Consider the following 144,179-nt stretch of genomic DNA (forward strand, 5'->3'; position numbering starts at 1 on the left):
CAGGATGCCTAGTTGCTATGGTAATGTCCTCCATAAGGACACTCCATGCTAGAGTCTTATCAGTCTAGACCTTGATCTCAGGCACACAGCTCCTGGAAACAAAGGAACTCTTTTGCTATACAACCACAATGTTTCACCAGCTCTGCTGCTCCTGAACCTGCCCGCATAACTTTAAACAATGAACTTTTTTGAGAGCTACACAAATCTCCTAACATTGCACATTGCGTCTGTAGTATGTAACTGAGGAATAAGCTACATAATGTTGCTAATTCTGTAACTTTCATGAATACAAAGAATAATGCTTGCATAATCTTTAATCTGATTAATGAGACATAAAATAAAGATTGCTGGCGTAATTCTTTAGACCTGCTTCTCCATCAGAGAGCGGCGCTCCACCAGATCCCAGCTGTTCATCTTCAAGATCTGCGTATGTGAGTCTTTATTCTTCCAATCTCCCATCACTCCTCTCCATAATCTGCTAGTTTGGCTGTGCAGGTTGCGGCATACACACAAACACATATACATATACACACACATAATTAATTATCTTGTTCTCTGTTTATTTTGCTTCATCTTTTTATGTTGTTCTCTGCCTACTTTATAGACATCACTGGCTACATCTCATATTTTCTCTCTGTTAACATTTTGAACATTCTAAACTTCCTTTTATATATATATATATATATATATATATATATATATATATATATATATTTTTTATTTTTTAGTTGTAGTTGGACATAACACCTTTATTTCACTTATTTATTTTTATGTAGTGCTGAGGATCAAACCCAGGGTCTCGCACGTGGGAGGTGAGCACTTTACCACTGAGCCACAACTCCAGCCCCTATAAACTTCCTTTTACCTTTCTACAACATTCTCTTTTCTCCTAATGAACTGTACTTTTACCATCTTTTAGAAATATTTGGTACATATAATTATTGCCCAACCATTCATGTTGCAGTTATCAATACTGTAGATGGTGTAGTTGACAGCTGCTATTTACCTTAATGCCAGGTATTACCTTAATACTCAGTACCAAAAAAAATGACCATGTATTATTGTTGCTATTATCAATTGCTGCTCCTGCCATTCCTGTTTCCAGGGTAATGTTGTAGTTGTCGTTGTAGGCACTGGATATTTACTTTAATGTTTTATATTGTTCACTGTTGTTGCTGCTGCTGTGGTTTGCTTCTTTTTCTGAGAGATTCTGGGATCTACTGAGGCACTATGAGTTCACAGGGTAGAGACTACTGCTGAGCTGTACCCAATACCCAGCCAAGAGAGAGTGTGCCTTGTTCCACATACAAACTACCCATGATCAAACTTCAGTAACATTTTAATACAAAGAATAGGGGAGGAAAAAACCTCAAACCAATGACCAGGACCCAAGTATGAATGGTTAGGTTGGCCCTCAGGTCACACTCATAGACATCCACTCCTATAGCATAACAAAGAAGTAAAAAACACTATGGACTTACAATGGTGTTGGGGGTCTCAATCCAGAATGCTCCCTAACCCTTTAGAATATGCAGAGTTCTTAAATGTAGAAGAGCAATCAAAGAGGTTGTACTCTACATACTCTATTGGATACAACTACCTAATCTACAAAAGATCCACACTAGTGAAACCTACAGAGTAAAAATGATTCTCAAGCTCTGACACAAAACACACTGTATCAAAATACAGTAATGAGGCTGGGAGCAGTTGTGCCTGCCTGTAATCCAAGTGGCTCAGGAGGCTGAGACAGAAGGATCCTGAGTTCAAAGCCAGCCTCAGCAATGGCAAGACACTGAGAAATTCAGTGAGACCCTGTCTCTAAATAAAATACAAAATAGGGCTGGGATGTGGCTCAGTGGTTGAGGGCCCCTGAGTTCAATCCTCAGTACCAAAAAAAAAAAAAAAATACACTAATCATAACCAATAAACTAGGATGGAAATTGTTGTAGTCAGTCTTTTTGCTGCTCTGACCAAAAGATATGACAAGAACAATTTTAAAAGAAGGAAGTTTATTTTGTGCTCATGGTTTCAGAGACCTAAGTCTATAGATGACCAACTCCATTCCTCAGGGCCTGAGGTAAGGCAAAACATTATGGCAGAAGAGTGAGGCAGAGGAAAGCAGCTCAGGACATGGCCACCAAGAAACATTGAGAAAGAGAGATAGATATGCTCATCAAGAACAAAATATATACCCCAAAGTCATGCCTCCAATACCCACCTCCTCCAACCACACCCTACCTGCTTATAGTTAGCACCCAGTTAATCCCTCTTAGGGGATTAATGCACTGATTATGTTAAAACTCTCATAACTAAATTATTTGACCTCTCAATTTTCTTGCATGTGTCACAAATGAGCTTTTGGGGGACACCTCAAACCTAAACCATAACAGAAATTATGCTATAAACCACTTGGAAATATATTGAAAATATCACAACAACATGATATCCCAGAACACTTTGGCTAGAGAAGACTGTGACCTAAAATGGCCCACATGAAAGAGTTGAAGAAAAATACAGATGCACAAAATTCAACACAGGAATACAAGATATATATATATATATATATATATATATATATATATATATATATATATTAACATTACACTTCCTAAAGCTCATAATTCACCAGCAACTGACTCCAAAGATATTGAAATGAGTGAAATGTCAGTTAAACTATTCAAAGAATGATTACTAAAATGATCAACAAATTCTAAGAGAACACAGAAAAATGAAGCAATTAAAGAATTCAGTACAGGACATGAATGAGAAATTCAAGGAGATAAAGATATTGAAAAAAAATCAAACAGAAATCTAGGAAATGAAAGGCACAATAAGTCAAATAATATGTTCAGTTGAAAGTCTAATAATAGACCAGGCAGAAGACAGAATCCCAGAGCTTGAAGACAAAATGGCTAGCTTTGAACATTAAACAATCATTGGAATTGAAGAGGATTGTGAGATGCAGGATAAAGGTAGAGATAACCTCTTCAAGGAAGTAATAAGACAATTTCCAAACCTTGGAAATTATAAGAGCACCTAGATACATGATGCCTTTAGAACCTCAAATACACAATATTTAAAAAGAATCTTTCCACAATTACAATTAATATACTGACCATATGGAACAAGGACAGAATTTTTAAAAGTCTCAAGAGAAAAATGTCAGGTCATATTTAGAGGTAGACTAATCAGAATTACTTCTGATTTCTCAATACAAACTCTAAAATCCAGGAATGATGTTTTCTGAGTCTTGAAAGAAAATAACTGTCAACCCAGATTTCAATACCCAACAAAGCTATCATTCATAATCAAAGAAGAAATAAGAACCTTCTAAGATAAATAAAAATAAAAGAATTAATAACTGCTAAGCTGCCACTTTAGAATATACTTAGATATTACACAGAAAAAGAATAAAAGAAAAACAAATGCAAGAGCTCATAAATGGACAAATTTCATTTGAAGAGTAGCTAAGCAAATGAGAAATGGGACCAAATTAAACATTAGAAATAAATCAAAATTGCAGTAATTAATAAACATCTTAGACCTAACTATATGTTTTTTTTTTTAAAGAGAGAGTGAGAGAGGAGAGAGAGAGAGAGAGAATTTTTAATATTTATTTTTTAGTTTTCGGCGGACACAACATCTTTGTCGGTATGTGGTGCTGAGGATCGAACCCGGGCCGCACGCATGCCAGGCGAGCGCGCTACCGCTTGAGCCACATCCCCAGCCCGTAACTATATGTTTTTGCAAGAGACTCACATTACAGGCAAAGACAGTCATAGACTGAAAGAAAAAGCATAGACATTGATATGCCATGCAAATGGAGCCCTAAAACAAGCAGGCGTAGCTATTATCATGTCTGAAAAAGCAGACTTCTGCCAAAATTAATTAGAAGAGACAAAGAAAATTTATCCATAGGAATAAAGGGAACAATCCATCCAGAAGTCATGATAGTAAATATTTATATTCCAAATGTTGGTACACCTAATTACAAGAAACAGACACTAGTTGACTTAAAGAATCAGATAGATACCAGGTATGGTGGCCCATGCCTGTAATCCCAGCAATTTAGAAGGCTGAGACAGGAGGATCACAAGTTCAAGACTAGCATCAGTATCTTATCCAGGCCCTAAGCAACTTAGCAAGACCCTATCTAAAAATAAAAAATGAAAAGGGCTAGGGATGTGGCTCAGTGGTGAAGTACCTTGATTCAATCCCCAGTAATAACAACAACAACAAATCAGATAGACCCCATGACAAAAACATTGGGATATTTCAACACACTTCTATTACCAACAGACAGTTCATCCAGGCATAAACTCAACCAAGATCCAACAGACCTAAAAAAAAAAAAAAATTGAAATCATTCTGGGTACAGTGATGCATGCCTGTAATCCTAGAAAACTGAAAGGCTAAAGCAAGAGGATTACAAGTTTAAGATCAGCTTTGGCAACATAGCAAGACCCTGTCTCAAAATAAAAATTTAAAAACAACAGGGGGAAATGTAGCTCAGTGGTAGAGTGCCCTTAGTCTAATCCTGAGTCAACCCCCACACACACACATTCGCATGCACACACACACACACATCAAATGGATTTAGTGAACATCTATATAATATTGCTCCAAAACAGCCAAATTCACTTTCTTCTCAGCTGCTCATGGTACCTTCTCTGAAACAGATCATATTTTAGGACACAAAACAACTCTTATCAAATATAGAAAAATCAAAATATTTCCTTGTCTGCTTCTGACAATAATGGAATGAGATTAGAAATATGAAAAAATTAAAAACTATAGAAACTATAAAAACATATGAAAACTAAACAATATATTTTAGAATGATGAATAAATGATAGAATAAATCAGGAAAGAAATTTTAAAATTCTTAAATAAGAATAATGATACAACATAACAGAACCTCTTGGACATTACAAAGGCAGTTCTAACAGGCAACTTTATAGCTATGAATGCCTACACAAGAATATCAGAAAGATCCCAAATAAACAACTTAATGATGCATATCAAATCCCTCATAAAATGACAACAATGGAGCTGGACGTGGGGCTCAGTGGTAGAGCGCTCGCCTTACATGTGTGAAGCACTGGGTTTGATCCTTAGGACCACATAAAAATAAATTAATTAAATAAAGCTATCATGTCCATCTACAATTAAATAATATTAAAACAACAAAAACAAATCCCTAAATCTGTAGAAAGAATGAACTAATTAAGATCAAAGTTGAAGTCAATAAAATAGAGATTTTTTAAAAAAATATGTAAGGATCAATGAAACAATGAATTGGTTCTTCAAAAAGATAAAGATTGATAAGACCTTAGCCAAACTAACCAAAAGAAAAAGAAGGGGTGGGATGTAGCTCAGTGGTAATGTGCTTGCATTGTATATTCTCATTCAGTCCCCAGCATGCATGCACACACACATACACAAAGGAAAAGAAATACAAGAAAAAGACAGAAGACCCATATTAATAAAATTAGAAATGCAAAAGGAGATATCACCATAGACATCACAGAAATCCAAATGATCATTAAAAACAATTTTGTAAATTTTTATTTCAACAAATTGGAAAGTATAAAAGAAATGGATATGACCTGCCAAAATTGAATGGAAAGGATATATAAAACCTAAACAGATCAATAACAAGCAATGAGGTAAAAGCATTTAAAAAAAAACAACAAAGAAAAGTCCAGGGGCTGGGGTTATGGCTCAGTAGTAGAGTGCTCGCCTAGCATGTGCATGGTACTGGGTTTGATCCTCAGTACCACATAAAAATAAAATAAAGTATTGTGTCTAACAACTAAAACAAATTTTTTTTTTAAAAAAAGAAAGAAAAAGAAAAAGTCCAGGACTAGATGGATTCTCAGCTGAATTCTACTTGATCTTTAAAGAAGAACTAATACCAATGGTCCTCAAATTATTCCATAAAATAGCAATGGGTGGAAGCCAGTATCACCCTCATACTAAATCCAGCTAATGACATACCAAGGAAACAAAACTACAGATCAATATCCTTGATGATATTAGATGTAAAAATCCTTAACAAAATAGTAGCAAATCATATTCAACAACATATTAAGAATGTTACTCATTATGACCAAGATGGTTTCATTTCAGGATTCAAGGATGGTTTAACCTACTCAAATCAATAAATGTAATTCATCACCTAAATAAAACTAAGGACAAAAATCATACAGTCATCTCAATAGATGCTGAGAAACCATTCAACAAAGCTCAGCCACCAATTCATGATTAAAAAAAACTGAAGAAACTAGGAATAGAAGGAACTTACCTCAACATCTTAAGGACTATATATGACAAATACAAAGCCAACATCACAATGAATGGGAATAAACTGAAAGCATTTCCCTTAAAATCTAGAACAAGACAGGGATGTCCACTTTTACCATTCCTATTTAATATAGTATTAGAAATTGTAGCCAAAGCAATTATGCAAGAAAGGGATATAAAGGAAATTTTTTTAAAGTAAAGAAAGTAAAGAAAGAAGTCAAATTATCACTGTTCACAGATAATATGATCCTATACTTAGAAGATCCAAAACACTCCACCAGAAGACTACTAGGGGTAATAAACAAATGCAACAAAGTAGGTGGATACAAAATCAGCAAGCAAAAATCAATACCTTAACTATGCACCAATAATGAATCTGCTGAAAAAGAAATCAGGAAGAAAATTCCATTTTCAATAGCCTAAAATAACACCTAGGAATAAATCCAACCAAGGAGGTTAAAAAAACTCTATAATGGCTGGCTGTGGTGCATGCCTGCCCAGTACCCAAAAGACAGAACAAAACAAACAAACAAACAAAAAAACTACAACAACAACAAAAACAAAACAAAACAAAACAAAACAAACCCCTCTACACTGAAAACTATAGAACACTGAGGAAAGGAATTGAAGAAGTCATTACAAGATGGAAAGACTTTCCATGTTCCGGGAAAGGGAGATTTAATGCTGTTAAATTAGGCACATTACCAAAAACAATCTACAGGTTTCATGCAATCATCATTAAAATGCTAATGACACGCACAGGACTAAAAAAAAAAGAGTCCTAATGTGCACTTGGAAGAATAAAAGACCTAGAATACCAAAGCAATTCTAAGCCAAAAAACAATACTGGAAACCTCACAATACCCAACTTCAAATTATATTACAGCATTATAGTAATTAAAAATGGCATGATACTGGCATACAGCAAACACAGAGACTAATGGAAAAGAACAGAAGACACAAACTCACACAGGTACAATCATCTGATCCTTGACAGTTGTGCCAAACACATACACTGAAGAAAAGATAGCATGTTTGTCAACTGGTGCTGGAATGACTGGTTATCCCTGTGGAAAAGAATAATCAGCTCAGAAAGCTAAGGCAAGAGGATCCCAAGTTCAAAGCCAGCCTCAGCAAAAGCCAGGAACTAAGCAACTCAGTGAGACCCTGTCTCTAAATAAAATACAAAATAGGGTTAGGGCTGTGGCTCAGTGGTTGAGTGCCCCTGAGTTCAATCCCCCATACAAAAAAAAAAAAAGAAAAAAAGAAAAGAAAAGAAAAAGAAAGAAAGAATATGAAATGAGAACCTACAGAATGGAATAAAATATTGGTAGCTACTCTTCTGGCAGAGGATTAAAATTCAGAATATACACAATAGTTCTAAGAAACCAGCCTAGATGCCCTTCAATAGATGAATGGATAAAGAAAATGTGGTACATATACACAATGGAATATTACTCAACCATAAAGAAGAATGAAATTATGGTTTGCCAGTAAACGGATGGAACTGGAGGCTATCATGCTAAGTGAAATAAGCCAATCCCCCCAAAACTTAAGGCTAGATATTCTCTCTGATATGCAGATTCTGATTCACAATAGGTGGGGAGGAGAGAAGGTGCTTTACCAAATTGGACAGGGTGGACTGGGAGGAAGGAGGGGGAATTAGAATGGGAAAGACAAAAGAATGCATTGGACATTACTTTCCTATGTTCATATATGAGTACATGACCAGTGTAACTCCACATCATGTACAACCACAAGAATGGGAAGTTATACTCCATGTATTTATGATATGTCAAAATACAATCTACTGTTGTGTATAACTAAAAAGAACAAATAAAAATAGTAAAAAAAAAAGTCAGAATATATGAAGATCTCAAAAAGCTCAAACTCCCCCCAAGAAGTACAACCAAGTCAATAAGTGGACAAATGAACTAAAAAAACACTTCTAGTCTGGGGCTGCAGTTCAGTCACAGAGTGCTTGCCTAGCATATGTGAGGCACTGGGCTCAATCCTTATCACCACATAAAAATAAACAAATAAAATAAAGCCATGCTGTGCATATACAACTATCAAAAAAAGTTTTTAAAAAGACACTTCTCAAAAGAAGAAATACAAATGGCAAAACATTTTTTTAAAAGTTCCACATAACTAGCAATAAGGGAAATGTAAATCAAAACTACACTGATATTTCATCTCACTTCAGTCAGAATTGCAGCCATTAGGAATACAAACAATAATAAATTCTGGAGAGGATATGGGGGAAAAGAATACTTTTATACTATTGATGGGATTGTAAATTAGTACAACCACCATGAAAATCAGTATGAGATTTCTTCAAAAGACTAGGCATGGAACCACCTTATGACCCAGCTGTACCAGGCAGTTAGGCATCAAGTTACATACATGTTGCATTTATCCTAACGAATTAATGTCATCATATGATAGTGATGCATGCATAGCCATGATTATAGCAGCACAATTCACAATAGCAAAATTCTGGAACTAGCCTAGGTTTTTGCCAACAGACAAATGGATATAGAAAATGTGGTGTATACATACAAAATGGCACTTTATTCAAATACAAAAATAATGAAATTATGTCATTTGCAGCAAAATGGGTGATCTTGAGATCATTGTGTTAAGCAAAATAAGCCAAACTCTCAAAGTCAAGGGTCATGTGTTTTCTCTCATACGTTGAAGATAGGGAAGAAAAAGAAAGGAAAGAAAGGGGTGGATCTCATGAAAATGCAAGAAAGAACAGTTGAGTAGAATAAAGGGACAAGGGAGAGGGAGCAGAAGAGGGAAAGTGGAAATACTGGAACAATATTGGCCAAATTATATTGCTATATTGAGTGCATGTATGGCTGTGTAACAAAGAATCCAACTATTATGCATAATTATAAACACCAATAAAATATGAAAACAAAATATTGTTTAAAATGGTTATCATTGGTGTATTTTGAAGTATCTTATTAATACATATTTTTTTCTTTTCCTATTTATTTATTTATTTTTGTTTCATAGGGTTCTTGAGAGCCTCTAGGAAGCCTTTAGCAACCCCTTAGATCTATTCTACACTCGTGTAATACTTGGACATAACTTGATTTTAAAACTTTCATCAGAAACTATTTGCTATTTGTCCTTCAATACCTCTTCATTCTGTCTTACAGTAATGGAGCATTTATTTAGGCACAGAGTTGCTCAGTTAAAGAGTATAACTCCTAGCTTTCCTTGCACGTAGTTTTGGCTATATAACTGAGTTAGACCAATGGGGTATAAGCAGAACCGATAAAGGAAACTTCTGGGTTAAAATCTAAAGCATCCTTTCTAGTGCAATTTGAAGCTAAGAGTTGGAGCAACCTTCTTGAAATCACTAAGTAGTCTGTACTTTGAGAACAATAGTTAAAAGATAGATAGAAGCCTAGGCCCCTTTCCTCTTCAAGTAGAATTGCCAGCTTAGACATGAGGAATAAATTTGTATTATTTAAACCACTTTGAGATTACTACTATGGCAGCTGAACTGATGTGCTAATATATAATTTGTATCTAAAAGTCAGGTACTACTATTATATAACCAATAGCTGGAGGCATTAGCAGGCATCAAGTCATGAACATACTGTAGACTTTAAGACTGGTAACTCTTAAGTTATGAAACAACATTTGGTAAAATTGTCCACATATGGTAGCACATGTCTATAGAGCCTATACCTCTAAGAGGATGAGTGTTTCTCAAAAGCTGTCCTATTGAAATTTTGGGTAGAACATTTTTTGTGTGTGGTTCAAGAATGCCCTAAGCATTGTATGATGTCTAGTGTCTCTGCTCCTCATCCATGAAATGCTAGTAATAAGCCTCAGCTAAGGGCTGGGGATATAGCTTAGTTGGTAAAGTGCTTGCCCCACATGCACAAGGCCCTGGGTTCAATCCCCAGCACCACACACACACACACACACACACCATATATATAATATATATATATATATTCCATATTCTCCCCGGTATCCCTTATAGAAAATGAACTGTGCCCTAGATAAAAATCACTGCACTTGAAAAAGTAGCTAGAAAAAATGTCAGAACATTGGTTTTTTGGCTGTTTCTTGCCACTTTTGATGAAGTCCTTAAGAGAGAGAAAAGCTCAAGCTAAGTTACATGTACAGATGGAGGGAACAAAGTTTTGGAAGACAAGGTTCTGTCCAAATGGATTCAAAAACTTTCCATGCTCTTTGGAAAGAGAGCACATCCTGCAGAAGGAAAGAAGGATGCTTATAGTTTGTGGACAAAGAGTGTGACAAAGGTTGCTAGTTTTCTGTAGAATCTATATTTCCCCTCTAGCATAAGAATAAAACTTCAAACTGAGTGCAGAGCTTCAAAGCTGTAGGATTTTCAGTCTCTTTGTATTTATGTTGTGACTCATGAATAAGTTATGGTCAATGAAATGAGAATTTGGTGTGAGACATACAGAGTGTGAGTTTAAATGGACTAGTATGTCCTCTTCTTTTCCTTTGTCCCTTGTGATTGCTGGTGTGATGATAGAAACTGGAACCCTCATATTTCCTACAAGATGGAAGCCACATGTTGAGAATGACAGGTCAACTGCATAAAAGAGTTGAAACCCTCAATAATTTACAAAGGAGAACCACTACACCAGCTCAAATTTTTAAGTGAAAGAGAAATAAACATCTACTGTGTAAGTCATATCAACATCTATCATTTATCTATACAAAGAATTCATCAAGGAATGCATAAACATTATTGAACTGTATAAGCCATATCAGGTCTCTATTATGAATTAAATCCATATTCTAAATAAAGCAGTACCTACCACCCTTAGATATAATCTTTTACTAGATTTTACATGTTTTGAGGCCTAGGAGACAACCCTTTTTTTTTCTCCTTCTAATCTTCAATATATAGGACCAGTATTGAGTATTTAATGAAACATTCTTCAGTGGTAAAAATAAATTAATTATCAATTCATGAAAATACATGGAAAAAAACTTAAATATGTATTACTAACTGAAAAAGCCAATCTCAAAAGTTCATACTGTGTGATTCTAACTATATGACATCTTAGGAAAGGAAAACTATTGAGTCAATAAAAAGACAGTGGTTGCCAGAGACTTGTGGAGAGGGAGGGATGAACAGGCAGAGCACAGAGGACTTTTGAGGCAGCAAAACTATTCTGCATAATACTATGCATTATTATGCATTTGTCCAAAACTCATAGCATTTACACTACCCAGAATGTATTTTAACATTAATTATGGACATTGGGTGATGATGATGTGTCGATGTAAGTTCATCAATTATAACAAATGTACCACTTTAGTGAGAGATATTGATAATGGAAAAGAATATGTATGTGGTATTGGGGTAGTGGAAATATATGGGAACTTCGTATACTTCCCACTTAATTTTGTGGCAAACCTAAAACTGCTCTAAAAAATAAAGTCTATTACAATTTTTTTTTGTCAATGATCGGCTCAATATTCTGATTTGGACACAAATTATTGATTAAGTGATGCTATGACATTCAATGATGAATAGTTCATATAGACAGATCATAGATATGGATAGATATAGATGGATGGATAGATATTGATATCTTCAAAATATCAGCATATTTTTAAAGATATTAACTAGCAAACACACTAGCATGAGTTGAGATTGGCCAAGACTAGACCTACTGCTAGGACTACAATGTTGCATCCTTGAATAGGCCTGATGATGCAAGGAGAAATAAAAGTATGGGTGTGTATTCAAGTAAGAATATCTTTGCATGATCAAAATAGGGTGAGCATATATCCTTGTTTGCTCAGGGATTTCCCAATTTACTTCTGTATTGTGACATAACTGTTAATTATGTTTCTTTTATTCTGAAAATTGTTCTTGTAAGAGTGGGTCCTTGAGTACTAACATGTCATATTCCTGGCGACAAAAACGCTCAGGGTCACTCCAGGGTTACTGGGCTGCGTGAAATAACCACACAAGAGACAGAAATGCCTTTTTCTTTGGGGTTCCTGTGACAGTTCCTCTGACCTTAAGGGTCTGCAGAAAGAGAGAGAGCCCGTGCTGACCCCTTTTATTGAGGAGAAGCCATTCAAATGAGGCAAGGGGTCAGGTTTCAAGGGGCTGAGTCTAGCTTCATGATGTCTCACTGACATCTAGGAAGGCCACACCCAAGGGCAGAGTAAGAGAAGGGGACACACAAAGGGGTTTCCATGGAACATTCTATCCCAAACAGGGCAATGGGTTAATATCACAAAGGAACAGGTGAGCGTAGCTCTACCCATGGGGTACAGGAAGGCACGCCTATGCATGAAGACACATTTGGTTGCATTTTTACTACTCTCAAGATTGGGGCTACCATCTTCAGCAACTTAAAGAGTAGCCAGACCAATGGGGGTGGGGGGTATGACTGACAGTGCCTCAACCGATTAGGAGAGGAAAAATGCTGGTCACTCGGAGCGACGGCCTCCCACCCTAACATACTCTTCCTCACCTTCCTTCTCATCCATTCCATTCACCCCAAACAGTATAAAAGATAGGAAGTCCCAAATCCTGGGTTCCTCTGACTTGAATTATCTCTCCTAATGAGCTACTAAAGCCACCAACCTGGTCCACCTCCCCTTTCTTGCATTCTTGATCTCATACATATTATTTTGACCTGTTTTCTAGGTGGTTAAATTGTAAGCTGAAGTGATAATATTTACAAAGTCTGGGGCATCATCCCCACTGATCCTAAAACAAAGGATAGGCGTTGTGGCCTGACATATCTTAAGAGCAGAACTTTTTCCTTTTGACTTCTACATTTTGAATGTTCTCAAAATCTAAAATACAGAGCAGATGTAGTAGCCAGATCTTGTTTTCTAATACCATTATCCAATAAAAAGAGTCAGAGTTCCTGGAAGAAATGGATAATTCTAGGACTGGGGAAAAAAATGCACAAGATTAGCCTAGAGTATGTTGTAGGGTTAGAAAGTAAGGAAATTCTAAAAGAGAGGGGAGTGTAGGAACAGAGGAACCAACTGATAGAATTAATGAACAAAGCTGGAATAATTTGAGCAACAAAAAATGTTCAATTATAAAAATAAATATCCATGAGGCCATATTGATACAAGAAAATTATTAGATAAATTAATTGGAGAAGAGACAAACTTCCCTTAGAAAATTCCAAATGAAATACGTGGATGCTTTATCATAAAGTAGGGGAGAGGTCCTAACTCTCCACTCCTTAAATATGAGTTGCAGACAGTGACTTCCTTCCAAAGAGTAAAGTACAGAAAAGAAGGGTTAAAAAAATAAACTTGATATGGAGAGACATGACAAACACAACTACTTCAGGCAGGTTATTAAGGTCAGCATAAATTTATAAATCATCTTGCTAGTGTGTACCCTGAGAGAATGTAAAGAAAAGGGCACTTTATGTCTGTGATCTTCCTTCCCAAGGCCCAACTGAGGGGCATCCAACAAATATACCTGCCCAGCAATCATTAGAACTGTCAAGGTCATCAAAACAAGGAAACTCTGAGGAACTACCACAGACATGAAGAACTTAAAGAGGAGACAAGATAATTAATTAAAAGTAATGTGGGTGTCTTGGATAGATAACCTAGGATCGAAGAAGAGTATTAGGGGGCTAGAGATGTGGCTCAAGCGGTAGCGTGCTCGCCTGGCATGCGTGCGGCCTGGGTTCGATCCGCAGCACCACATACAAATAAAGATGTTTTGTCCACCGAAAACTAAAGAATAAATAATAAAATTCTCTCGAGCGCTCTCTTTAAAAAAAAAAAAAAGAGTGTTAGGTAAAAGCTAACAAGCCAAACTTATCAATATTGGTTCATTAATTATAACAGCATACCATACATGTAAGATGTTAACAATTGGAGAAACTGGGTATATGGCATATGGTAATTATTGTCCTATCTCCACAACTTTTTATTCATCTAAAACTTCTAAAAGATAGTTTACTTTTTAAAATATAAAGTACAAAATATTTTTAAAAATTTGTTTGAGGGTTTGGGGCTGTGGCTCAGTGGTAGCACACTCGCTTGGCATGTGTGAGGCACTGGGTTCAATTCTCAGCACTGCATATAAATAAATAAAATAAAGGTTTATCAACAACTTAAAAAATTAGTCTGAAAAGACAATTTTGCAGAAGCACTTTTAAAAAGTAAGGTACCAACTTGCATGTTAGTTTCAATCACTTTAAACATGTGACCATTTTGCCTTCTTTCCAAATATGCCTGATGTTTATGTTAACCTATGATTGTAGAATATATATAAAAATTTGATTTTTCTCAATAAGCTCAAGGTAACTTACCCTCACTTGAAAACTAAAAGTTCATTAATACATTTCCCAACTTCAGAACAAGTTGATTTCCCGAAATTTAATCAAGTGTTTGAAAACTGAAACACATTTTTCCCACAGAAATGTTGTTATTATTGACAATGGTCAACTCCCAGTCCAGCCCAGTGAAGCTGATTAAGTTCATAAGAAGCAAAAACAGACATCTACAATCAAAGTAGTGTAAAACTATATTTTGAAAAAGGAAAAAAAAAACTTATTTTTTTAAAACTCAAAAGATTAAGCATGCAATTTAAATTTATTTCAAGTCTATCACCCACAATGTTTGAGCCAGGGGCTAATTTTGGGCCTTTGCATAAAACCTTAAACTTGGAAATGCTACACTACAGATGCAAAGGGGACTGAGAAAGGTGTTAAACCGGGGTGGGTGGGAGATAGGAGGATCTTAAGTGCAGTTAAGGAGAACCATACCATTTTAACTTCTAGGAGTACGAGGAAGCTGGTATCCCATAGGATGGAAGAAGAGAGATGGGGACTTTGATTTCTCCTAATTCTAGAAACCTAAATGTGCTACTACTACCCAGAAGGTGGGATCAAGAGTATGTGTGGCAGCTACTCAACACAGATAACTACCTCATCAAATTGTGGGATCCTGAGTATATGCAATTGGGCAGCAGCAGGGGCTGGTCAGTGCTCCTCATAGTAGTCTCTATCTAGCTGACAACAACAACAAAATAAAGTGGATTCACCCAGCAGACCAGCAGAAATGCTGACAGGGATGATGAAGACATAAATTTCCAACATGGAGAATCAGAAGAAGAAATAGAGATAAGATGTTAGTCCCAGATGGAGTCGTCATTCTTACAGCACAGCTAGGGTTAATGTTTGATGTAGAACAAATTTGTATACACAGGTTGAAGAAGTATTTCACAAGAAATTTATTAAGCACTTTCCATTTGTTATATTATACGAAAATTTTATACTGGAAAAAGAACTACAAGAACTTTTCAAAACTTAAAAACAAGTATTTTCTAAAGGGGAATCAGCAGAGAGGAAAGGGACCAAAGGGTGGAAGAAGAGAAGGGAGGGGGAATGTACTGGGGAGTGATATTAGCCAAATTATATTGTTATGTTGTATGCATATATGAATATATAACAACAATCTCATCAATATGTACAACTATGATGCACCAATGAAAATGTGGGGGAAAAAACAAAGTGTTTTAAAAAATTGTGTATTTTCAAACAATTTTTTTTGTGTGTGTGTGTGGCATTTGGAGATCAAACCCAGGGCTTCATGTATGTTAGTCAAGCACTCTACGTCTGAGCTACATATCCAGCCCTTTATAAATTTTAAAACAGGATCTTACATTGCCCAGGCTGGCCTTGAACTTGGGATTCTCCTGCCTCAGTCTCAAAAATAACTGAAACTAGGAGCCAGGTGCAGTGGGGCAGGCCTGTAATCCCAGCGGCTCTGGAGGCTGAGGCAGCAGGATCACGAGTTCAAAGCCATCCTCAGCAACTCAGTAAGGCACTAAGCAACTCAGTGAGACCCTGTCTCTAAATAAAATACAATAGGGTTGGGGAAGTGGCTAAGTGGTTGAGTACCCCCGAGTTTAATACCGTGACAAACAAAACAAAAAGCTGACTAAAATGGGGAGTCACTACTTTTTCTGCAACTGGAAATACCACAGTAAAAATCTCCATATTGTAGGCTACTGTTTATGCTTACTTGCTGTTGTAAACTTCCAAAATCTCTCCAGCTCACCCCAACAGAAGTTTGTTTCTAGTTTACACTGCTGGATGATGCAAATCAGGCTAATCTTGTGGGGAATCCACCTCCAACAGTGATTTAGGGAACCATCTTTTAGTTTGCTTTAGAGGGTTTTTGTTGTTTTGATACTATAAGTTGAACCCAGGGGTGCTCTACCACTGAATTACATCCTTGGTCTTTTTGTTTTGAAGGTTTTGAAGTTCTTAATTGCAACACTTAAGCATAGGAGAAAACTTGGAAGATGTGAAGGAACAATTTATGACTAAGATTGGAAATGGCTTAGGATATTTCTATCCAGATCTTACTGGCTTCAACCTCACTATGTGGTTCCAGTCTAATTGCAAGGGAAGCTGGGAAATAGTCTTCCTGTATGCTCAAAGAAACTGGATGAACATTAGGCATTTTTTTTAAATATTACATTTCAAAGGATATACTCCTATGTACAAGTGTTTTGCAGAAGAACTTTAATATTCCCTATTTCTACCAACAGAACAAAACTACTCAGCAAAAAATTCTTGCTTTTCTGAAGCCCAACTGACCAGATTCCTGTGTCAAATGGTTCTCATTTTCTCCCAATGCTTGCGTGAAATTAGGAAAGACCAGGAAAGCAAGCAGCCTTTATATTGCTGCATACACTTGACAGAAAGATGACTGAAGGTAGACATGGCATGTACAGAGGCTTCCAGGTGACATCCTGCTTTGTGCTACAAAAACCAGAATATCTGCAGTGGACTTTCTAAAAATACAGAATCAACCGAATCTAGGCTAATATAAAAGAAAAATGGTCAATCTTAAACCAATTACAAATATTAGAGAAAATAAACCGTGCTCTTCTGATTGCCTACGTGAATGCTATAAAATCATATTTGTAACTTTTTACCTTAATGAAATCCTACTTTTCTGCTTTATACCTATTGATAGGACTCCATATAAGATTTTATTTAGAAAGCGAATTCCATTGCCAATAAGTTTCAAAACAGTGTTCTAATACATAAATTTGTGCCGCCTTCAATTATGGTTTTGACTTTTTAAATATTTAACTCATATACTAGAGCACCCGTTAGAGTGTGCAGTTCAAGCCAGGTGTGGTGGTGTACTCTTATAATCCCAGTGGCTCGGGAGGCTGAGGCAGGAGGATTGCCAAATTCAAAGCCAGCCTCAGCAACTTAGCAAGGCCCTAAGCAACTTGGACCCTGTCTCAAAATAGAAAATAAGGGGACTACAGCTCAGTGGTAGAGCTCCTGCCTTGCACATGTAAAACACTGGGTTTGATCCTCAGCACCACAGAATAATAAATATATTGTGTTCATCTATAACTAAAAATTATTTTAAAAATAACAATCATTTATTATTTTTAAAAAATAAAATGGGCTGGGGATGTTGCTTAGTGGTTAAGTGCCATTAGGTTCAATCCCTGGTACCATAAAATAAATCATGAAGTGTGCAATTCAATAGCTTCTAGTATACTGACAAACTTATACATTAATTACCACTAATTCCTATTTATCTCACTTTTTATTTAGAAAAATGAAAGTATAATTTTCATTCAATAAATATTTGATCCTTATGTAGTTTTTTTGCAGAGGATGAAATCCATTATTTTAGATGATGATAGCAATTTATTAGCCAAATAACCAGTTTTCACACAGTTTCAATAATGGCAGCAATGTCCTTGAACTGTCTGTAGAAATTCTGGAAAGAAAGGGGAAAATATTAATTTTGTTTTTAGAGAATATTTAAGTAGTTCCTTTAATTACATCTGAGTACTAGGGGCTGTCTAACATTGTTTACATTTTAATGTTACATACTCAACTAATAAAGACTGCTGTGAAACAAACAAGTGCAACTAGTTACTACACACAAAAATATTATTGTAGAATCAGATTAGTTTACTACTAAACTTTTTTAGAAAGCAGGAGAAAGTTTATGAAGATCACACCAGATTTATTAAATACCCAATACTATCCTAGACACTTAAGATAAAAACAAAATTGACAGATTCATTATGGGTCCCTACCTAACCATTTTCAACCATTTCAGGGTCACAGGGGCTATTTTAAGATTGAGTTCAATTTCAATAAAACAGACCCAACATTGACAATATCTTAAATGGTAGAAGTTTATTTCTCTATCATTTAAAAAAATGCTTGTGGTTTGGTTGATCTTCTGTAGAATTCTCTTTTAAAATATCGCAGTTAGGATCAAATTCTGTTTTCCTTTTTCTTCAGTACCTGCTAGAAACCTGGGAGGCAAATGTGAAACATAACTGCAGCAACTGGATACCCTCTGATTTACACATTTGCATTTTCATTATTATCTTGGCCTTAATTTTCTATTTTATTACTTGAGTATTTATTTGAACTTATATGAAAATGTCATAAAACATAATAAAACATAATAAATTGTGACTATTCTTTAAAAATACATATTGATGGTCAAAATCGCTAACAAAAGCCCAAAGATGGGGCTGGGGATGTAGCTTAATGGTAGAGCTATCATATACCAAGGCTCTGGGTTCAATTCCCAGCACCAATAGGGAATGGGGGATGGAGGGGAGAAGCTGAAAGACTGTTCCTTAGCTCTGTTATGTATTTGCCTGGTTACCTTTAGACCACATAAAGAATGTCTTAAAAAACAGCTGTCCCCTCCTGGCAGCATGGGAGGCTGAGGCAGGAGGATCACAAATTCAAAGATAGCCTCCGCAACTTAGTGAGGACCTAAGCAACTTTGTGAGACTCTGTCTCAAAAAAATAAATAACAAGAAGGGATGGGGATGTGGCTCAATGGTTAACATTCCTGGGTATAATACTCAGTACCAAAAAAAATAAATTTGTCCCCTAAATAAAATGTTATATATACTCACACCCCAGTGGTCCCACAGTATTCATGGGGGATTGGTTCCAGGAAGGATTGCCTATAGACTCCAAACTCTGGATGCTTAATTCCCTTATATAAAATTTACCATTTGAAATATAATGTTTATACCACCAATATATGTATGTATTATACACACACACTCAATGAAATATTATTTTGCCATAAAAAATCCTGCCATTCGTAAAAATTTGCATAAATTGGGAGGACATTATGCTAAGTAATATAAGATAGACACAGAAAGACAAATACTACATGATTTCACTTATATAAAATCTAAAAGAGTTGAAGTCAAATCAGAGTAGAATGGCAGTTGTGAGAGGTTATGGGGAACAAAGAGATGTTGATCAAAGAGTATATACTTTCAGTTATAAAAGTTCTAGGAATCTAATGTAGTTATGGTGGGTATAGTTAATAACAGTATTTTATCTAGTTGAGGTTGGTAAGAGTAGATTTTAAGTGTCTTCACACACACACGTTAACTATTTGTGTTAATGGATATGTTTATTAGCTTCACTATAATAATCCTTATACCATGTATATTTTTATTAAATCACGACATTGTTCTTGAAATTTCCTAATTATACTAACAAAGGATACCTGTCAAAAGTAATTAACTGGCACAACACATAAATTTAGCAATTTTATTGAAAATAATTTATTAAATTTTCAAAGAACAAAATCTACATCTTTTGTATCTGCTAATACATGTAAAACACATCAATTTCCAAATATTGAAAATTTCCCTTAAGAAAGATTTTATACACTTCATAAGCAATAATTATACTAAAATTCAATGAGTTAAACTACAAACCTGAAACTGTGGAATTGTCATTTCAAAGGACTTGTTCTTTACTTGGCCAGAATGATCTGCCACTTTTAGCATCACTGCAACATAAGGATACTTAAGAGATCTGCAACTGTCGGAGCTCACAGCCATACCCAGTTTCCACTGAAAATCGACAAGCTTTAACAAAACAGTATAAAACAATAAATTAGTAACATCATTGCCTTGAATGCAAATATTATTCAATTTTACTCCTCTCAACTCAACTTTTAGTTTCAATGCAGGTCATAAAATACAGTATCTTCATTTAAGATCATTTCAGAAACAATTAACAAGGGACACAAATAGAGTTATAAAACAACTTTGTCATATTTACAAAAGAAAAAAGCAAAAAGTGAAAAAAAAAAAAAAAACCTCTACAGAATGGATAATATAAGTAGATGACATTGAAGTATTGGTTTTCCTTAAAAGGTTTAAATTTTGTTCTGGCAATTCAAAACACTTTGAAGCATCTTTTACCTCACTTTCCTGTTCCAGATGCTTCCTCATTCCACAAACAAAAAATCCTCAAATGCAAGATGGGTTACGTGATCTTCATAATTAGTCGAGGCACACGTGAGAATCATTCCAGTTTCTTTCCTCACCATAGTCCTCAAGCTCAAACCTTATATTAGCATAAATAATGATGTAGTTTTAAGATTTCATCAGTGTTCATGATGGTCAGGTGATGTGCTCTGTAATTTACATGTATTAAATGCCTCAGTGAGTCAGCATAACATTATGGATTATTTCCATTTTGTAAATGACAAATCCCAATTTCAGAGAGCTAAGGTAATGTGTGCCAGGTCACACAGTTCTGGAATCAGAAGAGAAACCAATGTCTGCATGACTCCAAAGACTACATGCTTATAAACTACTAGCTGCTTCAATACTTTATCTAGTTCCTGTCAGTGATTGTTCAGTGTTGTTATGGCATAAATCAGGACTGGACAAATGCAGCTCTTAATATTGACTTTAAAACATAAGGCTGTGGGTGGAAGAATTTTGTCTGTCTTATTTTGAAAGATTAGACAGGCACGTGACATGTAGCAGGCATTCTAAAAACTCATGTCTGCTACCAAACTAACCTTTGCCCTGTGTTCTTACTTCTCTGACAGATCAGAGAATTGTTGATTTTTCAGTAAGCTCAGCTTTTAGTTTCTACTAAAAGTTAATACTGCGTCCTAAAAGGGTAAATTTCTTATATACTGGTCCAGAAACTAGAAGCTCTGATTTCTTTTAATAAATTTATTGCAAGGTACTTTATAATTTATTTGTTTAAAATTATATTTCCAACTTTGTTTCTGAACTTTAAAAAAAAACAATGGTGGGCTGAGGATATGGCTCAAGCAGCAGCACGCTCGCCTGGCATGCATGGTGTGCTGGGTTCGATCCTCAGCACCACATAAAAAAATAAATAAATAAAGATGTTGTGTCCACCAAAAACTAAAAAATAAATATTAAAAAATTCTCTCTCTCTCTTAAAAAAAAAAGGAATCTCTTGATAAACTCATTATAAATCAAATGATGTTTGTAAATTATCTTGGCTTTTCCTGCATAGAAGAAAAATCAGATAACCTATGAATGAATGTATGGATGGGATGTATAGCAGACTTAATGGTCACGCAAACATGTTCATGTCCTAATCCCTGAACACTGAGTTACCCTATGTGATAAAACAAATATTAAAGACTTAACAAAATCAAGGATCTTGAGATGGGAAGGCTTTTCTGGATTATCCAGGGAAGCTCAATGTGATCACAGCGTCTTTGTAAAAGGGAATAAAGAAGGTCAGAGTCAGAGAAGAATGCAGGGGTTGAAATGATGTGTTTTGAAGATGAAAGTAGAGTCCATAAGCCAAGAAAAGGAGGCAATTTCTGAGAGCAGGAAAAGACAAGAGATTCCCGTACAACCTTGAAAAAAGAGCCATGTCAACATCTTAATTTCAGTTCTAGAAGACTATGTAACTGAGCAAAGCCAGGTAGAGGACTGATTACTATCTCCTTGAGTTCCCCTATCTCTCAAGTATCCTCAAAAGCAACCATAAGATCAGAGGGAGACAAAAGACAGAGCAGTCAATGGACACCTCTCTTGGCTCCTGTATTTGCATTATTTCTTATCTCAGCCCTTTTTTATATTTTATATGGATCTGGATAACTCTTGACCGCAAACCTTATAGTTTTAGGACTCTTCTTCAAGGAGCATTATAAGTAATTTGTCCAAAAATAGTTTATTAGCTGCAAACACTTGAAACAGAAACGGAACTAAGATGTTCTTGAAAAAACTATTGTTTTTCAACATACATCACACACACACTCTGAAAGGTTAAAAAGTTATACTCCATCTTCAAAATAACCTTTCTCAAGTGCAAGAAACGTCATCGGTGCTACCTTTGTAAATTTTAGTAATTTCTTATGTGCCCATCACATTCTAAAATAGTGTATTCCTACCTTCGAATACAGGTCGCCTAATTAAGGAAGAACAAGACTTTGTACACTTTGCACTAGCGCTGACTGGAGAAGCTTAAATTACAATGGCGGCGGCGTCACCTCGCGCGCACCGGGGAAAGAGCAATGCAGGGTTGCAGGCTGGAGAACACCGGCTTGAGGACACAGGTTATGAAATGCAAGGACAGGGCACCGCACGCTGAGACGTCGTTCTCCAGCTGCAGGCCGGCCGCGAGCGGCCGCCAGCCCTTGACCAACAAAGGCCGGCTGAGGGCAAGGCAGGAGGGCCATTCACTCACCTGGTTGGTGACCTGAAACGGAAGCAGAAAACACAATTTATGAGACGATCTTGCTTGCTCAGGGGTCCTCTGCCCCTTCCCCTTCCGGGCCGAGTCTCACCTGCGATTTAGCATCCAGGATCGGCTCCTGAGACCGAGACGCCTCCATGGCAAAGGCGAAGAGTTGGTCCTGCAGCCTCAGGCGGAGGCTCTCTCGGGCCAACACTTCCGCTTCCTGCCCTTCGCGGACCAGCGCACGCAGCGGACGGTGGGTAGGGAGTGGAAAGAAACATCTTTGCGGAACTCAACTTTTGTCTCAAGTAAGCATCAGTTTTAAGTAAAGATTCAGTACTATGGAGGTTGATATGGATAAAAAGGCCGAAGACTTAGGAGACATCTAGCGAGGGGAAGGATTAATTACATTCAGGACGCTCTTCCCCCGATCCTAGGCTGCAGTTATGGGCTCTTCCAGTCGGGGGCGGGGCACAGAGTAGTCTCTGCTAACTCGAACTCGAGACCGCCCGTTCTAGCCTAACCTAACTTGGAATCTGCACGACCACACCCACTACCTTCGATTTTTGTCCCGCGAAGGAGATGATTGTGGGAACCATGTGCTTTCAACCCTGGGATTTACTTCACTGGAGGGAGAGACTGGAGGATGCGATTCTTCATCCTTCCTGTCATTAAACTCCAGGGCACAACATAACTACAGCAATACCTTCTCATCCGGTCTTGCCTCTTTCTCTTACTGAATTTGAATGAATTCTACACAAAATATACAGAGGGGTTTCTTTCCCCTGCCAACTTATTTTTAAAAACTTGAAACATATATTTTCAAATGTTTCGAAAATAGTTCTATGAACATCCCTATATCCTTCATCCACATTCACTGTCAAGAATTTACACTCTTGTTTTATCACTGCTTATGTACACAGTAATGAGGCTGCTTCATTCCCCAATGCTTGAGTGCATATCTCCTAAAACAAAGGCATTCTCCTAAATAATAACAATTCACGAAGTTTAGCATTGATAAAATAGGATTATCTAATAAATGGGCTAAGTTAAAATTCCCGATCATCTCAACACTATTCTTGAAAGTTATTCCTTCCCCCAACCAGAATCTAATCAAGTGCTGTGGTTGAAGTTAGTAATCAGGACTCTCTGGTTTCTAATCTAGAAATGTACTGGTGAGATGATGGAGGGAAATTCCTCTCTGGAGGCTAGAGGGGCGAATATGCTTTCAGATTCAAATTGTTATTTAAAAAGAAAGAAAGAAAAGAACCAGGTCTGTTGACACACTCCTGTTAATCTCAATGACTCGGGAAGCTGAGGCAGGAGAATCTCAAGTTTCAGGCCACTTAAGGCAATTTAGCAAGACCCTGTCTTAAAAAAAAAAAAAAAAAAAAAAAAAAAAAAAAAAAAAAGCTAGGGATGTAGCTTAGTAGTAGAGTTCCCCTGGGCTCAATCTCCAGTAACCAAAAAATAAAAAAATTAAATTGTTAGAAAAATTCAGTTTTGTACATTTGTTTTCTTGCTGGTTTTAGATGAGGATTCTCAGCTTTCTTGACATGTACTCCCTGCCTCTATCTTCAAAGCCAAAAAAAACCTCTCCGTGTTTTCTGATCTCTCCCTCTGCAGCATTTCTCCTCTGCATTTTTTTTTACCACATCTGATTCCAGCCAGAGAAAGTTCTCTATGTTTAAGGGTTGAAATATTTAGTTCAGACATACACAAATAATCTAGAATAACCTTCCTAATGAAGCCAGATTTAAAGTTAGGTAGTCAGTTAAGTTAGGTAAATCGGGTCTAATATTGAGTAAGATCCAAAATGGAGACCATGTTTAGAATTAATTCTGGGAAAAGTTGAACAACTCTTGGAATGTTAACGAAGTCCAGGAAAAGTCCAAAGCCCATCCCAAAGAAGTGTTAATGAACAGCCCCCAGCAAACTTGAAGATGCTGACTCAGAAGTCCTTCCTGACCAGATTACTTCTTTGGCCCACCTGTGTCCCATCCCTCGGGCCTTCCCACCTACATTCCATCACTGAAAGAACTATAAAAAGGGGAAACAACCTCACTTCTACGGATTCCATCTCTTGGGTCCCCTTCTTCCTCCGGAAGAAGTCTTTTCTGCTGTCCTTTAATAAACTTCTAATTTCCACTCTGACCTTGCCTCGGCGTGCTTCTCTGGTGTTATTCTTCAACACTGGGGAAGCAAGGACTCGTCACGGTCAACAGTGGTAACACTAAGATACATGACTTTAATTACATCTGAAAAGTTCCTTCAGAGAAGTACCTAGATTAGTGTTCATTGAAATAATCAGGGGAGGGCTCATGGCTCAGTGGTCGGGCGCTTGCCTAGCATGTGTGAGGCACTGGGTTCGATTCTCAGTACCACATATAAATAAAATAAAATAAAGGTCCATCAACAACTAAAAAAAAAAAAAAGAAAGAAAGAATCAGAGGATGAGAATTATTGAGACTTGAGCATTTCTGGAATCCTGCCTACTACAAACACCACTCATAGTGTTGTTGGAGAATTATGTTGGTTAATTCATGTAAAACAACTAAAACTATATCTGGAATGAAGCTCTCATTAAACGTACTAATTAGCTTGAGAACATAGTCCCTGAAATAATCAAAAGATTTCCTTCCTATGGAATTCAGATGAAAAGATAGAACGCTATTGCACATCCAGTTGGTCAGTGAATTTGTTCTATTTGTCAAGAAATCTTTCCCCTTAGCTCTTGGCTGCCATCATATTTATGCTCCACAGGGCGTGTGCATATAACACACAATACAAATTTTGACTGTAAAAATGTTCTAAAAAAGATAAAAAGATATATTTTAAAAATTAATATTTATTATTTCTCTATTTTTCATTCATTCACTTAAAACTGTTGATTATTTTATTATTCAGTGTGAGTGTCCCATTCCTAAAACCATGGATCTAATTTAGGGAGAATAAAATATCAGTAGTATTTAAGGAAATCTCTGCCAATTCTTACTCTCCATCTTGTGCTCTGGACATTCCAGCAACATATCTGATAAACTATTTACTTTTAAGACCTTGGTCTTACCAGAGATCAGAACTTATACAAGTTTCACACTTGGAAAATATGAATTTTATGAATAGTGTTAAGGAAAATGCTAAAATTTAAGGTGCATGAGTATAACTTTTGTCTTATATTTAATACATATTTTGCCTTATATTTAATGTCATCTCATGACATGTAAGTAGGACATATAAATCAGAAAATATGGTGGTCTTGCAGTAAACCTAGTACTATTATATGCATAGGAGGAAGTCTACAGAACTATGTCATGAACTTTTTTCAGAGGTTACAGTGTAATAGGGAAAACAAAATTGACACATGTGAAGCAAGAAATACTTCAATTTAAGCTTTTATCTTAGGGGTTTTAAAAAAAATTTTTTTTAGTTGTAAATGGAGACAATACCTTTATTTTATTTATTATTTTATGTGGTGCTGAGGATTGAACCCAGTGCCTCACACATATGAGGCAAGTGCTCTACTACTGAGCCACAACCCCAGCCCTCTTAGGGCTTTTTTATGCCAAGTGATAGAAATCCAATTCAAGCTAGTATAAGCAAAATAGCAGGAATTATTGTCTCATAGCTTCCATCTCTGAAATATAAGGATGGAACGTGCTGCAGAGACAACAGAATTGTGAGATTTGAAAGCAAAGGGCCCAGTCTCTGTTTCTCAGCTACCATCTGCTTATCTTGTGGCTGCATTTTCTTAGATTTTTCCATGAGCTGCTGGGGAAGGGGAACAGTGCATATAAACATATGACCACCAGCATCTCTGGGATCAAATTACAGTTCATGATCCAAGGGAAAAGAAGCAGCCACCTACCCTTCAATCTCAATTTTCAGAGAAAGACTGATTAACCAGCTTGGGTCATATGCACAAGCCTAGGACAACTATTTGTTCTAGGGTGATGTATTACTATTTTTGCTCCATGGCTCCTATTGTCTGTAAGGGGTTGAACTGTGTCATTGGTAAAGTCACTAGCACCAGTAGGGGTGAAAAATATACCTATAGGAAATATAGGTAAGGATGATGTAACACAACTTAGATTAAAAATGCTAAGGAAACAAAAACAAATATTCGCTAAACATATTTACATATTACTATACTATCAATGAACACAATAAGCAGAATAATAGCCTTCCAAAGATGTCTGCTTCTCAATCCCCAGAATCTATAAATATATTATGTTGCATAGTATTGGGAAATTAAGGTTGCTAATCAGTTGGTCTTAAAAGGAGATGTTCCAGGATTAGTCAGGTGAGTAGATGTAATGACCAGAATCCTTAAATGTGGTAGATGGAGGCAGACTGGTTAGAGAGAGCATCAGAGTAATACCGTGTGAGAAAGATTTAACTGGCTTTTGATGGATTTGAATATAAAAGGATACCAAGAGCCAAAGAATGCAGACACCTGAGGAAGTTGGAATAGGAAAGAAAACAGAGTCTTCCACATAGATGCCAAAAGAAGCACAGTCCTGCCAACACTTTAAGTATAGCCCAGTGATAGCCATTTAAGAAGTCTGAACTTCAGATTGTAGAATGATACTTTTTTTTTTTTTTTTTTTTTTGGTATTAGGGATTGAACTCAGAGGCACTTAACCACTGAGCCACATTCCCACTCCTTTTTTTTTTTTAATATTTATTTTTTAGTTGTAGTTGGATACAATACCTTTATTTTATTTTATTTTTTTAATGTAGTGCTGAGGTTTGAACCCAGGGCCTCACATGTGCTAGGCGAGTGCTCTACCACTGAGCCACAATTCCAGCCCACCCCTTCTTTATATTTTATTTAGAGACAGGGTCTCCCTGAGTTGTTTAGCGCCTCGATTATTTGCTGAGGCTGGCTTTGAACTCACAATCCTTCTAACTCAGCCTCCCGAGCCGCTGGAATTATAGGTGTGTGCCACTGTGCACATTTATCTTGTTTTAAGTAAGTAGAGTTGTGGTAATTTTTCACAGTAGCACCATAAAACTAAGAGAGTGGAGAGAGTATCAGTGAAGTGCTAGGAGCTTTACAGGCCCAAATCTAAGTCCCTCTTTCATCACTTCTCTGTGTGACTACAGTAGTTAGTCTTTTGGAGCGTCAGCTTCTCATCTGTAAAAATAGAGCTATTATTATTTGTCTCAAGGTTTTTATATAGCATAAATATGATTATGTATGTAAAGCAAATAGCCAAGTTCCTGAACAAATACTGGCTGCTTTATTATCATCGTGATATTCAATCCTCCAAAGAAGCCCATAAGTTATCTAGATCATATATTCTAGCTATTTTAAAAATAAGAAAATTGGAGTTCAGGAGTGCTACATGACATCGGTTAGCTAAAAGCTAACTAGCACTTCAATGGTCTGGTTTAATTTTGTTTGCAATCTTATTTCAGAGAGATCCCAGATTCCCAGTGTACCTACTGAAACCCTTTTCAGCTGCTTTCTTTTTTTAAAAAAATATCTTTATTTTACTTATTTATTTTTATGTGGTGCTAAGGATTGAACCCAGGGCCTCACACATGCTAGGTGAGCGCTCTACCGCTGAGCTACAACCCCAGCCCTTTCAGTTGCTTTCTGCTGACTGAATGTGTTGTACACCAGGCTATTCAAGAACATGAGTGCTTGATAGGAGCAGTGATACATGCCTGTAATCTCAACTACTCAGAGGCTGAGGCAGGAGGATCACAAGTGCAAAGCCAGCCTGGGCAAATTTAGCAAGACCCTGTCTCAAAAAACAAAAAGACTGAGGTGCAGCTCAGTAATAAAACACTCCTAGGTTTGATCCCCAGTATCACACACACAAAAAATTTTGAGTGCTTGTGTGTGTTTTGTGATGCCGATAATAGTGATGGTGGTGGGATGGTAACGGCAATTAATGGACAGTATAAGCAAAGATGTACAACTGGGAATAAACATGATCACTTATATTGCATCCTAAGGGTTTAAAGAGCTTAAAGCAAGGCTTAAAATTCTTAGCTTTTGGGCAAAGTCTGGCCCACTCACATATTAATAACAATAAAGAAAGCAAAATAGTTATATCGGAACCTCTAATGAAAATGCATTTAGAAAACTTTCAAATGAAATTCATACTGCATTTCACCAATTCTTAAACGTTCTCGTTTTCACATTAACACGTCAAGAAATTTTACTGCATGTTGCATCAGATGGCTTCTTCACCCAAGCAGCACTTGTGACTCAGTTGTTTTTGCAGGTGTGCCTGAATGTGGTCATAGCTCTTCAACACTTCTACTAAGTCATGATTATTACTGCCTCTATACTTATTATGTATAATTGCCATTCAGATTATCTTTAAAAAGATTATGCTGTGATTTGGTATAACAAAAATATCCATTGTAGAAATAGGCATGAAAACAGAACAGTGTGCTTTAAATTGTATTGATGAAACAGATATGGATTATTGGAGGAATGATCACAATTCTGTTTTCTTGCAAAGCAACCAAATAATTTACAATTTTCAAAAGAAGTGGGTAATGGCTGGGGTTTTGCTGGTAGAGTGCTTGTCTAGCATGTGTGAGGCACTGGGTTTGATTCTCAGCATCACATATAAATAAATACAATAAAGGTCCATTGACAACTAAAAAAATATTTTTTAAAAAGAAGTGGATAGCTTTGAGTAGTGTTAAACTCAGTTTAAGTTGGGCCTCAATTTGTCTACATGCTTGGGTGATAAAGTTTGACCTAAAGTGGCCTCTGTAAATAGTGAACTATACCCTAGCTTGACCTGTAGACAAATTGTAACCTAAGAGTGTCTACCCTTGTAACCAATAATACTTGATTAAGTATTAGCCAACCACAGGTGGCAAAATTATAAAACTATGTCCAAATAAAGCAAACATATCATCATCCTATAAGTCAAATGCCAATTGCAGCTAATCAGGTTGTTTTGGTATGTCACTTTGATTTTTCTTACAAAAAAATGTAATGTGCACATATGGTGATATGGGGCATTCTGAACCAACTGGTTCAGAATGCCTCCTGGTTGTAGAATCTTTTCTTGTTTAAATTAACTTTGTTAAATTTAACTAATCTCAGATTTTTGCTTTAATAATAGATAAAGCAAAATAGTTGCTCATTTCAGTTTAAGAGTGAAGAAATTACCAAATCCTTCAGAAAATAAAAAGTGAATTTATAAGGATGAGATAGCAGTTTCTAAGTTTCAAGTACTCTTGTTAAGGCATCAAACATTAATATGTCAAAACTTCTTTCTGTCTTTGAATGGAAAGTACTGGATTCTGAGGTTGTATGTTTTATCAGTTACTGAAAAACTATGTGATAAAATGATGATAAATCTTGATGTTCTTTTTTTTAAGAGAGAGAGAGAGAGAGAGAGAGAGAGAGAGAGAGAGAATTTTAATATTTATTTTTTAGTTCTCGGCGGACACAACATCTTTGTTTGTATGTGGTGCTGAGGATGGAACCCGGGCCACACGCATGCCAGGCGAGCACGCTACCGCTTGAGCCACATCCCCAGCCCCAAGGCATCAAACATTAATACGTCAAAACTTCCTTCTGTCTTTGAATGGAAACTACTGAATTTTGAGGTTATATGTTTTATCAGTTACTGAAAAAAAATGAAACTGTGTGATAAAATGATGATAAATCCTGATGTTCTTTGGCAACCATTAGAATTATATTGCTATTGTCAGGTGTGGTAGCATACACCTATAATTCCAGCAACTCAGGAGGCTGAAACAGGAGGAGTGCAAGTTTGATCTTGCAATCAAACTTGCCATCCTCAGCAACTTAACAAGGCCCTCAACAACTTACTGAGATCCTGTCTCAAAATAAGGAAGAAAAAGTTTGGGGATGTTACTTAGTGGTAAAGCACCCCTGGCTTAAATTCCCAGTTTCCCCCCTTAAAATTATACTCCTAAGGCAACTGAAAGTGAAAGTGCATGGATTTATATAAATAAATGGCAAGTCTCAATGACAGTATGTATAGGCATGCCACAATATTTATTATAAAATTATAAAATATTTAATTAAAAAATTCCATTATGATGATATTATGCATACCAACAGAACCATTGTTCCTAAGGAAATAGTTTAGATTCTGGGAGCCTCTGTCCACATTTCATTAGCTTATCAATACATAACCTTATTTTATGGGCATTTCCCTTTAAAGTTACAATATATATTGTTGATTCATTAACACCAAACTATGACTGGCAGCACCATAACTCAAAGCCTATAATAAGCTTATCTAAACAAACTTATTTTCTCTGCAAGGAACATCATAGTTTTCTTATACTTTGAAACAGTAGGCAATATTTTATGCTTGGGAACTACAAGAAGGGACTTTATAAACATGAAATCACTTACAAAAAGCAGAAAAATGAGGAAAATGTAACACTAAATAGATCAAAAAATGGGCACTAGTTTCGGTATGAAAAGTGCAACAAGAAGGCAGAGTATGGCCTTGCTTAACCTCAATTTTCATTTGCCACTCTGTGCATGTGTGGTTGACTGCAGAAGTTCTGGGAATGTTGATTCCTGAGTTTTAGATATATTTTAATAAGGCAAATTCAAAAAGCAGACCCCACTAATAATGAATTTGTCCCCTAGTAGAAAAAATTCCAAAGTTATATGGCAAGGACTATGAACAAAGGGAGGGTTAAAAAATTGGCACCAATAATGGCAAATCTTGGGCCCCATCTCAGACTTATTGAATCAGAAACTTGCATTTCAGGCTCACCAGGTGTTTGCATGTACATTCAAGTTGAAGAAACACTGCCCTTCATGTTATGGTAGGTACTTCAATGCCAGAAGGTGGAAGTTAAAGCATATTAAGATTAGAGGCCTGCTACATTTGTAAAGTTTTAGGTGTCCAAAGTTCTGGGGCATGCTAGGACAACCTCTCTAACCTATCTCTTTATTAATAGGAAAATGGCAGAGTACTTGGTGGGTCTCTTTGGCTTTTAGAGACCGTGTATACCACTTTTGGGAAAATAGCTCCAACACATTCATTGTGTGACTTAGAAGATTGCCAGTTTCAGAAAGTTCCTGAGCAGGACAATCCATACTGAGATGAAAGTTGCCTCGCTATTTGACCCTTTGTCTCACTCCTTTGACTCAATAGTGTGAGAGATGTCTATAGTAGATAAGGATATTATGTGGAATCTTAGGCAAATCCTGATAAAAGAGTCATATAGTAGAACCTCAGCATTCTGGAGCAAAGCTTTTCTTATGATACCAAGTCATTTGAAAATTTAGCCCCTGATATGTTACTGGGCCCTAGTAGAGACCGAGAGCCTGACCATGCAACTCAAATGATCATGAGCTGGACATTGCCAGGTTTACCAAGTCACAGTGTTAAATGGATACAGCAGCAATCTATCAGATAGAAAAGGAGAAAGAGGAGCCGAGGCCTGGAAATGCCAGTGAATGGAAGAACAGTAGTTATAGGAACATGAATGGGAGAGTTGGAAGTTCCTCAAGGAAGGCAAGCTCAGTATAATAAAATTATCTTTATCCTCTTCCCTTGCTCCTTTCTCCCTGAATTTCCTCTTCTGGGTACAGAGTGGTAATATTCACTCAATCCCAGGCCAAATTTCTGGAATCATCACTGAGGGAGGACTCCTTCTCAACCAAGGAGTAGAACAAGAGCTTTGTAATATGCATCTGCTACTTTATAGCTCCATGACTACTGCCTTTATTCTCTCAGCATTAATCTTTTGCAAAATTTCACATTATTGACAAAAAAAGTCAATATATCTAATTATGCTATTCATCCCTACATATATATGAATATATTACATAAATTCATATATATGTAATATATGTGTGTATATATACGTATATATGTGTATATATATAAGCACTGGGTTAAGTCCTGAGGAAATAACATGAAGAACAAAAAAGACATTACAGTTCGCCTTCGGAATTTACACTTCCATGGAGAAGAGACATTAAAAATGCTTCTTAAAATCCTTTGGTGTTTCCTGGCTGGGGCTGTAGCTCAGAGGCAGAGCGTTCTCCTGGCATACATGGGGCACTGGGTTTGATTCTCAGCATTACATAAAATAAAGTTATTGTGTCCACCTATAATAAAAAAAATAAATTAAAAAAAATCCTTTGGCGTTTCCCTGCTGTTATAAGGATGAAGTCCAGATGTCTTGTTTCAGTTGCCCTTGCTTATTTCTCTAGCATCACCAATATCATTTATTTTAGCAGGCTCTGCAGCCACAATGCCAATTCCCTTCTTCAGAGTACCCTCTTCTCTGCTGGGCTACTGTCTATCATTTTTTTAAAGGATTCAGTCCAGGAATTCACTGTGTCCAGGATAGTTTTCTGGACACTCCTTTTCCCCTTTAACTGCACTTCTACCTGTAGGGCTAGCGAACCTTGTGCTATCATTGCCTTGTATTATCACGCTGTATTGCGACAATTTTCTTGTCCACCTACTCTACACTGTAGCATACTCAGTTCTGTGTCCCAACACTTAGTATAATGTCTGATTGAGTATGGTATTCCAACATTTTTTGTCAAGCCTAAGAGGATAGATACACACACACACACACACACACACACCACTCTGCGTAGCAGAAAAGGCCAATGCATTACTTCTGCACCCTCACAAACAACAGCAACAGCAACCAGGCCACGACTCCAGGGCTCAAGGGCGTCGTCCTCTAGCCTAGCTACCTTCAGATTCCTTGTGACCTGGTCCGGCCCTGGCAGAATAAGACTCATCGGCGCGCCCCCTAGCGCCTCTGGTTGACCCAGCAAGAATGGGAGGGCACCCGCGAACACGCGGTCCCAGGCCAGCACGTGGCGCATGCGTATAACACGAGCGCTCGGTTGGGATAGGGAGAATCCAAGTTTGAGGGGAGTACTCCGTGGACTCAGATTATGTTTTTCTCAAATAGGGATATAACACCTTTTAAAGAAATTAATTTTATACTGTATACCATTTTAAAATATAATGCTTGGGCTTTTGCTCTTCCGGGAGTGATAAAGTTGCGAGAAGGTTGTCGAGCTTTTCTTCGTCCTTCGGCACTCCCCGGCGGGGCGGCGGATTGGACAGTCCCAGGTCAAGGCGCGCGGGGGCGGAAGCGGCGGCGGCGGCGGTGGCTGTCAGAACTGGAGAGGGGCCGGGCAGAGCGGCCATGGAGGGCCAACGCTGGCTGCCGCTGGAGGCCAATCCTGAGGTGAGCACGGCTGGGGTCCAAGCCGGGGGGCCTCGGGAAGAGAAGAGGGAGGCGGGCTGCTGCAGCTAGTCCGCGCCAGTTTGTCTCTAAGTCGTGTTGTCTGTTTCGTTTCAGGTCACCAACCAGGTGAGTGAGGTGTCTGTCGCCCTGGACCTCGGAGTCCTTTCTGTTTTCTCGGCCAGCTTAGCTGCTAGACTTCACCTCCACGTTCCCCAGGATGCTGGGATTGAATTCCGCGAAGCCCCTCGTACTCGGCTGCGGGCGGGTCCTCCCCTTCAGGCTGTCTCCCTGCCACCTGGCTCCTGGAGATGCTCCTGGCGTCTCAGCCCCTCCGCTAGTCCTTTTCCCGGGCATCTGGTTTCCTGGGGCCTCGGGCTCAGGTTTGAGGGACTCACCTTGTTTTCCAATTGCTCTTCCTCCTCGTTTCGCCTCCTGCTAGTGCCGATTCCATAATTGTCCTACTCCGGTACTTTCTGGGTGACTAATTTGCCAACACTTCCTGACTCCAAGCTCTGTAAACTCGCCCACCCAGTCCTTGTAATTTCATCCACCTCCTGCACTATGAAATCATCTTCCAATCATCTTCTCTTGCCCCATCAGGTCACTTCTCTTTCCTGCCACGCCCCCTTTCCCTTCCAAGCTTTTGAAACTGGACATTTAGTTACTTTTCATGCCTTTGGAAGCACAGTTCAATAGTTCCCACACCATCATTTGCCATCTGCCACTCTTGTTGAAGACTGTTTTGGGTATTGATGAGTGGGGGTTGGGGAGGAAGAGGAAACATCTTCCAGCCACTCAATTAAAAGAATAAGTGCTATAAGGTAAAAAATTTTGATTTACTCAGATGTGTCTTCTCTTTTCCTATTTATTTCATTCTCAACAGCTTGTTTACTTTATGTTACCCTCTTAGTTTATCATGTGCTATACTCTTCTTTACCCTTAATTTTTCTTATCACCAAGGAATAAAGATTCATCATGTACTTTAATAATTATTTCTTGTTTTTCAAAGCTTGCAGAAAATTCTTTATATAAGGAAAGTAGATAGGCTTTAACATAATATAAGCATAATTATCTTCTTATTTAGGTTATTATACTCCTTTGAAGTGATTATTACCACAACTTTTATCTTGTTAGTAACCTAGAAATATTGAAAACTTAAAATCTAGCAAATATTCTTTTAATATCTTTTCCTATGGATGTTAATTTTCATTTGTCCCCCCAGCCCTCATTGAAGTTTGTTGATCATTTTTTCACTAATACACTTTGTCCCCTTTGCCAAGAGAAAAATCTTAAGGCTGAAGAAATCTGTATTTGCAATTTCTGGTTTAGTGCCATAGGAAAGAAGCATATTTCTTTCAGATCAAATCCAAAACTTTTTTTACATCTTTGTGAAAAATTAGTTTACCGTATATCTGGACATTTTTCTGCGCCATTTATATATGTATCTGTTCTTTTATCATTACCACACTGTTTTGATTTATAGCAAGTGTTCAAATCAAATATTATGAATCCAGCTTTGTTCTTTTTCTAAATTGTTCAGGCTTCTAGTTACTTCTCCTTTCCATATAAATCTTAGAATCAGATTGTCAATTTCTATAAGAAGTCCTATAAAAAAATTTTGATGGTGATTGTGTCAAATCTATAGATGTGTTTTGGGAGAAGTTAATGTCTTAATAATATTGAGTCTTGTAATCCATAAAGGAGGTGTATCTCATCTTTTATTTAGGTCATCTTTGATTTCTATCAGTGTTTTTTAGTTTCAACATGTTAGATTTATACTTATGTAATTAGTGTTTTTTGTTGCTGCCGTTAATGGTACTGTTTAGAATTTCTATTTTGAATTGTCCATTGTTATATGTAGACATTAATTTTTAAAAATATCTTAGTATCCTGCTCCCTTGATAAATACACTTATTAGTTCAACCCTCCCGCCGCCCTTCCACTTTTATAACTGCCTTGGTATTTTTATGTAGATAATCATGTTGTTTATGAAAAGATTTTTTGTTTGGGGTGGTATTCGTGCTTTACCACTGAGCTACACCCCAGCCCATTTTATTTTTTGAGGCAGGGTCTCACTTAGTCAGGCTAGCCTGTAACTTGTGATCCTCCTGCCTCATTCTCCCAAGTTGCTGGGATTATAGTCATGTGCTATCATGCCCAGGTAATAGATGATTTTATTTCTTCCTTTTCTGTATGTCTTTCTTTTTCTTGCCCTGTTCCATTGGTTAGGACTGCATGTACAAAGCTGAATACGATGGAGAAAAACACGTCCCTGATCTTACTTAGAAAACATTTAAACATTCATTAAATATGCCAGCTGTAAGTATTTAGTAGGTGCTTTTTATTAGATAGTGATGTTCCCAATTTTTCCTATATTGTTGAGATTTTTATTATGAATCAATGAATGTTCATTTTTTCCAAATAATTTTTATGCTTTTCTTGGGATGATCATTTAAAGGAACAAATAATACTAATTCTACATGAACGTGAAAGTGGGGAGACACTTTTCAACCCATTTTATGGCCAGCACTATCCTGACACTAAAATTAGATATTCCATAAGAAAAAAGTATACACCAATATCACTCATGAATATGGGTATAAAAGTTTTCAACAAAATGTTCCCAGACTCTCAAAATAATTACCAAGAGCATATCATCAGCAATAAAAAAGGATAATATATTACAACTAAGAGTAGCTTATCCTTATATTTCCAAGCCATTCAAAAGTCAATTAATCGATTAAAAAACTGTTAATAGATTAAATGACTGTTTCTAAATAGTGTTGTCAATTGTTTTAATGACATATAAGCTTATATAACTGGAAACTCATTCTGTGATTTTAGTGCTAATGGGCCTTATTCCTAGATGACCTTCATATAACTATAAAATACATCTAAGAAATGGCTAGTTTTAACCCAAATCTTTGTGATTCTTTATTCTCAATGTGTCCTGTGCAGAACAGAGAATAGAAAGTGAATAGAAATTGAATTAACTGACTTAAGATTTGAAGAATTAATAAACTCCAATAACAATATTCTCTAGCAGTCAGAGAAATGCAAATCAAAACCACCCTAAGATATCATCTCACTCCAGTAAGATTGGCAGCCATTATGAAGTCAAACAACAACAAGTGCTGGCGAGGATGTGGGGAAAAGGGTACATTTGTACATTGTTGGTGGGACTGCAAATTGGTGCAGCCAATTTGGAAAGCAGTATGGAGATTTCTTGGAAAGCTGGGAATGGAACCACCATTTGACCCAGCTATTTCCCTTCTGGGTCTGTTCCCTAAAGACCTAAAAAGAGCATGCTACAGGGACACTGCTACATCGATGTTCATAGCAGCACAATTCACAATAGCAAGACTGTGGAACCAACCTAGATGCCCTTCAATAGACGAATGGATAAAAAAAATGTGGCATTTATACACAATGGAGTATTACTCTGCATTAAAAAATGACTAAATTATAGAATTTGGAGGGAAATGGATGGCATTAGAGCAGATTATGCTAAGTAAAGCTAGCCAATCCCTAAAAAACAAATGCCAAATGTCTTCTTTGATATAAGGAGAGTAACTAAGAACAGAGTAGGGAAGAAGAGCATGAGAAGATGACTAACATTAAACAGGGATGAGAGGTGGGAGGGAAAGGGAGAGAGAAGGGAAATTGCTTGGAAATGGAAGGAGACCCTCAGGGTTATACAAAATTACATACAAGAGGAAGTGAGGGGAAAGGGAAAAATAATACAAGGGGGTGAAATGAATTACAGTAGAGGGGGTAGAGAGAGAAGAGGGGAGGGGAGGGGAGGGGGGATAGTAGAGGATAGGAAAGGCAGCAGAATACAACAGACATGAGTATGTCAATATGTAAATCAGTGGAAGTGTAACTGATGTGATTCTGCAATCTGTATACGGGGTAAAAATGGGAGTTCATAACCCACTTGAATCAAAGTGTGAAATATGATATATAAAGAACTATGTAATGTTTTGAACAACCAATAAAAAAAAGAAATTGAATTAACTGACTTAAGATTTGAAGAATTAATAAACTCCAATAACAATATTCATCCCCATTCTTATTTTCTCAGCCTAATGGGATCAGGAAACTTACTTGATCTTACCCTATTACCTCTGGTAGTTGCATGTATTACTAACTCTTAGTTTGAGCAAATACTGTTTTATACTGTATTAATGCCTGGTGTTATATAGGAATGGCCATCACTTGTCAACATGTTAATTGTTAGACATGAGCTAGTAATCATGTATCTCAGTAGATGTGGTAAGCAGTGACTTCTCTTATTGGTTAGTATGCTCACAACCCCTTTTAAGGTATTTTGTCATGCCACATATGGGAACTTACTTAGAAGAAAATCAGTAAAGTGATAAAAAATTATAAACATTTTAAGTTCTACTTTATTTACATATGTATTTAAAAGGGTAAAAGCAGCTTGATGCTAACAAAAAATTACAAATGATTAAGCATCAAGAATTGTAACTCTTGGGGCTGGGGTTATGGTTCAGTGGCAGAGTGCTTGTTTTGCACATGTGAGGCACTGGGTTCGATCCTTAACACCACATAAAAAATAAATAAAAATAAACAAGATAAAGATATTGGGTTCATCTATAACTAATTTTTTTTAAATATAAAAAAAGAATTGTAACTCTTTTTAGAAGTAGAGTCTATTGTATGGACTATCATATGTCAGATACGGCCGTACTAGATTTTCCATGTGATTTTTTTGTGTGTGATTTATGTATAGAGCAGCAAATTATATATAGTATATATCACATTTGTGTGTGTGTGCATATATATATATAAAAAATACTATTGTTTTAGAAATAATTATTTTTAGTATTGAATAATTTCTAGAATAATGTCTAATTGTGATTTTATTGAGAGGGTAACATTTCCTAGCATAATATCCAAAGGAACATAAATGTATTTTATAGCACAATAATTTTATTTAGGGTAGAATAGAGGTCATTTGTTGGATTGTTACCATAAACATATAGAATTCTCTAGTTTGTGGGTTCAATCTTTGGAAAAAAATTCTTGGTTGTCTTCTAGTTCCTGCTTGATCTCTGTTTCCCTGCTTTGTAACTTTCAACAAAGAATTGTTCAGGCTGTTGTTATTCCTCATCTCTCTCTCTTTTTTTCCTCTGTATTCACTCTTATCTAGCTTCCTTCTATTCCCATCATTTCATAGTCACTACTGTTATCAGATTTACTAGTGATCACCACTTTGTCAGATCCAGTGGTCACTGTTCTGTCATCTTATTTCTTGGTTTATCAGCAGCATTTGGTAGAGTATAGCTCACTCCATTCATCTTGAATTAGCATCCTTTTTTTTGGCTTTTCTAATAATTCTGTTTTGCCTAATTCTCTTACTGCTTCCTATCTTCTTTTTTAAAATTATTTTTTTTAGTTGTTGATGGACCTTTATTTCATTCATTTATTTATATGCGGTGCTGAGAATAGAACCCAGGGCCTCACACATGCAGCTCTACCAACTGAGCCACGATCCCAGCCCTGCTTCCTATCTTCTTTACTAGATCATTTCCCTTCTACCTTTTGAGGAGCTCCTCAGGGCTTCAACCTTGACTACTAATCTTTTATATGTGCACTTTTTCCTTAGTGATGTTTTGTGTTATATAGCTTTAATACCATCAGTTATCACATATTGACTCCATGTTCCTCTAAACCCTGACCTCCCCATTGAATTGGAAACTGTGTATTTAACTACCTCTTTGATATCTCCATCAGGATGCTTTATAGACATCTCAAATTTAATATGGAAAAAAATCAGGATTTTAATCTTCCTACCTCCCTCTAAATCCATTTCTTCCTCAATCTTTTAAGTGTACTATCATCTCTTCAGTGTTCCAGTTGATGTCACTGATTCTTCTGTGACTGTGCTATTTTGAAGAGATCATAGTATATTGATTTGATTTCTTGGATTAAAACTCTCTGCCATATACTAATTCTGAGACGATAGATAGTTATTTAACCTCTTTGTACCTCAATTTTTAAATTTCTAACAATATCTCCTAATCTTGTAAGATTGTTATAAGGATTAAACATACTACTAAATATAAAATGTGCAAAACATTGTCTGGGTACAAAACATGCACTCCATGAATGTTAGCTGTTTTTAATTGTTTCCTCTAATTCTTCAGATCCAATTGATCTGTAGGTCTTATAGACTCTTCTTTCAAAATCTATCCCAAATCTGTCCATTCTCTTCATTTCAGCTACCATAATGCAAGCCACCATTATCCTTAGCTTAGACAATTATGGTAGCCTTTTTACTAGTTCTGCCTTTCCTTTTGCCTCCCTGTTCTCTGTACACATTTAAAACACACACATGGATTTAAAACACCCAAAATGGCTATTTAAAAATGCAAATTACATCTTGTGATTCCCTGCTTAAAATACTTTAATGGTCTTCCCCACTGCTTATCCTTAGAATACAATGCAAGCTTATCGTGTGATGGGATGAAGTGGTACTCTCCATCTCTGCCAATGCTTGACTGAGGAGCTTGTTCCTGTTTCAGAGTCTGCACATCCTCATTCTTTTCTTGAATCATTGTAGTCTAGATTGATTCATGCTTGGTTCTTTTCTGACATCTGTGGCTCAACTTTATCTCCTCAGTGATCTTTTCCTGATAAAACATTTAAAGTATCCTCCTCAAATTTGTACTATCATCCAGTCTTTTTTATTTTCTTCAAAATGCTTTCTACTTTGTGAAATTATCTTGTTTGTTTATATGTTTACTTGTTTATCTTGTTTACCACCAGAATACAGGGTCTTTGAGAGCAGGGACATTTCTGAAGTACCAAGAATAGTGCCTGGTTCATAGGGGGTTCTCAACAGGTAGATCTCATAAAGCTGTTTTCCTGCTCTAGAAAATCTTTCCCAGAATTATCTTTAATTTTTTTTTTTGTAATTGTAGATGGACAGAATGCCTTTATTTTATTTGTTTATTTTTATATGGTGCTGAGGACCAAATCCAGTGCCTCATGCATGCTAGGTAAGCACTCTACCACTGAGCTACAGCCCCGGCCTCCCAGAATTATTTTTAATGTATGAATTTTTGGTTGAATATTTTAATGAGCAGCATTCTGTCTCCTAAGGTCGTTTAATTTTTTCATTATAGTAATGAAAATAATATATAATTAGAAGAATTATATATTTTTTTCTTATACCTAAACAAAATCTGCTTTACCATAACTTCCTCTAGTTGATAATCAGTTCTCCTGTTGAAACCATACAGAGTTAATCTAATTGCTCTTCTTTGATATTGCTAAAAATATCTGGGGTTATGGATCACAATAATTTAAGTGATGCCTGAACATGCCTATAATTTTCAACTCTGATGTCTTCCAAAACCTTTTTCCTGGTCACCTTTCTTAGGGCTGCCTTCTCTTGGTCACTGACCTTTATAAAGTATGCCTCCCAGAACTGATATCATAGTTCATGCTGCATCATCTTTGTTCAGTATAGTAGGCTATTACATTTCCTTGAATGAAGCTTCTTTTAAAGCAGACTAGCAATGCATCATTCTTGTTGACAATTTGTAGTTAGTCCATTGTAGCAGTAAAGTAAACCTTTTTTCTTAATTCCCTCATAAAATATTTATAGTATTTCCTCATTCTGGGCTTAAATAATTTCCGTGTGTGTGTGTGTGTGTGTGTGTGTGTGTGTGTGTGTGTGTTTTACTCAGTCCATTAAAATTATTTTTGGGGGGGAAAGTGCTGGCAAGTGATATCAGCCAAATTATATTGTTATATTATATGCATGTACAAATATGCAGAAAACCCTGTTATATGTACAATGATTACATGCCAATAACAAAACGTGTGTGTGTGTGGGGGGTGCTAGTTTCCAAGCTGCAATTCCTTATTTAACTATTAGTTATTCTTCTTGTTCTACACTCAGCAGTTACTACTAGTATATTCTTACTGGTAGAAATATGAAACAGTTATTATATAAGTATAATTTTTGTCATAATTTAAATCATTAATGAATTAGTAGCAAGGAAGAATCTATGAGTAGACTAATAAAGACCAAAGAAGAGCAGAGGGTGAGTTCTGTGGTAGAAATGTGCTTAGTATGTGGGAGGCCCTGGGTTCAATCTCTAGCACAAAAAAAAAAAAAAAAAACCCTCCCTCCCCAAAAAAGCACACAAATAAAGTGGCTTTTGGATAAATTGGAAAGGAAAGTGAATTTTATTCTTCTACTTTTTAAAATTTTAAAAATCAGTTTTTGTTATTTAAATTTCACCCCAAAAATGAGGGGGGGGAACTAACAATTTTTTGATAGGTTGCATGTAAAAACCTGGAGGAAATTGATAATTCTTATAGAACTCTTAAGAGTTCATTGTGACTAAAGTTAGAAAATAGGGTACTGCTGTGCGTGGTGGCACACATCTGTAATCCCAGCGGTTCTGGAGGCTGAGGCAGGAGGATCACAAATTCAAAGCCAGCCTCAGCAAAAGCAAGAAGGTACTGAGCAACCTAGTGAGACCCTGTCTATAAATAAAATACAAAATAGGGCTGGGGATGTGGCTCAGTGGTCAAGTGTCCCTGAGTTCAATCCCTGGTACCCTTCTCCACAAAATATATAGATGTCCTTCTATTTATTTTTTTGCAAACTGGTATTACTTTGTAAATTAAAATAGTTGTTAAAAAAAATACGGCTGGGGAATGTAGCTCAGTGGTAGAGCACTTGCTTACAATGCACAAGACCCTGCATTTAATCTCTATACCACAAGGGGAAGAAAAGTGGACTAAAAAAATTCCTCAGTGACACATGTTGTATTTTATTAATTATGTTTCTCAATTGGCTATAATTGTGGAAACATGAAAATTCAGTAAGCTAATCAGTCAAATTTTCTTGTTATTTTATTACCCAGTATTTCAGACAGAAAATCCAGAAGACTAGTGTCATATATAGATATATAATTTACAAATTACATATAATTATTATGAAATAAAAATAGCACATTTTTAAAATATTAGAAAATAAAAAGTTGGGTTCACACCATTTTAGAAAATTTCCTTAACTTTCTTAAATTTTCACATGATAATTTTAAACACATGTTTCCTTTTAAATAACACAGGTTTTCAAGGCTGGGGCTGTAGCTCAGTGGCAGAGCACTTGGCTAGCATGTGTGAGGCACTGGGTTTGATCTTTCGAACCACATAAAAATAAACAAATAAAGGCAGGCTGATAAAAGTATAACATTTTCATGATTTTTTTTTTAAATGAGAGGTAAAAGTTGAATACTCTTCTCTACCTTTTCTTTCCAATTCCAGGGACAGTTAGTCTTGATAGTGCTTTTATTTTTTATTCTCATGATGACTTCCAATATGTCTAACTTAAGGCATTCTGGAGCCTGAGGATGTAACTAATGTACTTAATAGATATTTATTGAATTGAATTTCTTTGATTGGTGATAGAAATAAAAAGTTTTAAAAAAGGTTAAAATTTATGATAAATATGCTAAGTAATTATTCATTGTGTCCTCAGTTTGATACTAATCAGTCTCACTACAGTTGCTTTCTTTAGATCCTGAATCTTGCATACTTGTTATCTTTGGCTGATATTGAGTAGATTTATAGTGAAGACCCTTTATTGTTCAATAATTGAACCAATTTTTTCCAGGCTACTTTTTCACTAAAATGTTTGTTGTTTTTAATTTGCACCACAGATGTTAAATTATGCTGTCATGTGAACAATATTGCTTTATAACTTTATAATAGTATGACTTTGTGCATACAAAAAAATTAGCAAATAAATTTAAATTCTCTAATCAGGGTTTGTGATATTTTTCTTTAATGGTACCTTTTAGAGCCACTGCTCCTTTGTAGGTAGTATTCAGAGTTGATTAAATGAATGCTAAGTTTTAGATTAAGAGCCAAGTGTGTCTTGTTTACCTCTTTAATTAACATAAAATAAACAAATATATTAAAAATTAGTTATTAACATAAGCCTAACTGACACATGTTCAGAGATGACTAGCTAGGTTATCTATATTAAAATAGACATATATACTTTTTAGTTTAGTTCAAGAAATATAGTTTCAGTATCTCTGGTTTGTCCAGGTACATTACTAAGCAATGGGATTAAAAAGAGTTCTTTCCCTTGAGTTTGAAATCAGCTTTTATTCTTTTTGGTTACTGGATAAAATTGACTATTGAAAAGGACTTTAAGTAGGAAATTTGGAGAAGGGAAAGGAAAATAGTTTGGAGTGTGTTAGTGAACTTTATTAAATCTGAAGACATGAATAGGAATCAGGTGAAGAATGAATATAATATAGGTTATCCATTGATTTCCAGGGCCCAGACTATTGTATGTGACTTGATGCAATTATGAATGTAATAGATGTTGAGCATATTCTGCCAAGAGAGGGTCTTAAATTTTTTTATTAGAGCATTACAGTTATACATAGTAGTTGGGTTCATTTTGACAAAATCTTATATACATGGAATTTGATTTCAGTCCCTGCTTCCCACCCCTTTCTTTCCTGGCTCCCTCTGCCTAGTCTCCTTTCTCTACTCTACTGATCTTCCATTTGCTCCTTTATTTATTTTTAATTGGTATTTTATACATATACATGAAGGTGAAATTTCCTATGGTATATTTACAGAAGCATATAATGGGATTTTGTTATTCATTCCATATTTCTTCCCCTTTCCCATTCCTCCTCCTACTTTCTTGATCTCCTTCTCCATTGAGTGCTCTACTGCTGAGCCACAATCCTAGCCCCAAATTCTCTTGCTTTTTTATTGGTTGGATTATTTGTTTTTTTGGTGGTAAATTTTTTTAGTTATTCATGTATATTGATGATATCCAATCCCCTACCCCTTTCCTCCTGCCATCTTCTTTCCCTTATTTTGTTCTAGCTGTCACATATGAGAGGGAACATTTGACCCTTGATTTTCTGAGTCTGGCTTATTTCACTTAGCATGATGTTCTCCATCTCTTATTTACTGACAGATGCCATAATTTCATTATTCTTTTGAGACTGAGTAGAACTCCATTGTGTTTTTATATCACATTTTCTTGATCCATTAATCTATTGACGTGCATCTGGAGTGATCACATAATCTGACTGTTGTGAATTATGCTGCTATAAACATTGAAGTGGTTGTATCACTATAGTATACTGATTTTGGTTCTTTTGAGTTGGACATTTGGGTCATATGATGTTTCCATACCTAGTTTTTGAGGAATCTCCATACTCTTTTCTAGAGTGGTTATACTCATTTGTAGTCCCACCAGTGATGTATGAGTGCACCTTTCCCCCTACATTCTCATCAGCATTTATTATTATTTGTGTTCTTGATAATTGATATTCTGACTGGAGATGAAATCTTAGTGTAGTTTTGATTTGCATTTCTCTAATTGCTAGAGATGTTGAACATTTTTTTCATATATTTGTTGGCTGTGTTTCTTCTTTGGGAAAATATCTGTTAAATTCTCTTGTTTTTTTTTTTTTTAAATATTGTTTTTAGTTGCAGTTGGACACATCTTTATTTTTATTTATTTATTTTTTAAATATTCATTTTTTAGTTGTAATTGAACACAATATCTTTATTGTATTTATTTTATTTTTATATGGTGCTGAGGATCGAACCCAGGGCCTCGCACATGCTAGACGAGTGATCTGCTGAGCCACAATCCTAGCCTCCTTTATTTTTTAATTTTTTTTTTTAAAGAGAGAGACAGACAGAGAGAGAGAGAATTTTAATATTTATTTTTTAGTTATCGGCAGACACAACATCTTTGTTTGTATGTGGTGCTGAGGATCAAACCCAGGCCGCACGCATGCCAGGCGAGTGCACACTACCGCTTGAGCCAATTCCCCAGCCCTAGCCTCCTTTATTTTGTTTTTATGTGGTGCTGAGGATTGAATTCGGGGCCTTGCACATGCTAGGTGAGCACTCTACTAGCTGAGCCACAATCCTAGCTCCAAATTCTCTTGCTTTTTTATTGGTTGGGTTGTTTGTTTTTTTGGTGGTAAAGTTTTTGAGTTACTCATATATTCTGGATATCAATCTCTTGTCAGAGGAGCAGCTGGCAAAGATTTTCTCTCATTCTGTAAGTTCTTTCATGCCCAGAGAGCTTCTTTAATTGACTACATTGCTTGTTAAGTTATCTAGAGCTTGGTGTGGTGGTACTAGCTTGTAATCCCAGTGATTTGGGAGGCTGAAGTAGGAGGATCACAAATTTAAGGTCAGCCTCAGCAAATTAGCGAGACCCTGTCTCAAAATAGAAAATAACAAGGGCTTGAGATGTATTCAGTGGTAGAGTGCCCTTGAGTTCAATTCCCGATATTGGGGGGAAAATAATCAGGGATTGAAAATGAGTTTAACATATCAGTCAAGCCAACTTGTACGTATTTGGTTAAGATTTGGCTTATTATATTCAATTTCAAAGTAATAGATTTTGAAAAGAAGTTTGTTTCATATTCTATGAATTTTAAATGTTTGTTATGTGATAAATAAATTGCTGTCTCATCCCACTCTACTCATGGAAAGAATGATTTACTGCTTTTTCCCCCCCTCACATTTGATGTGGTATAATTGATAAGTAGAGACTACATGTATTTATGATGTATACTTGGTATTTTGATATATGCTGCTTTACCACATCCTTATTGGGCATCATTAATATTTGTATTACGTTCCCTTTTATATATTTGATATGTAGTATGTACATGTTGATCATTGCACTTCCCCGTTAATGCTATGCTGGTTTTTCTTTTACCAGTTAACATTTTAATGCTTGTTTGTTTTTTTACCCCTTTCTTTTATTAGTTTCTCAAACAATTAGGTCTACATCCTGACTGGCAGTTTGTCGATGTTTACGGAATGGATCCTGAACTCCTTAGCATGGTACCAAGACCAGTCTGTGCAGTGTTACTTCTCTTCCCTATTACAGAAAAGGTAATTGTTAAGTAACATACTAAGTTTCTGATAAATATAAAGATATAAAGGGTTTTTATTAATTGATGAAAGTCTTTAAGTGTTGTCCTTCTTGCATACAGTCAATGTAGGCAGTGAAGGAATCTTTTTTTTTTTTTTTTTTTTTTTCCAGTGCTGGAAATCAATTCCAGGGCCTTATAAATGTTAGGAAAACACTGTACTACTGAGCTAAATCCCCAGCCCTTTTTTATTTTTTATTTTTGAGACTGGGTCTTGTTAAGTGCCCAGGTTGGCCTCAAATTTATGATCCGTCTCAACCTCTCAAGTAGCTGGGATTACAGGTGTATGCCACTGTGCCCAGCTCAATTGTGTTTTGATGTATTATCTAATCACATTTTGATGTATGTACTTTAGAAATTTTAAGTGTTAGAAAAATCTTAAATCTGTGTAAAACAGTATGACAGCAGAATGCATTTTGATTCATTGTACACTTTTTTTTAGTTGTCTTCAAGTTTTTGATATATAAAATACATGATTTTTTCAGTATATTTTAAAGAAGAAACCTCCTTTATTTCTTTTTTCTTTGCTTTTTTTGGTGGGGTGCGAGGAACCAGGGATTGAACTCAGGGGCAACTGACCACTGAGTCACCTCCACAGCCCTATTTTGTATTTTATTTAGAGACAGGATCTTACTGAGTTGCTTAGTGCCCCGCTTTTTGCTAAGGCTGGCTTTGAACTCACAATCCTCCTGCCTCAGCCTCCTGAGCCGCTGGGATTACAGGATATGCCTGGCTTCCTTTGTTTTTTTGTTTTTTTGTTTTTTTTTTTTTAAGGTGATAGGGGAAATTGATGACATATTCTTCTTTATTTTCAAAATAAACTTTATTTGGGAGGGCATTGCTAAGGTTAAATAGCTTAATCAGCAGACTTAGGATGTGTTGGGAATTATCAACAGATATTCTTAGATCTTTGTATTGAAATTCAAATCTCCATATTGCAGTCTTCCTAGAATGATGTCATGTGTCTGTGTAGGTGTGTCTATAGTGGAGTTAAAACTTTAGAGTGCAGTTTAAAACAATTTTTGCGTTTGTATTCTTCTGATATTTATTTTTAAACTTAGAAACAATCAGATGAACTTTGTAGTTATAAAAATATGAAGACATAAATATTTGGGAAAATGTGGAAGAAATGAAATGTTAATGATTTGGCATGTGCATGCTTAATGAATCTTTTTCTCAGAAACAAATAGATCCAAATCTCACAGAAATTAAGAATTAAACTTTGCTTAATCCTAGAAATTCCTGAATCATTTTCTTTGTGCCATAAACTAATTAGCCTCAGTTTAAGATAAACATTGAATAAATTTTTTTCTGCATAAACATTTTACAAAACAAATTATTTAATAAAAGAAAGGCTATTTGTTCATATTATTATTTGTAATATCTGTAGGAATTTAGAGTAAAGAGTTTCTTAGTAATTATCTAGTGTTAGACCAAACTCTTGACTTTTTAGTTTTAGTCCAATGTGATTTCTTCCTTTTCTGATGACTAAAATAAATCAACAGATAAGTATCCCAGGGGCCCAATTTTAAAGAGCAGTAAAAAATTACAAAAAATGTCAGATGCTTGAATCTTAGGCTTCCTTAGTTGGTGTGATATGAGCTCAAAATGAGTTTTGTCTAATTAGAAATTTCTCAGACCAGTGATTTTTTTTTTATTTGTCAATGGACATTTATATACTTATTTATATATGGTGCTGAGAATTGAACCCAGTGTATCATACATGATAGGTAAGCGCTGTACTACTGAGCCACAACCCCAGCCCCCAGACCGGTGATTTTTATTAGCTACTATTTTGGTAAAAAGTAAACAAAAATTAGAGCTGGGGCTGTAGATCAGTGACAGGCGCTTGCCTAGCATGTGTGAGGCACTGGGTTTGATTCTTAACAACACATAAAAATAAATAAATAAACTAATTATATTTTTCTTAAAAGCAAGATTTGATTTCCTTCATTTGGTTGAGTCATAAGTATTAAAAAACTGTATTATTATCAACCCATTTTAGTGGGTTATCAAAACTGCAAAAATTAGTGCCTTATTCTAAAATATGTAAGGAAGTGATTTATATGTGAGTGTACTTTGGTGACATATACTGATATAGAGAATATATGTTGTATTTGCCACTTTTTAAAAAATCAATTTATTTATTTTAACTAGGCATATATGACAGCAGAAAGCATTTTGATTCATTGTACACAATTGCAGCACATTGTATACAATTGTAGCACCCCACCTTACATGCAGTCGTACATATATCTAGGGTAATAATGTCCTTTGCATTTCCTTTTCTTTCCTGCCCCCATACTTTCTCCCTTTTGCCCTCCCCCATTATGGATCAGCATCAGCTTATCAGAGAGAACATTGGGCATTTGCCACTTTTGCCACTCTTTTTTTTTTTTGCTTTGTTATTGGGAATTAGAACCAAGAGTGCTTTACCACTGAACTACATCCCCAGTCCTTTTTTGTTTTTTATTTTGAGACAGTGTTTTGCCAAATGCTGGCCTCAAACTTGTAATCCTCCTGCCTCAGCCTCTGGAGTTGCTAGAATTACAGGCCTGAGCCACTGTGCCTAGCTTTGATGCTTCTTAAAATTTTGTAGGGAATAACTAAAACATACTCATAGCAGGGGAATTGTCATGGATATTTCTTGCCCTTTAAATAAAGTCAGTTATGGTGTTTAAATATGTGTGTATGTATATATATATATATCTTTATTTTATTTATTTATTTTTAAGTGGTGCTGAGGATCGAACCCAGTGCCTCACACATGCAAGACGAGTGTGCTACCACTGAGCTACAACTCAGCCCTTGAATATGTTCTTTATAATAATGCTTGCCAGGCAGTGAATCATAAAGAAGTCATAAATTCATTTCTCCGTGGTATTTATGTCTCTTGCCTCTTTCCCCTATGTGTTCTTTTTCCTTTGGTCTATGATAACTTCTTTCTTTCTTTTTTTTTTTTTTTTGTACTTTTTTATTATTTTAGGATTTTTTCCCTAAACATTAAATATTTAGAAATTATCAGATCTTATTTTGTTTTGTCAGTAAAGAACATTATTAATCAACAAACTAAACTGTAGGACCGTATAAACATTTTGGTATTAAGACCTTAATATATGGAACCTTTCCACAGTTCTTGTCAATTCATTTCCTTTCAGTGAATTAAGGTTTACTTATTCTGAAAATGTAGCTTAAATCTTTTATTTAAAAACACATTCATCGGGGCTGGGGTAGTGGCTCGGTGGTAGCGCACTTGCCTAGCATGTGTGAGGCACTGGGTTTGATTCTCAGCACTGCATATAAATAAATAAAATAAAGGTCTATCAACAATTAAAAAAATATTTTAAAAAAATAAAAGCACATTCATGAAATTATATATATATGTGTGTGTATATATATAATATATATATAGTGTGTGTGTGTGTGTGTGTGTTGCTAGGGATTAAACCCAGGGCCTTGTGTATGCAAGGCAAGCACTTTACTAACTAAGCCATATCCCCAGCCCATGAAATTCATATTTTTAAAGCATACATACATTTGTCTTTAGAACCAGTTTTTATTTATTTATTTATTTATTTTTAATTTATTTATTTAGGTGTAGATGGACACAACACAATGCCTTTATTTTTATTTGGTGCTGAGGATTGAACCTGGGTCCCGCCCATGCTAGGTGAGCGCTCTACCGCTGAGCCACAATCCCAGCCTCACAGAACCAGTTTTTAATATTTTTTAGTTATAGTTGGACACAATACCTTTATTTATTTATTTTTATGTGATGCTGAGGATCGAAACCAGGGCCTTGCATGTGGTAAGCGAGTACTCCACTGCTGAGCCCCAACCCCAGCCCAGAACCAGTTTTTAAATTCTTTTTTTTTTTTTTTTTGAATTTTTAATATTTATTTCTTAGTTCTCGGCGGACACAACATCTTTGTTGGTATGTGGTGCTGAGGATCGAACCCGGGCCATACGCATGCCAGGCGAGCACGCTACCGCTTGAGCCACATCCCCAGCCCTAAATTCTTGGTTTTCTATAGATACCATTTGTGTCCTTTATTACAGGGATCATCAAAATTTTTCTATAAAGGACCAAATAATAATTATTTTGGCTTTGGAAGCTTTAGAATCTCTGTTCCAGCTATTAAACTTTGCCTTGAAAATAGCTACAGAACAGGCAGTGGGCAGATTTAGCATTTGTTTTATAATTTGCTGACTCCTACCTTATTGAAATCTGAAAATTATAGAGACACAATAAATACAACAATAAAATCATCTTTATATTCTCTGCCTTTTTCTTCTCCTCTCCCATTTTTTCATTCTCTTTTATTATTTTTAAATCCTTTTTTGCAATCAGGAAATTGAGGTTCAGAGACATTAAGTAATTTGCTGAAATTGCATAGCTAAGAATGGCTGAGCCAGGTTTTGGGCCCAGGTACCATAAGCTGTAGAGCCCACAGTTTTGATATTTATCATTATGTGAGATTGCTTTTATAACCAGTTATTGTAGATCTCTGAGAATGTTAATTATGGATAGTGTATGATTGTTCATATAGTATGGTTATCAAAAAGGGAATATGGTTTTGCTGGTGGTGAACAATAAAAAAATGTAAAAATTAGAAAGTGAAAAGTCTTTAAGTAATTTTTTTGGCCTAAAGATAACCTCTTAAGTTTTTTATACCTTTCAGACTTTTTTTTTTGTAGTTGTTACCAGGGATTGAACTCAGGAACACTCGACCACTGAGCATATCCCCTGTACTATTTTGTATTTTTATTTAGAGACAGGGTCTCACTTTGCTAAGTTGTTGCGGCAGGCATTGAATTCATGATCCTCTTGCCTCATTCTCCTGAGCTACTGGGATTATAGGCGGGTGCTACCACTCCTGGCCCCTTTCAGACTTTTTAATGCACATATAAAGTAAATATTTTAAAAATATAAATGGAAATCACATTAATATATTGACTGATAACATTATAATTATATATAGATTTTTGATCAGAATATGTAGATCTATAATTTATTCATCTTAAAATGCTTTATAGTATTCTATTATTATATACTATAATATATTAACCAAAGCTAGAATTAGAATTTTTCTACTTTATGTTCTTAAAACTGCGTAACACACACACAATTATATATGTACATACATATAATTGTACAAAAACATCTTAAAGTGATACAACATATATATGTTTCTTATGTAGAACTGGGGATCCAACCTAGGTCCTTGCACATGCTAGGCAAGCATCAAGTATTGAGCTACATTGCCACCCTTAATTGTACATTTGAAAGATTATGTCTTAAACCAAACTTCTATAAAGGAAATTGCTTGTTGGAGAATGTGTATACTTAATCCTCAAGCATGGCTGTACAAATGTCTTCTAATAATGGCATATGAGAATGCCTTTTCCCCCATGTCCTATCATTACTGGATATTATCTGCATATTGTTATTCAATCTTTTGTTAGTCTGGTAGATGATAAATTAATTCTTTTACTTTAAACCTTTTATTTTATTTTACTGTATTTTTTTTTTGTTCCAGAGATTGAACCCAGAAATGCTTTACCATGGGGTCACATCCCAGCCCGTTTTTTCCCCCCCAGCCCCTTTTTTATTTGTTATTTGGAGACAGGATCTCCATAAGTTGCTTAGGGCCTTGTTAAATTGCTGAGACTAGCTTTGAATTTGCAATCCTGCCTCAGCCTCCTAAGTAGCTAAGATTACAGGTGTGTACCACTGTGCTGGCCCTTTTCTTCCTTTAAAATAAGTTTCATCATTTCTATTTTTCCTTTATAGAGTCCTTTTTAATGTGTTCTTTCTTACATGTACACTATTGACCTTTTTTAAAATAGTATGAAGTTTTCAGAACAGAAGAGGAGGAAAAAATAAAATCTCAGGGACAGGATGTTACATCATCAGTATATTTCATGAAGCAAACAATCAGCAATGCCTGTGGAACAATTGGACTGATCCATGCTATTGCGAACAATAAAGACAAGATGCACTTTGGTAAATACTTTTCATTACTGCTGTTTTTCTCCCTTAAGATAGGTTAATTTCATTGAGCAGTAGAGGGTGCTCTAATTCTGTTTTTTCAAACTATAGAATAAAACATTTCCCTTCTCTCTTTTGTAATGGGAATTTATTATAGTGTTAGAAGAAATATTAGTCCTTGCTATTCTTTTATTTTATTAATCGAGGCTTTTAGCAAATGAACATATGACTTAGGCCCTATCATTTATCCCAAGATTCTTATATTCCTAACTTACCAATGAAAGGATTTTCCCTGAATGATAGCAAATTTCTATTATCTTTATTTACCAGTGTCTGTGATATCAAACATTTTCAATTTTATCTTTTTTGATATTCTCAGAATCTGGATCAACCTTGAAAAAATTCTTGGAGGAGTCAGTGTCAATGAGCCCTGAAGAACGAGCCAGATACCTTGAGAACTATGACGTCGGTACCTTCTTTCTGTCTTGATCTTATATATGGGCAAAGTTTTGTGGGATTATAGATTCTGTTGGGGGATTTGTCTTGAAACCACAGTGTTGACAAAGTATGAATTTATCATATCAGTTAAAAAAGTTTTGGTATATTTCAGGTAACTGAAATTTCCATAAATATTGATAAATTGCCACTTATGTGTCTAAAATTCAATAAACAAATAGAGTTTGCAAATTAATAAAGCATTTTAAGATTGAATATTCCTTACCTTTCCATGATTATCATAAATACATGCTTGGCAATATCCTATGTGTCTTTCACTGAGAATTTGGAAGAAGGCTAAACATGAAAAGAAAAAACAGGTTCCATATTTTGTTTCATAGATAGCATTATAATAGTGTTAGAAGAAATATCAGTTCTTGTCATTCTTTTATTTTATCAATGAAGGCTGTAGCAAATGAACAAGTTGGTTCTGGGAGTCAGTCCCCAGGACCAAAAATAAAAAATAAAAATAAATGAACAACATGAAAGTTATCAGTAATCCCTCCAAAGATAGGTACCATTAGTAATTTTTATAGGGAGCATATATGTATATATACAATATTTTTTAAAAAAATTTGAGGGCTGGTTGTGGCTCCGTGGTAGAGTGCTCACCTAGCACGCGTGAGGCCCTGGGTTTGATCCTCAGCACCACATAAAAATAAATGAATGAAATAGAGGTATTGTGTCCAACTACAACTAAAAAATAAATATGTAAAAAAAAATTTGATCACACTGTGATATTGTTTTATAACTTGCTTTTTTAACTTATTAAAAATATATTACATACCAGTAAATATGTATTTGGCACTATCATTTAATTGTGCATATCTTTCCATTATATAGCTTTTTTTTAAAACCAGTTAAATATTCTTAGAAATTTAATAGTTTTCCCCCTCTTTTTCACTATCTAAAAAAATATTGTAAGGTACATCATTATAACTAAATCTTTGCAAACATCCTTAATTATATATTATAATGTATAATGTAAATATATAAATTCCTGCAAGAAAAATTGCTGGAGCATACAGTTTGCATATTTTTAAGGCTTTGATACTTGTTGCCAAATTGCCATTCATAAAGATTGTACTTTCACTTACAGTTTACTATTGTACCCATTTTCTCTGCATCTTTGCTGATCATAGGTATTACAAGAGCATTTTTTGTTTTTTAAAGGTCAGGGAACCAAATTCTCTAGCTTCTGATAAATGCATGCTTTTTACTCCACATTTCTAAATTGTCAACTGAAAAATGCATGTTTAAGCATATACAGCCAGAGCTGCATGGAACTTGGAGAAATAGATAAGCTTCTTCAGTTTCTCTCTGAGATGCTCACTTTATTCTCTCTCAAGTGAATAAAGTGTTAGGTGTTCCAACAAATAAGTTCAATAAACCCTGCTTACACCAAGGAAATTATACATAATCATACATTCTGTTTTCTAAGTCTTCAGAGATCTGTGGGTAAAAAGTTCAGCAGTTCATTTCTTTGCTCAGTTATCATTCTGAAATATCTAGTAATAAGCTATTCTTAAATTTCCTCCAATTTTTTGTTTCTTTAAAAGACTTTCAGTGTTAACCTTTAGCTTTGTTATTGTTTTCATTTTAAAAAGTGGATACAGTCATTTGTTTCTATAAATACCTTGTATTTTTATTACAGGCTATTCGAGTTACTCATGAGACCAGTGCCCATGAAGGTCAGACTGAGGTATTTCACATTTTTAAAAATTTTTTTTTGCTCTGTTTAAATTTAATTGTAGTGTTATTGTGCAGTATGTAATTTTAAAATGTTACTTGATTTTTTTTCCTTTGAGAGAATCTGCTAATGCAAAATCAGTCATATAGTAGTAACACAAGAAATGTTTTGACAAGCTGTTAACATGATACTTCAATATCTGTCTTCTCAGTTCATACAAGCATTTATACAGAATACAAATTGTGTGCTGTTTACTTTGGCTAACGGGTAGTCTGCTTCTTCCTTATCAGATTCATTTAGCATTCATATATTTTGAAAAAAATATATGCACAGTTAGATAGGCCATATGATATTCAACAGTCTCTGTAATGGTAGCTTCCATTACAAACCCATTTCCTTCCTTGTCTTTGCTTAGTGAATCTGTTTTGGGGCACCAGGATGGTATTCACCACCTATACACTGTTAGCTAGCTCTACTGAGTTGCTTCTCCTTCCCTTTTCTTCCTTCCATTTCTTCTTTTCTACCTTTTTTCTTTCCTTTCCTTCAACCCTCACTCTATCACTCTTGAGGACAGTTTGTCAAAAAATATTTTAGTCAAAATGAATAGAATTTAACTGAAGCCCCTTGGTGTGTTTGCAGTGCAATTAAGTTTTAACACCATAGACTTACAGATTTTTCTTCTTATTCTGTGTGTGACTTGAGACCTTACTTTTGTGTGTACAGGATGGCATTGCCTTTATGCTTTAAAAATACTTGAAAAATTGCCTAATTTAAAAATGCTGATTTTCAAATATGCTGTTTTCAAAACAAAATTTTTTAGATAGTTTGATAATATAACTACAATTATTCTTAGATCAACCTGAATAACTGAATGTTCATGCTAAAATTGCTTAGGAAATGAAATATTAATTCTCTATAATTACATCAATACCTTTATTATTTTCAGCTGCTTTCATACATGTGGATTATTATTTTTACTAAGCTTATAAATGCGCACACATAAGTGGGAGGTTGAAAATTAATGAAATGCCTTGTTTTTTGTATTGCTTTTTATAATTCTGTGCATGTTTGCGTTGCAGATTTATAGTGTTCAAATTAGCAATAAAGAGTCAATGTAAGATTATTGTAAAATATGAAAACAACTACTTGTAATAAGGCAATTAAGTGCTTTAAATGCATGCTCACCTCAAAAATATTTACTTGTAGTACCTCCTTTTGCCTCCTTTTTGGAGTTTCATCTAAATTATGAATTTACCTCTTTTTGGATGATGGTCTCTTTCTAGACTTCAACTTCTTCATTCTTTACCATCTTGGATCCCTGTTGGACATCACCTGAGTGACTCACCAATATAACAAGAATGCACTTGTTCTTGTTTGAGCGTAAACTTTTTCATTCCTTTATTTTTTCTGTTTGTTAAAATAGTTCCACCATATCTTTTTCCCAGTGTAACTAATCAAATCTAGATATGTTTAACTTCTTATTTGGAGGGTCAGTTTCTTATGCAGATTCTTGGTCTTTATTCTAATTCTCATTTATTTTTGTACAATTCTACTGAATTATCTTTCCTAAAATATAACCTGAATCAATTGTTTTATGTATATTATTGCCCTAAAATGTATTAGGTTGAAAAAAAGAGTTTGACAGTGATTCCTCCAACCTATGTGCCAATTTCAGCCTCTTTAGCCTACCTACATTCAAGGTTCCCCTAATCCTGGTCATTCTGGCTTTTAACAGTGTATCTCTATAAATATTTCTCTGTAGCAATCTCTCATTTTATTCCTTCTAATCCTTACTGCTGGCATTTCCCTCATTCTGAAAATATTCCTTCCTTCAATCTCTATCTTTCCATCTTTTTCAAAAGTGGACTTAAATATGCCCTACTTCATGAAGTGCTCCCTGGTTATTAGACCTGGATATATTTTATCCTTTCTGTGAGCTCCTGTGTGACTTCTCCAACTCTTTCCATTTTAGCTATTTATTTTCATATTCTTTTTCATTTATTTAAGATGTATATTTTAAGCCACTCATAGTGGCATATGCCTGTAATCCCAACAACACGGGAGGCTGAGGCAGGAGGATCACAACTTTGAGGACAGCCTCAGCAACTTGGTGAGACCCTGTTTTAAAATAAGAAATATAAAGCGCTAGGGATGTAGGTCAGTTTCAGAGCACTCCTGGCTTCAATCCCCAGTATCAATACACACACATGTATATTTTCCCCCTCCATATTTTAAGGTTTAATTATATCTTAAAATTGATGTCATAGTCTACTTGGTGTTATTCCATCTTAGTGGTATATAAAATGATGCCTTTAAAATGGTTAGTACTTTAATTTGATGAAATATGGTATCATGCTGGGCACAGTGGCACACCCCTATAATTCCAACATCTCAGGGGGATGAGGTAGGTACATTGCGAGTTCAAAGCCAGCCTTAGCAATGGTGAGGTGCTGAGCAACTTAGTGAGAACCTGTTTCTCAATAAAATACAAAATAGAGCTGGGATGTGGCTTAGTGGTCAAGTGCCCTGAGTTCAATCCCTGGTACTCCCCCATCCCCCCCCAAAAAAAAAATAGAAAGAAATGTGGTATCATATCTCTTCACTGTGACTCTTAGGCCTAGGATTAGTGTCTGATTCAATTGCATATGCTCCATATCCAACATCATTTCTTGCACATAGGCATTAATACATATTTAATTACCAGGATTAGGTCAGAACCATCTTTGGTTGTATAAGAACCACTAAAAAGGACTGAGGCTGTGGCTCAGTGGTAGAGCACTCAGCTAGCATGTGTTAGATCCTGGGTTCAATCCTCAGCCCCACATAAAAATAAATAAAAGTATTGCACCAACTACAGCTAAAAAATAAAAATGAAGTTAAAAAAAAGACCACTAAAAAGGGCCAAATCTTACTTTTCTGTAGTTTTCTGAATAAATAGCATATGTATTAGCCATTATTTTTCATTCAGTAGGGCACAGTTAACATTTTATTAACAGTTATTTGTTGTGTGGTACTGTTCGTACATTCCATGGTGGACTATAGTGGCCTCTGTAACTGTGTTAATGACTTTCAGTCACTGGGAAAAAAAAACCTCACACCAAATATTTTCAAGTCCATTTATCCATGAGCTCAAACCTTCCTACCAGGAACTATTTTTTTATTATTTTATTTCAGGTTTATCTATCATTTGTGGGCTTGAGAGTCTTTGATGTATTATTATCTCCATTGCTCTTTACATTTCATCATACTGGTTTTTATCAGTTCCTACAAAACACCTAGGTTGGGCTGTGATGGTGGCTCAGGGGAAGAGTGCTTGCCTAGTATGAATGAGGCACTGGGTTTGAGCCTTAGCACCACATAAAAATAAATAAATAAAGGTATTGTGTCTATTACAACTTAAACAAACAAAAAACTTGGGGTTTTCCAATTTATTCGGTGGCCTAAACAATAGAAATTTGTTTTCCCTCACAGTTGTGGTGGCTAGCAGGTGCTAGCAAGATTGTCTTCTACTGAGGCATGTTTTCCTGGCTTGTGAACAGATTCCTTCTCACTGCATCCTCATATGGCCTTTTCTCTTTGTGTGTTGGGGGCAGAGAGTCAGATAGACATATGGACAGGGGCTCTGGTGTCTCTTTGTAAAAACTCCAGTCCTATTGGATTAGGGTCCCATCCATATGATATAATCCAAATACAGTCACATTGGTGATTAGGGCATCAATACATGAATTTTGGGGAAACACAAATTCAGCCAATTATACTGTCTTTATGCTTTTTTATAACCCAATAGCCTTCTGGGTATATTTTTCCTCTTTATAGAATTGGTGCCTTCTGATCTTTTAGGTCTTACCTTATAAATCATTTCTCAAGGAAGTCACCTTTCAACATCATTGTTAGTAGGTCTACCTGTCTTATTTTCTATAATAAAATCTTGTTTATTTTCTTCCTGGCCCTTTTTAATAGTCTATATAAGAAGCTTTTTCTTTGCTTTGTTTATTCTGCTCACTTACTAGACTCCAAGTTCCATGTGAATGTGGACTTGTTTGTCATGTTCACTTTCTGTCTCCATGATAATAATGAATGTATGTAGCTTTCAGTAGGAAATTTCATGGCAAGATCACGATATGTTATGTTTTAAACTGACTCTACCATTTATTAGCTTACACAAGATATTTTCTTCAGTGTGAAATAGAGATAATACTCGCCTTCCACGTGAAATTACTGTGAAGATTAGTGAGTTAATTGTAAAAACTGTGCCTGGCATTTAATAGGCGTTCAATAAATATCAGGTGCTAATTTTATTTTATTAGGCATTGAGAAAAATTAATCTGAATAACAGGCAAGAATGAAGGCAGACAAGAAAAGCTTGGTCTTTATAGGGAATGTAAAGCCACCAAAGATGATAGGTTTATTTTTCAGCATATTGAGTTTCAGGTTAGTTTATTGCATCATCTGTGTCGGAGTCTAAAACTCAGGGGACATATCTGTAGTCTTCTGTGCTGGGGTAGTAGTTAGATCCTTGAGAACACTATAGAAGAATAGTGGTAAAGTAATTTAATGCTTGGGTCTTACAGGACTAAAGAATGAGTAAAAGAAGAGGAGCCATTGATAATATAGTGTAATAGTAACAATATAACTTGTTGACATCATTGATGACATCATTGGTACATTGTCATAACGTTTTCATGGAAGGGAGGCAGGTGCCTTATTTCTTGCTGCGACTTGTAGTCTAAATGAGAAATCAGTAAGTTGAGCCACAAAAATATAATAATCTTTTCCGAAAATTGATTATGGTATGCTGCCATAGAGTAACTACTTACTATATGTTTTTCCTGGTTACACTATCCCACCATGATTGTCTGGCAGACATTAGTAATCTAGAAATTTGGACAGAAGTCCTACTTCACTTATCTTTCATTATTTTATACTTAAGGAGATATTGCTTTTGGGCTGGGGCTATAGCTCAGCGGCAGAGCACTTGTCCAGCATGTGTGAGGCACTGGGTTCGATCCTCAGCATCATAGATAGATAGATAGATAGATATGTTGTGTCCATTTACTACTAAAAAATTTAAAAAGAAATAGGTATTGGTTTTATCTTTCAATAACCTTGGGAAGATTAAAAAAACAATAGAGTCAGGCATGGTGGTGCACTCCTGTAATCGCCTGTAATCCCAGTGCTCGGGAGGCTAAGGTAGGAGAATCCTGTGTTCAAAGCCAGCCTCAGCCAAAGTGAGGTGCTAAGCCACTGAGTGAGACCCTGTCTCTAAGTAAAATGCAAAATAGGGCTGGGGATATGGCTCAGTGGCCGAGTGACCCCAAGTTCAATCCTCGGTACCAAAAACAAAACAAAAAAACAATTGGCTATGAAGAAATTAGTTTATTGATGGAGGAGAGACTTTTTTCCCTTGCTACAATCACCTTTTGTACTCTTCTAAATAATGAGAATAAAGATTGTTATTGGATTTGCTTTTCTTTAATAATGCTGTGGAGATGGTTGAGATTATATGCCATTTATTCCTATAACAGCTTTATGAGGAATAGGTATTTCTATTATCCTTCTTTTACAGATTAAGCAGTTTAGGCATAGAAAAGTTTAGTGACTTGCCCAAGGCTACATAAGTGTGGAGTATTAGAACCAGAATTTGAGTTCCGGTCCTCTCCCTGTAGATACCAGTTCTAGTCCCTCTTAGCTCATACCGCCTATGTTCACACAAACTTTTGATAAAAGTTTGACAAGCTGATTTTGTAGTGGTTTGTAGCAGTTTGTTGTTGATTTTGTTTGTTTTTTTTTTTTTTTTTTTTTTTTTTGGTATTGGGGATTGAACTCTGGAGCACTTGACCACTGAGCCATATCCCCAGCTCTATTTTCTATTTAATTTAGAGACAGAGTCTCACTGAGTCACTTAGTGCCTCGCTTTTGCTGAGGCTGGTTTGAACTTGGGATCCTCCTGCTTCAGCCTCCTGAGCCAATGGGATTACAGGCATGGCCTGTGCCCAGCTTAGTAGTTTTAAGTGATCTTTATATCCCTTTTTGGGACAGGAAACAGATTGGTGAGAAACAGTAAATTGATAGCTTTTTGTTTACTCTCAAATTTCATCTCTCTTTAGTGGTTTCATTATTTGATTTACAACTGCTTTGTTAGAAAATTGATAATATATAAGCTTTCCATCAATTATGATGTTGATCTACATGTATGTTATGGTACTGTGTGGCCCTGCACTCTATACAGTTGAATGTCTTAATGGAAAGATAATTGCTGATTTTAAAATTACTATAATTGTATATATGCATACTCAGTTAAGCAATCTAAAAGTGAATATCTGTATCCATTCAAACTAAGTCCTTTCAGAATGACATAGAGTAATAGGTTGACAGGAAGTTCCAAGCTGATATGATTTGGCCTCCTAAATTATCTAATAGATCAAAAGATCTTATATTAAGGCTTTTCTATTTAGAGAAGAAGATTCTGATGATAGGAGTGTTTTTAATCTGGCTGTGGGTAGTGTATTTCCATAATCCTAGGGGCTCTGGAGCCTGAGGCAGGAGGATCAAGGGTTCAAAGCCAGGTTGAGCAATTTAGCAATGCTGTAAGCAACTTAGTGAGACCCTGTCTCAAAGTAAAAAATATGGGAGGAACAGACGAACTCTAGTTAGGGCAGAGGGGTTAGAGGGGAACGGAGGGGACATGGGGTTAGAAATGATGGTGGAACGTGATAATCATTATTATCCAAAGTACATGTATGAAGACACGAATTGGTGTGAATATACTTTGTATATAACCAGAGATATGAAAAATGGTGCTCTATATGTGTAATAAGAATTATAATGCATTCCACTATCATATAGGAATAAAAAATAAAAATAAATTAATAAAAAAGATTCATATAATGACAAAAAAAAAAAGTCTGGGGATGTGGCTCTGTGGTTAAGTGCCCTTGGTTCAGTCCCTGGTACCAAAAAAAAAAAAAAAAAAAAAAAGTGTTTTTTAAGTTGTGAATAAATGTCCATGATACAATAATGGAAAAAAATCAGCAAGTCAAATGTGAAGACAGGGGGAAAAAATCCAAAAATATATTTTATTTGCCTTCAGTTTCACTTTCACTTCATTGTTGCTTATCTAAAAAGTAATTATTCTAAGTTCTGGGTGTGGTGGCACATGCCCATAATCCCACTGTTTTGGGAGGATGAGGCAAGATAGTCATGAGTTCAAAGCCAGCAGCAACAACTTAGTGAGACCCTGTCTCAAAATAAAAAATAAAAAGGGCTGGGGATGTAGCTCAGTGGTTAAGCACCCCTGGGTTCAATCCATGGTTCCAGAAAGTAATAATAAAAATTTTAAAAGTAATTATTATAAAGTTTGTGATTTGTCCTTCTTATCTGGGAGTCAACCCAGAGATAAGTAGAAATCTCCTGATCATTTATTGTCTAACTTTTTATAAAAAAAAATAAGATTTTTATCTGTGTAGAACTCTCCATGTAAATTTATAGTAATAATAATTATTTTAAAAAACCAACAGAAAGGACTATTTGTTTTTAAATGAACATACCAGTATTAGCAAGTATAGCAAAAAAAAAAAATAAGCATTTAATTGTAGTATTCAATTCCAATCTTTTTAAAGAATATTATAAACATTTGAGAGCAAGCGATTTTTCTTAACATTTTATCATGATCTTATTCCTGTTTCATTAAAATCTTTTCATGAATTTTTTTGTGACCATGAATCACTCTCATGTTAAATAGAACCATAACTTACTTATATTTCCTTAACTTTTGATGTTTAGATTATTTTCAGTTTTTCACCTTAAAAATATAACTTCATATTATCTTTGTTTATTCAAGTATGCATTCCAGGATCCTTCTTTAAAAAAAGGTGAAATTACTGAGTTAAAGTGAGAAGGCTTTTTAATTTTTTGTTATTATATTGTGAAATTGTCTTTCTTTAATTTGATCAATTAAACAACCTACTTGAGCACCTTTTGTGTCAGGCACTGTGCTAGGCGCTGTACATTACACAGTTTGTGTCTTCAAAGATCTATTCTAGAGGAGATGACAGCTTCATAAATTGCCATTGCCAGTGTTGAAGTTTTATTTTTAAATATTTGTTTGTTTGGTATATAGTAATGTTTGTGTGCTTAATTACATTTCAAATATCTTTAGTAAAAATTTATGAATTGAAAGCATGAATAAAATTGTATCTAATTTACAGTGGAATATGCAATTTATTTTAGTGTTGTTAACCTATAAAAGAAGGCTTAGTGGTCACTGGGTAAGCAATGGTTAACTTCTGACTTTAAGAATATAATTATAAAAGTTGGTTCTTTGAAAAACTAAATAAAATTGACAGACTCTTAGCCATGCTAACAAAGAGAAGGAGAGAGAAAACTCAAATCACTAACATACGCGATGAAAAAGGCATATCACAACGGACACTACAGAAATACAGAAGATAATTAGAAATTATTTTGAAAAAACCCGTATTCCAGGGCTGGGGATGTGGCTCAAGCGGTAGTGCGCTCATCTGGCATGCGTGGGGCGCTGGGTTCAATTTTCAGCATCACATAAAAATAAAAAAAATAAAGATGTTGTGTCCACCGAAAACTAAAAAATAAATATTTAAAAAAGAAAGAAAACCTGTACTCCAATAAAATAGAAAATATGGAAGGCATCGACAAATTTCTAGAGTCATATAATTTGCCCAAATTGAATCAGGATGATATACACAATTTAAACAGATCTATTTCAAGTGACGAAATAGCAAACGCCATCAAAATTCTACCAACCAAGAAAAGCCCAGGACCAGATGGATACACAGCCTAGTTCGACAAGACCTTTAAAGAAGAACTAATCCCAATACTCTCCAGTTTATTTCAGGAAATAGAAAAAGAGGTAGCACTTCCAAACTTTCTATGGCCAACATCATTCTGATTCCAAAACCAGGCAAAGACACATCAAAAAAAGAAAACTTTAGACCAATATCTCTAATGAACCTAGATGCAAAAATTCTCAATATGATTCTGGCAAATTGAATACAAAAACATACCAAAAATATCGTGCGCCATGAACAAGTGAGATTCATTCCAGGGATGTAAGTTTGGTTCAACATATGGAAATTCAAGAAATATATTCATCACATCAATAGACTTAAAGATAAGAATCAGATGATCATCTCAACAGATGCAGAAAAAGCATTTGATAAAATATAGCACCCCTTTATGTTCAAAACTCTAGAAAAACTAGGGATAACAGGAACATATCTCAACATCATAAAGGCTATCTATGCTAAGCCCCAGACCAACATCATTCTAAATGGAGAAAAATTGAAGGAATTCCCTCTAAAAACTGGAACAAGACAGGGATGTCCTCTTTCACCACTTCTATTTAACATAGTGCTTGAAACACTGGCCAGAGCAATTAGACAGACGAAAGAAATTAAAGGGATATACATAGGAAAAGAAGAATTCAAATTGGCACTATTTGCCGATGATATGATTCTATACCTAGAAGACCCAAAAAGCTCCACCAGAAATCTTCTAGAACAAGTAAACTAATTCAGCAAAGTAGCAGGATATAAAATCAACACCCATAAATGAAAGGCATTTCTATATATCAGTGATAAATCCTCAGAAAACGAAATGAGGAAAACTACCCCATTCTCAATAGCCTCAAAAAAATACAATAAAATACTTAGGAATCAACAAAAGAGGTGAAAGATCTATATAATGAAAACTACAGAACCCTCAAGAAAGAAATCAAAGAAGACCTTAGAAGATGGAAAGATCTACCTTGCTTTTGGAGGGGCAGAATTAATATTATCAAGATGACCATACTACCAAAAGCATTATATAGATTTAATGCAATTCTGATCAAAATCTCAATGGCATTCCTCATAGAAATGGAAAAAGCTTTCATGAAATTCATCTGGAAAAATAAGAGACCCAGAATAGCTAAAGCAATCCTTAGCTGGAAGAGTGAAGCAGGTGGCATCAGTGTACCAGACCTTAAACTATACTACAGAGCAATAAATAACAAAACCAGCATAGTATTGGCACCAAAACAGACTGGTAGACCAATGGTACAGAATAGAGAACACAGAGACTAACCCACAAAACTACAATTATTTTATATTAGACAAAGGTGCCAAGAACATGCATTGGAGAAAAGATAGCCTCTTCAACAAATGGTGCTGAGAAAACTGAAAATTCTTATGCAACAAAATGAAATGAAACCCCTATCTCTCACCATGCACAAAACTCAATTCAAAATGGATCAAGGACCTAGGAATACAAACAGAGACCCTGCGTCTAATAGAAGAAAAAGTAGGCCCTAATTTTCATCATGTGGGATTAGGCCCCAACTTCCTTAAGAAGACTCCTGTGGCATAAGAATTAAAATCAAGAATCAATAAATGGGACGGACTCAAACTAAAAGGTTTCTTCTCAGCAAAAGAAACAATCTGTGAGTTAGAGAAGATAATGCTGAGTGAAGTTCGTGAATCCCCAAAAAACCAAATGCTGAATGTTTTCTTTGATATAAGGAGGCTAATTCATAGTGGAATAGGGAGAGGAGCATGGGAGGAATAGATGATGGTGGAATATGATGGTCATTATTATCCAAAGTACATGTATGAAGACATGATTTGGTGTGACTATACTGTGTATACAACCAGAGATATGAAAAATTGTGCTCTATATATGTAATAAAAATTGTAATTCATTCTGCTTTTTTTAGAAAAGGATATAATCATGTATACTTAAATATTCCTCATGACAGTTGTCCCTCAGAATCCTTTTAGGGTGGGGGCTGGTTGAGGGACCTACATAGATACTAAATCCCTTTATAAAGGTTATTTAACTTTTACTGAGGCACTCATTTTATACAAGTCCTTTGGGTAAAGTGGCTTAGTATTTGCATGAAGCTCATTTAACAAGAAAAAAAAGTCCGTATATATTCAGTACAGATTTAATTTTTTTGAAAAATATTTTTTTAATTGTTAGTTATTTGAATCCCCAGATATGGAATCTATGGAAGCAGGACAAGTGTGTGTGTGTGTGTGTGTGTGTGTGTGAGAGAGAGAGAGAGAGAGAGAGAGAGAGAGAGAGAGAGAAAGAGAATTTCAGAAAAATCCTTTTAGAGTTGTCGAAAATGGAGTTTCATCTTCATTGGCTGTGTAACTATAGTTTGTATGGCTTCAGTTTACTCTGAAGGGTAATTTTTAGTTACTTTATTATGTTGGCATTAAAAAACAGCAGAAATTATTTCAATAAGCCAAAATGATTTGCATACACATAAATTAAAGGACTCACATAGTTATATCCCTTTTTTAGGGATTTATTTCTACTTTCACTTTGAAAGACTCAGGCAATTAGGAAGAACTTAGTTCTTATAAAATTTAAGTTCCTGATTATCTTGGAGAGTCAAATGGAAACAGTAAATGGAACTCTGATGAAATGTATCTTGCTATTTAAGCTATGTAAGTCTAGTTTTGTCAAGAAGTTTGAAAATAACTTTCTGGTCATTTTTTGTTTTGTTTTGTTTTCCTTTACTCTCTATACCCCATTTTGTTTCATTTTTAAAACAGAAATTCTCTAGAACTTTTGTACTAGACCCTTACATTTTGACTTGTATTTCTCTTCTGTCTTTTTTTGTTATTATTTCTTTGCATCTCATTCCCTCAACAGATGTTTTGCCCTTGTTCTGTTTTCTTCCTCTACTTCTTTCTGTTTCTTTTTTCCCATTCTCAGTTTTAGAAATGGAGATACTAAACTGTTAATTATTTTAAAAGAAAATTCTTAGACTGAATTTACCAGTTTACCAACCAGATCTGATTAGATGTTATTCTTCTATTTAAAAATGCCTTCAATGATAAAAATAGAATTGAGGTTATGTTTGGGGATGGTGAGGTTTTTCTGTTTTGTTTTAAACCAGAATTTTCCGTAATAGAGAATAATATTATTAGAATTTAAGATTTTTGCATTTGTAATAAATGAGAACATGATTTGGGGGTGCTCTCAAATTGTAACGAAATAATTTTGGGGATTTAATTTAGATGACTTAACAATAGTAAGTTTGAATTTGATATAACATGTAGACATAAGTCATTATATTAATAGACTTTTAACATGGGGAGTTATAAACCAAAGTGAGAATATCTTGAAATCTGTGGGCATCTTGATTTATTAGGTAAGCAAAATGAAAAGACTTGCCATTTTCTAGATTTTCCATGAAATATGTAGTGGTATTTTGTGTACTTTGATATCCAACTCATGTTTGACTGCCAACTGAACATGGAATAGTTTGCATCTTTTGCATGGATTTGGTTTCACTTTTCTGTTTTAAACATAAACTTTGAATTTACTCTAATTCAGTATATTGTACTGAAATTAAATTTAAAAACCTACAGAAATCTATTTAGAATTAATTTATAATTTTGATTTTAAATTTTTAAAGTTTTATATGTACGTACATATTCTCATGCATGTGCTCATAAGTGTCCTTACATATATGTACGTGCATATTTATAATATTTTTGTAGAATTTGGCAGCCCTAGAAACATTGTCCATTGTCTTCCTTTCTGGGGTTTATTTTTCAGACTCAGTGATATTTCTGAAGTCTGAAAGGACACCATATTCAGGAAATAACTGTTAAATTGTCATGATCAAGTGCGAATTTTGTCAATAGGTCAATAAAAATACCTATGATTTCTTTTTTTTTTTAGAGAATTTTAATATTTATTTTTTTTAGTTATTGGCGGACACAACATCTTTGTTTTTGTATGTGGTACTGAGGATCGAACCTGGGCCGCACGCATGCCAGGTGAGCGCACTACCACTTGAGCCACATCCCCAGCCCTGGTACCTATGATTTCTAATGATAGTGTAATAAGAAAGTGAAATTTGGGCTGGTGTTGTGACTCAGTGGTAGAGCGCTTGCCTAGCACGTGAGGCACTGGATAAAAAATAAATAAATAAAATAAAGTATTGTGTCCATCTACAACTAACAATATTTAAAAAAAATAAAAGTAACTAAAATTCTTAAAAAATAAAGGAATTGGATTTTATTCTTTCAGTTATTTTATTCTTGTTTCTTGTTTCCAAAAAGCCAGTTCTAGATTTTCTTGGAATTATAATGGAGAGAGATGTTTACAGGCTACTTTGTTTTATTGCTCTTTGCATATATTGTGTTTTTTACAAATTGAAGGTTTGTGGTAACATTGCCTCAAACAAGTCTAACAGCACCATTTTTTCAACAATTTAGATGATTATTAGCATTTTTAGCAATAAATTATTATTAAATTTTTTTTTTTAGTTGTAGGTAGGCACAATACCTTTATTTTATTTATGTGTGGTATTGAGTATCAAACCCAGGGCCTCACACATGTTAGATGAGCACTCTATCATCGAGCCACATCCTCAATCCGAGCAATAACTTATTTTTAAAGTAATATTTACATTGTGTTTTTAAGCATAATGCTGTTGTATACCTTAATATACTATAGTATAAACATAACTTTTACATGTACTGGAGAAAAATTCATGCTATTTGCTTTATTGCAGTATTCATTTTATTGCAGGAATGGGGAACTAAAACCACAATGTCTTTGAGGTATGCCTATATATTACATGTAAAGTGATGTATGTGAAATCACATTTTGCTTTTACAATACCCATACAGTCAGCTGAGGGGGCATAGTTCAGTGTTAAAGTCTTGGAAAATACTGTGTCATTAGTACTTTCAAAGTTTGTTTTGGAGTTGCTGAGGATTGAACCCATTCATAGTTTTTTTTTTTTTTTGGTACCAGGAATTGAACTCCATCACTGAACCACATCCTCAGCCCTATTTTGTATTTTTTATTTAGACAGGATTTCACTGAGTTGCTGAGTGCCTCGCTTTTGCTGAGGTTGGCTTCGAACTACCAAACCTCCTACCTCACTCAGCCTCCCTTGCCACTGGGATTACAGGGTGTGCTGCTTCATCAGCCCATTAGTAGTTTTAATGAAATAGTAATTGTTAGTAATTTTGGACCCCTTACTAAAACCAAAAATGTGAAGAAGTGAGTTATAGAAAATAAGAAAGCTTACAAGAAAGACAGCTTTCTGAAAGACTTAACTGTAGATATTTTATCTTTTCTAGTAAGTATGGAAGACTTCTAGTTAATTTGAAAAATTAAATATTTGGTCCAAGATTAAGGCTACGGCTTCAATTTTCATATTTAAAAGCAAGGTTAATTTAAATTAGGTTAATTGTTTAAATTGCATTCCAGCCAAAATTATGAAGACTTAAAAGTTGGTGTGTGTCTGTCTAATCTTTCTTATTCTAAAAAGCAAATCTAAGAATATAAAGATTCCATACCAAATAAAAGATATTGCTTGGAAATCTTTTTCTGGATTGTCATATAAATTAAGCTTTATTTGGACTTGAAAATGTATATGATGTACAGACAGTCTATATTATGAATTATCTTTAGAAATTATAGAGTTGCAGACTGTACATATTTCCTTTAGCAGAAGAAGGTAGGAATGAGTATGATTAGATTAAAATTTTAGCCTACTCTTTCTAATGGTTAATAACATTCATTTAATAAATGCTTAATATGCCAGCACTGTGGCAATAAGTGATTAAAAGCTTCACAGTTCAAGAGCTATACATAGTACAGGCTTGAGCATCCCTAATCCAAAAAACCCAGAATATGAAATGGATTAAAGATGCTCAGCTGGTGAAATCTATGCTGATAAGTTAAGTAAACTCTGAAATCTGTCTGAAATGTTCTCAAACGTTTTGGATAAAGAACATTCCACTAATAGTTACAAAAAAACAGGCATGATATAGTAATGTGCCATCCTATTTTTAATGTAGCCAAATAAACACATGCAGACACAGTCCTTGATGTATGAAACTTACTTTATAGGGTGTACTTTTGGACCTATCTTCTGTTCTTATTTCATTCTTTCCTCTGTTATGTAAGCTTATACTAGAAAATATGATGAGCAAAAAGAAGGCTAAAATCACACATAGATAATCTGATAAGAGTTTTGTCAAAAAATATATCTTCATCTTTAGAAATGATAGTAATTTTTATTTATAGGATTATTGTGAGGCTCTGTAGCATCTATATTTTAGAATTTCTGGTAGGCAATAGTAAACACTCATTGTTATTGACTGATGAACATATAAAGATACTTGTGTGAATGTTTTCACTGAAGCATTGTTTATAATTGTAGAAATCCAAAAACAATCTAAAGATGCAAAAACGTCTTTCTGGTGCAATAATGTCTTTATAGTACTTCTATGTAATATGCCATGAAAAATTACCTAGAGCTATATTTATTGAGATAGATGACAAAATACATGGATAATGAAAAAGGCAGCATGAAGAATCTGATCATCTATTGTAAACAACAAAATAGCTAGAAATTTGAACATATTGTGAAAGACCAACTACAGGTCATCATAAGACTTTAAAAATTCCTGTAAGTAGCCCCATGGGGAGAGCTCACACCCATTTTCCACATACCTCACTGGGTACTCATGAGATATGTGGAGTCTATCATGGAGATAGACTGTGGAAAAGGCAGGAAAGAGACTTATGGTATAGGCCTGAGGGAGAGGAGCAGCAGCCACTGTGGGAAAGGTACCTAGCCTGGATTCTAATCTCCTGTAGAACAAAGCCTAAGGATCCTGAGACAGAAAGTCCTTCCTGGGAATTGATCTACTTCCTAGAAATCTCTGTATGAGATATCTTCTACCACTGGAGAGGATCCCTCAGAAAGCTTTGTCCTTGATATTCAGGGACAAAGGAAATGCCTGTGACAGAGGCTGAACCAGAAGAATAAAGAATGCTTCCATATCTCCATCATTAGACTATAAGCACCATAGACAAGTATCAAAAGTATGGATATAAGTCAATAACATGAAGAAAGACCTCTTCTGAGGCATTAGCTTTAAGGAATATCCCAAAACTATTGATGAAACAAGAGCATTGAAAAAGAATCCAGCAACCCATATCCCACCATAAATACAAGGTAATGATAGATAAATTTTAAGGCAGTGCTGGGCTAAGGGTAACCATAGCAGCAGTGAAATTCAACTCCTGAATAGATTGAATTGTCCTCCATACTAAAGTTCTAGCAGAAGATGAGGCATGCCCATTCTTAGGCTTATTAAATAAATTAGTATCAATGCTCAACGCCCAATTACCCAACCTTTAACCAGAAAATTATAAGACAAAGAAGAAAACAAAAACATAAGCATACTGTCAAGAGACAAAGCAATCAACAGAACCAAACTTGAATATGATCCAGATGTTGGAACTATCAGACAGAATTTAAAATAAATAACTATGTTGAAGGCTCATGTGGAAAAGGTGGACATTATGTACCAACATATAACATCAGCAGAGTTGGAAACAATAAGAATCAAATGAAAATGGTAGCAATGAAAAACATAATACCAGAGATGAAGAATGCCTTTAAGAAGTTCACCAGTAGGTGCCACAAAATCGAGAAAACAATCAGTGAATATGATGATAAATCACTAGAAGGTTCCAGAATGAGTGACAATAAAAAAGAAATAGTGAAAAATGAAGAAAAAAAACCCCAGAAAAACAGAATATATAAGAACTGTGGGGCAGTTTCAACTGATCTGATACATGAAAGTGGAATCTCAGAAGGAGAGAGAGGGACGACAGGAAGCAGATAGAGGAGTGACGTCTTGGTATAGAAAAAAAATATTTGGAGAATCAATGGCCAACTATTTTTCCATAAATAATTGAGTACAACCAACCATGTATTCAAGAATCTCAGACACACTAGGTAGAATAAATACCCCTAACCTCAAACATATACATATGCGTGCATACACACACACACACACACATACACAAACACACACACACACACACAAGCACATCACATCACATTTAGTTTTCACACTGCTGAAAACTGAAGATAATTTTAAAAAACATTCAAGGCAGCCAGAAGAGAGAGAGATATTGGAGTCAGAGAAACAAAGATAAGGATTAGAGCAATCTTTTCTTCAGAAATTTGCAAACTGGGACAGTGGGATAATATTTTTTAAGTGCTGAAATGAAACTTTTTTAAGACAAGCAAAAACTAAGAGAATTTATTACCTGCAATACAAGAAATATAAAGGAATTTCTTCATGCAGAAGCAGAATAATACCAGAAAGAAACTTGTATCTATACAAAGATTTGGAAAGTACTGGAAATGGAACAAGTGAAGGTAAATATAAAATAAATTTTATTCTCATTTTTAATTGCTCTAAAAGAAAATTGTCTATAAAATACGTAACCATGTATTATGGATTTATAGCACATATAAAAATGTTTAAGCATAAGCCAGGAGTGGTGGTGCATGCTTGTAATCCCAGTGTTTCAAGAGGCTGAGGCAGGAGAATCTTGAGTTCAAAGCCAGTCTTAGCAAAAGTGAGGCCCTAAGCAACTCTGCAAGACCCCGTCTCTAAATAAAATACAAACAAAGGGCTGGGAATGTGGCTTAGTAGTTCAATCTTCAGTAACCTGCCCACCCCTCTCACACAAAAAATATTTTGACAATAGCACAAATGAGAGAGAGATAATATAATAATACTATCATGAGGTTTTTATACTACATGTAAGGTGATATAAGATTACTTGAAGGTATACTGACTTTTAAAAAGGCAAAAAGAGCAACAAAGAACAGATGGAGAAAATAGCGAACTGACAATGTTGATTTTAATTCAACCATAGAAAACAATACTATGAAAATGATAAAATGTAAGTGATAAAAACGTAGACATGCAAGTTAAAACAGATGGTCAGTTTAGTAACAAAACACTCAAATTCTGTCTATAAGAAAGTCACTTTATTTATTTATTTATTTAGCAACACTAGGGATTGAACCCAGAACTTTGCACACACTAGGCAAGTGTTGTACTACTGAGCTGCATCTGTAGCCCTAGAAAGTCACTTTAAATAAAAGGCATAGAAAGATAATAATAGTTAAAAGAACGGGAAAAGATGTGTATTATAAATATTAATCAATGGAGTGGCCACATTAACATTAGGTGATGTAGACTTCAGAACATGGAATACTACCAGTGATAAAGAAAGACATAAGGATAAAGATGTTACCTCACCAAGAAGACATGATATTCACATAACATAGTAGGTATATGCAGCTTAAAATCAGAATGTCTACATATATGAGGCAAATAACTGATAAAAATGAAGGGAGAAATAGTATTTATCCCAATTTATAGTTGAATATTTCAGTACCCATCTCATGAACAATAGACAAAGAAAACTAGTAAGGGCATAGATGTCCTGAACAACATTGTCATGTAGCTTGGCAACTTAACCCTTTGAATATTTATGGAATACATAAACAGCAACAGCTGAATGTATTTTTTTTTTTATGTACATGGGATATTCTCCAGAATAGACCATATTCTGTTTCAGGAAATAAATCACAAAAAAATTTTAAATTGTACAAAGAATTTTTTGTTGTTGTTTAATAATGATGGGATTAAGAAATAAATAAAAAAGAAATACCCCAAATAATTGAAAGTCTCCAAATATATAAAAATTTAAATTCTTCTGAATAACTCATAGATCAAAAAGGAATTCATAAAGGAAATTGGGAAACATTTTGAATTGAATGACAATTTTTAAAATGTCAGAATTTCTAGGATATAGCTAAAGTACAAATTAGACAGAAATCTATAGCAAGAAATGCTTATAGTAGAAAAGAAAAAACAGGTTAGAGAGAAGCTATATCATTACATGCTTGGAAAAGAAAAATGACTTCAAGTCAGTGACTTGAAGTTTTACCTTACAGTAGCAAAAAAAGAACAAATTAACCCAAAGAAAGCAGAAAGACGAAATAAAGATAAAAGAAACAGTGAAATTCATTGTGGTACTAGAAGTCCTAGCCAATACAATAGAACAAGAAATGGAAATAAAGTCACAGAGTATGACTTTTTACTCTTCATTTTTATTTTAAAAAATGAAGAAGGGTATTTAAAAGTTCATAAAATACAAAGAAAGTTGTTAGAAATGTTCCAGGCTAAAGGATATAAATGAACATGACAAGTAAATTCTCTATCTGCTTATATATTAGACCCTGGGAAAGGGGTGGAGGGTATGGTGGAGAAGTACTATAAAGGACATGGCTAGGTTAATTGACAAAATTAAAATATGAATGGAATCTCAGATGAAAGTATTATATCAATATTAAAACTTGGGAGTGATAACTTCACTCCAGTTACTCTAAGAGAATTGTTTAGACATAGGGAATACTGAAGTTTTGTTGTCCCTCCATATACATTTTGCATTTGTAGATTTAATCAACCCTGTATTGAAAATATTCTTTGAAATATTGAACACATTGAATGTGTGAAGACTTTTCTTGTTATTATTCCTTAAAAATATGTTTAAAAACTTTATATGTAGATATATATTTTATTAGGTATTATAATAGGTAATCTAGAGGTGTTTTAAAGTATATGGGAGGATATGCATAGGTTTTGTGGAAATTTTATATAAGGAATTTGAGCTTCAAGGGGAAAATTATGTAGAGAGAGGAGGAGAGTATAAGTGTAGGTAATAAAGCACATGGTGGTAAAAAGTCAGATCTGAGTATTTCCTGTACTGTTTTGTTTTTGTAACTCTTTGTATGAAATTATTTTTTTAAAGTTTTAAACTTTTTCTTAAAAAATGGCAGAAGAAGGAGGCCTCACTGCTTGAAGTTGGAAATACCACGTTTCACAAGTGTGTTAGTAGTAAACAAATTAAACTATGAGAGACGATGTCTTCGCTTCCAGGACAAATGTGGGTTTGCTTACTGCTTACCTTATGACAGTGGGTTTCCCCAGCTCCATGTTCCTCTCCTGTCGTGTAGCCTGCTGCATGTGCAGCCATTCATCTGGGCCCTCTGCATTGTCCTCATGTGAATTGACACAGGCATATTTATGATCATGTACCTTGTACTATGAATTATAAAGTTCTTTTTCTCTAATCCAGGAGTCTCATGTTTTGCTAACACCTATGAAAAAGTAATAGCCAATTTGCTAGCCTGAAAGAGTAAAATGAAATCCAGACCTGACAATCTAGTCTTCTGAACATATTCTGCTATTTCTCTTTTCATTCCTTTTCTCACATTAAATTCTTGGCCAGAGCTACCTTTCCAATTTTACCTGTGCCATTCACATTCTTTCAGTTTATAATTCTCTTTTAGTAATGTGTCTTCCTCAGATTCTTAGAAAAATTTTTTTTCTGTTCTTCATCATCAACTCTACCTTCCTGTCTCTCTCTACTCCATTTCTTTTTTCCTTTTATTAACTTCCCTTTCCTTCTTCCTCCTATTTAAATGTAGATTGAATATAACAAATTTCTGATTAGACTGTGTCTGTGAGAGTAGACATTTTGTTATATGTACCTTTATTTCAACATAGAACCATGTATAGGATCATTTATGTGTTTCTAATTGATTCTTATGAGCAGCTGTTCACAAACTTTTTAAAACCCCCATAAAATGATAGTTTTATTTTAGGTTAATGTATTATTTATGTAGATCAAAAGTACCAACTTAAAAAGAGTTGCAGAGGGCTGGGGCTGTAGTTCAGTGGTCAAGCACTTGCCTTGCAAGTGTGAGGCACTGGGTTCAATCCTCAGCATCACGTTAAAAATAAAGATGTGTCCATCTTCAACTAAAAAGAAAAGATTAAAAAAAGTTTTAGAATCATTCAGAGCAAACTCAGACTACACCATGGTTAGTGAAATTTATTATCAAAGCCTTATGACTATTCTTTTTTATTCTCACTATGATTTTACTGATTATAATTTCATCATATTGCTTTAAATCATTTTTAATTTAATATAGTGGTGTTATTGATTCAAGGTGACATTTGTAAGATCATCTGGATTACCACTATTATTAGTTTTTGTATCCATGTACATTTTGTGGAAAACTATTGGGCCAGATTTGGCTTTGGTATAAGTAGTGTTTGAAAAGGTTATTCCCCATACATCTAATTTTATTAGAATCACTCTTCTGCTCAGTAGACTCTAATCTCATAAATTAGCATTAAAAATCTTTCTCTTATCAGAGTCTGTACGCCATACTGAGTAAGATCATTGAATCTAGAACCTGATATCCTGGGATTTAGTCCCAGCCCTACTACTTGCAGCAGTGTGACCTTGGTTGGGTCACTTAGACTACTTGTGCACTGATTTCTCATTTGTAAAATGGGAATAGTTATATCTATGTCACAGGCCATTGGAGAATAAATGAATTGATGTGTGTAAAGTACTTAAAACAGTGCCTGGCATAAAATAAGTGACACATATTTTAACTGATACTATTGTTTACTAAAAGATGATTAATAGGCCATGATAATTTCCATGGTAGCTTGTCAGCCTAAATAAGAGGTTAGTTCAGGTCATCATATTTAGAGAAGTTCATTTCATTCTTATTTAGATTTTAAAGTCCCCCCGCCACCTTGGTTTCTACCCTCTAAGGAATTTTACCAATGCCTATTGACATATGGTTTTCTTCTGCCCATTATTCTTTTTATGTTTTTTATGTGTTATGTGTTTGTGTTTGCGTGTGTGTGTGTGTTACAGTTTTAAAAACAATCTAATATAATGATTCCATTTTAGTGGCTTTAAAATAACTCAGTTCCATGAATCTGTGCTGTATAGCAGATGAGGATATGCCAGTATTTAAAATGTACATATAAGAAACTATGGCATATAACCTGATACTTGATTATATATTTCCACTTTACCCATTTTTAAACAATATTCATATGTGATCCTTTACTATATGATTGTTACTAGATCATATGAATACAAGTATGACCATACGTTGCTTTTAAGAAAAAAATGATCACCCAGTAACGTGGTCTAAGTAAAATATTCTCTTTTTTAATTATGTAGTCCTCCTCGCCATCCTCATCACAGCCTCATTCTAGCCACTGCAGAACGAAGTCCTCATCATTGTGTCACCATGCATCCCTGCCCTGGGTCAAACGTAACCATGTAGGCCCTGCAAAGGCTACCAGTCCATCTCTCCGTCTTCGTCGCTGGCGACCCTTCTTACGCCTACCATCTTTGGGTCTCCATTCTGTTGTAAGTGTAGTCAATCTTCCATCTCTTCTTCCAGTGGCAAGGGCAGTCCTTTTATTTTCCCCCCTTAAATGTCTTCAGTCTTCAAAGGGCTTTTCTCTTGGTTCACTCAACCATTAGCTTCCCCCCGCCCAGTAAGATTGCAAGCATAACTCTGTGCTTTGCAGTCTAGCTTGACTTTCACCACTGCCTTGGTGAACATTCATCTTTCCACTCCATACCCTGCAAAAATAAGGGCTCCTGCCTGTTGATGAGTTCTGATCGACATTTGTGATAATGTTTAAGTTCCTATCAGTTGTTAAAGTGAATGTGTGTTTTCTTACCCTTCAGCTTTCTGGTTTCATTTAGTTGACTTGGGTCAACAAATGCTGTGTTCCTTCTGAGTTCTTTGCCATCTATTGCTTTATTTATTTATTTTTCATGTTTCTGAGTACAGCATTAGTCTCTTGCCATGCTCTGGGATCACTTTACTTACTCTATCCTTAATCTAAATCCTTCATGGTGTAGGGTATTTCATCTAAGCTGTTTTATTCCCTGAGGTGGCTCAGGTACTTGGTTTAATCTTGATCTGATCTTCCCTGCCTATTTAATTTCTGAAGATCTTTTCCAAGTAGGAGGTGAAGATTTTTCTCCTGTGTATCAATGTAGGCCTCCTGCAAATTTTATGGTTTCACTTTTATAGGCTAAAAAGATTAGCAAGCTATTAAAAAGTATATTTGTTCTTGTAATCTTCCTAATTATCTTAAATATTGAGATTGACAATGGAATTCTAATAATTCTGACAATGGAAATAAACTGCAGAATTAAGCAAGTACAGTTCTTGTCTTTCTGATGTTCTATACTTTTAAAGGCAATAACTGTGGTTTGGCAGAGTCTATCTAAAAATGAAGTATCTGAAATCTTTGATGTGTGCCATACATTTATAAGAAACTTGACATTTCTATAAATCATCATGACTTTTGAAGCTAGTATAAGCTTATGCATGTATTTTAGCTCTTAAAACAATTAAAATATGACGTCAAAGATTCTTTCTTCCCCCTATTTACCCTTCTAGAGCTGTACTCAAACTGCAAAGTGGAGCCTTGACACTTTTCCTTAAACATTTGCTTCCACCAATTATCAGCAAAATCATCAAATAGCCTTCCATTTGTGATGAGTATCAACAAACGGTGTCTCTATTTCATTACACTCATTGGGTTACCGTACTGTACTCATTTGTCATTTTTATTCATTCATCCATTTGATATTTGTTGCTTCGTATTATGCTATATGTTGTTTAACACAGTGAGATTACAAGGTGAACTTGATAAATAGAATAAAATCATAATTTTGTAAATTCCGACTGGGGCACAATTGATTTAATTCTACATAGGAATAATTTCTTTTGTACTAAAACCATTCTAAATGTAAATGAGCACGTGATAAAATTTGGTATTTCCAGTTTTATGGTTTTATGTAATGTTGATCTTTGCACATATTAATTTTATTTCTTTATAGCTTTTTAAGTATTTTCATAGCATAGTGGCTAAGAACATAGATTTTGAAGTCACATTGCCTGGATTTTATCCTAAATCCCATCATTTACTAGCAATTTGACCTAGAACACTTACTTAATGCTTCTCTTAGTTTTTTTGAGAGTAAGATGGATAAAAATCATATTACCTACCTTATTGGGTTTGTATGATGATTCATTGGTCAATAAAACATAAAAGCACTTAGAACAGTGCTTGGTATATATTAAATACCATTAAATTTAAACTGCATTTTTATAATGTGAAATTTATACTTAGTGTTTGATTTCTAATTGATTTGTTATATCACATTTTAACCAAGACAAGTATTATATTCTAAACTAGGAAACTTAAAGTTATATAAATAGAAACTTAAAGTTATATAAATATAGGCAAATGATCCAATCTGTAGCCTCTGTTTTATGATTTTTGTATAGTTATATGTTGATCATTTTTTTTTTTTTTGCAACAGAAGACTTGTTGGGATTTTCTTTTATTCTTGGTTTTAGTGGAATAATTTTTAAGCAGTTGAATAATTGCAAATTTTAGATTAATTGAAGTTGATTAAAGGAAAAGTCTTAAAATGAAGATTTAGGTTTTGTAGAGGCTTAAACATTTTGAGCTTTACTAATCTTTTATAATAGTTTGAAGGCTTTTCATACCCACTGTAGAGTTTTATATTTTTAGTATTCATTTTGGAGAAAAGGAACAATGTCACAAAATTTTGAGTCACTACTTTGATAACTATTCATATTTGTGAAAATGTTTGTATTAATATTGTAATATTATATAAGATTTATAACACACTTAACAGATTACACACTTAACAGTTATATCTTGCTTAAACCTCTAAATGGATAGAAACCCAAGCAAGGCTCCTGGATTTGGGCATGTATTTAGTTATCTGACTCCAAGTATACTGTCTTTACCACTAGCATGGTTGTATTTACTGGCAAAACATGAAAAACAAAAGCTATGTAATATATAATTCTTAAGATGTTAAAATAATTTATGAAAACACAATAGTTCAAAAGATTTTAAAACCTTTATACTGTCATTGTAAAATTATCTTAAAATGAATAAAAGAAGATTTTTTTCCTAGTTAAATAAGGAATTCTTTTTAGCATTTTTCTTACAGAAATGAATTTGTAATTTGTAGATTGCCTAGGTTTGGGCTTGAAAAATTGGATTCTCCTGTATTTATGAATGAAATGAAGATATTGGATTAAGTGATTACTAATTTTTTTTTATTCCCTAACCAGGAAAGTAAGGGAACTCACTATCACTGACTTTACACATTTGAAAACAATTTATTGTATTAAAGAAGGATTAGATCTTTTTCCAAGATGATTGAAAATACCTGGAGACCTTTTGTAGTCTCATTGTAATAAAACTCTTAACAAAAATGTGTTAACTGTAGAATGGACTATCTCAAAACTTTGTTGCATTTCCCAGGCATTTGAGGAGCAACCACAATAGCCGACCACACTAGAGAGGAGTCTTATGTTGGTGCAATAGTAAAACTAGATAAAAACTTTGATTTCTACTGTGTAATTCTTTAGTTCTTGATGAATTTAGGAGGAGCTAGTTTGCCATATTTGCCAATTTCTTCCATTTATAATTTGAGAGAAATAATCTCAGTAGAACACTGAGAGATTAGATGAGACACTGTATTGGCAAATATTTTAGAAGCATTCTATAAATCTTAGAAAATAAAATACAGTAATGAATAAAATAGTAACATTTAATCTCTACCTTTTCTGCATCAGAAAATTCCACATTATAATTAATAGAAAATATATAATTATTGAGCATGAAAAAAGTGTATTTTTTGAGTCAAGATACTACTATGTTATTTAAAACCTTTTAAAGTGATATAAGATAAAATTTATGCCTTTTGAAAACTTTTATCTCTAAAATTTTTGTTCCACCTGTATTTAACAGTGATTGTATTTCATTTCAAATCACTTAGATTTGATGTATAGCTAACATATATTAGTACTAGTTGTACATATCATAGAAAGTATCAGTTAATCAGTGTATCAATTTTACATTAGTTATTTGAATGTCTAAGATATGTAAATATTACTTATGCAAATTAAATTTGGTAAATTAAAAAAAAAAACCTAGGTATAGTTTAAATTTCAAATTGTTAAGAGTCCAAAAAATGGGGCTGGGGTATAGCCAGTTGGTAGAGTGCTTGTTTCTCAAACATAAGACCCTGGGTTCAATCACTAGCACCAAAAAAAAAAAAAAAAAAAGTCAAAAAAAGCAAGAGAAAAGTCCTGGCTACAGTTCATTGTACATTTCTTTAAATTTCATTTCTCTCTTCTTATTTTATAATTCCTTTTTTAATACCTTTATTTGTTAGATTTCTTAATGTGATGCTGAGGATCAAACCCAGTTCCTCACACATGTGAGGCAACTGCTCTACCACTGAGCTACAACCCCAGCCCAGTTCATTGCATCTTTTTTTTCTTAATGTATTTTTTAGTTGTATTTGGTGCTGAGGATTGAACGCAGGGCCTCACATCTGCTAGGCAAGCGCTTTACCACTGAACCACAACCCCAGCTCCTTATTGTATCTTAATTTGTTCTTATCCTCTTTTCTTCTCCCCTTTTAATCTTCAAGGCTATTTCCCTGCATTTATTCATTTTTAAGCTTTTTAATCTAGAATGAGTTCAGATACTTATTTTATGATTATTTACTCTACATTGTTCAAAAAATGATATTATTAAATTCAAGTCATTAAGGAAACCAGCTAGCTTTTTTTGTTTTTGTTTCCTAGTCTTTTTATTTTTGTATTAGATGTCTTATTTTATTTTTAACATTTATTTATTTATTCTAATTTGTTAAATATGACAGCCCAACTAGCTTTCTTGATGTCTTAAATTTTAACTTGTGTTGCTTTAGTTGTTTATGAATTATTAAAACCCAGGGCTTTTAAATTTTAAAAATTACACAATTCATTCATACATTCATTTTACTCAAACAAGTATGTATTGTGTACATACAATATACCAGGCATTGTGCTGACAGTAGGGCTTCTAAGGTAAACAAGACTTAGATCAATTGAGACTAAGAGAAATATGCTTTTAGTTTGTGTTTTCCTTATTGATGGATGAACACATTGTCACAAACATGGTCACTCTGTCCATCATATCAAGGATTAAGCCTTGAGTTATATTGGATAAATGTTCAGTCACTTGGTATTATTTGTGTATGTATATATGTCCTTGAAGTGATTGACTACTAATGTATATAATACGTATTTTTCCCTCCTATTCCAGGCACCAAGTATAGATGAAAAAGTAGATCTTCATTTTATTGCATTAGTTCATGTAGATGGGCACCTCTATGAATTAGGTAAGAACTATTTTAATTTATCTTGGGGATAAAAATGGTAAATGGGAAAGTTTCTATTTATGATAAACAGGACTGCTGATATATATTGTGTTTACTTAAATTAATTGATTACCCTATAAAATTGAGTTTACATAATGGCAGTTTTCTTTTTAATATTTTTTAAGAAAAAATAATTGTTTTGATGTTCAAGTATCTTATAATTCAAGAAAGTTTACATACTGTCTTTGCATTTTAGCAAAGCAGAAAAGTAATCATTACAGGAAACTTCTGGAAATCATCCTTATTAAATTATTGAGTTACTTGTTGAAAATATCTGGGTGAACTGCCTTTATTTTTGAAAGATATGTGTAATATTCCTCAAGACCAGGTTTTGTATTCAATAACAAATATTACTAGTTTTCAATCCATTATACTGTCCCTATGGTAGGCTATCTGATTTTTAAAAAGATTTTACAGGTCTCTGGTTTCTGGTAATGGTTCCTTTGGATTTATGTCAAAGTACCATAATTAGTTACTTGATGTTTTGACCTATGTCTGAACTTTTTTTTTTCTTTTAATGTTACTGTTATTTGGACTATTTCAGGGCATATGCCAGGAAATACTAATAATTTTAACTGAGTTATTCAGATGGAAGAAACTCCTTATATATGTTTCATGATTGGTGTACATGATCTTATAATTATGAGTCTTATGCTTCTCTATAGGACCTTCTGAGTTAAAAAAAATCCAAATAAAGAAACAAAAAGGGGATGTTCTTTTCAGTAATTCTGCATACTGTGATCTTTAGTTTTCTTACCACTCATTTGCTGTGTATGTATTAACTTGTCACTTTTTGTTTTTCTTGTTTTGCCCATATTTTTATTGGTACATATGGGTTGTAAATAATGGTGGGATTTGTTGTTACATATTGGTACATGCACACAATCTTAACAATACAATTTGGCCAATTTTATTTCCTAGTATTTCCCCTTTCCCTGCCTTTTCCCTATTCCTGGTTTCTTTCTTCTACTCTGCTGATCTCCCTTCAGTGAGATCCATCCCCACCTTTCTTTTCCTTTTTCCTCTTTAGTTGCCACATATGAGAGAAAACATATAACTCTTGGCTTTCTGAGTTTGGCTTATTTTGCTTAGCATAATGTTCTCCAAGTTACATTCATTTTCCTGCAAATGACATAATTTCATTTCATTCTTTTTATGGCTGAATAAAACTCCATTATGTGTAGATACCACATTTTCTTTATTCATTCAACCATTGATGAACACCTAGGTTTGTTCTGTAGTTTGGCTATTATGAATTATGCTGCTATAAACATGGATGTGCATGTTTTGCTATAGTATGATGACTTTAATTCTCTAAGAATTAAACAGGAGTGAGCAGCAGGGTCATATCCTATTCTTTTTTCTTTTTTTGGTACTGAGGATTGAACCCAGTGGTGCTTAACACAGCCACACCCTTTTTAAATTTTGAGACTGGGTCTTGCTAAATTGCTTAGGCCTCACCAAGTTGCTGAGGCTTTGAACTGGTGTTCCTCCTGCCTCGGCTTCTGGGATTACAGGTGTGCCACCACATCTGACTTATTGCTAATATTTTTAGGAACTTCTATGCCAATTTCCATAGTGGTTGTGCTAATTAATAATCCTATGGGCTGGGGATGTGGCTCAAGCGGTACCGCGCTTGCCTGGCATGCGTGCAGCCCGGGTTCGATCCTCAGCACCACATACAGAGATGTTGTGTCCGCCATAAAATAAAAAAATAAATATTAAAAAATTCTCTCTCTCTCTCTCTCTAAAAAAAAAAAAAATCCTATGAGTAGTGTAAAATAGTTTCTTTTCTCCATATCCTCTCCACTATTGTTTGTATTCTTTATGGTGGCCATTTTGATTGGAGCCAGATGAAATCTCAGGGTAGTTTTGATTTCCATTTCCCTAATTACTAATGGTGTATATTTGTTGGCCATTTGTATATATTCTTTTGAAAAGTGTCTGTTTAATTGGGTTATTTGTTTTTTTGGTATTCTGCATATTAATCCTCTGTCAAAATAGTAGCTAGCCAGGATTTTCTCCCATTCTGTAAGCTCTTTCTTTATATTCTTGTTTCCTTCCTAAGGTGATTTTTAAAATACATTCCTCCAGGGGCTGGGGACGTGGCTCAAGTGGTAGCACGCTCGCCTAGCATGCATGGGGCACTGGGTTCGATTCTCAGCACCACATAAAAATGAAGTAAAGATATTATGTCCACCTAAAAGTAAAAAATAAATATTAAAAAAGAAGAAAAAAAATACATTTCTCCAACGTCATTTTTTCTCATTCATTCCTTCACTCATCTATGTCAGAATGAACTCACACTTTTTTTTTTTTAGAAAGAAAGAGAATTTTTTTAATATTTACTTTTTAGTTTTCGGTGGACACAACATCTTTATTTATTATTTATTTATTTATTTATTTATTTATTTTTATGTGGTGCTGAGGATCGAACCCAGCGCCCTGTGCATGCCAGGCGAGCGCCTTGCCGCTTGAGCCACATCCCCAGCCCCCGAACTCACACTTTACTTAAAAAGTTACAGCCCATTACATTCCGTGTGTGTGTGTGTGTGTGTGTGTGTATATATATATATATATATACACACACACACACACACACATGTGTATATATATTTTAATGTGGAAAAGATATTTAATTGTAAAATAGAAAAGTAGGCCAGAGTGCAGTTTAAGGGCAATTGCTTCTTTATATAGTCTAGGTCATCTAGAGGGTTATTAGGGTTAAACATTTTCATAAAGCAATAAAACATTAAAAAATAAAGCAAGAAAAAAGGGCTTGAAGATATTACATTTCATATTTTGATGCTGAATTCATACCAGACTTGGCCTTTGAAGAGAAGCTGAGTCTTGCATCTTGTTGATATGTCATTGTTACTCTTTGAGTAGTTTCTTTCATTTGAAACAGAATGCTCCAGGCTCTTATTTTCTGTTCTGTTTGTCCTATATTTAGCCTCTTCTCTAAGGAACCTGTGTTCCTTTTAATATAAAATAGTGATTAGAACCAAGATTAGCATACTGGATGTGCTCACTGCTACTAAGGTATCAATACTTCTAAGCTCTCCCAAAGAATACAGCTAGAAATATGTTTATGTACTATATATAAACACATGCATATGTGAATGTGGGTATGCATGCACACAATTACATGTATTTCTAGCCTCTGTATATTAACAATTATTCATTTATATTAATACTTCTTATTCTTTGCTGAATTTGTAGCTCAGTAATGGTGGAGTGCTTGCCTAGCATGCATGAGGCCCAGGGTTTGATTCCTCAACATCACAAAATAAACAAAAAACACTAAAACACTTCCAATTCTAATCTAATGCCATAGATTTATTCTTTTGTTCTTCTCCACATTTGTGACTGTTTTCTGAAGCTGAAAAATCTTGTCCCCATGACCCTTGTGTATTTTCTGGTTTATCCATTCATCCTTTATGTAAACAACCTCTTGGCCACGCCATTCGCAAGCTTAATTCCAGTCCCACTGCTTACCACCTTCATCTGCCTCACCAATCCTGTCCTGGCCCAGAGAAATCAAGAGCTCTCCAGAACTTGCTTTCTGGTCATTTGCAAATTTCAGCTGCCTTAGCCTCCTTGAAATCCATTCTCTTTCTCTTTATCTCATTGAAATAGTTGTGCTGTGCTTGAGTCTCTCTTTTCTGCAGTGGTGTTCAGTAAATGTTTCCTAGAAGAAAGCTAGTATTATTGTAGGATGTACTTATAGTTATGGGCAACTTGTTATCCATTGTCTAAAAATAAGTCTAGGCTTATTTTTTGCCTAGGCTTTTAGTTGTTTCCAGTGGGAGCCCTATCTAACACCAATAGTTCCATAATGGCTGGAGGTAGAAGTTGCCTAATTTTTATTTCTTGAATTCTCCAAATGGAAGATAAGGATTTAGCTTTCTTTTATTGTCCTCTTTAGTTATTTCTCTTTCTCAATCACGCACACACACACAAAAAAAATGCATTACTTTTCTTTTTACTCTTCTCCCAGGATACTTAGGGTTGTTGTTTATTTTTACCACAGAAACATTATTCTCAGCTGAGCCAAACATACTTTTTTTCCTTTTTATTTCTCCAGTTAATAATGGTTTTATTTTGCTGTGTGTGTGTGTGTGTGTGTGTGTGTATTACTCGACTATTGAACTACATCCCAACCCCTTTTATATTTTATTTTGAGAGATGGTTTCACTAAATTCACCAGGCTGGCCTTAAACTTGGGATCCTCCTGATTTAGCCTTCCAAGTTGCTGGAATTATTGGTGCCACTATGCCTGGCTTTTTAATTTTTATTTATTTATTTTAATGTACTTAATGCTAAGTTTCTCCTGGGCTCTTTTTCATTGGTCTGAGTTTCTCAGTACTTAGAATTGGAACATCTGGCGTTCTATTAACTTTCCCTTCTTGGGGATACCTCTCTCAGTGCTCTCTTTTCTGTTCTATGCCCTGTGTACATTATCATCATGGTATTTCTCTTTATTGATGATATGTCTTGCTTGGGTCTGTTTATATCAATAATTTTGGGCTTCAGGGGATCTTTTCAATCTAGAAACTCTTGTGTTTCAATGTGGGAATTATTTGTTTTTTCCATTGGATTTCTCTTTTCCATTATTCTGTCTTTCTGGAATTCCTTAATTTTTCTTTCCTGTATATCATAGTCTCTTGTTTTGGTCTCTGGAACTTTTCTTCCAATCTGTTACAAATTTCTAAATCCTTTTATCATTTCTAATTTTAAAGAACTCTTTAGTTTTCTGATTTTTTTAAAAACTTAAATGAATTAATTTATTATCTATTTTTGGTGCAGGGCCTCATGCATGCTAGGCGTACACTCTATTGCTGGGCTATACTTTCAGCCCACTGTTCTCTGAATTTATGGTACTAGGGATTGAACCCAGGAGCCTTTTACTACTGAGCTACATCCCCAATCTATTTTAGTTTTTATTTTGAGACAGGAGCTCACTAAATTACTGAGAGTCTTGCAGAGTTCCTGAGGCTTATTAAACTTGTGATCCTCCTGCCTCAGCCTCCAGGGTCCCTGGGATTACAGGCATCCACCACCACACCTAGCTGTTCTCTGAACGTTTATGTTTTAAAATATCACATTCCATTTTAACACTTAGGCAGTATTTTTCAAAGTTTTTATTTTTTGTATAGTTTTATGAGCTCCATCATTGATGGCTGTCCTTGGATATCTGAGATTAGCCTTGGATATCTTGGATATCTGAGGATATTTTATACTAGGCTTTCTCATTTGTTTTATGGTGTTTATAAGATCTTTTGTACAGTTCTACTGCCTGCAGCTATCTCTGGGGTCTTGTGATCAGATTATCCAAAAGACAAGATCTGAATGAATTGGTTAGCCACTGCTAATGAACTAGGCTGCTGTCTTCTTTCCTATCCAGCCTATAAGTGGAACAACCCAATTAGACCAAAGTTGCAGGGTCTTGGTTACTGGACCCATGTACAAGATATACAGATTTCCCTGGTCTTAAAAGGCTCTGTATGGTTTGATGGTCTCTAACCTCATTTGTTCTTCTCTAGGATAGGCATTTGCTTAAATTACACCCAAAGTAGTTGGGAAATGGAAGTTTCAAGGTCTATGAAAAAATTTGCCAAAACATTAAAATGTAAAAACTGCCATTGTTCCAACCAAATAATGGCAGTTTTTACATTTTAATGTTTTGGCAAATTTTTTTCTAAAGGTCTAGGTAACAAATGTTTTAGGTTTTTTTTTTTTTTTTTTTTTAAGAGAGAGTGAGAGAAGAGAGAGAGAGAGAGAGAGAGAATTTTTTAATATTTATTTTTTAGTTCTCGGTGGACACACCATCTTTGTTGGTATGTGGTGCTGAGGATTGAACCCGGGCCGCACGCATGCCAGGCGAGCGCGCTACCGCTTGAGCCACATCCCCAGCCCCTGTTTTAGGTTTTGTTTATTGTTTTATCATTTCTCCTCTTCTTCTTCCTCCTCCTCCTCCTTTACCACTTTCTCCTTCTTCTTCTGTTTTTTTTTTTTCTTATTCAACATGTAAAAACCACTTTTAATGAAGGTATAAAAATAGGCTAAGGGGCTAGATTTGGACCATTGGTTATTGTTAGCACAACCTCAAGACTAGAAATATAATAAAATCATAATTAATCTTTGCTCTAAACTGTTATTATAACAAAGTAGTATATGCTTTCATTTTGTTTATATTCTTTTGACATTTCAAGATCAATTATTTAATAATCTTAGTCTATAATAATGTTTGAAAGTAATTCTACATTAAACAACATCTGCATATGAAAGAAAAGTACTCAGTAGGTTCTAATGAATGAAGAAATGAGTGATGAGAACCAGGAAAATAAATAATTAAAATACATACATAAAAATTTTTGTTAAGAAAGGGAAACCAGCTGGCATACTGGCTCACACTTGTAATCCTAGCAACTTGGGAGGCTGAGGCAGGAGAATTGCAAGTAAGGTCTGGGGATGTAGCTCAGTGGTAAAACACCCCTGAGTTTAATCCTCAGTATCAAAAAGAAAAAAAAAAGAGGGAAAACCTGTAGCTTACAATGTTTATTATACTTTTGCTTTTATGTAAAAATTAAAAGATAAAACAATATAAAATGAAGGTAGCACATAAAGAATGTAATAGAGTCTTATAACTTTAGAATAAATGAGCTACTGAGGAATAAGCTTTTGCTAGAAAAGGATATTTTAAGGAGTTGTTCTATGATGTATTATTAAGAAATATATAATGCAATTAATAAAGAGAATATGTTTTGTAGAAATATGGATAACTAAGCATTCATATGTAATATCTACTTAGAGGAAAGTATTTCCTTTTGGGTTTTACAGACTTTAAGGATTAAAGGCTGGGGTTGTGGCTCAGTGGTAGAGCACTGGTCTAGCACATATGAAGCACTGGTTTCAATCCTCAGCACCACATAAAAGTAAATAAAATAAGGTATGTGTTCAACTACAATTTTAAAAACTTAAGAAAAGAAGAAGAAGAAGAAGAAGAAGAAGAAGAAGAAGAAGAAGAAGAATTAAATCCCAGGCACTGTAATGTAAGGATATTACTTATTTAGCATTTTGAAACTACATGTCTTAGTCCAAAAATATGCAGCATGTATTCTGATGATATGATTAAATTAATGTCACTTTACATGGAAATTTATATCTGTTCATTTTCACTCTTGTTTTTCTTTAATAGTAGTATCTGTTAATCCAAGTCTATCATTGTGCATATTGATTCAGAAATTTTCAAAATATACACATATATATTTAGTTGTAAATCATGAATAGAATACCTTGTTTTTTTAAAACTCTTTTTTTAATATTTATTTTTTAGGTATAGATGGACACAACACAATGCCTTTTTATTTATTTATTTTTTATGTGGTGCTGAGGATCGAATCCAGTGCCTCACACATGCTAGGCAAGCTTTCTACCACTAAGCCACAATCCCAGTCCTGATTCAGAAATTTTTATTGTTTAGAAACCATGGTATTATAAGAAAGTACTGTGTTTTGTGGATTGAACTTGATTAAGTACCAATTAAATTAGACATCTAAGATTATACATTTGCATAAAAAGTAGTATCATTTAACTTTGGGTTAACAAGAATTTTTATGATTCTGGACTTTTAATTTTTTTCATAATATTAAAAAAGTACCAGCTTATTCAAGATGATTGTCAATTTGGTTATTTGTTTTTGTGGTCAGTAAAATAATTGTAGGTTATTTAAATTGTTGCTTTATATTACTGTATTTGTGGTACATAGTTAAATAATACATAAGCTATGACAGTATAACTCCCTTCATTGAAAAAAACCTGACAGTCTTATTTAAGATCTTCTGATTTAGTTTTAAAGCAAAAATACATATCTTTTATATTTCTGAGGATAAAAACTGAGTTCATAACTTCCCAATAAATTACTAATTTTATATATTTTCAGGAAGTTAAAACCAATATTCATTTATAATAAATTCTATTCATAAAAATAATTTAGGCTTTTAAATGTGGAAACAAGGTGCTAAGAATATTCTTGGTCAGGCATGGTGGCACATACCTATAAACCCAGCCACTCAGGAAGCTAAGGCAGGAGGATTGAAAGTTTGAGGCCACCCCCAACAACTTGGTGAGACCCTGCCTCAAAATAAAAAACTTTAAAAAGGACCGGGGATTTAAATCATTAGTAGAATACTTGCATAGCCTGTGTGAGGCCCTGGGTTCCATACCCAGTACTGCAAAATGAATGAATGAGTATTCTGTTAACCTTTCATGTTAAAAAATATTCATGGTTACACATTTAAAATATTTGTTTTAGGATATATCTTCTAACTTTTCTTGTCTCAGGAAGAGGAAAGTGTGAGGTAAAGTCCATTATCTTGTAAAAACAGCTAAGCATTCAACTTTTTGTCTATTTTCCACAGATGGACGGAAACCATTTCCAATTAACCATGGGAAAACTAGTGATGAAACTTTATTAGAGGTAATGATAAAACATGTTGGCCTATTTTGAGTATAAATTATATTCCTGTCATCTGTAAGACATCTCTAAAGATTATTTGTATAATATTTTCTCTGAATCTGGATGTTTCTTTGTCCTTGCTCTTTTCAGAAAATCTAAAAAACAAAAATTTGAATTAGTATTTAAAATCTACAACAGATAAGGAGGTTGCTTGTGTTCTTTATGTGAACAATTGTTAAATTTAAAAAAGACAAGAATAGTATTGAAAGAGTCACTCACTATATCCTATATTTGAGTCCCAAGATACCATGAGTTGTATCATGATCCAAATTTTAGAGATTTTAAATCTCTAAGATTTTAAATCCCTTTCTTTCTTGTGAAGGACTTATCTTGTTTGATTATTAGCAATAGCTTTTTTTATCCTTTTTAGATCCCAGGAGAGATTATGTACTGGGAAACCAGGCATAATTTCCATTTGCATAGTATGAATATATATCATATATATTCACTCTTCTCTCAAGTTGCTTAGAATCAGTGAAATATGTAGTTTTCAGGTTAAAAGGTAAAAATTTTAAGAAAGAATACTTGCTATATCTTACACTTTTGTACTAAGCAAGTTGGGCCACCAACTGTTCCATCTTTTGGTGTTTTGTATTTTTCATTTGGAAAAATAAGTCTGCAGTATAAAATTAGTACCAGAAAAATGTGAAATTCTTATTTATCATTCATAAGTAAAACATATATTTAAAAACTGAAAAGTTATACTTTTTTTTCCCCCATAGGATGCCATAGAAGTTTGCAAGAAGTTTATGGAACGTGACCCTGATGAATTAAGATTTAATGCAATTGCTCTTTCTGCAGCATAGCTTGTTGATAATGGAAATACCAAATACTGTATTATTTGCAACAAAAGTTAAACTTCTGCTGCCATACACTAACTCAGAAATTTTGATATTTTCATTAACTTGACTAATTAAAAATTTATGTGAATTAAAATTTGATTTAACCTGTGTTTTATTTTTGCAACAAGTTAAAACAGTAATTCTTTCCTTCCCTTTCTTTCTTGTGAAGGACTTATCTTGTTTGATTACTAGCAATAGCTTTTTATCCTTTTTAGATCCCATGAGAGATTATGTATTGGAAAACCAGGCACAATTTCCATCTTCATAGTGTGAATATATATCATACATGTTCACATATTTATGTAGAAAACATTTGTTGAAGATCTACGTATAATGAGATGGACAGTGTTCTAGATGCAGGAGTTATAGCAGTGAGCACTATTAATAAGTCCTGTAGTCATGGAATTTATGCTTTTTTTTTTTTTTTTTTTTTTTGGTGTTGGGGATCAAACCTAGGACCTTGTGCATGCAAGGCAAGCACTCTACCAACTGAGCCATATCCCCAGCTAGAGTTTATACTAGGGATATAGCTCAGAGTTTGAGAAAAGATAATAACAAACACAGAAAGAACATATATACCAATAATAGATGCTGTGTGGAGAATTAAAGTAGGATTTTTTTTTAAAGTAACTGAGTATATACTTGTCATACTGTGAAGGTATGACTTTGAAGTTGAGAACTGAATGACAAAAAGTAGCCAGTCATAAAAGTGATGGGTACAATAGGGAGGATAATAATTCATGCACAGTCTCTAAGGTAGGAAAATCTTGCTGTATTGTAGGACCAGGAGGAAGTTCCATATGACCAGGGCGTAGAAAGAAATCAGGAAAGCAGCAGGATATGAAGTTAGAGGAGGAAAAGGTGTTTGAATTTATTGCAAGTGTGACAGTAAGCCATTGGAGGTTTTAAACAGGAGAGTGACCCGATTTGACTTAAAATTTTAAAAGATCACTCTGACAACTCTGTGGATAAAATACTGGGAAAGAGGGCTGGGGTTGTAACGGCTTAGTGGTAGAGCGCTGGCCTTGCGTGTGTGAGGCATTAGGTTTGATCCTCAACACCACATAAAAACAAACAAAATAAAAGTATTGTGTCCATCCACAACTAAAAAATATATATTAAAAAATATGGGGAGAGAGGGGCACAAGAATAGAGACACAGATGTAGATGTTTGGGCCTTAAAAGTGATAATCATTTAGATGAGGGTATGAGAGTGAATTTGGGGGTGTGCTTTGAAGAAAGGAAAGAAGTCTTCATGGAAAGGTATTTATAGCATTGGGCCAAAACATGAGACTGGTTTTGTATTTTTTGAGGGGATAGTGGTTACTTGGATGTCCATTTACCAAAACGGATTGAATTCTACATTTAAAATCTGTACTGTGCTGGACTGGGATTGTGACTCAGTGGTAGAGCACTTGCCTAGTATGTGTGAGGCACTGAGTTCGATTATCAGAACAACATATAAATAAATAAAGTCCATTGACAACTAAAAAAAATTAAAAAAAACACGTACAGTGCCATATGTATATTTTATCTCAAAAACAAAATAGCAACTAAAAAATAGAGCTGGGTTACAACAAATATAGAAGTAGGAAAGTCAGGTTTGTCCAGATGAAATTCTGGACTAGTATTGAGTATAGAGGTTTATACATAATTCACAGAGTGAAAGTGGATTCTTGAGGCAGTAATATGTGAGCAGTGACTTTTAGGAACAATAAAGTGGCAATGGCTTGTAGAATGAGTTAGATCTTTGTTACTCAAAATTCTTCATTTCTAACAAGTTCCCAGGTAATAGTGATGAAATTACCACTATTACCTGGGAACTTGTTAGAAATGAAGAATTTCAGACCCTAACTCCAAAGACTGAATTTTTAACAAGATCCCTATGTGATTCATATGAATACTAAGTTTGGGAAGCACTAGATGAGAAAAAAATAGACATAATAAAGAAGGTTGCTTTAGGAGATATTTACACTTAGCACCATTCTAGTGAAAAGGGTCTGGGTGAAGTGGTGGCAGAGGAATGAAGAAATTATCTAATGAGCTGAGGATGTAGCCCAGTGGTAAAGTGCTTACCTAGCATGCATGAGACACTGGGTTTGATCCCCGCCCCCCCCCCCACACACACACAAGCACACAATTCTCAAACAAAATTTTTTTTTAAAGAGAGAATTTTTTAATATTTATTTTTTAGTTTTTGGTAGACACAACATCTTTATTTTTATATGGTGCTGAGGATCGAACCCAGCGCCCCGCACATGCCAGGGGAGTGCGCTAGAGCCACATCCCCAGCCCTCAAACAAATTTGATAAACTGTATATGTGCATTATGCTTTTGTCAGGCCAGTAAAAATAACTAAGTGTCCTCTTGTGTTAACATTGTTTGCATTTTCTATACATATATATGTTATATAGTAAATATCATCTGACCAGTTTTCTGCCTGTTGCCTTGATGGATTTCTCCTACTACATAATTTTTTAATAGATTCTAAAGCAATGGCACATTACCCAGAATTTACATGGTTTCTCAGTTAACTATGAGAAACATTAACTTTGCAGACTGTTAGTGGGCCAGGATTGTGAAGTCAAATATTAAACAATTTTATTAAAGTTACAAATATATTGGGTATGGGGGGGACGATTGTAGAATCCCTCAGCTTTTAAAAAATATTCTACATATCATGAATAATATTTCCTACACATTTTGTGGAACAACACTTAGGACTAGCATTCTTTGGTATACCCTATAGGGTGAATTTTGTCCTGTGAGAAGACAAAATTCTGGCAGTATCAAACCCCTGTAAACCCAGGAAGCTGATGCAGAAAGATTGCAAGTTCCAGGCTAGCCTAGGCAACTTAGCAACACCCTGTCTCAAAATTAGTTCAAGACCTCAGTACCACCATTTAAAAAAATAAGAAGAACTAATTTAATTATAATTGATTTTTAACTTTTTTACTTGAGAATCATGAATTGGGGCGGCCTCCATGCTATAAGATAGAATGAGAGCTCCAACTGCGCAATAAATAGCAGAAGAGTGGGTTGTTAAGATGGGAACAAAGAAACAACAATGGAAAACACCTGGCCAACATCACGTTAGTTCAGGGTTGTTGTTGTTTTGTACCAGTGATTGAACCCAGGGGCACTGGGTTACTACATCCCAGACATTTTGTCATGTTGTTTGGAGACAGTGTCTTGCTAAGTTGCTGAAGCTTCGATCCCCCACCCCTGCCTCAGCCTCTTGAATTCCTGGGATTACAGGCATGCACCACCATGTCTGGTCAGGCTATTTATTTTTTTAAAAAGGCTAAACAGAGACCTTCCTTATCAGTCACTCAGGTAAACTGAAATCTTGCTTTTAGGAAAAACTGATCTGTTTTGGGATCTCTCTGCTTCCTTACCATTTCAGTTTGATTATGCTATATTTAAATGATTCTGTTTTGGTTTGGTCTTTTGAGGCCTCATGCAGGAGTTCAATCCAAACAACTGGCCTCCCATAATTTTGTTTAACAGTCCCTTGTGAAACACACAACTTGAAAATTACTCTTGCCTGTCCCTTAGGTTCATGTCCAGTTTTTTATTTCTTAGCTCAACTCCCTGCAATAGTTGATTTAGTCACTTTCTTAAAACTTGGCACTTATAGAAGAGATTGTAGTTGACTTTGTATGGAAACTTGTGGAGACACTAAGGCTGATGAAGTTGTGGATCATTTCTGTATAATGCTGTTAATGACTATGGTAGATTGGGGGAAAGGAATTATAACAGGAACTGAAACTAAATGTTTTTGCTTGGTAGACTTTTGAAAACTAACTAAACAAAGATTTGCTTTTAATTACTGAAACACAGAAAGGTGTTTTTATGATCTCCATAATAACCTCTAATATCTTCCATATTCACTTGAAACTAAAATGGAAGTTCTGGGCTGGGATTGCACCTCAGTTGTAGAGTGCTTGCCTAGCACAGATGGGGCACTGGGTTCTATCCTCAGCACCACATAAAAATAAATAAAATAAAGGTATTGTGTTTATATACAACTAAAAAATAATAAAATGGAAGTTCTCTGTATTTTGTGGTGAATCAAACCTTAGAATACCTGAAACGAAAATTATAATTCCTTATAAATGTTAATTTATTTTCATTCCATCTTGGACTGTTGCACATGCTTATTAGATAAGATTTATCACCAGGATATATATAACATACACCTGATTGCTTAATGAAAATAATATAATTTATGGTATATTTTCAGACATTGGTTTTGTCTAATTTCTATAGGTTTCATAGGAAGCATCTACAGGCTTAAGATTCCTTTGTTGGGCCATGTGTGGTCACACACCTGTAATCCTAGTGACTTAGGAGGCTAAGGCAAAAAGATCAAAAGTTTGAGACCAGAGGCCAGCCTCAGTAACTTAGCAAGGCCCTAAGCAACTGAGTAAGACCCTATCTTAAATTAAAAAATAAAAAGGGCTGGGGATGTGTCTCAGTGGTTAAGCATTTTAGGGTTCAATCCCCAGTACCAAAACAACAACAACAACAAAAAAAACTATCGACTAATAAAAACATTTTTAAAAAAGGTTTCTAGGCGCTCAGTTGGTAGAGTGTTTGCCTTCACATGCACAAGGCCCTGAGTTCAATCCCCAGCACCAAAAAAAAAAAAAAAATTGCATCCATACAAAGACTTTTTTCTTGTCATTTCCTCCTAAACAATAGTGTAACAACTATTTACTTAGCATTTATATTATATTAGATATTAGAAGTAATCTGGAGATGACTTGAGGTATACAGGAGGATGTGTGCAGGTCATATGCAAATACCATGCCATGTTGTATAAGGACTTGAGTAGATTTTGGTGTTTCAGATGGTGGGAAGCTGGAATCAATCCCCCACAGATATGGTGGGATGGCTGTACATAGTCTCACACATTCAAATGTACCTTGAAAAGGAAAATAACTCGTCTACATTCTCTATTAATTAAATCCTTGACTAAAGTAAAACCACATTGTAAAAGTTTTTTAACACTAATTTAGAGGACTTTATACATAAATAATAGTTAATTATTTTTTAAGATTCTCTAAGATTGTAAAATGAAGTTCCTGTTCTTTCAATAAAATTATTACTAAAAGCCAATTGTGAAATACACTGTTTTGGGATAGGAAATGTTTCATCATTTCTTTTGTTTCTTTGGATTTTGAATTTTGACTTTCTTAAGTACATAAAATATTGTACTATGGAAGATGAAACATTAGGAAGAGCATTTATTTTCTTGGTGCTAGTGGTACCAGTGGGTTAGACCAGTCTTCTTTGCCTCTGTTTTATGCATATTCTCACTTGTTTCTGCTTCTGAATAAACTTACTCATAAGTCTTTTTCTTCACTTCTTTGTTTCGTATAGAGATTCTGAACCATTACTTCTACCCACTTGATAGGTGAAAGTGCTAAGTATAACATTTACAGAGTCTATAGCCAGCCATTATGAGAAAATATAAAAACAGTAAAGGCTGTGTGTTTTAAGCAATTCTTACAGTGTAATTGACAGGGTGGTTGAGAAGCCCTACTTTAGGTGCACTGAATGTACACAACCTATTCCAAAATTTGTTTTGCAAGGTGAATTAATTAAAGTTGCTTAGAAATATATCCTGAGGGGGCTGGGATTGTGGCTCAGCAGTAGAGCGCTCGCCTAGCATGGGTGGGACCCAGGTTCAATTCTCAGCACCACATAAAAATAAAGGCATTGTGTTGTGTCCATCTACACCTAAAAAATAAATATTTTTTAAAAAAGAAATATATCATGAATCTCTTATAATCTACAAGGTATTGAGCATAAATTGATTTATTTAAAGTAATAATTCAAGTCATTAAATAGGAATCCCTCTGAGTGACACATTTTAACTGGTTGATTCAAAACTGCCTTTTATCAACGTGAACAGCTGGTATTACAATAAATTATGTTTAACAGTATTTTCTTTTAAAAGTTTTTATTCTTTTTAGTTATATATGACAGTAGAATGTATTTTGACATATTATGCATACATGGAATACAACTTCCCATTCATCTGGTTGTACATGATGTGGAATTACATTGGTCATGTATTCATATATGAACATAGGAAATTAATGTCCTATTTATTCTTTCCTATTCCCATTCACCCTCCCTTTCCTTCATTTCCCTCTGTCTAATCCAAAGTACTTCTATTTCCCCTCCCCCTTATTGTAAGTTAGCATCCACATATCAGAGAGAACATTTGACCTTTGGGTTTTGGGGATTGGCTTAGTTCACTTAGCCTGATAGTCTTCAGTACCTTCCATTTATCAGTACATGCCATAGTTTCATTTCTCTTTATGGCTGAGTAATATTCCATTGTGTATACATTTTCTTTATCCATTCATCTATTGAAGGTCAGCTAGGCTGGATCCATAGCTTCACTATTGTGAATTTGAACTGCTATGAACATTGATGTGGCTGTGTCAATGTAGTATGCTGATTTTAATAAGTCCTTTGGGTATAAACCTAGACGTGAGATAGCTGGGTCAAATGGTGGTTGTATTCCAAATTTTCTGAGGAATCTCCATGCTGCTTTCCAGAGTGGTTGCACCAATTTGCAGTCTTACCAGCAATGTATGAGTGTACCTTTCCCCTAACATACTTGCCAGCATTTACTGTTACTGTATTATTGATAATTTCTATTCTTTTCAATCTAAGCATTTTTATTTGTTCTAATTTAGTGATACATGACAGTCAAATGCATTTTGACACTTCATACATAGATAGAGTATAACTTCTCATTCTTCTTGTTGTATATGATATAGGATCACACTGATTGTGTAATCATATATACACACAGGGTAATAATATACCTTTTCCCCCACATCCTCACCAACATTTATTGTTGCTTGTTTTCTTTATAGTTGACATTTTTTGTAACTTTTTTTTTTAGTGTTGTTAGACCTTTATTTATTTATACGTGGTGCTAAGAATCAAACCCAGTGCCTCACATATGCCAGGCAAGTGCGCTACTGCTGAGCCATAGCCACAGCCCTATAATTGACATTCTTAACAGTATTTTCACTAGGAGCTAAAGGATGAAATCTCTGTGTCCTACACATGTTTTGTGACTACAATATGAAAGCAGATTCCTTGAGCCTTATTTATACCCTTACCATGAAAGATTGGAAGCATTTTATTTAGACTATTCTTTAAGGGTGTAGTAAAAACCTGCCAGATGAAAAGTTGTATCACTTACTGAGGATTTAACTACCTGTGATAAAAGATGACAAGAAAGATTGCATCTCAATTTTCCTTTAAGGTTAGGCAGTAGAAATTATTTTTTTTCAAGAGTGGCACTTTCTTTTTTTCTCCCTGAACCAAGTATCTGAAGCCAGAGGCTCTCCCTGCTCCACCACCACTTAGAAGCATATGCATTTGACCATAATGATGTACACAACTAATGTGAATGTTACACTATATATATATATATTTTAACCATCAAGACAAACCATAGTATTTCATGGTCTGGGAAAAAGATAGTAATCATGCTCTGGATATAATTTAAAAGATGTTTTTCCTGGGCTGGAGTGGTAGAGCACTTGCCTAGCATGTGTGAGGCACAGGGTTCAATTCTCAGCACCATGTACAAATAAATTAATAAAGTGAAGGTTCATTAACAACTAAAAAAAATTAAAAAAAAAAAAAAGGCTTTCTTGGGCTGGGGTTGTAGCTCAGTGGTAGAGCGCTTGCCTTACATGTGTGAGGCCCCCGGGTTTGATCCTCAGCACCACATAAAAATAAATAAATAAAGATATTCTGTGTCCATCTACAACTAAAAAAATATTTTTAAAAAGAGGCTTTCTTATGAGGAATCAGTTTTTTTTAAAGAATTTATTTTTTAGTTGGAGGTGGACATAATACCTTTATTTTATTTTTACGTGGCGCTGAGGATTGAACCCAGTGCTTCATGCATGCTAGGCGAGAGTGTTCTATCTCTGAGCCACAACCCCAGCCCAGGAATCCATTATTGTTTTTAATAAACAAAATGCAAAACCCTTAACTATTTATTTAATATGATGAAGATATTTGCTCTTATAGCCATTTATGGTATAGCTTAATAATCAGATATGTATAAAATATTCAAGGTAAGAGTCCAACAGTACTAGTATTAAGAACTTTAAAATACATGACTTGTGGGCAAAATAAACTCATAGAAAAAATCTTAAAAGCCAACTATTCAACTTACTTTTTTAATTTTTGCATTGCTTTTTCCATTTCACAAAACTAAAGCATGTGCTTCAATTGCTACAGGTGTTCTATGGAAGCCTTTTGGTTTGTCATGATAGAGAGCCATCTTCCTATTTTTTTATTTTACATGGAATTCCCAGGGAAAGTGACTCAAACTAAATTAATATGGAAGAGAATGCTTAGGCCAATTTATCCATTTATTTCCAATATTATATAATTGATACCTATGTAAATATGGATATTGGGGGTTAGTTGAGCAATTAACCTGGTTTTTGTTGTTGTAATTTTATTTTATTTTATTTATTTTTTGTTGTTGTTGTTTTGACTGGATGTCTTGTGTTTCTCATACTCTTCTCAAACTTGTGTGTTTCAGGGATCCTCCTGACTCAGTCTCTTAGAGAGCATCTGGGACTACAGGTGGGCTTAACCTGGTTTTAAAATGGAATCCAATTCTTATCTTTTTTGGTTTCAGGAACCCTTACACTATTAAAAATGACTGGGGAGACCAGATATCTTTTGACCTGTCAGTATTAGAGATTAAAACAAATTTGAAAAATATTTTTTAAATAAAAATGACTTCACACACATTAATATAAATATTATTTTTTACTTAAAAAACAACTATTTTCTTTAAAAAGAGGAATACATTGTTTTACATTTTTACAAAACCTCTGACTTAGGGTAGATAGCTAGAGTCTCCTATCTGATAATAAATGAAAGTGTTTATTGGAACTGGCAATTTAGGAACTCAGAGTACTATCTCCATGAGCATATTCAGTGATAGTCATTCAAAGACTAGGACCACACTATTTTATCTTCATAGTACAGTATTTGGTATATAATAGCAGCCAGATAATGTGTGGTAGGTGATTTTACTGTATTCTGGGTTGAGAAGCAAACAGGAGAAGCTATGGATTTAGGAGTACAGAAAACCTCCTTTAATTGCTTGAGCAAAGAGGGCTTTTTGAAAGGGCCTTTCTAAGCCAGGCCCAGTGGTGGTACCCGTGTGTAGTCCCAGAGACTTGGGAGGCTGAGACAGAAGAGTCAAAAGTTCAAGGCCACCCTGGGAAACTTAACAAGACTGTCTCAAAATAAAAAATAAAAAGGATTGTAGGTAACTGAGTGGAGCATGCCCTGGGTTCAATCTCTGGTACTGCAAAAAAGAAAGAAGAAATTAAGAGAGGGGCTGGGGATGTGGCTCAAGCGGTAGCGCGCTCGCCTGGCATGCATGCGGCCCGGGTTCGATCCTCAGCACCACATACCAACAGAGATGTGTCCACCGAGAACTAAAAAATAAAATATTAAAAAATTCTCTCTCTCTCTCACTCTCTCTCTAAAAAAAAAAAGAAAGAAATTAAGAGAAATGGAATCATTGAGAGACTTAGGGTAGAGGTATTATCTAGCTGAGCATTTTAAACTTTATTGAACAGATGAAAGATCTCAGTTATTAAAATGCAAATTCTGATGCAGCAGTTAAGTGGAACCTGTGATTGTCATTTATATCAAGTTCTCAAATGATTCTAAGACTGCTGGAGATCCTAGCAGATGGATTTTTTGTTGTTGTTGTTGTTTTTTGGTACTGAAGATTTAACCCAGGGGCATGTTACTCCTGAGCTACATCCTAAGTCCTTTCTATTTTTTTTAATTCGAGACAGGGTCTCATTAAATTGCTGAGGGCCTTGCTAAATTGCTGAGGCTGGCCTTGAATTTACAATCCTCCTGTCTCAGCCTCCCAAAATCTGGGATTACAGGCATACACCACCACTTCTGGAGATGATGGAACTTTTTAAGGGAGAAATTTAATTTTTTCTATATCCAGTTACAACCCTTTCCCAATATATTGTTTTTTTTTTTTTTAAACCAATAAAGCCACGGACTGGGTAAGTTTTAATGAAAACAGGGCTGTTTTGGCTTCATAGTTCTGGAGTTCTCAGCCTTCCAGCTGGCAGCATTCCAAGGTGATACAGGGCATGGCATGTCAAAAACAGGGTATATGCGAGAATGGTTCTTGTCCTATCTCTCTCCCTCTTATAAAGCCAGCAGGATCCAGTCATGGGGGATTTTAATCCTGATCATTTCACAAAGGCCCCATCTCTAAACACTACAGTCATTTTAAGTTTCCCTGAAACATAACATCTCACAATGGAGATTAAACTTCAACACATGAAACCTTACGGGACACATTTAAACTATAGCATTCACTAAGTGGCTGCAAATTTCTACAAATCTTCTGGCATTAGCCTGGTACAGTGGTGCAAGTCTGTAATCTCAGCAATTTATCTGAGAGGTGGAGGCAGGAGGATGACAAATTTAAGGCCAGCCTCAGCAATTTAGCAGGACTGTCTCAAGAAAAAAAATACAAAGGACTGGGAATGTAACTCAGTGGTAAAGTGTTCCTGGTTTCAATCCCTTGTACAAAAAAAAAAAAAAAAATCTGGTCTTGATAATAGAGAATTTTCTGTGTTCTCACACAGTACTTGTTTGATAGCATGATTCTGAAAATATGGCATAAACTATAGTGGGGGGGGAGATCAGGTAAGTTAACAGTAAAAGAAACGTTATCAGGATCTGTAACAATTAGCTAAAAGTCATTGCACGATTAACAGAGCTGACTTTGGATTATGACATGGTTTTATTCTTGGCTCTGATTGAATAATCTTGGTTAAAGTTTAACCCCTTAAACAAAAGTACTCTCATGTAGGTTTTATATTATAAATGAAGTACATAATGACAAGTACTCACAAATGGCAGCTATTATTATGACTATTACCCCAATACTGCAATAAGCTATTTTGAAAATAGTTTCAAAGTTTATGTCCTGAAACACCAGATTTATCTAATTTTTAAGAGAATTTAAAGAAGGAGATGGAATGAATAGATAACATTTCATTTCCATGCACAAAGAAACTGTGCATATTTCTTCTCTTACTTGGAAATGGTTTAACTTTTAAAAATCCCAAAATAGCTGAAGTTAGCAGACATGCAATTTAGCAAGGATGATTGGAATTTTGCTCTTTCCTGTAATAATACTATACCTAAGCACACTGCTTATTAGGAAAATATTTTTATTTGAATCTTTTACTCTTTCAGGCCAAGAATGCTATTTTTCTTTTTGATAGCTATGTTTACAGAATTTAAATCACCTTGAGCAATTATTTCAACATTTCAAGTTATTATTATTATTCATGCTTCATTTATGGGTATTTGAATTTTGATGAGTTTCAGTATTATGCTAGAGTGACAGAACAAGGTCAAATAAATTCAATATAGATATGGTGGAAAGCTATTTTAATTTTTATTATAACTGTTTTGAAGAAAAATAGAATATACAATATTTCCATTCTTTCAGTTGGACTTCTTATTCTGAGAACAGAGCTCTGAGCTTTAGAAATTTGGAAACTGATCCTCAGTGCCCATGTCTGCATCTGTGTGGGTTGGCTGTGTCTCAAGGAAGGTGTTGGCACCAGAGAAGGTAATAACAGTCATTGGCATACTTCTATATCATTGCTTTGAAAGAACTAAGGCGAAGTGTCTCCATTTGTCTTTTCTTGAGGAGCACATGTAAGTGTAAAGGAAGAGGTCAGTAGGAGAGCAAGAAGTAAATTCTGCAACTGAAATAAAATCAAGTCAACTTTGTAGACTTCTTCAATCTGCATTTTTATTGTTGGTAAACACAGGATTGCAAATTTTTAAACCCCTGTTATTAATTTGGTAATCATTGTTCATTCTTTGCAATTGAGGTCGAATTGCCTAGGTGGTAGAAGATATTATTAGATAATAGAAGGCATGCTATAGTTTGTAAAGTGGTTTCCTAACAATTTAGGAAGGATGAAATACAGAAATGTCAACCAGGCTACTCACAGTCAGTGTTTGTATGCCTGGTATTATTAAGATCCTACTGGATTTTGCTCTGAAATTTTTTTCTCATTCTTTCTCTAAATCTTGTAATTTTCTGAAAACACTACCTTCATAATTAAAATGTTCCTACTGTAATTATGTTTTTAAGAGCTTTAAGAATTATTAGAGCTTCTTCCAAGGGATCAAACCACAAATGGACGCTTAAGGCAGGGACCACACTGATTTACACCCAATGCCCTAACCTGAAATGAGACCTATTTAACAGATAAGGCAATAAATATAGAAAATATCCCTGCAAAAATTCATCACTGGGAAAGCCTTTTTTAAAAGACAAGCTGGTGGTGCACACCTATAATCCTAATGACTCAGGAGGCTGAGGCTGGAGGATTGCAAGATTGAGGACAGCCTCAGCAATTTATGGAGTCCCTAAGCAATTTAGCAAGAACCTGTTTCAAAGTAAAAAATTTAAAAGGCTGGGATGTACTTCAGGGTAAAGCCCCTCCTGGGCTCAATCCCAGCACAAAGAAAACAAAACAAATCAATATGTGAAAATTTGTTGAAAATGAATCAACTCATCTGAGCAACAAAAAGTATTTCACTGAGTTCTAAAGCACCATACTAATTAGTGAAATGTGAAGATAAATATCAGCCCCTAAAAAAGAATTATGTACCCAAAAGAATGCTAAGTATATTTTAAGTTTAACTTACATTTTAGAGAAACTCGAACTTGAACTATTTTTGCTTTGTAATGGATTGAATAATTTTAAAAAAATGTAATGTAAAATTTTTTATTATCATTTCTACAATTTTTTTTTGAGATGGGGTGTCTCTAGATTTCCATGGTGGCCTGGAACTCTTGGGCTCAAGTGGTTCCCCTACCTCAGCCTCTCAAGTAGCTGGGATCACATACCCAGCTTACAACAAAATAATTTTTACAGACTAGTCCATTATAGCAAAATTCTTTGCCAAAGAGGTATGTTATTAATTAAGCCCTAGTGACTAGAGAAAAATTTATTGGATGCTAAATTCAAAAGGGTGGAGGAATTATGTTTTTAAATATTTTTTTTAGTTATATATCTAAGTCAAAAAGATTAGGCATTTACAGGTATATGGTTTCCTATTCTTTATGTGATACATCAAGATCCACCTGATCTCATTTTTGGAGAGAGTACCTTTCATAAATGTTTTATAAGACCAATGTCCACCTTATTTTAAGAATATTCCACTGGGCACAGTGGCGCATGCTGTAATCCCAGCAGCTCAGGAGGCTGAGGCAGGAGAGTCGTGAGTTCAAAGCCAGCCTCAACAATGGTGGGGTACTAAGCAACTCAGTGATACCCTGTCTCTAAATAAAATACAAAATAGGGCTGGGGATGTGATTCCATGGTTGAGTGCCCCTGAGTTCCATCCCGGTATTACCCCTCCCCCCCCCCAAAAAAAAAAAAGAGAGAGAGAAAAGAACATTCCACTCAGTACCTACAGGAGTTGATTTCTCTCTAAAACTTGTTAGACAGACTTACACAAATCTACTCAGGAGCCTATATTCTGGAGTGTGAGTTGTGACTGTAGGGATGACAGTGAATAGCTATAGCAAAAGAATATGGGATCATTGTTGATATGACAAGTGCTGTCTATGTTGATGTTTCAGGACCAGTGGGAAGTAAACTTGACCTTTCTTTTTCTTCCTGAGTCCTTTTGATCTTTTCTGAATATGATATAGATAAAACACTCTCTCACATAAGGTTTCCCATGATCAAAATAATAATTTTCAAGGACTGGATAGTCTAAATCCATGTTAAGAGAAGGAAATATTTCTCTTAAGTCAACATGCCTATTAAAGAAATTGGGGACTGGGATTGTGGCTCAGCGGTAGAGTTCTCACCCAGCATGGGTGGGATCCGGGTTTGATCCTCAGCACCACATAAAAAATAAAGGCATTGTGTTGTGTTCATCTACACCAGAAAAATTAATATTTTAAAAAAAGAAATTGTCCTGTGCACAATAAATGCAACACAATTTCAAGTCTTTCTCTTCCTGTTCTTGGGATTATATATGCCCAGAGACCTATTTCTACAGAAATGAAATGGAGGCCATTATAGTACTTCTTTAAATAATAGAGTTATATAGCCTTGACTGTTACCTTTATCTATGCACAGATCCAGCAGAAGATGGAGCATCTGCTGTGTGTGTGTGTGTAGTCTTGATCTATATTAAAGTTGCCTTCCTGTTGCCTGTTTTACTGAGGTGTTTTTATTGTTGTTGTTGTTGCTGTTTGTTTGTTTTTTGTTTTGTGACCGAAAGACCTTATAAGAGCAAAGATTATTTTGCCTCATAGTTTCAGAGATCTCATTCCATAGACAGTGGACTTCATAGCTCTGGGCCCACAATGAGGCAGAATATCGTGACAGAAAGACATGGCACAGAAAAGTAGCTCAGGACATGGCCACCAGAGGCAGGGCAGTGGGGAGGGAGAGAACTCTGCTCACCACCGGCAAAATATACATGTCAAAGGCACAACTCCAGTAGTTTACCTCCTCCAACCATACCTTACCTGTCTATTATCAATCTAAACCATAATACTTCCCAATTAATTGTCTATATAAGCAGAAACAGAGCAATAGATAGATACATGTCTTTGTTAGGGAAAGCCTCAGTGCCATGGATTTTTTTTTTTTTTTAAATTTAGTAACATTAAATTAGACAAGTTTGGCCTGACTGGTCTATTTTTGTGCATAGGGGCCAAAATCATTCATAGTAGTCATGGACTAGAACATTCCTAGTCCAAGAGCTTATGGGGGACTTTGATGGTTTACTTCAGAGACCAACATCTCATGAATAGATAACCACTGAAAGCATTTCCTTGAAAATCCAGAACAAGACAAGGATGTTCACACTGATCACTCCTACTCAATACAGTACTAGAAATTCCAGCCAGAACAATAAGGCAAGAGAAGGAAATAAAAGAGATAAAAATAGAAATGGAAGAAGTCAAATTATCACTGTTCACAGATGATATGATCCTATATGTAGAAGATTCAAAAAGTTCCTCCAAAAGACTGCTAGAGCTAATAAGCAAATTCAGCAAAGTAACAGGATACAAAATCAATATGCAAAAACCAGTAGCTTTCCTATATACCAATAATAACCTATTGAGAAAGAAATCACAAAATCAGTTGTATTCACAATAGTTTCATAAAACAAAAGCAAACCAGGAATAAATGTAATCAAGGCAATGAGAAACTTCTACAATGAAAATTATAGAATGCTGAAGAAAAAAAAAATGAAGAAGATATTAGAAGATGGAAAGACTTCCCATGTTCATGGATAGGCAAAATTAATGGTGTCAAAATGGCCACATTATCAAAAGAAATCTACAATGCAATCCCCATCAAAATGCCAATGACATTCTTTACATAACTAGAAAGAAACAGTCTGAAAATTCATTTGGAAGAGTGAAAAGACATGGAATAGCCAAAACAATTCTAAACCAAAAAACAATGCTGGAGGCATCAAAATACCTGACTTCAAATTATAACTATGGAGCTATATAGTAACAAAATCTGCTTGGTACTGGTATTAAAAACACACACATAGACCAATGGAACAGAACAGAAAACACAGAGACGAACCCATACAGATAGACAGTGGACTCCATAGGTCTAGGCCACATATAGCTACAGATACAATCATGTAATCTGTGACAAAATGTGCCAAAATCACACATTAGAGAAATGACAACCTTTTAAACAAATGATGCTTGGAAAACTGGTTATCTATATGTAGACTTAAACTAGATCCTTATATCTTAACCTACACAAAAGTCAACTGAGGGGCTGGGGATATATAGAGTGCTTGCCTTGCATGCACAAGGCCCTGGGTTCAATTCCCAATTCCACCAAAAAAAAAAAAAAAAAGTCAATTGAAAATGCATCAAAAACTTAGAACTTAGACCAGAAACTATGAAACTCCTAGAGAAAAAATATTGGATCAGCATTTCAACACATAGGTATAGGTAGCAACTATTTCAAGTTCAGAAATAATACCAAGAATTAATAAATGGAGTGGCATCTAATTAAAAAATCTCCATAGCAAAGCAATCAATTAAGACTATGAAGAGATAACCTACAGAATGGGAGAAAATCTTGACTAGCTACTCTTCTGGCAGAGGATTAATATCCAGAATAGATAAAGAACTCAAAAAAGTTACCAACAGAAAATCAAATATCCCAATCAATAAGTAAGAAAATGCTCAGATACTAAAAGAAGAAATGAAAATGGTCAAAAATGTATGAAAAAATATTCAACATCTTTAGCAATAAGGGAAATGCAAATAAAAACTGAGGTTTCATTTTACTCTTGTCAGGATGGTAATTATCAACAACACAAATAATAATAAATGCTGGTGAGGATGTTGGGGAGAAAGTTACACTCATACATTGTTGATGGGACTGCAAATTATTATAGTCCCTCTGGAAAGCAGTATGGAGATTCTTCAAAGGACTAGGAATGGAACCATTATATGACCCAAATATTCCACTTCTTGGTATTTATCCCAAAGAATTAAAGTCATCAATAGTGATACATTTATACCCATGTTTATAGCACCTATTTTGGAACAATAGCCAAATTATGGAACCAGCCTAGGTGTCTGGGAACCAGTAAATGGGTAAAGAAAATGTATATATACACAGTGGAGTTTCAATCAGCCATAAAGCCATAAAGAAGAATGAAATTATGACATTTGCAGGAAAATGGACCAAACTTGAGAACATCATGCTAAGCAAAATAAAGCAAACTAGAAAGTTCATATATTTTCTCTTAAATGTGGAAGTGAGAGAGAGAAAAAAGGGGGAAAAGAGGTGGTGGTTGGGATCTCATGAAAATACAAGGCTATCAGTAGAATAGAGGAAGGGGATCAGGGGATGGAAAAGGAGAGGGAAAGGGGAAATACTGGAGATTGATATTGACCAAATTATATTGTTATATTGTGTATGTGTGAATGTGCAACAATAGATCCCACCATTACTTGTATTATAATGCACCAATAAAAATACAAACAAAAATTTTTCATTAAAAAATTTTATTGTGCGGGCTGGGGCTGGGGCTCAGTGGTAGCACACTTGCCTGGCATATGTGAGTCACTGGGTTCGATTGTCAGCACTGCATATAAATAAATAAAGGTCTATCAACAACTAAAAAAAATTTAAAAAAATTTATTGTGTTAAGCATGAGATCTACCCTCTTAACAGTTTTTTAAATGTACAATACATTATTGTTGACTGAAGTTACTATTCTTTTTGAAGCTAAAATATTAATGATATGCACCTAGTTGTTACAGGGTAGGGAGAATAATTGGAAAAATACAGAGCTTTTACAAATTTCCTATAATGGATGGGCTGTTTCCTATCTGGGTCCAATTTCAGAATGTAAACAAAAACCGATATTACAATTCTAAAGTATTAATAATACAATATATATGGAGTTTCAGTGTTTCCCCTGTCATTTTACCAGAAAAAAATTGAGTCAATAATACAGTTATTTCTCTTATTAAATGAAGCCGAGGAGAGATCACATAGAAATTCTCTACCCAAACCGGAAAACACAAAGAAAATAATAAATGTGTTTTAGGGACAACTGAACTTGACTATTTTTAATCTTTGATTATTCTTACCAAAAATAACCATCCAGACTTTATTCATTTCACTGGACTTCAGGAAGAGAAGTTTAGTAAACACACATTCTTTCCTTCTCTTTCCCAGAAGCCCTGGTAGTTTCTTTTAAAGCTAATTCTTGGGTAAGTCCTTTTGATCTCACTGCTATCACTTAGAGAATTATAATGTAGTTTTACAATTCTGGCTCGAATGAGGAATGAGTGACCTTCAAAACAGAAGGTCTTAGATTTATGTTAATAATTTGAGTTTAATGATGGGAAACTCCTTACATGTTGCAAAAGCAAAAAAGAAAAAAGAAAAAAAAAACCCTCTTAAGATCTTTACTGTCGGAAGAAAATAACCAACTGCTCTTTAAATTACGGGGTTGGCCCTGTGTTTTGAAAGTTCCCATGTCAGTGGATCTCTTAATGAGATGTCTGTGCATCCAGGGGGAAGGCCGATAAGAACTGAGGGCTTCTCATCTCCTCCCTATTCATCTCATCTCTCCTTACTTGGTTAACCATCCAGCAGCTTCCAAAGACAAATTTAGGACCCCTTCCCTTGTCCACTTGTCCACTGGGCAAAGCACTTCCGAAAACTGTTCTGAAAATTTTCTCAAGGTTTGTCTGTCTTTTCTCAAGGGATGCAATGTGGAATTCACCTTGTGTGTTTGTTTCTCCTTTTACTTTCTGGCACATCCACTCTTCCCCTCTTATGTTCATTTCTTCATCATTATCTACAAGATTTTGGCTTCTTTTTTTCTCTTTGGTTTCTATTTCCAAACACAAAATTGGATTTACCTGTCTGAATACCAGTATGTAAGCACTGACGACATGACAATTCTATCATTACTAACTCTGAAGGTGTTATTTGGTGGGTAGACATGGAATAGAGATGCACTAAATATAATTATTATTATGTTTAACATTTTTTATCTACCTTCTAGTAGTGATTCTTCCTGCTAATTAGGGAGTCATAAAAACACAAGAAAAATACATGTAATTCAGATGTTCCTTATCTGTGAATCCATAAGGACAGACACTATTTTGAACAATGACCAAGCATAGTGCAAAATTCAATTCTTTGGTTAGAATAATTCACACTGTACCTGTCTCTTTTTTTCACTTCTCTCTAGCTTCCAGGTCCATCCTGCTTTATTATCTTTATCCCAAGCATCAATCAGCACCCTCCTTTCCTCCTTTACAACACAGAGTAACCCTTTTGGCCCAATTTATCCTAATTTCTTTCCACCCTACCCAGTTCATTTGTTGCAAGAAACTTGGGCCTAAAGTACACTTCCTTTGAACCAAGGCATTTTCTAACAAAGCCAATCTCTCCTTGTAGAATAATGGCCCTCAATAGGGGGTGATTTTGCCCCCCAAGGAACATTTGGCAACATCTGGAGAAAGTTTTGGTTGCACATCTATGGGGGCACTATTAGCATCTAGTTGGGAGAGGCCAGGACAGTCCCAACATGACAAAGATTTATCCCACCAAATTAATCAATTGTATTTCTGTTGAAAACTTGAGTTATAAAGAAATTGTTGTATTAGCTGCAATAGTCAATGATGTTTATTACTTTGCTACCATCAATGCTTTACTCTGTACAGTGAGTTTAATTCATTCCCTCTCTCTTTCTCTCTCCCTCCCACTCCAATCAATACACAGTTACTGAATACCATATAAGTGACAGGAACCAAGCCATGAGCTTGATTCAGTGAGGAAAACAGATAATATAAATACCTTGGGAAACGGGCTAGAATTGCATAAAGAAGATATACTTAACCTAGCCCAGGATATCTGCCAATCTTGTTGTTGTTGTTTTGTTTTTTTAAAACATATTTTAGTTGTAAATGGACACAATACCTTTATTTTATTTTATTTATTTATTTATTTAGAGAATTTTTTTAATATTTATTTTTTAGTTCTCGGCGGACACAACATCTTTGTTGGTATGTGGTGCTGAGGATTGAACCCGGGCTGCACGCATGCCAGGCGAGCGCGCTACTGCTTGAGCCACATCCCCAGCCCAAGAAACTTAATCTTTATATACAAACTTCTCAGTTTACTTCTTACTACTTGGTTGTCAGAAAATGAGACTATAAAACATAGCTCATTGATTATTTTGTCATAAGTATAAGGCCTCAATCAACGTTGACTCCACATTCATTTCTCTAATACTTGCCCTGAAATAACTCTATCTATAGAATAACAAGGATGTTAGAATTTACTAATGTACAAGAAAACACTGATCATTGACCTCATTCACAGAAAAATGAAATGTCTCCAATGAAGATGAAGTCTAGAAGGCCATTATGCACACAAGAAAGATAAAGCTCTTCTCTCCTGTAAGAGCTACCTTTAAGTTTGTGGAAATTCAGTCTATTAAAATCACTAGGAAATGTTAAAATGTTAAAAAGTTAAAATTCTAAAATTTATAAATCAAGATATGAAAATTTGGGGCTTATTTTCCTATATCTATATCCTTCTTATAACTCTTAATTTCACCATAAATACAAACAGAAAAAAATTATGATCTCACTTATGCAAATTGTATTCCATATTAAGTTTGATTAAAATGTGTAAAAGTATTAACAGAAGCTAGAGTATTATTTACTCAACAGTATGTTTTACTGTTATATAGAACATTTAGTCAAGTGGAACACTATGATGTCTGTCATTTAACAGGATGCAATGCATGAGTGTTAACATATAAACAAATATTCAGTTGTAAAGATATATTGCATACATAAGGTAAATATAGGTAAAAAAAAAATGCACTATAAACCTGGTGTGATGGTCCATGCTTGCAATCCAAGCAAATTGGGAAGCTGAGTAGTTTCAGAAGTTTAAATTCAGCCCCAACAACTTAGTGTGGTTTCAAGCAAGTTAGCATGGCAGTCTCAAAATTTGAAAAAGTGGAGAGAGGGCTAAGAGATGTGGCTCAGTGTATAAAAATACCTAAACATACACTGAAATACAAAAAAAAAATAAAGTTTAAAATATTACACTTCAGTGTTAAATATCAAAAATAGATTTCATATAATTCTTTTCTCAGTATTCAAAAGTGAAAATAGTAATTTTTGATTTGGAAAAACAATTATATTCTTTCAAAGATGAGGTTTCCTCACTATGCATGTATTATATTTATGACAGATATTTCTACAAAATAACTTAATAATGCTTAATAAATTTAAGCAAAAGTTAAACACAACTACTTGTTTTCTAAACTTAAATAAATTCTGTATTTTACTGATCCTCATATACATCAAGGTGTAATATATAGATAATAATTTTACTATACTCTCACATTTATTATAAATGTTTCATTGTTATATAAGGCATACATTTTGGACAAAATCTGTTCAATATTCACTACTAGTATGAGTTTTCACATGTTCAATGAATTTAAGATTTAAATACATTTTGGAAATATTATTTAACTTTTTAGAGTTTCTGGGCACAATGAATTCTCCAAAAATAAGCAGTGTTTAAGAAACATGTGGCTACAATTTATTTTCCATTTGTATTCTCTCTCACCAGTATGTATCCACAGGTGCTGAGTATTGCTGAATAAATTTTGGAGGCATTGTCACATTGTCAATTTTCACATTTCAAAACTTTCTCTACGCTGTGATTATTGTGGTGAGGACTTAAGTGTTGTTCCTTTCTAAGAGTAATGGTACAATGGTCTCATTTGTAGAGCTTCTCTCCAGTGTGTTTTCTCTGATTTCTAGTAATATATGATATGCAATTTAAAATGTTTCTACATTCTCTACATTTAGATGTCTTCTTTCCAGAATAAGTAGCCTAGTGGTGAAAAGAATTGATTTCTTATTAAAAGCTTTGCTGCATTGTTTCAATTTGTAGGGGTTCTTTTCTGTATAAATTCTGTTGTTAATAAGGTTTAGTCTTTCTTTTTTTAATGTTTATTTTTTAGTTGTAGTTGGACACAATACCTTTATTTCACTTATTTGTATTTCCGTGGTGCTGAGGATCAAACCCAGGATCTCACACATGCGAGGCTAGTAGCACTCTACCACTGAACCACAACTCCAGTCCTAAGGTTTAGTCTTTCTTTAAAAGTATTATCACTTTATTTACATTTCACATTCACCAGGATGTTTTCTGCTGTGGTGAATAAAGTTTTATTTTTTATTAAATGCTTTTCCACATTATTCACATTTGTAGGGCTATTCACCAGTGAGTGCTGTTGTGGTGAATAAGGCCTGTTTTATTGCTAAAAGCTTTGCCACGTTATATTTGTGAGGCTTCTCTCCAGTGTAAATGCTTCTGTGGCAAATAAGGTGTAAAATTTGAGTAAAAACTTTGTCACATACTTTGCATTTGTGAGGCTTCTCTCCAGTGTGAGTTCTGTTGTGGCAAATAAGGTGTGATTTTTGACTGAACGCTTTGCCACATTCTTTACATCTGTAGGGCTTCTCTCCAGTGAGTTCTGCTGTGGTTAATAAGGTCTATTTTTTGACCAAAAGCTTTGCCACATTCTTTACATTTGTATGGCTTCTCTCCAGTGTGAGTTCTACTGTGGCAAATAAGGTTTGATTTTTGACCAAAAGCTTTGCCACAATCTTTACATTTGTAGGGCTTCTCTCCATTGTGGGTTCCTCTGTGGTAAATAAGACCTTTTTTTTTTTTTACTAAAAGCTTTGCAACATTCTTTATATTTGTAGGGCTTCTCTCCCGTATAAATTCTCTGGTGATGAACAAGGCCTGATTTTTTATATGATTTCTGGTGTTCACTCTCACTTGTAGTTTTCCATATTTTCTTTTGTGGGAAATAGTCAAGATCACAACTTGTATATTTTGCACTTATCACTTCATGAAATATATGTTTTAGGCCCTTTTCTGGTGAATATTCTTGGATATGATTAGGAGTCATGGCCAGGAAGGCCAAGTTTCTATAGGTCTCTAGCATCACATCTCTATATATAAATTTTTCTGAGCAGGCTGAAGGCACTCCCACTCCTCTGCAGTAAAATCAATGGCTATATCCATAATGTTAACAGTTCCATTTCCTGGCTCTCAGGGTTCTCAGCCTTCGCCCTGTGGTTTGTTTTCAGATTCTGCATAGCACAGACACCTGGGCTCCGGATCCAGGACAGAAGCCTACAAAAAGATTACTACTTATTTATTTTTATGTGGTGCTGAGGTTGTAAATTCTGTTTCAAAATCAATTCAGTTACTTCAATGTTGCAAGTTTGTAACTCAGAAGACCCAAATATAATACTTTGCCTCCCTAAAATCAGTCATCAGAGTGTTTTATCCTTCTGGGAAGATTTATATAGATCTATAATGAAAGGCACCTGCCTACAGTGCTGAGGATCAGCCCCAGTATCTCACACGTGCTAGGCAAGCACACTACCACTGAGATGCAAACCCAGCCCTATCAAGGTTTTCTTGAAGAATTCTGAATTGAGCCTGGAAGAATAGGCAGGTGAAAGCCAGGCAAAGAGAGGGAGAGAAACACATTTCTGAAAAAAGAGAAGTATCAGTCAAGATGTGGTTAGAGATGTGGGCAGAAGCAGATCATGAAGGCCACCACTTACTGTGCAGACATCCATCCCAGGTCTTAAGAATAAGCTGTGAGTCTTATATGCAAGGGTTAATTGGTGGGGCAGGGAGTGTTGGTGGAATGATAAAATTTACGTATCAGGAAGGTCATATGATTTCTCAAATCTACCTGAGAACTAATGATGGCCTGAACTAAGGAAGTAGAAAAGGTGATGGAAAATAACATCAATTGGAGAAATAATTAAGACATAGAATTGATGGGACTTGGGATGAAGTGGACATGTGGGTGAGAGATGAAGTCCAGCATGAATCTCAAATTTTAGATATGATGCCATTTACCACGTCAGGGAAGGGGGAGGAAGTTTAAACTTGTAAGATGAAATACACAGTCAAATTTGGAGATATCTTTATGTATCATATAAGTTTTATTATTTATAAAACTAATACATTTGCAAAAAATCTTGGAAAATATGTATACACTTGTAAAAAAAAATCTCCATTTAGAAATAGCCACCATTAAAAATTTCCAATTTGTTTTATGTGGCAAAAATTATAAATTTAAAAAATACTATCCCAAAATGAAGGTGCCTTATATACGTCTTAAATAGTTTGTAATATATTTTAATTAATTAATTTGAGAAGGGATCTCACTATGTTAACCAGGCTGGCTTTGAACTTGTGGGCTCAGGTGACCTTCCTGCCCCAGCCTCCCAAACAGGTGGGATTACAACTGTGTGCCATTGTTCGTGACTCTTTGCAATATATTAAATTAATTTACTCATTGCAGTGCTGGGGGATCAAACCTAGGGTCTTGTGCATGTTAGGCAAGTTCTGTACCACTGAGCTGCATCCCCAGCCCTCCAATGTATTTTAAATCTCTGTCCTTGATTATCCTTTTACATTTTAAAAAAATGAGAGTATCTTACTCAATGGAAGAACCATAATTTACACAACTATCTCTTGTTGGAGGTTTTAATTGCTTAGGATTCTCATTTTTAACAAATCATGCTTTATTTCATCACAGTTTGAATATTTCAGAAACTAAAGCAAATAGTGTTTGAAATGCATGTTAATTAGAGATGCTCCCATGTGAAGGGAAGAGTGAAGAAGCAGAGACAGGCAAGGACGAGGCTGAACAGAAGCTTCAACAGATTGCAGGACCACTGAGAAGGCCCAAGTCACTGGGTGGAATGGCTGGGCTTTTATACCACAGGTCACTCATTGTCAGAGGATAGTTGCTCTGGGAGGGTCATATCCTTAAGGGAGGCTGCTTCTAATGTTAAGGTCAACTTTGTTTTTTTTTTTTTTTTTTTTTTTTTTTTTTTTTTAAAGAGAGAGTGAGAGAGGAGAGAGAGAGAGAGAATTTTTAATGTTTATTTTTTAGTTCTCGGCGGACACAACATCTTTGTTGGTATGTGGTGCTGAGGATCGAACCCGGGTCGCACGCATGCCAGTCGAGCGCGCTACCGCTTGAGCCACATCCCCAGCCCTGTTAAGGTCAACTTTGAAGGGGCTGACCATTGTGGGTGTCCACTAATCACATTCCCCAATGCTGGGCAGCAAGTCTTCTGATGAATAAGTTTGGATGACAACTGTATTGTTTTACGTCTTTAAAAATGAAAAGGTACCTCAAATTATTTTGGAAAATATTGGTTTTTGATGTTTTATCATAGTGAATTTTATTTCAAACTCCATATGCACATGCCTTTCATTATAGATCTATATAAATCTTCCCAGAAGGATAAAACACTCTAATGACTGATTTTAGGAGGCAAAGTATTATATTTGAATCTTCTGAGTTACAAACTTGCAACATTGAAGTGACTGAATTGATTTTGAAACAGAATTTACAACCCTCTATAGCCCTTTCCACTTAAGTAGTTGAACAAATAAATGAAATTTATTTGTTAGGAAAAATTTGATATACTACTGTTAGATAAAGAGACCAAAGGGAAATCATGATCTTTTATTGAATGCCTCCTCCACAATAAGCAATACCCTGGACCTTTACATCCGCCATCACATTTAAATCTCACAAAAATTATTTGAAATAGCTATTATCACCCCACTTTTCAGATGAGGAAATTAAAGCTCATAGATTCTGGTGACTTGGTGACATAACATGTTCAGACATAACAATTCTCAAGCCTATGTGCTTAACATGTTGGGATGCTGCCCTGAGACTACACGTCAAGCCACATAACAATGCTTCAATTAGTATAATATATGTATTTATTTACTTTTAAAAATTGTGTTATACTTTTATTTTATTTATTTGGTTTTTGGTGCTAAGGATTGAACCCAGTGCCTCACACATGCTAGGCAAACGTTCTACAACTGAGCTACAACCATAGTCCCAATATATGTATTTATTAACTATAGTAACATTAAGCTTCATGAAGTTTGTAGAATGTCTTTCTTCTGGGATGGAAATGTGTAGGACTTGTGTCCATAACTTTTAAATTTTTGTATCACTTGTAACTTCTAGCACTTCACATAAGGTATACACTAAATATTTAGCAAATATTGGTAGCCGAAAAAGAAGAAATATATTCCTGGGTTCTTTTATTATTCCATCTTCTTCTTGGGTTTGGCCTAATCAGAGTCTAGGTAGGATGCAGAGATGGTTCAATCAATGGCCTCCACTTCAGCAGGAATGACTGTATTCCTGAAGCTCATAAAGTCTTATAAACAGACACACTGATTACATATGGTACCAAAAAAAAAAAGATGAACATAAATAAATCTACCAAGTAAACAGAAACCATTAGCCTGATCCAGATGGTCTTCATTCAGAAGAGTAAACGGGTTCAATTCCAGCTTTAGATCTAACTTCCAGAGGATAGGAAAGATAAAGGAAGGAGAAAAATGTTGAAGACACCACAAAGGAGCCATAGTACAAATTTCTTCAACAAGACAGTCATTCAAAACAAATCAAATGCAATATATGGTCATTGATTGGATCCTGGTCTGAGTAAGTCAGCTGTAAAACTTATTTTGGAATGAGTTGGGAAAATTCAAGCCTGGATTGGGTATGATTTGGCAATTATTGTTAGCTTTAGCTAGGTGTAAATTTGGTATTATGGTAATGAAGTGTCTTTTTAAAGACAAGATGCATTTCGAAACTTTTAGGGGTGAAAAATGATATCTAACCTTAACACTTTTCTGCAGAAAAGGTGATGAAGTAAATAAGGCAGAGCGCAAACCTTTGTTAAATACAGATGCAAGGTTTTAGGTATTCATTATACCAGTCCCTCTGCTCTATCTTTGACGTTTTTCATCACAAAAAGAAAACACCCAACGAAGAAAACCAATAAGAATAAAGGGTTGCTTCCTTTTTAGGATAGAGGAACCAATCTTTATCTTCCTCCAAAGGTCAAGACATCAACTGGATGGCCTGGATAGGGCTTCCGGAGCCTGGAATCAGGTCCCAGGGAGTCTACACAGATGAGCTGGTGGCTTTTGGATCTGATTTAGCCACAGGCAAGGAAAGGACCCTGGTTAATCAACCCGTGCACCTTTCACTCTCTGGACCTGAGCACCTACGAGGGTCGCTGAGGATTCTAAACAATCTGTCACTCGGCTGCCTATCCTCCTGAGTGTACCCACATCAAGAAATGTGGTTGTATTGACGCTCCACCTGTGAGCGTGGTCAAATGGCCTGAATTCGGGTGAGTGGGCGGGACGGGGGGAAATGCAAAGCTTTTTGCTAGCTCGAACGCTTGATGGTCAGCAGCAGGTCCCTTCTACCTTTACGCACCTGGAAGCAGGGCTGAGAAGAGTAGGCCCTGAGCTGGAGTGTGGGGTGTTGGGGGAATACTCTGCGCGTGCCAAGGCCACTACCCTCACCTGCCGCCAGGAGGGCCCCGGTGGCCTGGAGGGGCGGAGAGCTTGGGGGCGGAGCCGCGGGCTCGGCGGGAGCTGCGCGCCACCCGCCCCAGCCGCAGGTGAGGGAGGATGGCCAGGCCAGGCTCCGCTGCTACAAGTCCCAGAGGCCTCGGGGGAGTTTTTTGGCCGGGAAAGGTGCAATTGTGTGCAGCTATTCCTGGTATGTCAGCGGGCTCTGCGGCCGCGAGCCTAGGGCGCCGCTTTCAGGGGCCCTGGGAGAGGGAAGGCGGGCAGAGCAGGAAGGATGCGGGCGCGTGGGCTTCTCCCTTCTGGGCGGAGTCGCTGTCCGCACCCCCAGCTCCAGAGCGGAGGGTCCCTCCCCCCCACGGCCCCTTGGCGGGAGGTGGCATCTCCCAGCCCAGACTGTCTGGCCACAGAGGCGGCAGCGGCCGGGAACTCCCAGGAGCCGCGGGGGTGGGGGGGACCGAAGCGGCGACCCGTCTGGCCGGGGGTGGGCGTGGGGGTGGGCGTTGGGGCGGGGCGGGGCCACTGCGGGGAGGGCGGCGGCTTCGCTGCGACTTTTGAAGTCTAAACTGTGGACTGGGCTGGTGCTGCTTGTGGTCGGCTCCTGACGCTCCTGCGCCTGCTCGGGTCCCCTTGGACTTGGGTCTCTTTCAGGAGTTTTGCGACAGCAACGTCTACAAGTTCTTGTAGATTTCGAAAACTTAAAACTACAAAGCCGAACAAAGGGGCAAAGAACCGGGAGTTTCGCAGCCGGAGCAGAGGCTGGGACGCCAGTTCGCGTCCCCTCCCAGACTCTGGGCCGAGACACGTGAGGGCACCCCAGCCACTCCACGCACCCACTGAGTCTCTCCCTCTTTTGCCCTAGCCCTGGAAGGGATGGAGGATGCAGAGGCCGACTGCTCTGTAGCGTTCGCGGAGGCTCAGAGATGGGTGGAGGTGAGTGACTTTGAATGCTCTTCTTTGCAAATGAGTTTGCCATCTCCTGTTCAGCGTCGCGCGGCGACCGCCGCTCTTATGAGCATTGGCCTCCTCCAGTGACTTAGCTGGAGCGAAGAAGTGGCAGTTTGGAGGACTTGTTAAGTTTTGCCTGTCTTGCCTCTTATTGCCTAATTTAGGTTAGCGCTGCCCTACCCTGGCACTCTCGCTGACGTCCCCAGAACTCCTCGGCGCGCGCCCACCTCCTTTGGGGACTGCCCATCCCAGAGGACCAGCCTACATCGGCTGCGGCTGGCTGGGGATGTCTCTGCAGGCACAGCCCAGAGCGCGGGGTGCTGAGTTGGGCCAGGTCCTCTGGTACATTTCTTTGGGGGTGCTTGAATAGGGATGCGCGACACATACCTGGACAGCCAGTGTAGTGTGTGTGTGTGTGTGTGTGTGTGTGTGTGTGTGTGTAGGAAGGGCAAGTGGAGGAGAAAAAGCTCACCTGGAGGGATACTTTCTCTAGGCAGCATCCAGCCCAGGAGTGCAGTTGGGGCACGTAGTATTTTCCGCGGGGATGATATTCTGAGGTCCCAAGATATAGTGAGGTCATTCACTGAAGGGATGTTGCTTTTCCAGCTGCGCCTCTCAGACAAGTAGACAGGATTTTCTGTTCCATTCTTTCTTGCTGAAAAGGAGATCATCTCCAGGCCACGTGTATCTGTAGAAGTGACTGATACTCTTAGCTCTTATTCTCCTGGATGAAAGTGTTTGATTTTGGGGGGTCCTGGGGATGGAACTCATCTGCGCTCCACCACAAAACTACACCCCCAACCCCAATTTGACTTTTAAAATGGGACAAAAGAAAAGAAGTCTTTCAAGCCAAGTCCATCAGATACAAGCACTTGTTAGAAAATTGCTGCATTTTGCAGTCATTTTGGAGTTATTGATACCACATGCCCGTTTATTCAAGGTATTTAAAAATTACATTTCACTGTAAAGATTATTTCATGAGAAAAACAATATATTCAAGGATACCAGAGTAAATAGTATTTTTAAATAAAATCTTCCCTTAAAGAAACACACATATGTAGGAAAAATGGAAAGAATAAACTTTAAATGTCACATTTCTGACACTAACTAAAGGAATGTGAAACGTGAGTAGCATTGTCCCCTAAGACAATAGCTAGGTCTAAGAAATCAGCTTTTGGTAACTTTTTGGACTGAAACCTTGAACTGGTCTGAAGGTGACTTTAGGTGTGAGGGGAGGGCACTGGATGTTGGCAGAAGAATAAACACTGCAACTTTGAATTGAAATGAGAGTGGAAAAATTCCAGCAATGTAGTTAAGAGAAGTAACTTCCCTCATTCATAAACTTTGAAAAGTCAAGTCATCCAACTGTAATTTTCCATCAGTTGTGTTTGTTCCACATAATTTTCGGAAACAAATTAAACTCAGCATTTTCTATTTGAATGTTGAGGATGGAAGGAGGATGAAGGGAAGAAATATGGGGACATTCTGTGTGGAGTTTGTGTCTGCTTTAGGAAATCTGTGAATGTGGATCATTTCATACCCTTTTCTTTTTAGTATATAGGTTTTAGAAAACTGAGAATTCCTTGTTTGTCCTTGCTTGCTCATAATGTGTAGGGGTTCTGTGAGAAATTTGTATATATTAAACCCCTGGAAAGCATAGTGTGATTCAAGATAATCATTGAGCTTGGAAATGTGCTCATCTTTCCACTCCCATCTTTTGTATCCTACACAAAGGTATTTATCAGCAATGATTTTGTAACTCTGTATTGTGTTTGGCTCTATATTAGAAGAAGGCTGAGTCTTGTCTAATGGTATTGCCACATCTTTGTGGTATAATTAATGAAATTAAGTGATTATTTTCTCATGCTACTTGAACAACTGTAGAAGGATTGTTAAAGGTAGTGAATAATTTGCATATTCACATATTTCTTGGGAATATTCTTGGGCACTTGAAGTGACAGCAATGGGCCAACTGTGAGGGTTATTTTATTTCTCCAGTTTGTGTCTACATTTCTTTTCTCTTGTTAGCTATGTCTTTACAACCAAAGCACATATTTTAAAATATTGTTCTTGCCAAAAAAGGCAGAATGAATAACTTTCTCATTGCTACAACCTATTAATTTTCGGAACCCCTAATTTGAAGATGAAATGTTGATTCCAAAGTATTTTTTAAAGTATTTTGGCAAGTGAGGAAGATTATAGAGTGAATCTTTCTCCTGATTGCAAAGGCTCTTGCTCCATTTTACCCTGTCACTTTCCTCTGCATATACTGCAGCATAAGAGGGTCATTCACATGCATGCGTGTATGTGTACACACACTATATATATATATATATATATATATATATATATATATATATATATATATATATACTATGTGTGCTACATATAATATCTACTGCATTTATTTTCAACTACAGTTTTAAAAATCCCAAGGTCAAGAGATTCCAATAACTTTGTAAAAATTTGCATGATGACCAGATTCCATGTCATTATGTCCTTGCCACTTCCATTTTTCTACTCTGATTTTATTTTATTATTATTATTATTATTATTATTATTATTATTATTTATTGCTAGAGATTAAACCCAGGACCTCACACATACTGGGCAAGTATTCTACCCCTGCGCTACATACATCCCCAGCCCTTTTTAAATTATACAATAATAAAATGTATATTATTTTATATAATATAAGTTGTCCAGTCTGGCCTTGAAATTGGGATCCTCTTGCTTCAGCCTCCTGAGTAGCTGGGTTTACAGGCATGGGCCGCTACACTCTGCCTTCCACCTGTCATCTTAAAGAGCTAGTATGTTGTTTTTGTAATGAGTTAAAATTCTTAAAATTAATTTCTTGGTGATAGGGAAAAGAATGAGGTATCAGGGCTAGTGGTTGTTATTCTGTCGATTGTTATCGTTTTGTTGATTTCTTTTTTATTGACTTCAAATTGTACTTAGATTCTTAAGTTATATATATATATATATATATATATATATATATATATATATATATATATATATATATACACGCACACACAAAATTGTATGGCTGCTCAGGGGCTAATTTTGCAGCCAGAACAAATGCAGGAATGCTGCCTTTTATGATAACTCAGCATAATGATACTGGATTATTATCTGGTTGGAAATGATGTTTGGAATATTAATAATGTAGCAGGGCTGGTTTATGATTAAACATTGGTTTAAAACCAAGTTATGTAATGGTTTGAGGGAAAGGCCAAGGGGAAGCTTGATTCTAGCAAGGTCAAGAGTGGGTGATGAAGTGGTAGAAAATACAGCCTGGACTCTTCTAATTTTAGTTCTTGTCTACAGCACCTTTTAATCTTCTCTACCTAATAGTTGCCTTTGTCTCTTTGTTTTGAGACATTGAAAAGTCTTATAGTAAACAGACAAAATACTGATGAGATTAAAAACTGGATAGGGGGCTGGGGTTGTGGCTCAGTGGTAGAGCACTTGCCTAGCATGTGTGAGGCACTGGGTTCAATTCTCAGCACCACATAGGGTAAATAAATAAATAAAATAAAGGCATTGTGTAAAACAAAACAAAACAAAAAACCAAACTGGGTATGGTTGATCACCAGTTTCTAGTCTGTAAGTTAATGTTGCTATCTAGGTTGGAGTTTAAACACAATAGTCATTTTTACGACTGGAGCAGAACAGGCTAGCTTAATTCACCTCCTTCCTGCTCACCTGTCCTTCTTGTTATCTCTGGGTTTGACTGTTTCAGTATCACTGTCATCCTGTAAAGAGCCTAAGAGATGCCAAGCTGAGTTCATTGTCAAGTCTGGCACCACAATATGAGCCCTAATTCTGTTTACTTCCAATTGGTCTGGTTCCCCATCTGCCCCAATCTATAACCTTCAGGGATGTGCAGATCACCCTCTTTTGACTTATTTTGTTTGCCTTTGGTGCTAAAGAATTTAAGGAATGTAGTGAATGAATTCTTAGGTTTTAAAGCATTGTACTTTCTGGGTCCCCTAGAATCCTTCTAAATGGTTTCCCTCTTTCTCCATGAACTGCATCCTTTCTACTGGTGGTTGCCAGACTCTGGTGTGAAAGAGTTTTCCAGGGGTACAGGAATGCTCAGTGCAGATTAGCATTCATTGTCTGTAGGCTAAATGAAGTTGTCACAAATATGTAGAATAGCTTTTCAAATGTAGATGGAGTGGCAAAAACATTGATTTGAAAATGTTACTAAATTCCTAGAAGTATTTTTGGTAATTATATGTAACTTTAATTGTTAAGTTGAATTAAGTTTGCCCTAAAAGTTTCTCAGTACATAGTGCATTGTAACTACCTAACTTGATGTATAAACAAATTGTAACCTAAACTTGTAACAAATAGCTGAGTCTCAGCTAATCACAAGCTTCCTACTGTTCCAACCATGTTCAAATAAGACAGCTGTAACCAATCAGGCTCCTCAGCATCTCACTTCTGTTTCTGTATGTTACTTCTGTATGTTACTTCTGTACTTCTGTATGTTACTGTTTTCTTTGGCTAAATGTAATCTGCCTCTGTGGTGGGTAGAACATTCTGAACCCATTTTTGGTCCAGACTATTGCACAAATAAAGCTTGTTAATGTCTGTGAAACTAGATTTGTTTTAATTTTATCTTTTAACACAATCAACAGATATTAAACTTGAAGATGCTATAATGGTAAAAATTTGTTATAAAATCCTAATGGGACCTGAAAGTGTAGCTTAATGGTAGAATGGTTGCATAGCATGTGTAAGCATGGGTTCTATCCCCAGCTTGAAGGTGTGGGGGAATCATAGTGTTAGAAAATAATTCTTTTACCAGTTCTTGAAGCCAAAACCATTTTTTTTTTTGAGTCCAGAGTGTTAACCATTACACCATGGAACACTTCTTCAAAATAATTATTCAAAATATAAGCCTGAATTTGATAATTCCTTGTTTCCTGAGCAGCCATGAAAGCATTTTTATTTTTATCTTTATTAAATTTTTGGTGAAAAGACTTTAAGACTTTTTTTGATACTTAACTTTATTTTGGGTCAAAATTATCTTAATGTGAAAAGATGCTCCTGGGAGAATGTATGGTGAAAAGATTTTGAAGTTCTCAATCCTTAGTGTAGCATCATGGTCCTTTACAATCTGGTCCTATATATCTATCTGTAGTTTTGATCATTTTCTCCAAACTTGTGCAGGTGCCAGATAATGTAGTGATGAAGAACACAGTTTTGAAATCACTGTTCACATTCTGTGTCTGCTACTTAAATTCTGTAGTCCTCAGTTTTCTTCTCCCAACCTCTCATAGTGGTTATGCAGTTAAATAAAATGCTGACTACAAAGCAGTTAGTACCCCCTAATTGTTGCTTCTGTTGCCCATACATAGAATGCAGCACCACCCTCAGTGCTGCAACAGGTTGTTGAGTATGGTATATCTCATTAATTCCCTATTTATCATGGGAACTCCTCTCATTCTTCCACACTTGGGCTAAAATCAACCCAATGTGAAGTCTTTTCTGGACAGTCAAACCTCCACCCTCATCCGCTCCTTCCTGTCCTCTGTTGCTCACAGAGATCTCTCTTTTTGCACTTGGTGGTATAATTCTTCCCATTCCCCTTCCCTCCACCCCCCATGAGACTAGTAGCTTAGGGCACAAATAGTATCCTTTGCTTGAATATTTGGCATGTGCCTGGCAAATGCTTGTTGAGTCAAAGTGAAATCTCAAGGCCATAACCTTAACACAATTTAAAACTAGGGTTTTGAGGGCCAGAACTCATTTCTTCTCCCAGTGGAAACTTGCATCAGGGTTTAATGGAGAGTATGTTCCAGTTATTTGGTTGGGTCCTACTATAAGACATGTCTTCGTCAGAGTGCTGGTGTGGAATTTGACGTTTAGTCAGTATTTCCTTTTCTGTCCCAGTGCAGTTCCTCAGTCACATCACTGTACCTCTGATTTATACTTGATGGGTTCCCTTAAGGGGACTTGCATTAAAAAAAAAATTCCATTATTTGCCAACAGTGTGCCAGGCACTTTCAATTGCCAAATGCTTAGCCCCTTACCTGGACCTTCAGAGAGAGACGCATCCCATGAGGAGCAGACATAGAAATAAACCCAACAATACCTCCAGGTAATTGCTCTAATGAGAGTTGCTCAGTGTGTAGGGGTGGTCTTGAGGAGGTGGTCTGAGTCTTCCTGATGAGTCTGAGAAGGCAGCATTTGAGACGAGGCTGCAGGGAGTTGAACATATTTGTCTAATGGGCAGGGGCATGGCAGCTTTTTAACTTGCTGTGAGATCTTGAGGTTGTATACAACATAACTTCCAGGAGTAGCTCAGAATGGTTTATTATTACTTAGGAAATGTTTACATGCAGTGAAGTACACAGACTTTAAGTGTATAGTTGCAAGAGTTATGTCAAATATATCTATCCATGGAACCAGCACACCAATCAAGATGTAGATTTGTGCGTGCGTGTGTGTGTGTGTGTGTGTGTGTGTGTGTGTGTGAGAGAGAGAGAGAGAGAGAGAGAGAGAGAGAGAGAGAGAGAGAGATTCAGGAATGTTTCCTTCCAGAAAGACACATCCATTTCCATCCATTCCATTTAACAACTACTCTTCTGATTTCTAGCAGAATATATATATCTCCTCTATTTGGAAAATAAGAAAGGACCTAGGAAAGGGAGGGGGAGGCAAGGGAGTTCCTAAAGTCCCCTTGGGAAGGAACTGATTCACACAAATAGGAACCAGGGCAGCAATGTTGCTAGAACAGCCTGACTCCGGGAAGTATAAGCAGATATGTCGAGGTATTTCCTGAGGAACTGGGAGGGATCCAGCACAATGCCAGTCATTATGGATCCTTTCAATGTACTGATGCCTTGAAAGCTAAAAATGGACTTCTTTCGTAAAGTAAGGGAACAGCTAATTTATCCCTTTAATAAAAAAGTATCATTGAACTAGTTGGAGATGTGGACGCCCGTGTCCAAGGGAATGAATGAATTATTATTGTTCATACACATCAACATGTTACCCTCTGGCAACTTGGAGCCAATTTGCAACCATGAGCAGGAATTGAGAGCACCAATTTTTTTTCTCTCATTCTGGCCAGAATTAAAAATTCTCGTTTGTGTTTTCTCCTAAATAAGTACATGAAAGAGGTATGTTGTTTCACTTTTTCTCAGAATATTAATGATATTAAACATTTATGTAACAGATGACTCATTGAGTTTCCTCCAGTGAGAAGGAAGGTGAAGCGGAGACAAGGAGGGTTCTGTTCCTTCAGTGAAGTCACAGGAGGCTAACTAAGTCACAAGTGGCCACTGTAAGGAAGCAGAGCTTGGTGTTTCTTCAGCCATTTGTAAAGCCCAGGAAGCCTGGAAGCTTCTCCTAGCTGAGAGAGCAATTTGTGTGTGTGTGGCAGGGAGTGTGCCGGGTTATCCAGTCTGCTTTGGTTCTCATCCTTCTGTGCAGAGCTCCAGCTCTTCCTCTGGATGCCAGGAGTGCTGTGGGTAGTAAGGGCCTGGCTCCTTTCACCTCCTCCATTTAAAAACTGCTTCTTGCCAGGCATGCTGGTGCACGCCTATAATCCCAGCAGCTTGGGAGGCTGAGGCAGGAGGACTGTAAGGTCAAAGCCAGCTTCAGCAAAAGCAAGGTGCCAAGGAACTCAGTGAGACCCTGTCTCCAAATAAAATACAAAAGAGGGCTGGGGATATGGCTCAGTGGTCAAGGGCCCCTGATCAATCCCCATACCAAAACCAAACAAACAAACAAACAAACAAACAAACAAAACCTGCTCCTGAACATGACAGCATTTGAGTTATAGAAAATCACTAGCTTTGTGAATGCTAGCTATGAAAAAAAAAAAGCAACAATATCTATAAATTTGCCCAACCCTTTTAAGTTTGGAGAAGAGGCATTTGTGGTGAACTGTTCTTCTAGTTACCAAGTACAACTGAGTTGTTGATATTATTCCATTACCCTCTAGTTTCTGACAGTCAGATCTCAAATGCTTGTTGAATGAATGCATGTTTGTGTCCAGTCAAAAGGTTGGCTTATTTAATGGTCATCTGCAGATCTCCATGAGCCATGTAACTATCAAAAATGTGTTGGAGCCTGAGGAAATAATGAATTATGCATACCTGTGCTCACTCTTTAGTTTACAAAGGTAATTATTGGGTGTGTTTCTTTAAAAACACGTTTGATGTACTCAAAGCTCTTAATAAGGATAATGACTGTCATATCTATACAACTTTGAAACAGAGGTTTAACTTACTCAATCTGCTGCTTTGCTCTTAAGAGATGGCCATTAGTAAATCCTAGAAGTGAATCACAACAGCTGTGTAAATAGCCTTTCCAAAGATTATAAAATATCCCCAATGGCATGCTCAAAGACTGGTTCTAGTTCCCGGGTACTTAAGTGTATTTGATAATGATTCACAGTGCTAGACATTATGTCTGTCTTCAAGCCTGAGGAGGATTGTCTCATGAAGACAGGTTGGAAAAATCTTGTCTGTGTTCATGGTAAAGAATTGGTGATAACTAATTTTGACTCAATGCATTGAAGATCCTTCTATAAATCAAGAACTCTGTCCTATACCAGAGTGAGCTAACTTGAATCCTAAGTTACCCATTAGTGACAATCTTACCAGGAAAGGTGAATAACTGACAATTAAATGAACTAGTATTTTTGAGTTTCTACCATGGGTACGACCTGTGGCCAGTGCACTATACTCACATAGTGTTATAATGAAGGACTAGTATTGCCTGAGGATGTTTTTCTCAGATGTGGATAATGGGGGGTCAGGGGAAATAATTTACTCGAGGAAATTCTAGAACTAGCAAGTGGTGGTTGGAAATTCAAATTCAGGCAATTTGACTCCACAGCCTGTCCTCTTAACCCCCTCAGCTGCTGGAGACTGACACTGGCCAGTATGTGATGGTAAAGGGTATCTTAGTCTGGAAAAGAGTGTGTTCCCACCCTTCATTGCATCTAAAGCTGTAAGGTTTTTTTTTTTTTTTTTTGGGGGGGGTACTAGTGATTGAACCCAAGGGTGATTAACCACTGAGCCACATCCCCAGCCCTTTTTAATATTCGTTTTGAGATAGGTCTTGCTAAGTTTCTCAGACTGGCCTCAAACTTGTGATCCTCCTGCCTCAGTTTTGAGTTGCTGGGATTACAGGCATGCTTATAAAAGCTGTAAGGTTTTATGTGTTACAAACCTCATTCAACAGCACAGGTTCTATCTTGTGATACTAGTGTGGAGAAAGTACATGATAATCAAATGTTAGTGTTCCAGAATTGCTGATGGACACTCTTGAGCAATTACAGATTCATCTAAGTGAATTGGTTAGTGCCCAGTAAGCCATTTAAAGTATTACACAAGAGGAACAATTTTATATGGTGGCCTTGAGTTATACTGTTATACTTTGAGTTAGAATGGGAGATAGATTGTGTCTAACTAGTTTAAAAAAAAAAATATATATATATATATATATATATAAAATATTATGTGGTGCTGATGATTGAACCTAGTACCTCAAGCATGCTAGGTAGGCTCTCTACCATTGAAATATAACCCTAGCCCCTAACCATTTTTTTTTCTATAAAACAATTAATGAAAATATCAGGTTCTTAAGTGGACTCCAGGCCAGTAGTTCATACATACCCAAAGTTGTACACACTCATTGTATAATGCTTTGTGATATGGGTCATGTTTTTGATGATATATTCTAGTTTGTGTTCTAGACTTGTGAACATTGAACCTTAGACAGTGATAGAAGATTATGCCTTCCTGACCAGAATGGGATGTGATCCAAATGTGGGAAGTGGGAAAGAAGTACCTGAACTATTCATTGTATCATTGTTTCGTAACACTTAGTGGAAGTGTTATTGCCAACCTCATTATAAACTTTGATTCTGGAAATGGTTTTTCTCATGAGTTTGAAGTATTGTTTTCCACCCAGTGAAAGGGAAATAAGCAAACATGTTGTCTTTGCTTCTTTGGCAGGAATCAATTTGGAATTGATGTTATTGACTGAAGAAATCTTGACAATCTATCAAAAGCACCAGACACATCGGCTGGTCATAACTTCCCTCTTAAAACATTCTCTTCCATTGTCCTTTGCACTCTTCTCCATTTCCCCTTAACATTTCTTGTCCTTTGTGGGATCCTCTTCATTATTGTCATCAGTAAAGGCAAGAACATTCAAGGGTTCATCCTCCCTTGTGTCCTGTCCTCTGGCCATAGTGTCACCCTGGCAGATGTTACCAAGTCCATAGTTTCATAGTTCCTCTCTGTGCTGAAGACTTACCTATTTATATTACTGACCTTGACCTTGTCCCTAACCTCTGGACTTGTATATCTGATTGGCTACTCAAGATTTTTCACATAAGCCAGACAGGCTCATCACACTTACTATGTTCAAAACAAGACTCTTAGTTCCTTCCCTTCCATTACCTGTCTGTTCCCATGTCCTAGCAAAAGACTCTGCCTTTTGCCCACCAGTTGCTCAGCCCCAGTGTTAAAGTCATTATTACTTTTTGTTCTTATTTAAGAAATCACACCACTCATTCAGTCTTCACCAGTTGGTTTCTTCACACACCTGGTGATATCTCCAGATAGCTCCAGAGTCTGACCCCTTCTTGCCATATCCACCATCACCACTGCCGCTTTTAGAGGGATTCCTGGTTTTAAAACAGCATCCAGATTCCTCTTTAAGAAAGTGCCTTTGAGATTGTATGTCCAATTCTGCCATCTCCCCAGGCAGTGGTTTTTCCATTACATTAACTGGAAAATTTAAACGGCATTGTGTAGGCCCGTCATGTCCTCTTCCTTGCCACCTGTCTCGTTTCTGCCCCTGCTCTTCATCTTCCCTGCCATGTCCTGTCATGCTGGCTTCCTGCTGTCCCTCAAGTGTGCCAAGATGGCTTTTACTTTAGGGACTTTGTGTACTGTTCTTCTCATGAAGACATTTTCCTCACTTGTTAAGGCACTGGATTAAGGGATGTGTCCTCACCCTGACCCTTCCCTTGTCAAATAGCCCCTGTCAAGCCATACTCTCCTATTGATGACATTCAGCATTACTGGCCTTCACAGGATATATAGATCCAGGATATGCATACATAATGTATGTGTGTATTTGTGTGTGCGTGTGTGTGTATGTGTGTGTGTATGTATGTGTTTGGTTGTTTGTCCCACTTGAACACAGGTACCTTATTTGCAAGGACAGTTTGTTTTCAGGCCTTGGAGAATGCCAGGCATTTAGTAGGTACTCAGTAAGTATTTACTGGGTAAGTAAACGGATGAATGAACAAATATCTTTATTTTATGTACTTGAAATCTTTTTAGCCCCGTGACATGACTTGCTTCCTGGATATGCTTCACTCAACAAGAGAAGTTGGTTTTGTTGCATTAGGCTCCCCCGCCCCTTCACTTTCTTCAGATTCAGTTCAAGATTAAGCAAGTTCCAAGCATGTTGTTTCATAAAGCAAGTTTAAACCATGAGATATTGACTTTGTTCAGTCAGTTCTACCTGCAGGAAAACAAGTATCTTAAGGTAAACATTCAAGAATGTTGGAGGTGAGGGTGAGCCTTCTTAACCAAGTACCCTGTGCTGGGGACAATGCACCATCAGGAGACTTCAGGAAGTCACAGCTCACTGATACTTTGTGTCCTGCAGTTTGAGCATGGGTCCTACCCATCACTCGTCTGAGACAGAAGCAGAAAATAGCTTTACAAATAAAAGAAAATAATAAAAAATTAGAGAACAGAAAGTTATTTTCCAACTCAGACATGAGAGGCCCATCTTATCTTTCAGAGTGCTGCACTTTATACCTATCTTTTCGTAATCTTTCTGTAATAGCATGTAAAACTGAGGGTGGAGGCTTTCAGTAGCTTGCTCAGAAGTGTGGGGAACAGGAAATTGGACTGGATGATGCTCCTTGGCTGAATTTGTATTTAGTTGACTTCACTTACCTTTTCATTATTTCCCCATGCTTACACATAAATTGATATTATTATTATTTATTAACAGAAGAGAGAGGTTTAGAGAAGTTAAGTTTCTTCCTAATGCCACACAGCTGGTACTGGTAGAACCAGTATTTGAACATAGATTTGTCAATAGAAAAACTCAAGCTGTCAACCACTTGTGTTTCTCTTCCTCTTTTGACTCTACCTGCTGAGTGGGCCCATGTATAACTTATTGTGCTATTAGCTGCCTCATATTATCTGTCATTGTCTTGCATATTTTTCTTATTTCATAATTGGAGCTAAATTAAAAAGCATAGAAAAAGCTGGATGTGGTGGTGCACACTTGTAATTCCAGCAACTTGGGAGGCTGAGGCAGAGGGATTGCAAGTTCAAAGCCAGCCTCAGCAATTTAGGAAGGCCCTAAGCAACTTAGTGAGACCTTGTCTCAAAAAATAAAAAGGACTGAGAATGTGGATCAGTGGTACCGTGCTGTGGGGTTCATTCTCCAGTACCAAAAGACAACAAAACAAAACAAAAAACAACAACAACAAAAACAACAACAAAACATAGAAATACTTTGACTTCGTATAGGGTGTATTATAAATTGACACAGAAGTTGAAGTAGGTGCTATTAAGTAACTTCTTGATGTTGGGATAGGACAGGGGCTTTGAGACAGTGTGTGCAGTGAGGAAGGGCATGGAGGACACTTGTCATCGTGGTTCTTTCTGGGACTCATCCTGACAGGAGACAGTCATAGGGCAGCATAGGGAGAACGTGAATGTGTTGGATGCAAATATGCAGGAAGTTTGAGGGTGGGAAAAAACATTTTGGGGTGCTAGGGAAGGTTTTTCTTGACCAGATGCCTGAAGACATTTGAGCTGGGTAGGGATGGGACTAGCCTGAGTGGGAGCCATTGGATTGTTCTTTTGGCAGGACAATGGTGCTAGGAATCTTCTTAGTGTGGAAGATGCTGTTCTGAAGACAGAATTACAAGACAAAATTGTGGATAAAGACTTTGAATTCTGTGTGTGTGTGTGTGTGTGTGTAAATGCTGCATCAGGTGGTATCAGAATCCATGGAACACAGTGTCAGTGGATGGGCAAGACCGTATTGCATTGAGGATCAAGGACTAAGCCTTGGGAAATGCCTTCTGTTCAAAGAACAGGAAAAGGAAGGGGAGTTGTTGGCCAAAAACTGGGCAGAAAACCAGGAACCTGTTAGGGATCCTAAGGGAAGCATTGGCCCTCATGAAAGATAAGAAGAAAGGCAGAGGATTATCAGCAATGTTCAGGGCTAGAAAAAGTGATCAAGGAAAAAGCAAAAGGGAACAAGACTGCTAAATTTTGCAAAAAAGTAATCTCTCACTTATTGAAAGTGTACCTTTGGAGTATGGCTAGGAACCAAAACAAGTTCAGAAAATCCTTGTGGAGCGTTACGATCTAGGGGCAGGTATTTTATGAAAAAAGAGATAGGAAGAGCTAAGACATCAGTATTCTCTCCAACAATCTTAGTTTGTGTTAACAAAATCATTCCCTACCCTCAGACTACCTTATTGGATATGTTAGAGGTACAAACCCTTCGTATTTAAGGGAATTATATTGTAAGGCAGTAGATCTAAAAGAATTTTCATGGTCTACTGCATAAGGTATTAAAGTTGAAGCACACTGTTCTATTGAAGTGACCTTGTTACATTGAAGAGTATGTGGAAGTCTCTTTATAATCTTTTTCTGACATTATTTCTCTTTTCCTAAACAGGGGAACATATCCTTCTCTTCCTGAGGATTTGCAATGTAGAACAATTTGGTGAACATATTTTGTTTTCAAAATTTAGAATCGGTGTATGTGAATGGTTGTGGTTTACTGACTTTTAAAAGCCTAAAATCATATTTATCAAATGTAACAAAGAAAGGAAATGAAACCTTTCTAACTTTTAAATATAGACCCACATAGTTGCCTTGTAACTGAAAATATACCCTTTTGGTATGTTATGTCCTTGTTTCTTTTCTGAGTTCTAGCATACTACAGGGGCAAGATTGGCATGGACCCCAGAGCAAAATATGTGACCATGGATAAGACAGGTAGCATCCCTAAGCCCAAATTCTCACAGCCATAAAATGGGAATTGCAAGATGGTAATAAGGTAAAGGTGGGGGGAAAAAAGCATGTGAAATACAGGTAGGCACTAAATAGATGGTAAGTGCCATTATTTTTATTATTCTACTTGAATCTGGATAAAATAAAAAATAGTTCATTAAATGATTTTTCCCCCTTTCCTAGAATGGTTACTTTTCAAGTGTATTTGTGTGTCTCATAAGGCATTTAAGTAACTTTGTTTATTCTAACCTTAGATTTGTAAGTATAGGTTTTCATTAAGTACTGTATTTTTTGTTATTATTATTATTATTTTGTGGTCCTGGGGATTGAACATAGGGGCATTCTACCACTGAGCCACATTCCCAGCCCCCCTTTTAATCTTTATTTTATTTGTTTTTATGTGGTGCTGAGGATCGGAACCCAGGGCCTCACATGTACTAGGAGAGCACTCTGCTGCTGAGCCACCATCCCTGCCCTTTTATATTTTATTTTGAGATAGGGTCTTGCTAAATTGTTAAGGCTGGCCTTGAAGTTGCAATCCTTCTGTCTCAGACTCCTGAGGTGCTTGGATTACAGGTGTGCACCACTGTACTTAGCTCTTATCTTATATTTTCTAAAGTTGTGATAAAAATTCCTTTCATCTATGAGAATTTGAGGTCAGAATGGACATATGCCTTGAGATTAGTGGATTTTCCTTCTTGATGGTACTTCTGCCATCTTCCTCTCCTTAGAGATCCTTCTTTGCTAAAGATTCTTTTATTGCCATTGGACTTAAAGAAGAGACCTTAGGCTAGTTGACTTGCCTTATATACTTTACATTGCAAGAAAAGAATTCCATGTTTACTACACTGCTGAAAACATTATCATGTATTCTTGTAGTCATGTTCCCTTTATTTTAACTGCTATCTATTTGAAGTTTCACATGAGAGAGTTGGGTATATAGATTCCATGTATTAAGTTTCCCCTTTTCAAATAAATTGTTTTTTAAGGCTTTATACATTTCTGTACAGACATTTATATGTCTTTGTCTCAGCTAGTCTTTGTTCTTTATGTGTATTTTTTTTTTAATTTAAATTACTTTTCATGTTTTTTGGTCTATGTCTTTGAGTCATCTTATTAGTAACTTTTCTGTTGTATTCAGTTTGGAAGAGGTATCTGTAAGATCTTTCCATGAAGGGACATTTTATGATGTCTTATTAATGAGCTGTTTTAGAAAATAGAAGTGTTTATAGTCCATGAAGAAAGGAAGTATTTTTAGATATTTTATTCAAAGGATTAAGTTTATACAACTGCCTGTTTTTAAGCCAATTTGCAAACAGTTTTAGAATTGGAAAATGCTTGTAAGACCTGAAAGGTATAACTTGCCAAGTAGCTGATACTTTTGAAATTTGGCCTTAGTTCTGGTTTAAAAAAAAAAATGTGGTTGACAGCCACACTACAATTTACAGTAATCCTTTTTGTGTAAGGAAATGAATCTACTTGGCTTAATAAATTCCAGATGAGTTTCTGGCTCCTTGATTATTGCCAAGTTATTTAAAATTCAGGTTTTATTATTTCAGTTTAGTTATGGCATCCCTCTCTGCACTTGTGATGGCTAGCACTATGTGAAATTACTTGGTAAGACTGAGCACTTTGCGGGAAAAATTGCTTTTTGGTTGGGTCACTTTGAGACACAAGCTTATATGTGGCCAGTGCCTCAGCATTTGGCATGCTCTGGGATGTAGAAGTGTCAAGCATCCTTGACTTGGGACTAGTCCAGGCTTTAAAGGCAAGTGACATAAAGAACTTTCTTAGAAGCCCACCCAGGTATTTCTACTTACTTCTTCTTGATTAGCTCTGCCTCCAAGGGAGTCTGGAAAATGTTTTTTGCTGGGTACATCATTGCTTCCAACAGTACAGAGCTTCATTATGAATGAAGAAGGGATTGACAATGTTGGGTTGATGATTAGTGTCTACCATGCTCATTTTCGTGGTGCTTTGCTATATTATGATTACAATTACTGTCTTGGCTCTCTGAAAATATATTTATAAGTTTGTTTGTTCCCCCACCCCTTCGTGAGCTTCCCCCCACCGCTTTTGGCTTTGGACTCAAATTTTAAGTTGAAATTTTCTTTTAAACTTCTAGCAATCTTTCTGGATTATCTACCAAGTTCTGTATACCTAGCCACATTCCTCATTCCTCCTCCCCTACCTGAAGAACCCATTGCTGCTGGACTCCGGGTCTTTCCTGGGAGAACTTGTACTTTGCTTCTGTAGTATACCTTTGTGGGGCCTGAAGTTTAATCTTCCTTCCTTCTGTTCAGTCAGGGCCACTTGTTCAGCTAATTTGCATCTTAGAAAAGTTTCTTCTACTGTTCTCTTTTCTGTCTCTTTGTCCTTGTGGGTTAATGCCTTAGATACCCATGCTGTCATTTTGGTGCTGAAGAGAAATGTGTAGGCAGTTCACTGTGTTTAAGCAGAAGTCATATGCTTTGTGTGTTGTGGGTGTATGTTTTAGATGCACATAGAATGGAAAATATGTGGACTGAATGAGGGTGGCAATCATTGCTGAGTTGGAATTTCATTTAGGTTAAATACATGTCACTGCCAGGAGTGGTGGCACATGCCTATAATCCAGCCTATAGTCCAGTGACTTGGGTGGCTGAGGCAGGAATATCCTAAGTTTGAGGCCAGCCGGGGCAATTTGGTGAGACCCTGTCTCAAAGCAAAAAATAAAAAGGGCTGGCTCTGTAGCTCAATTATAGAACACCTGTGGATTCATTTCCAAGTCCCCAAACAAAAAAGTCATTGTAGGTTAAAATTTTTTTAAAAAATATTACTTCATTAAAAAAATTTTTAAAAATTGGGATATATATCAGGATTCTAGCAGGAAATGGACCACAACTTGTATGATTCATGTGAAGTAACTTTAAAGAAGAGCACTCTTTCTAATATGTAGGACGAGATTAGAGAGCCCATAAGGGATTCAAGAAACAGAAGATGGCAATGGTGGGATGGCATCTCCCTGACTGTTGGGAAGGTTTGACAAAGAAGTAGTGTTGCTAAAAACCAGAAATCCAAATCTGGGCCATAAGATATCAGGGTAGTCTGTGATCTCAAACTTCTGTAACCAGGTAAGAAATCTTTCACCTCTCAGGTGATGATTTTTAGATATATGCTGATGGACAAGTACTCTGAAATTTTGTTAGCTAAAAAGAGACTTAAGGAAATATTTTAGAAATAAGTTTATGCATCTATCAATTTTGAGAGAGAAGATGAAGAAGAGAAGGTGCAATGATAGACCAAGATCCTGGGTAATGAAACTGGGACATAAAACAAAGATATGTTTAGAGTTTTTCCCATTGTCTTCTTACTTCCAACATTGTAGATAGGAAGTCTGCTGTGACCTGTTCTTTTCTGGATTCTTGTTACATTTTTCCTCCCTCCCTCCCTCCCTCCCTTCCTTCCTTCCTTCCTTTCTTCCCTCCTTTCCTCCTTCCTTCCTTCCTTCCTTCCTTCCTTCCTTCCTTCCTTCCTTCCTTCCTTCCTTCCTTCTTTCCTTCCTTCCTTCCTTCTTTCCTTCCTTCCTTCCTTCCTTCCTTCCACATTGTGCCAATAACTGGCTATTTAAAAAAAAGTATACAAGTTAATGTCTTTTTTTTCCTTCCACATTTTTATTGGTACATTACTGTTGTACATTATGATGGGATTTGTTGTTACATTTTCGTACATGCACACATTATAACAATATAATTTGACTGGGGCTGGGATTGTGGCTCAGCAGCAGAGCGTGCACCTTACACATGCAAGGCCCTGGGTTCTATCCTCAGCACCACATAAAAATAAATAAATAAAGTAAAGGTATTGTGTCCAACCACAACTAAAAAAAAAATATAAAAAATATGTAATTTGACTGATATCAACATTCTCCCTTTTGTCCCCTTCATATATCCCCTAATTCTTTTCCTCTACTGAACTCCCTTTGATTTTAATGAGATCTCCACATCCCCTGCCTCATTCCCCCCCTACCCCCCAGCTTCTGCATATGAGATAAAGTATAACTTCTGAGTTTGGCTTATTTTACTTAAATAATGGTCTCAAGTTCCATAAATTTTTTTGCAAATGATATAATTTCATTTTTCTTTATGTCTGAATAAAACTCCATTGTGTATATATACACCACATTTTCTTTATCTGTTCATCTGTTGATGGACACCCTAGCTGGTTCCATAGTTTGGCTATTGTGAATTGTGCTGCCATAAACATGGGTATGCATGTATTACTATAGTATGATGATTTTAACACTTTAGAATAAATACTGAAGGGTGGTATGGCTGAGTCATATATGGTGGTTCCATTCCTAGTCTTTTGAGGAACCTCCATACTGATTTCCATAGTGGTTGCTAGTAAAAAGTAGTGTAAAAGGGTTACTTTTTCTCCACATCCTCTCTGCTGTTGTTTGTATTCTTTATGGTGGCCATTCTGAGTGGTATGAGATAAAAATCTCAGGGTTGTTTTGATTTGCACTTCTCTAATTGCTAATGATGTTGAACATTTTTTCATGTATTTGTTGGCTATTTTAATTTCTTTTTTTTGAGAAGTATCAATTTACTTCATTTGCCCATTTATTGATTAGGATATTTGGTTTTCTAATGGTAAGTTTTTTGAGTTTTTTATATAGTCTAAATATTAATCTTATGTCAGAAGAGGAGCTGGCAAATTTTCTCCTACTCTGTAGGTTCTCTCTTCACATTCCTAATTGTTTCCTTTGCTATGCAGAAGCCTTCTAATTTGATACTGTCCTGTTTATTAACTCTTGGCATCATTTCCTGAGCTTTAGGGGTCCTATTGAGTTAGTTGCCTGTGCTTAAAAGCTGGAGTGTTGACTCCACATTTTGTTCTAGGGGTTGCATAGTTTCTAGTCTACTTCCTAGATCTTTGATCCGTTTTGTGTTGATTTTTGTGTAGGGTGAGAGATAACAGTCTAGTTTAATTCTTCTACATGTGGATAACCAGTTTTCCTAGCACCATTTGTTAAAAAAGACTGTCTTTTCTCCAACATTTGTTTTTGTCACCTTTGTCAAGATTCAGATGACTGTAAATATGTGGTGTTGTCTTTATATCTTCTATTCTGTACCATTGGTCTATGTCTGTTTTTATGCCAGTACCATGCAGTTTTGTTACTAAAGCTCTGCAGTGTAATCTGAAGTTGGCTATTATGATACTTCCAGCATTGCTTTTTAGACTTAGAATCACTTTGGCTATTCTGGGTATTTTATTCTTCCAAATGAATTTTAGGACCGTTTTTTCTAGTTTTGTGAAGAATGTCATTGGTATCTTGATTGCATCAAAACTGTATATTGCTCTTGGTAGTATGGCCATTTTAACAATATTGATTTTGCCGGTCTATTGTCACATGTTTTCTTGTAATATTTCTCATCATCAGAAAATAGTCAGGTTTTCCTGACTTTCCTGATTTTTATTCCTGTCTAATAAAACAGACCTTTTATTCTATTTAATTTTCATCTCATGTTTTCTTTCTTTCTTTTTTTTAAAGTATTTTTTTAGTTGAAGTTGACACAATACCTTTATTTTATTTATTTATTTTTATGAGGTGCTGCGGATAGAACCCAGGGGTTCCACGTGCTAGGCCACAACACAACCCCAGCCCTGTCATCTCATGTTTTCTTGCATCTCCTTTTGTTTATATTTATGTCAGTTCTTCCCAAAGTGTTTTCATGGTTTCTGTCTCTTTGTTGTTTTGCTCTGTGGCTGATACTTCTTTGATATTTCCAATCTTGGTATCTATCTATATGTAGATAGATATGGTTTTGAAAGATTTTTTTCTTTTGATACCAGCTTGTATGTCTTGCAGTGCTTGTGTTTTGCTCAAGTTGTTATCATTGTCCTCCAGTATCTGATTCAATAAGAGTTTGGAAGACATTTCTTGTTCTTTCTTCTACTGCTGGATCCTCTCAAGTATGTGGTTATTTTCCTTGTTTCATCACTAGCAACTCAGGTTATGGGCTACCTTGTGTGGTGGAAGCTCGGTGGTTTCTACCCTTGTGGCTGGCAGTGAATCTGCAGATGGGTCTTTGTCCCATCATGAGACAACAGATGGAAACTCCTGTGCTCCTGAGTGTCTCTATGCTCTTCAATTTTGTGAAGAGGAGAAATATCCCCCTCTGCTCTCACCTTGGAGATCATGGAAACTGATGCCATTCCCCTAGGTATTAAGTTCTAGTGTGGGTCCCATCTCCCTAGAAACCACTGTGGTCTGAGTCTTATCCTGGGCCCTTCCTCTGTCTTTCTCCGCCCCCACAAGTTCCCTCTTGCTGATGGGTGACAGTCCTGCCTGTAAGCAAATTCCAACACTGTGCCTGGAACCATCAGCTCAGGGGAGGTCCTTCTCTTGAATTTGGAGTTGGGAGAGGAAGAATGGCTACATTTAATATGCTACTACTACCTATTATACTTAAAGATGCTTTAGGCCTTTTATTGGTATATAGTTTCATATTATCACATTTTTGACCATCTACTTAGCAATTTAGATTGCTCACATTTACCTTTGAAATAGATTTAAAAATTTGTTAACATCAGCATTTTCTTAGTATATAGAGATATTTTTTATATTTTAAAACCTGGCTTATAACATTAAATTATGACTTTGGAATAAATGAGTGTATATTTTTTCATTACTAAAGGGTTGTCATAGTTATGGTTTCTGTGGTTAGTGGACTATAGAAGGTTTATACTTAGAACCAGCGAAGAGATAAATCTAGCCAACAAATTTCATTTGGATGTAAAATATGTGGCTCTTGGAAAGGTCACTTCAATCCTGTTGGCTTTGAAAAAGCTTAGTTGAGGACTGGCACATTGGCAGCCTCTATGAGGACTCCACCCTGTGAAGAGGATTAGACTTCAGGATCCTCCTTTCCTTTTCCCTTTCCCTTGTGGTATCAACAGTCCAAGAATGAGCCACATATCACTGTCTAATACTGCACTGCTCAGTGCTCTCCCAAAGAGATGTGTTAAAGTTTTAACCTTCAGTACTTCAGAATGTGACCTATTTGGAAATACAATCTTTTTAATGGTAATCCGGTTATAATAAAGTCAGTAGAGTGGACATTAATCCAGTAAGATTGGTCTTCTTATAAAAAGGATGAATTTGGGTGCAAAGATAGGCACACACCAGTGAAATGGTCATGTGAAGATGAGGAATTGAGGTGGTTCATCTACAAGCAAAGGAATATCAAAGATTGCCAGCAAACCATCAGAAAGTTGGGGGAGGCAAGGAAAGATCCTTCACCTGTAGGTTTCAGAGGGAACATGGCCCTGCTGACATCATGATTTTAGACTTCTAGACTTTAAACTATAAAACAGTAAATTTCTAAGTCAATCAGTTGTAGTGTTTTGTTTGAACAGCCCTAGCAAGTGTGTGCATTACCTTCACTAATATCGATTTGATAATTTCTTACAAATCCTGTGGGTATAAAGGATTGTGTGTGTGTGTGTGTGTGTGTGTGTGTGTGTGTAGTATGTGGGTACACATGTATTTTGGTGACATCAGCGGTCTATTTAATGGGTCAGCAAAGACACACCTGGTACATGGTTCTGATATTTCCATCCTTTAGTCTTTGAATCAAACAAGAACTCTTAGATTTTATGATCCAGATTCCTGCTGGGTAGAAGAGAGAAAGAATACTAACCTATACAGTGTGTCATATTTCCCTTATTAGTGGCACAGCATCCCCCAGGCACTATCTCATGTTGTTTTAATAGGCATTTTCTCTAATTAAAGGTAAAGTTTGAACATCCCTTTATTTACCTTTTGTGTTTCCCCTTCAATGAATACCTTTCTTGTATCATTTTTCTGTTGCTTACTGGGTTTCTTATTGATATGGAGACATGCTTTGTGTATCTTAGGCACAATTTCTTGTTAAATTTGCTTTAAGGCCTTCACCTGCCTATAATTTTTATTCTTTTTAAAAAAATTTTTTTAGTTATACATGGACACAATATTTTTATTTTGCTTATTTATTTTTATGTGGTGCTGAGGATCGAACCCAGGGTCTCACACTCGCGAGGCTAGCGCTCTACCACTGAGCCACAACCCCAGTCCCTATAATTTTTTTTTTAATTTTTAAATTTTTTAAATTTTTTTATTGGTTGTTCAAAACATTACAAAGCTCATGATATATCATCTTTCATACATTTGACTCAATTGGGTTATGAACTCCCATTTTTACCCCAAATACAAATTGCAGAATCACATCGGTTACACACTCACATTTTTACATAATGGCATATTAGTGACTGTTGTATTCTGCTACCTTTCCTATCCCCTACTATCCCCCCTCCCCTCCCCTCCCATCATCCCTCTCTACCTCATCTGCTGTTGTTCGATTCTCTCCCTTGTTTCCCCCCCCTTCCCCTCACATCCTCTTCTATGTAATTTTGTGTAACATTGAGGGTCTCCTACCATTTCCATATGCTTTCCCTTCTCTCTCCCTTTCTCTCCCCGCACTCCTCTTTGTTTAATGTTAATCTTTTCCTCATGCTCTTCCTCCCTGTTCTGTTCTTAGTTGCTCTCTTTATATCAAAGAAGACATTTGGCATTTGTTTTTTAAGGATTGGCTAGCTTCGCTTAGCATAATCTGCTCTAATGCCATCCATTTCCCTGCAAATTCTATGATTTTGTCATTTTTTATTGCTGCATAGTACTCCATTGTGTATAGATGCCACATTTTTTTTTTTATCCATTCATCTATTGAAGGGCATCTGGGTTGGTTCCACAGTCTAGCTATTGTGAATTATGCCGCTATGATCATTGATGTGGCAGTATCCCTATAGTACACTCTTAAGATCCTCAGGGAATAGTCCGAGGAGGGTGATAGCTGGGTCAAATGGTGGATCCATTCCCAACTTTTCCAGGTATGTCCATACTGCTTTCCAAATTGGCCTTACCAATTTGCAGTCCCACCAGCAATGTACAAGTGTACCCTTTTCCCCACATCCTCGCCAACACTTATTATTGTTTGACTTCATAATGGCTGCCAATCTTCCTGGAGTGAGATGGTATCTTAGGGTGGTTTTGATTTGCATTTCTCTGACTGCTAGAGATGGTGAGCATTTTTTCATATACTTGTTGATTGATTGTATGTCCTCCTCTGAGAAGTGTCTGTTCAGGTCCTTGGCCCATTTGTTGATTGGGTTATTTGTTATCTTATTATTTAATTTTTTGAGTTCTTTGTATATTCTGGATATTAGGGCTCTATCTGAAGTATGACGGGTAAAAATTTGTTCCCAGGATGTAGGCTCTCTATTCACCTCTCTTATTGTTTCTCTTGCTGAGAAAAAACTTTTTAGTTTAAGTAAGTCCCATTTATTTATTCTTGTTATTAACTCTTGGGCTATGGGCGTCCTATTAAGGAATTTGGAGCCTGACCCCACAGTATGTAGATCATAGCCAACTTTTTCTTCTATCAGACGCAGTGTCTCTGGTTTGATATCTAGCTCCTTGATCCATTTTGAGTTAACTTTTGTGCATGGCGAGAGAAAGGGATTCAGTTTCATTTTGTTGCATATGGATTTCCAATTTTCCCAACACCATTTGTTGAAGATGCTATCCTTCCTCCATTGCATGCTTTTAGCCCCTTTATCAAATATAAGAAAGTTGTAATTTTGTGGATTGGTTTCTGTGACCTCTATTCTGTACCATTGGTCCACCTGCCTGTTTTGGTACCAGTACCACGCTGTTTTTGTTACTATTGCTTTGTAGTACAGTTTGAACTCTGGTATCGCTATACCTCCAGATTCACACTTCCTGCTTAGAATTGCTTTTGCTATTCTGGGTCTTTTGTTTTTCCATATGAATTTCATTATTGCTTTATCTATTTCTACAAGAAATGCCGATGGGATTTTAATTGGCATCGCATTAAACCTGTAGAGAACTTTGGGTAGTATCGCCATTTTGATGATGTTAGTTCTGCCTATCCATGAACAGGGTACATTTTTCCATCTTCTAAGATCTTCTTCTATCTCTCTCTTTAGGGTTCTGTAGTTTTCATTGTATAAATCTTTCACCTCTTTTGTTAGGTTGATTTCCAAGTATTTTATTTTCTTTGAGGATATTGTGAATGGAGTGGTTTTCCTCATTTCCATTTCAGAAGTTTTGTTGCTGATATACAGGAATGCCTTTGATTTATGCGTGTTGATTTTATATCCTGCCACTTTGCTGAATTCATTTATTAAGTCTAGCAGTTTCTTTGTAGACCCTTTTGGGTCTGTTAAATATATTATCATGTCATCCGCAAATAGCGATAATTTAAGTTCTTCTTTTCCTATTTTTATGCCTTTAATTTCCTTTGTCTGTCTAATTGCTCTGGCTAGTGTTTCAAGAACTAAATTGAATAGAAGTGGTGATAGAGGGCATCCCTGTCTTGTTCCAGATTTTAGAGGGAATGCCTTCAGTTTTTCTCCATTT

At 35.8% G+C, this 144,179-nt stretch overlaps 2 protein-coding genes across 4 annotated transcripts; one reads left to right on the top strand and one right to left on the bottom strand.

Annotated features, from left to right (window-relative positions):
- Positions 1 to 17,885: 17,885 nt before the first annotated feature.
- On the bottom strand, positions 17,886 to 22,968 carry COMMD6 (COMM domain containing 6). Of its 2 annotated transcripts, none has more exons than XM_081291984.1 (3): positions 22,836 to 22,968; positions 20,078 to 20,230; positions 17,886 to 18,081 (listed from the first exon to the last, which is right to left on the bottom strand). In XM_081291984.1, the coding sequence occupies exons 2-3, from the start codon at positions 20,201 to 20,203 to the stop codon at positions 18,031 to 18,033; spliced, it is 177 nt and encodes a 58-aa protein (XP_081148110.1). In that variant the 5' UTR covers positions 20,204 to 20,230; positions 22,836 to 22,968; the 3' UTR covers positions 17,886 to 18,030. The 2 variants fall into 2 exon arrangements, with proteins under 2 accessions (XP_081148110.1, XP_081148109.1); XM_081291983.1 differs by lacking the exon at positions 22,836 to 22,968 and adding an exon at positions 20,570 to 20,788.
- A 10,944-nt stretch (positions 22,969 to 33,912) lies between these two features.
- Positions 33,913 to 91,706, top strand: UCHL3 (ubiquitin C-terminal hydrolase L3). 2 transcript variants are annotated; one of them, XM_081299093.1, is made up of 9 exons: positions 33,969 to 34,025; positions 34,140 to 34,151; positions 46,848 to 46,976; positions 52,865 to 53,021; positions 53,386 to 53,471; positions 55,156 to 55,203; positions 82,119 to 82,194; positions 90,657 to 90,715; positions 91,477 to 91,706. In XM_081299093.1, the coding sequence occupies exons 1-9, from the start codon at positions 33,984 to 33,986 to the stop codon at positions 91,558 to 91,560; spliced, it is 693 nt and encodes a 230-aa protein (XP_081155219.1). In that variant the 5' UTR covers positions 33,969 to 33,983; the 3' UTR covers positions 91,561 to 91,706. The 2 variants fall into 2 exon arrangements, with proteins under 2 accessions (XP_081155220.1, XP_081155219.1); XM_081299094.1 differs by lacking the exon at positions 34,140 to 34,151 and having other exon boundaries at positions 33,913 to 34,025.
- Positions 91,707 to 144,179: the final 52,473 nt, after the last annotated feature.

The sequence above is a fragment of the Spermophilus citellus genome, assembly GCF_964194105.1.
Source record: "Spermophilus citellus genome assembly, chromosome: 1".
In the NCBI taxonomy this organism is placed as follows: domain Eukaryota; kingdom Metazoa; phylum Chordata; class Mammalia; order Rodentia; family Sciuridae; genus Spermophilus; species Spermophilus citellus.

What these genes read in the sequence shown, in the direction of transcription:
- COMMD6 (XM_081291983.1), bottom strand. Translation starts at nt 20,599, where the DNA reads ATGAGGAAGCATCTGGAACAGGAAAGTGAG. An exon ending in ATCTGGAACAGGAAAGTGAG is followed by an intron (nt 20,231 to 20,569) that starts GTAAAAGATGCT and finishes GTTTTGTTAAAG; the next exon opens with CTTGTCGATTTTCAGTGGAA. An exon ending in TGACAATTCCACAGTTTCAG is followed by an intron (nt 18,082 to 20,077) that starts GTTTGTAGTTTA and finishes CTTTCTTTCCAG; the next exon opens with AATTTCTACAGACAGTTCAA.
- UCHL3 (XM_081299093.1), top strand. Translation starts at nt 33,984, where the DNA reads ATGGAGGGCCAACGCTGGCTGCCGCTGGAGGCCAATCCTGAG. An exon ending in TAAAGACAAGATGCACTTTG is followed by an intron (nt 53,022 to 53,385) that starts GTAAATACTTTT and finishes TGATATTCTCAG; the next exon opens with AATCTGGATCAACCTTGAAA. An exon ending in TGGGCACCTCTATGAATTAG is followed by an intron (nt 82,195 to 90,656) that starts GTAAGAACTATT and finishes TATTTTCCACAG; the next exon opens with ATGGACGGAAACCATTTCCA.